The sequence below is a fragment of the Ranitomeya imitator genome, chromosome 4 (assembly GCF_032444005.1).
Source record: "Ranitomeya imitator isolate aRanImi1 chromosome 4, aRanImi1.pri, whole genome shotgun sequence".
Lineage (NCBI taxonomy): Eukaryota > Metazoa > Chordata > Amphibia > Anura > Dendrobatidae > Ranitomeya > Ranitomeya imitator.
The window spans coordinates 283,973,252-284,088,477 of NC_091285.1; the positions used below are offsets into that span (position 1 = coordinate 283,973,252).

Consider the following 115,226-nt stretch of genomic DNA (forward strand, 5'->3'; position numbering starts at 1 on the left):
TTATTTCCATTTTGCATTGTAATCCCAGCTATGCCTGTGACTGCACTGCACTCTCATGGCCTCCATACGCCTCTGTGCACATCCTGGGGGGATCACACAGCGACCCCTACATGTGACGCCGGTCACTGCCTCACAATTGCAATCACAACTACGCCTGAAATAAAAGATGACACATTTCCTTTGTACTTTATGCAAAAAAAAATAATTTCATCTTTCACATTTTAAAAATTATGAAAAGGAAAATGGGCCTATGCAAAAGTTTGGGTCCCCTGCATAATTAGTACCTGGTAGCACCCCTTTTTTCAAAGTATTGCAACCTGGTAAATGCTTTCTGCAGCCAGCCAACTGTCTTTTAATTCATATTTGAGGGATTTTCATACATTCTTCCTTGGAAAATTCTTCTAGTTCAACGAGATTCATGGATTGTCTTACATGCACTTTTATTTTGTTAAAATTTCACTGAATCCATTCTTCCCTCTACCCATGAAATGTTCCCTGAGCCATTGGCTGCAATACAACCCCAAAGCATGAGTAATCCTTAACCATATTTATTGTTTTGCGAGATGTTCGTTTTCTGAAATTCTGCGCCCTTTTTTCTTCACACATACCTTTGATCATTGTGGCCATAGAGTTCTATTTTAACCTCACCATTCCACAAGACTTGTTTCCAGAATGTATCAGGTTTGTTTACATGGCATTTTGCATACTTCTGATGCTGAATTTTATGGTGAGGACACAGGAGAGGTTTTCTTGTGATGACTCTTTCATGAAGGCCATATTTTTGCAGGCGTCTTTGAAGAATAGAACAATGTACCACATCTCCAGAGTCTTCTAAATTTTTCTGAAAGTTTTTTTGCAGTCAAACGGGGGTTCTGATTTGCCTCTCTATCAATTCTATGAGCAGCTCCCACTAAAATTTTCTTGGTCTTCCATACCTTATCTTGACCTACAATGTTCCTGTTAACTGCCATTTCTTAATTAAGTTTCAAAATGGGGAAAGGGCACCTTGAAAATGCTTTGCTATCTTCTTCTAGCCATCTCCTGCTTTTTTGGCCCTAACTATTTTACTTTTCAGAGTGCTAGGCAGCTGCTTAGGAGAATCCATGGTTGTTGTTTTTAGCACAAGGTTAGAGGAAGCTGGTTTTTTTTTTAAAGCTGGCAAATTTGCATCACATGGCCTTTCCTAATGTTGATAGTGAACAAGCCATAACCCTTACAGGCTAATTAAGGTCTGAAACCTAAAGGTACCGTCACACTAAGCGACGCTGCAGCGATACCGACAACGATGTCGATCGCTGCAGCGTCGCTGTTTGTTCGCTGGAGAGCTGTCACACAGACAGCTCTCCAGCGACCAACGATCCTGAAGTCCCCGGGTAACTAGGGAAAACATCGGGTTACTAAGCGCAGGGCTGCGCTTAGTAACCCGATGTTTACCCTGGTTACCAGCGTAAAAGTAAAAAAAACAAACAGTACATACTTACCTACCGCTGTCTGTCCCCGGCGCTGTGCTTCTCTGCACTCCTCTGCACTGACTGTGAGCACAGCGGCCGGAAAGCAGAGCGGTGACGTCACCGCTCTGCTTTCCGGCTGACCGACGCTCACAGCCAGTGCAGGAGGAGTGCAGAGAAGCACAGCGCCGGGGACAGACAGCGGTAGGTAAGTATGTACTGTTTTTTTTTTTTTACTTTTACGCTGGTAACCAGGGTAAACATCGGGTTACTAAACGCGGCCCTGCGCTTAGTTACCCGATGTTTACCCTGGTTACCAGTGAAGACATCGCTGGATCGGCGTCACGCACGCCGATCCAGCGATGTCAGCGGGAGATCCAGTGACGAAATAAAGTTCTGGACTTTCTTCAGCGACCAACGATCTCCCAGCAGGGGCCTGATCGTTGGTCGCTGTCACACATAACGATTTCCTTAACGATATTGTTGCTACATCACAAAAAGCAACGATATCGTTAACGATATCGTTATGTGTGACGGTACCTTTAGTCAAAGTTATCTGAGCACACAAATCTCCAAGGATGCCCAAACTTTTGCATTGGCCCATCTTCCTTTTTGTAATTTTCAAAATGAAAAAAATTACAATAGTTTTTGCCTGAAATACAAAGGAAATGTGTCATCTTTAAGAGATCATTTCATCTTTAACTTGCTTAACTGTTCACAGTAACAGTAATTTTGACCAAGGGTGCCCAAACTTTTACATGCCACTGTATAAAAAAAAAAAATATATAAATATATATATATATATATATATATACACTGTATATACTGTATATGTTCCCCAATAATCTGCATCATCTACCTCATTTTTGTACTTTTGCCATATGTTTTTAAAAATGGAATAAAAGCTACGTTTTACCCCATGAGAATTCTCTCGTGCCTCGGATCTTTCTGAAATTGTGTTGCCTTGGACCGTGTGGGGGAGTCTGCACAGAACGGCCATTGGTGCATGAGACCTATCCACCGGATTCAGTAGGACTAGCAGAGCATCACAAAGAAAATGTCATGTTTAGACAGGGTTAATGCCCTGCCCTCTCAGGGTTAATTGTTGTGGCCTCCTTTTGGATCTGGGAGAGATATTTATACCCACACTGGACTAGGATTATCTGTCAGTTATACTTTAGTTTTGTCTTTGTGCCTGACCCCCTGGTGTGTGTGTGCATAATGTGTTGTTTGTTTGCTCTCCGTGCTCGATCTGGTCTGTTTGATTCTATCGGCTTTCTAAAGGTACCTTCACACTAAGCGACGCTGCAGCGATACCGACAACGATGTCGATCGCTGCAGCGTCGCTGTTTGGTCACTGGAGAGCTGTCACACAGACAGCTCTCCAGCGACCAACGATGCCGGGAACCAGGGTAAACATCGGGTTACTAAGCGCAGGGCCGCGCTTAGTAACCAGATGTTTACCATGGTTACCATCGTAAAAGTAAAAAAAGAAACACTACATACTTACCTTTGCTGTCTGACTGTGAGCACAGCAGCTGGAAAGCAGAGCGGTGACATCACCGCTGTGCTTTCCGGCTGGCCGACGCTGACACAGGATGCAGGAGGAGTGCAGAGAAGCAGAGCGCCGGGGACAGACAGCAGAAGGCAAGTATGTAGTGTTTGTTTTTTTTACTTTTACGATGGTAACCAGGGTAAACATCGGGCTACTAAGCGCGGCCCTGCGCTTAGTAACCCGATGTTTACCCTGGTTACCAGTGAAGACATCGCTGAATCGGCGTCACACACGCCGATCCAGCGATGTCAGCGGGAGATCCAGCGACAAAATAAAGTTCTGGACTTTCTGCAGCGACCAACGACATCACAGCAGGATTCTGATCGCTGCTGCGTGTCAAACACAACGATATCGCTAGCCAAGACGCTGCAACGTCACGGATCGCTATCGATATCGTTGTGAAGTTGTTTAGTGTGAAGGTACCTTAACCTCTGGCTTCCACCTGACTATCTCTCTGCCTCACTCTCCTGTACCTCGCTTATCTCCAGGTTATTGACTTCAGCACGTTTGACTACTTTCCGGCGCCATTCTCCTCCTTTGCACCCCAGCAACTGGCTCCGTCCCTGGCCACTCCCCCTCTGTCACATCGTTCAGTTCCTGTTTGCTACCTGGTGAGTTCCCTGCCGTTCTGCTCTAGGCTCCCTTACTGCGGCGTGTAGTCTCCCGGCAGTAGTTTCACCCATGATTCGTGACAGAAGGGAACCCAGCGTTTGGTGACGCCCAAAAGATTCTCTGCAAAGTATTAAAATGAACATTTTATTTATGATAAAGTTAATTGGTCCAATTACTTTTGAACCACTAAAATGAGGAGGCTTTGTAAAAAGTTTTTGCAATTCCTAAACTTTTCACAGGATATTTTTGTTTAACCCCTTTAATTAAACTTGAAAGTCTACATTTGTTTTGTATCTCAGTTGTTTTCATTTTAAATCCAAAATAGTGACGTGTAGAGCCTGAATCACGATGATTTGTTCACTGCCAAAATATTTCTGGACCTATCTGTATATAACTCGTAGTTATCTAAGCATGGGTGTGTCAGGATTTTACATCTTTAGTATAGATGCAAAAATGACACTATTGCATAAAAGATTGCATATTCGCTTGCCGATTTCATGCATCTGCGATATTGTAATCATGAAAATTCTAACACTTTGATTTTTAGAGAAAATTGCATAGTTTATCTTATGCCTACACACTATTATCTCAGTTAGCATATCACATGCAAGCTTATGGTGCAACCTTAGGCCTCTTTCACACTTCCGTAGTTTGCAATGCGCCGCAATCCGTCGTTTAGGACAAAAAACGGATCCTGCAAATGTGCTCGCAGGATGCGTTTTTTGCCCATAGACTTGTATTAGCGACGGATCGCGACACTTCGTGTCTGTCGTGCGGCAGATCCATCGTGTTTTGGCGGACCGTCGTCACAAAAAAAGTTCAATGTAACTTTTTTTGTGCATCGCATCTGCCATTTTCTACCGCGCATGAGCGGCCGAAACTCCACCCCCTCCTCCCCGGACTGCAGAATGGGCAGCAGATGCATAGAAAAACTGCATCCGCTGCTCACGTTGTGCACAGAATTCACAACGTCCGTCGGTACGTCGGCCCAACGCATTGCGACGGGCCCGTACCGACGGAAATGTGCAAGAGGCCTTACAGTAGACTGCATGACAACCCACAGTTGTGGACCCTGGCTCTGTGGCACATTTTCTCCACAGATCTTGCTTTTGTTGCTATATAATAGCGGGCACATCCTGAAGTACAATAATCACTGTGGAATTTTAACGTGATTTAGAAAAAATTACAGCAAAGACCATGACGCGTGCAATGAAGTAATACACCCTATATTTCCATCCATTTGTTAGCGCTTCTTGTAGTTCATATATTTCACATCAGAGTCCTGGTAGCACCTCCTCTATGCCCTGTATCACCTTAACACTGTTTCACTACACAATCAGTATGGAGATAGCCACATTATTCAGGAGTTTACAATCTACAGAAGACCAAATGTTCTTTGTGAGCTTCCTCAATAACAAAGAGATGCTAATGATCAGGTAAAGTGAGGTTCCCCTATGTAATCCAGCTGTCTCCAGCCCACACAATATATATCCGAATGGGACAATGAATACGCAATATTTCAATGCTATCTCAGTAATAATGATATAAAAAGAAAACCACTGATATTTCCGTGATCAGGGAACATAATCGCTTCTGTGGTTTCAAGTGCCTGGAATTTTGGCTTTAGGAAGCCCCGGAAATGCTATATGGACCCAAATTATGGATATATTACAGTCATGTTTGGTGTGTCTGAGATGGGAATAATATTTTTTGAAACATATACTGTAACTCTACTAGGAGGTTCCTACACCATAAATTAGAATAATGTCCTATCCATATAATTAGCCATCCTCCTCTCACCTGACCAGGAGGAGGGGTAGTGGTCTAGTTGGTCTAGTTGGGACCTTTTCAAACATTTCAAGAGACATTAGGGGTCAGAGCCTGGAGAGGCATCTAAGATTGTAGACCTCTCTTAATCTGGTTCTTTTCTGCAGGATTTCTCAACAGTAAGTAGTTTCTTTATTTTATGCTTATGTTTTTGTAACAGTTTTGCCTTCGTATATATCTTTTTATGTCATCATTTGAATATTTTTGTAAGCAATCTACCTTTTGTATAGTAAATCGAAAAAGTAAGCGTTTTTTTTCTTGCTGCCCTGAGCATACCTACAACTTTGAAGTGATAAAGTTTAACTGAGCTGTGTTACATGTGATTGCTAGAGTGCTAAGGCTAGGTTCACATTGCGTTAACAGCAGCCCGTTCAACACATACGTTAACGGGCTGCTGTTAACGCAAGTGCCGTTATGGCAGCATGCTAGCGCAGATAGAGCATCTGCTAGCTCTATCTGCGCTAGCAGTGACGGACCAGGAAATGCTGCAGCCTGCGTCTTGGGGTCCGTCACTCAATGACGGCACATCGATAGCGCATGCCCATTGTGGGCGTATGCTAGCGATGCGTCCGACATTGGATTCAATGGCAGCGTTAACGGACTGCATTACACCGCGTTACGCCGCTGTGTAATGTAGTCCATCTAACGGACTGGTTTAACGCAATGTGAACCCAGCCTAAGGGTTGTCCTGTCTCATGCTAGGGTGCATGTGTACTGGTGCCTTACCCATTGTAGGCATCTTCCCAGCCTAAGAAAATGGCAAGTTATGGAAGCTAGTGTGGACTGCCCTAGGGGGCGCTCAACCTATTTTTAGCCTATTGTAATAAGTGAGTGGATGAGTGAGTGTGGGCAGTAGAGTAACCATCTGCAGCTGTCTGCGAGTCACATGTTGATTGAGTGATCAATTCATGTCAAACACTTAATGTGTAATTTGAAAATCTATGCAACACAAAAAAAATCAACTCCATGATATATGCTTCCAATGGGATGTATTCATTCTAGAATGTTCAAGAACCACACAAATGCCATCAAATATAAGAAATACACTAAATGGACTTGACTTAAGTTGTAAATATGCCACTGTAAGGTCGGGTCGAGACAGACAGATGTCATGGTTCATATCTGGACCGTGATGCACAGAAGAGCAGTAGGTGTTCTAATCCGAACTAGCAGCCTTATATTTATCTTGTGAAACATGTTCATCTGAACCTGGCCAAATAATGTCTGATGAGCACATAAAAGCAGGTAAAAAAAGAATACTGCGGACTTAAAATCATTCAGCAAATGTCAAAGTCTGTAACATTTTCTCAGATCTGTAACTAGTGAATTGTCAACCTGCTTCCTCCCGCTGCACTCTAACACATTTGTTATACAAAATAAAGACACAGGACACTTATGGTGGGTATCGCTTTTTCTTTCTTCCTTATTTTTTTTTTTTTTTACTGTACTGCCTTTTTTCATACTGAGCACCACCTGTTGTCATCTTTGCAGAGTGGACAGTGTTATTTGTTGCACATCTGGTTACGTTTTGCCATTCAGTAGTTGCCCACTCACATTATTCAGGGTACGTTCCTGCGTTCAGGATTTGCTGCAGTTTTACGCAGCGTCAAAAATGCAGCGACCAGATCTTGCAGCATAGTGCATGTGATATGTAGAAATCCCATGTCCACTGTGCGTCTATGTTCACCCGCGGACACTGACATGCGTCGCGTCTATCCGATCCCCAGGATGTCAATTTCTCTTGTAAAGACGTTAGTCTCTGCAACAGAAATGTTCACAATAGGATGTATTGAACGCGGTAAATTCGCATGGTTCAGTGAACACATGCAGATTTACTTGCATTCAATAGAACGCAGCAAAAGTACACTGCATGCAAAACGCTGCTCAGCGGTACAAAACCTAACTGCAACTTTTCAATTTAGAGTCTGCCGCATGGGAACATAAGCTAAGGGCAATTTGCAAAGGAAACTTCAAATATCATAAGTTATAACATATCCAATTTTTGTCCCTCTTAACAATTTCCAACTATTATGGTTATTGTATTGTACACGTGTAGAACCATAGCCCAATATATACATATACAGCTCTGGCAAAAATTAAGAGACCACCACATCAAATCCCTGTCATGGGCAGCCCAATCTCCAGACCTGAATCCGATTGAAAACCTCTGGAATGTAATCAAGAGGATGATAGATAGTCACAAGCCATCAAACAAAGAAGAACTGCTTACATTTTTGCGCCAGGAGCAGTGTGAAAGACTGGTGGAAAGCATGCCAAGACGCATGAAAGCTGTGATTAAAAATCATGGTTATTCCCCAAAATATTGATTTCTGAACTTCCTGAGTTAAAACATTAGTATTGTTGTTTCTAAATGATTATCAACTTGTTTTCTTTGCATTATTTGAGGTTTTTTTTTATTTTGACCATTTTTCTTTGTCAGAAAAAAATACAAACATTATTGTTTGGAAATTCAGAGACATGTTGTCAGAAGTTTATAGAATAAAAGAACAATTTACATTTTACTCAAAAATATATCTATAAAGAGAAAAATCAGACAAACTGAACATTTTGCAGTGGTCTCTTAATTTTTGCCTGAGCTGTATATGTAAATATATAGATTTTTTTTAAAAACTAACTCTAAAAACAAGAAAGGGTGTGCCTTACTGCTCTGCTTGTAATTGGTCACCTATCCCTAATCATTAACTTTAGAGGCAGAGTTGATGACCTGTATGTCTTCACTAATGACATGTCAGTTTAGGCAGCAAAACTAATTCTGAACATCATCTTTTCCAATCAGAGTAGCTGCAACTCTGTCAAGAAATATGCCGAGATACACCGTGCATGTGCGAGGAGAATGGCTATCGGTGCCTTGTAAAGATCCCTCCAAAACCATTAGATGTCTGGGCAAGGAAGCTCTAAGGAGGTACATCAAAAATAAGCCGGATAATGGAGGCTTTGTGACTCTGGAGAACGTGAAGTTTTACCTGCGAAGATGTAAAGGCTTGGGCTTACTGGACCTTGATGACAAACTGGAAGACGCTTTGGAGGATAATGAGTTTGTAGAAGTTGGTGAGTTAACTTGTATTTTTATATATATAACTTTGAAACTTTTTTTTAGTAATAGTAAATTAAATTTTAGGAACTTAAATATACTTGTATACAAGTCAATGCATTGTTTTGTTAATTAAAATAACTAAAAAACAAACAACAGAATACAATATATTATTGTATGCTAATGCTAATTTAGGTAGACAATGTGAATAAACATTAGGGCTCAAGGTGTGTACATGGACCTTGAACAAGACATTAAGTCCTCCCTTGGTATTTCTGACCCGTAGGTTCTTCTTATCCTGAAGTGCTGTGCTTCTAGGGATGAATATTGGTGTAAAACTGGATATGATTGGGGCATGTGAATTTTGTTTTTAATTATTACACGTTAATCAATGAGAAAATAATTGTGTGTGCTTTCATAGGAAATAAAAGGCACACTGAGGCGTAATGTGGGCCACTACTTGTCAAAGAAGGAGGGATTTTCACTACTGATCTGCACAACATGTATAGAAAAGGATCATATATTTTACTTATACATTATATTCATGCTGATTATTTTTTTTAGAGGAGTCTAATCGAACAGATCTGCTTCAAAAGAACTCTTGGGAAACATATGCTATTCATTTCTATGGGAATTTTACTTTGTTGTTCATAGGAGGAGTTGTTGGAGAGTTGTTGTTTTTTTCTTGAAGAGAAAACCATCTGGTGGAAAAAAAAAGTGCATGTGTAAAACTAGGCACTGTCAAATCAAAGGGGTGCAACAAACTTCAGCAGAAAAACTGTTTCAGGAAACACTTCAAGAAAAGTACCGTAATAGGTCTTCCAAAAGCTTTTCCTCCACAAAAAAAGAGTGTTTCCTCCTTGAAAAACTTATTTTTTAATGAAAAAAAACCCCGGTGAGAACATAGCTTCATGCTTTTCTCACACAGTACGATGATAGTCAATATTTTGCAACCTTTGCACTGTGTATTAAGGCTTAGTCTCCTCTTCTTTCTTTGAATCTTACTTGTTTTTCATTCCCTCCTCTGCTATAGTTGTGGAAGGTGATGTGATGTCACCAGATTTTATACCCTCTCAGCCTGAAGGTGTTCATTTGTATCCTTTATTGTACAATTATAGCCAGGAGCCCTTTAAACATCTCTATGTCTGTTAACTGTCACAATACACTAGGAAAATTCAATTTATTTAAATAGCATTCACCAACATGAGTGCACAAACTGGTAACATGAGACTTAAAGGGGTATTCCCATCTCCAAGATCCTATCTCAATATGTAGTAGGTGTAATAATAAAATTATTATCAAATACCTCCACTTAGAAATGTAATATAGTTCTTCTGATTTTCTATATCTCTTTTTTCATTTGAAACCACTGCAGGACTTTAGGTATCCATGGCTACCACCACTAATATAGTGACAGTAAGTTAGCTAGTTGCTAGTGGTTGTAACCATGGATTCCTAAAGTCCTGCAATGCCTGCATATGAGAAAAGAGACATGGCAAATCAGAAAAAACTATACTAAAATCGTATAGGTGAGTGAACAAATATCATTTATCTTGTGTAATGTAAATGGAGATTATCTGCTCATTCAACGATTTGACTGCCAAAAAGGAGATGGAACGATTATTATTCAACCATTTCATTTACGATTCTCATCCAGTGCAAACACTTGTCTGGCGTAAGTTGCTGGTCGTGAGTCACAATCTCATCGTTCATAGTTGAAACGATTATCTGAATGTGTAAACGAAGCTTTAGGCCCCTGCAAATTGTCAATGTGTGGATGGTAATCTTTTCTGAGGCAGTTTATTGGTAAACTTGATGGTGGTTTTGTTTTAACACTATCAATCTTTTACTGTAAACTATACACACTACCTAATACAGTATGATTCCTTTATTCCAACTTCAATGCCACCTCCTAGGTGAGAAGACATCACAGCTAAGCATAGAAACCCCATTTGAAACTTTGGGTAACTTTAGGAAGACAGCCAAGATAAAAAGTTAAATTCATGGTAACATATTGGGGCATATGTATAGAGTTAAAAACACAAGAAATCTGGCATCATTTTCACCAACAAAAAAGTTTTCCATGACCACCATATTTATGTGTTTTAAACACTTTCTGCGCCTGATTTGTTGGAAAAGCAGCTTTGTCTAAGAGGTACACATTTTTGGCACAAAGTTAGCATACTAACAGATGCTATTAATTTATATTTTTTGGATTATCAGATGTCAGATTAAATACATTTCTCCATAACTATCTTTGTAAATACTGTTTTTTTTTATTGGAACTTTATGAATGATAAATTATTTGGCTTACAAAATGTGCCTTGAAATTTCATTAACAAATAAATAGATATAGCAAATATAAAGAACCTGACCAGGTAAGTTCTTAAAAGCCTGTAGTACTGTATGTAACTTCTGTGTCTTAGTTTTTCATTTAATAAAAATAATTCTGCACTGATGAATGAAAGTATACATATAAAAGACATGTAAGAGTATGACGCATTTACCCTGGCTCTGAGCTCTGCAAACTACAGAGACTGCTGATACATTAGGTGTTTTGTGAGAAGCAAAACAGCTGGAAATTGAAGAAAAAAGAAAAGTACTATCCTGGATATAGGTATGGCCACAGGGGGTAAATCTGCACCTGGGGCAATGACTGACTCATGAAAGCCTCTAGTTGCATGTGAATGTCCATATGGACAATCCTTCCCATTCATACTAAACACAATTTGACACATTAATAGTTTGATTGTTGTCCTACAGATTGTAGGTTATTCAGGTTTTTCTTAAGGTACCTTCACACATAACGATTTCGTTAATGATATCGTTGCAACGTCACGCTTTCTGTGACGTAGCAACGATCCCGCTAACGATCTTGTTATGTGTGACAGCGACCAACGATCAGGCCCCTGCTGGGAGATCGTTGGTCGTTGGGGAATGATCAGGACCTTTTTTTGGTCGCTGATCACACGCTGTCATCGATGGATCGGCGTGTGTGACGCCAATCCAGCGATGTGTTCACTTGTAACCAGGGTAAATATCGGGTTACTAAGTGCAGGGCCGCGCTTAGTAACCCGATATTTACCCTGGTTACCATTGTAAAAGTAAAAAAAAAAAAACAGTACATACTCACATTCCGATGTCTGTCATGTCCCCCGGCGTCAGCTTCCCTGCACTGACTGTCAGCGCCAGCCGTAAAGCATAGCACAGCGGTGACGTCACCGCTGTGCTCTGCTTTACGGCCGGCGCTGACACAGTCAGTGCAGGGAAGCTGACGCCGGGGGACGTGACAGACATCGGAATGTGAGTATGTACTGTTTTTTTTTTTTACTTTTACAATGGTAACCAGGATAAATATCGGGTTACTAAGTGCGGCCCTGCACTTAGTAACCCGATGGTTACCCGGGGACTTCGGCATCGTTGAAGACAGTTTCAACGATGCCGAAGTTGTTCCCCTGATCGTTGGTCACTGGAGAGAGCTGTCTTTGTGACAGCTCCCCAGCGACCACACAACGACTTACCAACGATCACGGCCAGGTCGTATCGCTGGTCGTGATCGTTGGTAAATCGTTTAGTGTAACGGTACCTTAAGTCTATCTGTTATAAGAACATTTTTAGGACGTGACAATTTCTTGTTTTCTCATAAGCTACATTTGCTATATGTATTACTGAAATTTAAAGGGCTTGGAAATGTCAGTATGTGACTGCAGACTGATTATTATTATTTATTTATATAGCACCATTGATTCCATGGTGCTGTACATGAGAAGGGGTTACATACAAATTACAGATATCGCTTACAGTAAACAAACTAACAATGACAGACTGATACAAAGGGGCGAGGACCCTGCCCTTGCGGGCTTACATTCTACAGGACTGATGAATCTTGACAGTGTGCATGCTTTTCATACTTACAATCACGTGCTCACGAGGCTCACTTTGATTCTATCAAATCTCTTTTTTTGAGAGAAGCCAGATGACTCTATTCCACACAAGACCTGAAATATGCAAATCACATTCATGCAGTCACATGACCACACACCCACACAGGGAATACTGGGGAATTGTCACAGCAATGCAAACTATCACGATTCAGAAGTTTGCTGTTAAAAAAAAGTGACTGCAGACTTTTCATTTCCGCATGGACAACCCCTTTAAATAAAGCATGGGCAAAGGGTTCATGACAGTCAAGAGCCAGCTGATATTGACTGGAGATATTATCAGTTTCTGGATCCTGCCATGTTTCTCTGACTTTCTTTACCCAGAAATCCAGTGCCAAGTGCCTTTGCTCCATATGTGAGATTCACACAGTTCTTGTATTACCTACAATGAAAGAACTATGATAATAGTTTTTCACTTTCCAGGACTGTCTGAGTCAAAATAGTGTCTCAGACTCCTGGCAGAATAGGCAAGTTTCCGTAAAGCCTCACACTGATTGCTTCTTTGCTCCTCCGGGGTCATACATTTTCAAGTATCAATTTCTATTAATAAAATTAAAGGGAACCGGTCACCACCAAAATCGAAGATGAGCTAAGCCCTCCGGCATCAGGGGCTTATCTACAGCATTCTGTAATGCTGTAGATAAGCCCCTGATGTATCCTAAAAGATGAGAAAAAGAGGTTAGATTATACTCACCCAGGGGCGGTCCGATCTCATGGGCATCGCAGTCTTCTTGTCTTCACGCTGCGTCTCCGGCGTACTTTGTCTGCCCTGTTGATAGATATACGGTATATATCTATCTTATATTTATTTTTTGTTTATTCACTTTGCATTTTGTCTCTCTCTCTCTCTTTATATATATATATATATATATACATATATATTTATATATAATATATATATATATATATATATATATATATATATAGGCTGTTGGTGGGCAACTCAACTACTAAACAACACAAATGTAACCCGCAATGTACTACGTGGGCTGCGCAATGTACTATGTGGGTTGCGCAATGTACTACGTGGGCTGTGCAATGTACTACGTGGGCTGCGCAATGTACTGCGTGGGCTGCGCAATGTACTGCATGGGCTGCGCAATGTACTGCGTGGGCTGCGCAATGTACTGCGTGGGCTGCGCAATGTACTGCGTGGGCTGTGCAATATACGTGGGCTGTGCTATACACTATGCATACATATTCTAGAATACCCGGTGCATTAGAATCGGGCTACCATCTAGTATATATATAAATATGTAGTCTGTTGGTGGGCAACTCAACTACTAAACAACACAAATGTAACCCGCAATATACTACGTGGGCTGCGCAATGTACTACGTGGGCCGCGCAATGTACTACGTGGGCCGCGCAATGTACTGCAAGGGCTGCAGAATGTACTGCGTGGGCTGCGCAATGTACTGCGTGGGCTGTGCAATATACTACGTGGGCTGTGCTATACACTACGCATACATATTCTAGAATACCCGATGCGTTAGAATCGGGCCACCATCTAGTATATATATAAATATGTAGGCTGTTGGTGGGCAACTCAACTACTAAACAACACAAATGTAACCCGCAATGTACTACGTGGGCTGCGCAATGTACTACGTGGGTTGCGCAATGTACTACGTGGGCTGCGCAATGTACTGCAAGGGCTGCACGATGTACTGCGTGGGCTGTGCAATGTACTGCGTGGGCTGTGCAATGTACTGCGTGGGCTGTGCAATGTACTGCGTGGGCTGTGCAATATACTACGTGGGCTGTGCTATACACTACGCATACATATTCTAGAATACCCGATGCTTTAGAATCAGGCCACCATCTAGTATATATATAAATATGTAGGCTGTTGGTGGGCAACTCAACTACTAAACAACACAAATGTAACCAGTAGTGTAATAAGTAACACCGTCCACAGTGCAAATGTGGTGATGAGCATGGAAAAAGACAGGTGGTGCTCAGCATGAAAAAAGACAGGTGGTGCTCACCATAAAGTCCAGTAAAACTATAGGACAGAAAGAAAAAGCGCCACTCATCATAAGTGTCTTGTATCTTTATTTTTAATAAAAAATGTGGCATTTAGAATAAAGCAGGAAGAAGCTGGCACATGTAGGCGGCTTCAGCAAGGAGGTGGAAGAGTAATATTTTGGGCCAGAAGGTAGGCCCACGGTCCTTGAAAATGTGAAAGTGACTTCAGTAAAATATATCCTGACTGATCACTGTCTTCCATTCTACAAAAAGAACAGTGCCATCCATAGCAAAATCATCAAGAATGCACCATCTCATGCATCTCATGCTGCAAAGAATACCTCTGAGTCTTTGGCTACCAAGGGCTTAAAATGAGAAAAATGCATGGTGTGGACACGATCCTGCCCTGACCTCAACCCTATTGAAACCCTATTGAAAACCTTTGGGGTATCTGCAAGCGACAGATCTAGGAGGATAGGAGGCTGTTCTGACATCCCACAAAGAAATTCAAGCAGAAACTCCCCCAAATCTCTCAAGTTCAATAGATGCAAGAATTGTGAAGGCGAAATCAAAGAAGGGTCCTATGTTAACACGTAATTTGGCCTGTTGAGATGCTTTTGATTGAAAAAGCTTTTGATTTCAGTAAATGTGACCTATTAATTTGTTGAGTTCCAATTCAACAAATGACTTTTTCAGTTCTTTACAGCTTATAAAATGTTTATAAACTCTATTGTGCATAATAATTAGTGCATTTTGAGTTTTTTTAGCTGTGAAAATAATACTGTTATCATTTGGGAGGTTTGTCCAATAAAAGTTGTTTTACACTCGAACAGTTCGTGATTTGAACATTATACTGACTTATTTGCATTGACCATTTAGGAAAATCAGCAAAAATAGCATTTGAATAACAACTCGGATCTAAAAAATAAATTTAAATCAAATTAATATTTGGTGTAACTACTCTTTTGCCTTCAAAACAGCATCAAAGCATCAATACTTCTAGGTACACTAGAAGTTTTTGAAGAAATTCAATAAGAAGGTTGTTCCAAACATCATGAAGAAAAACTATAGTTCTTTCTCTTCATATTGTTGATATCAGGGCTCTATGGGGGTCAAATCATCACTTGCACGGCTCCTTGTTCTTAATTACATTATTATTATTTATATAGCACCATTGATTCCATGGTGCTGTACATGAGAAGAGGTTACATACGAATTACAGATATCACTTACAGTAAACAAACTAACAATGACAGACTGATACAGAGGGGCAAGGACCCTGCCCTTGCGGGCTTACATTCTACAGCAGTGTTCCCCAACTCCGGTCCTCAAGAGCAACCAACAGGTCATGTTTTCAGAATTTCCTTAGTATTACATAGGTGATAATTGCATCACATGGACAGGCAAGCATCAATAACCTGTGCAATACTAAGGATATCCTCAAAACATGACCTGTTGGTGGCTTTTGAGTACCGGAGTTGGGGAACACTGGTCTACAGGATGGTGGGGAAGGAAACAGTAGGTTGGGGGTTGCAGGAGCTCTGGTGTTGGTGAGGCGGTAGCTTCGGTAGTGGTGAGGAGGCAGCAGAGTCAGTGCAGGCTGTAGGGCTTTATGTCTGGAGTTGAACCACTCAGAATAAATTTGGAGCTAATTAGACATCTTCCCTGATGGTGTTGCATGATGGATGGTATTACATGACGGATGGACAGATATCTGTCTTAGCTGGTTCAGTGAATCCTGCATTGTGCAGAGGATTGGACACGATGAGCCTTGAGGTCCCTTCCACCTCTAACATTCTATGATTCCATGATTCTAAGTACCTGCGTGTATTTTTCAGCATTGAGGATACAATTAATCGTGACCATAATTTACAACTCCCATTTGCTGAAATGCAACCACAAACTGGCAAGGAATCTACACCGTGCTTCACTTTATAGACACACATTATTGTACCACTCTTCAGCACTTCAGGAAAGTACAGCCAAATATTTCACGTTTTGACTGCTTATTACAGAGCATTTGAAGCCATTTTCTAACATTTCTGGCCCATCTTCTTCAAATAATAGATGGGTATAGCTGGGTCCTAGTCTTTGCTACCAATTCTGAGTTGATGGCACTGCTGGATATCTACCGATTTCATAGGGAAGTAAATATGATTTGTCTTTCATCCACTGCACCAAGTTTCCTTAACTGACCACTGCATCTATGGTCTTCAATGTTGTATGTTTGTGTCCTCAATGCCGAAAAATACAAGCAGATAGTTATCCATCATCCAATACCATCAGGGAGACATCTGATTGGCTCCAAATTTATTCTGTAGCAGAACAACAACCTCATCCATGCAGCCAATGTCACTAAGAATTATCTTCAGTATAAAGAAGAACAAGGAGTCTTAGAAGTGATGATATGGTCCACGCAGAGTCCTTGATATGGGAGAATACATGAAGAGACAGAAGGATTTGCACAGCCTATACTAACAGAAGATCTGTGATTAGTTCTCCAAGATGTTGGGAACAACCTCTCTGCCGATTTCCTTCAAAAACTGTGTACAAATATACCTAGAAAAATTTATGCTTTGATGCTGTTTTGAATCTAAAAAGTGATCACACCAAATATTGATTTGAATTACGTTTCAATTTTGTTCATTCACTTTGCATTTTATTTGTCCATAATAGTTTATTCGTAACACTTACCGTATATTTTTGAAAGCATTCCTACATTGCAGCATTTTTCCACACCTGCCTAAAACTTGCATAGTACTGGAAGTCAGAGCCTTGTTTTTCTATTCTAATTGGCACTATTCATGGGAGCGCTCTGGCTGTTATGTGAGTGAGCTTCGTGGGCAGAGCTCCTTTATCAAATATCTTGCACAAAGTAATTCTTGATAGTTGGCATGTAATGCATTTACGGTAAGTATTGTGTATTTGCATTGCTGCATGGACAGGTGATCAGCAGTAATCTGAGAAATACATTTATCTGATGTCATGCTACATTATTGTGTTGCAAACCAGTAACTATAATATGTTCTATTTAATACAATATACTATACACAATTTAACTATTTCTCCTTTCAAATGAGTTTGTGTATCTGGTATTCTAGTTTATTCTTTTACGTTACGCACAACAATGGATAAGTCTGCCTCTATTTACATTTTATGACACTAACAGTCCTTCTATGCAGTATATTGAAATAGATGGAGACAGTCTTACAACAGAGGATTTGCTTAACCTAGGAAAAGGACTCTATAAAATAAAGGTAAATTTCCTATTTAATTTAAATAAGCTACAAATTAAAGAACTTGTACCCTTTCAATGAACATTTGCCCATAGGCTCCATTAAAAAAAACCCTGAACTTCAACTCACCTTCCTGGGTTCAGTAATACATCTCCGATGCTGCCCATTCTGTGTCGACCAGCTGCAATAGTAATGTCTCATCAAGAGCACTGCAGCCAATCACTGGACTCAACGGCTCGTGTGTGTCATCTACATCAGGGGTGTCAAACTGCATTCATCGAGGGCTGCAAACAGGTAATGTTTTCAGGATTTCCTTGTACTGCACAGGTGATAATTTAATCATCTACACAAATAATGAGTTGGTGATTAAATTATCACCTTTGCAGTACAAGGAAATCCTGAAAACATGACCTGTTTGCAGCCCTCGAGGAATGCAGTTTGACACCCCTGATCTACATGGTTTGTTATCAAGGGATAACCCATTTAATATATCAGAAATTTAATTTATAACTACTTATAAAACCCAAATCTAATCTGACAATGAAATAGGCAATGTGTACCGTAATAAGCAGGTAAAATATATAGCAATTTCCCATGTGTTCATAAAATCTGATGTAATAAAAAAAAATAAAAAAGTAAGAAAAATAAAATTCTCTATTTGAGAATAGAGAATTTTCTTTTTCTTACTTTTTTTTTATTTTTTATTAAATCAGATATTATGAGCAAATAGGGAATTGTTATATATTTTTCTTTATTACTACACATTGCCTGTTTTAATTTGTTATTAGATCAGATAGAATTATGATTCATGGAAAAGAAAAATAATATGCGACATATATTATTGCTAATTAGAACAATTATATGTACAGGCTTTAAAAAACTTAACTTTAAAAAAGTTAAGCGGTTTTCCCCTTTCAGGAAAGTGGACCCTGAGTGCTCTAAAATGCCTAAAATAAAAGAGCATGTACTCACCCTCCCCAGTTCCAGTGCCAGCATACCGCTACTGCTCTGAACTCAGTATTTTTGGCAGCAACAGTGACATCTTAGCAACAGCCCGCATTATTGCTGTAGCCATTCACTGAGCTTAGTGGCTTGTGCCATCTACCTGGCATAGTGCTGAACTCGGTGATTGATTGCAGCCAAAACCCCTCGACCGAAGTGGTGGCTAGAAGTCAGCCCTAGACCATGGGAGATTGAGTACAAGCCTGCTCTGATTGTTATTTTAGAGTGTTTTGAGTCCATTTTCCCAAAAGTGGAACGCTCCTTTATGGTGACGTTGAGTATGAGTGGGAGGGCGGTGTTTTATTATTTTTCTATCTGCAGTTTTGCAATTAAAGCTAATGATTTTTTTTCCTGTTTTGTAATTTTGCAAGCTCACCCCAGAGGCTGAGCACAGAGTGACGCAGTCCAGGCTTCTCATAGAAAACATTGTGAAAGAGCAAAAAGGTACCTGGCTGGCTTTGTGACGTATTGGGAAAACGTAAAGTTATTGCCGTGCCTTGTCTCATATGTATGATATAACATTTATTCCAGTGGTGTATGGAATTACAACAGGATTTGGGAAGTTTGCGCGCACTGTAATACCCGTTGGCCAGCTGAAGTAAGTGATATATATGCCAGCATTACAATAATCCTCTTTGCATACACAATTAGCAGTCTCATAATGTATAGGGGTTGCCTGGGACTTTATTATTGATGACCTATGCTTAGGACAGCTCATTAATGTCTGATCAATGGGGGTGCGACATCTGGCTCCTTCGCTGATCAGCTGTTTGAACTGATAACTCTTGTGCTTTATTAGAGGGCCAATCTCCGTTGTCAGGTAGGGGCACAAATAGGGAAAAGCAAAAAGGGAAAGCATTGATGTGCATTTTTTCCTTCCCCTCCCCCACCTACTTTAAATCCTTGTGTTTCTTACATATGGCCTTGTGTTAATAATAATAATAATAATCATTATTTTTATATAGCGCTGACATATTCCGCAGCGCTTTACAGGTTGCACACATTATCATTGCTGTCCCCGTTGGGGCTCACAATCTAAATTCCCTATCAGTATGTCTTTGGAATGTGGGAGGAAACCGGAGTACCCGGAGGAAACCCACGCGAACACGGAGAGAACATACAAACTCTTTGCAGATGTTGTCCTTAGTGGGGTTTGAACCTAGGACTCCAGCGCTGCAAGGTTGCAGTGCTATCCACTGCACCACCGTGCAAACGCCACTACACATATTTGTTGTTTTTTTATCCAAAAAGTGAAACTCCTATATTATATAGCGTCATTACAACAGAGTGATCAATGATTTATGGCTGCTAGCTAGCCTGAGTACATGTGGGGGTTGCCTGGCTGCTAGGGAATCCCCACATGTATTCAAGCTGTCTATCAGCTGTAAATCATGAAGCTGCGGCAACGAAAACTAAATCTCCGAGCACTAAAAAATACTCGGAGACCACCCGAGCGTGCTCGGGAAAACCCAAGCAACGAGTATATTCGCTCATCACTAATCTTCACAGCTCCGTACACTGTTTAATGGCAGTAGCTCTGCTCCTACTCCACTGCCAGAGCACATAACAGATGAGCTGCAGTTTGACAAAATTGCTACTAAACTATGTACAGAACAATGATGTTCAGCTCCCTTCAATGTTTACACCCAGCTGCTCTCATTCCAGTGGTGGTGCCACATATTAGACCCCCAACAATCAGATTTTGATTACCCATAACAAGGATAGGTTAAAGTAATGGACATCCCCTTTAAGGGGTATTCCCATCGCCAAGATCCTATCCCAATATGTAGTACGTGTAATAATATCAAATAAGGTACCTCCAATTAGAAATATAGTATCTTTCTTAAGATTAGCTATAACGCTTACCCCATGTGCAGTGCATTGCAGTAGTTTAGGTATCCATGGTTACGACCACCAATATAGTGAGTTGTTAGTGGCAGTAACCATTGATCTCAGCTACTGCAATGCCCTGCATATGGGGTAAGTGACACAACAAATCAGAAGAACTATACTACATTTCTAATTGGAGGTATTTGCTAATATTATTACACATATTGGGATAGGATCTTGGAGATGGTAATAGTCCTTTAAGAGCACCCTAAAATAAAAACTGTTATATAATCTATTGGTTTTGGAAATCAAAAACTTCAATTCTATTGCCCATTAATATCCTGAGCTGCATGCTTTTATGATTTGAGTTTACCATATTATCCCTACTCATAAGCCCACAGTTAAAACGTTTAGTGACAATGTTGGCATATTTCATGGCATCTCCATAAATAATGCTGAAGATTGATAAATGATGTCCAGTACCCACGAGATACTATACTAATATGATGTTTCCCTATACCATGGAAAAACCGTATACTGGTGCTTGTCACAAAATTAGAATATCAAAAGGTTAATTTATTTCAGTTTGTCAATATAAAACGTAAAACTCATTATAGAGAGTCATTACAAACAAATTGATCTATTTCAAGTGTTTATTTCTGTTAATGTTGATGATTATGGCTTACAGCCAATGAAAACCCAACAGTCATTATTTCAGTAAAGTAGAATACTTTATAACACCAGCTTGAAAAATTATTTTAAAATCTGAAATGTTGGCCTACTGAAATATATGTTCAGTAAATGCACTCAATACTTGGTCAGGGCTCTTTTTGCATCAATTACTGCATCAATGTGGTGCAGCATGGAGGTGATCAGCCTGTGGCACTGCTGAGGTGTTATGGAAGCCCAGGTGCTTTGATAGCAGCCTTCAGTTCATCTGTATTTTTGGGTCTGGTGTCTCTCATTTTTCTCTTGACAGTACCCCATAGATTATCTATGGTGTTAAGGTCAGAAGAGGTTGCTGGCCAATCAAGCACAGTGATACTGTTGTTTTAAAACCAGGTATTGGTACTTTTGGCAATGTGAACAGGTGTCAAGTCCTACTGAAGAATTAAATTTCCATCAACAAAAAGCTTTTCGGCAGAGGGAAGTATGAAGTGCTCTAAAATTTCCTGGTAGACGGCTGCACTGACTTTGGTCTTGATAAAACACAGTGGACCTACAACAGCAGACGATATGGCTCCACAAACCATCACTGATTGTGGAAACTTCACACTAGACTAAGCAGCTTGGATTGTGTGCCTCTCCTCTCTTCGTCCAGACTCTGGGACCTTCATTTTCAAATGAAACGCAAAATTTACTTTCATTTGAAAACAACACGATGGACCACTGAGCAACAGTTCTTTTTCTCCTTGGCACAGCTAAGACGCTTCTGGCGTTATCTATTGGTCATGAGTGGCTTGACAAAAGGAATGCGACATTTGTAGCCCATGTCCTGGATACATCTGTGCGTGGTGACTCTTGAAGCAATGACTCCAGCAGCAGTCCACTCCTTGTGAATATCCCCAAAATTTTTGAATGGCCTTTTCTTAACAATTCTTTCAAGGCTGCAGTTATCCAGCCTCTGCTTCTGTACCTTTTTCTACCACACTTTTTCCTTCCACTCAACTTTCCATTAATATGCTTGGATACAACACTCTGAACAGCCAGCTTCTTTAGCAATGACCTTTTGTGGCTTACCCTCCTTGTGGAGTGTGTCAATGACTGCCTTCTGGACATCTGTCAAGTCAGCAGTCTTCCCCATCATTGTGGAGCCTGCTGAAACAGACTAAGGGGCCTATTTAAATGCCTAGGAATCCTTTGGATGTGTTTTTTGTTAATTTTTCTGATTTGCTGAGATAATGACTTTTGGCTTTTCATTGGCTCTAAGCCATAATAATCAACATTAACAGAAATAAACACTTGAATTAGATCTCTCTGTTTGGAATGACTCTATATAATATGTGAGTTTCACTTTTTGTATTGAAGAACTGAAATAAATTAACTTTTTGATGATATTCTAATTTTGTGAGAAGCACCTGTGTGTATGTATATATATATATATATATATATATATATATATATATATATATATATATATATTCCTTTTAACAAGTGTGATGCAGTTATCACTAATGGTTTGGGAATAATCGCTTGGCAACGGGATAAATGCAAACAGGACCATATTTTCTTCCAAAGTTCAACTGGGTTTATTACTCCATAAACCCCAGTGGCACAAAACACAAAGTAACAGCCGTCATAGCATGGCAAAACAAAGTAACGGTGTTCATAGAATGGCTCTGTTCCATCCCCATAGTTTGTAAGCTTGCGAGCAGGGCCCTCACTCCTCCTGGTATCTGTTTTGAACTGTATTTCTGTTATGATGTAATGTTTATTGTCTGTACAAGTCCCCTCTATAATTTGTAAAGCGCTGCGGAATATGTTGGCGCTATATAAATAAAATTATTATTATTATTATTATTATCAGGACTGTGACCATACACACTTGGTAGAGTTCAATATTCAGGCTCACTCTGGAGCCAAACACACACAGGCTGGGTTACCTGCTTAACAGCGTTGCAGGTTTTCACTGGCTGGCATCACACGTGTCCTGTCCTCCAGAGAAGCTGCCTTACGGGTTCCAGAACCACTGAAAGACGGTAGCTTCCCCGACACAGTAGCCGTCACTGGCTCTGCAGATCCATTTCCTCACCTCATGCTCTTCAGGGATCCGGTCCACACACAGGACCTCCCAACACAGAGGCCACTCAGGATCACGCCCTCACCAGGTGCTTTTCAGGGATCCGGTCCACACTCTGGACCTCCCAACACCCAGGCCTTTCCTCTCACAGGACCTTACCGCCAAGAACCATTCAGGCACATACACATGAACCACGTGACCCATACCCTGGTCACATTACAGAGTTGTAACCACTCCCATAGGTGGGAAGTGTGTGTGGCTAGTCAGATCCGCCCAGCTCTCTGACAAGCCCTGCAAGCCTCCCTTTAAAGCTAAGCAAATACTTGTAGGACTATGGGTCCCAGAACAACATTACTGGCTTACAGTGCAGACTTCCTCTGCGACACATACCAGCCATTCACAATACTGCCGGTCACTGCTTCACCATCACAATTACGCCTCCAAGCGCATCCCGAGGAGCCCCTACAGTGCCCCCTAGCTGTGACAGGGGTCACTGCCTCACATTCCCCCCTCTGTTCAAACTTCTGGGGTTGAACATTTGCCATAAACCAGGGGCCTCGATACCGAGTACATAAGTCACCTTGCCCTACAAGTCACAAGGGCACTCTTAGTTGCGTTTGGGCATCACAGTCAACCCAACGTCGCCATTCCCTTGCACCCATACCCGCTGTCTGGTCTGACTCTTTGTCAACACGTCCGCTGCAGGGTCTCCCACATAAGTCACTCAGCCCTGAGCTAACTGAGGTCACATTACTTCTACCTCTTTTAGCAGGCCTCTTTCTGTAATCTCTCTGCTGGCCATTTCTCGTATGGCCTTTATTGTCCAGAGAGCAGTTCTCTCATATGTCTCTATGTCCTCTGTTAGCTGCATCTTGAGGACCTTCAACCCTTAGCGAACCTCTTCGCTTCTCTATCCCGCGAGATCAAGTTGACGGCCATCTGTTTCTCATTTTCTGCAGCTGTTTATTGATCTGCTCCCTCTCACGTCTTAGCTGCTTGATTACTTTTAGGTACACCACGTGATACCCCAGGAACATCCGGATATTCCCAAGACTCTCTATGGATCCAACAACAAGGAATGGAACCATCCGATCTTCACCCACGACCTGGGCCTTGTCATCCGCCAAAATCCTCAGTCTCTTCACACCGGATTTATTCACAATCTCCTGCATCACTCTCCCAGGTCTTCCGATGACTTTCCCCACCAAATTTCCGGGTACCAAGACAATGTCTTCCACAAAGCCCAGCCGATTTTGAACTTCTCTTGCAAGCTCCAGACGACGAGCGGATTCCTTATTCTTCCACATGATCATTTGTTTCGTGCGGAGGCATTATAGATGCATATCCCTCAGGACAGCCACCAGATTCACTATGACTTCCCTAGTCAACAGTATGACCGATTGCTGAGTTGCAGGCACCCAGTAGACACTACACACTTTGACCGCCTTTTTAAAGGCTTCATGCATATCCTCACTTGTACATGTTTCTCTCACCTCTTCGGGTACCTCTATCACGCACTTGAAGAGCAAAGTCTCATTCTTTCCGTGAACGGATGGCTCCCGCTTTGCCACGGACCTTTCCACGTCCGGGTGATTGTCTTGTTCCACTCTTAGCGCGCACTCTTCCTCAGTTTTACACTCTTCAAGTCCCCTCACTAAGATGGACTTATGCAGCTCCTCCTCGTTATCACTTGGGCACGGCTGCTGTAAGACTCCAACCACCAACTTCTCCTCTAGCAGAAGACCTCTTACTGCTTCTCTGAGCACTTCCACATCTTCCCTTAAGGCCTTATTCACAATGTGCCATGCTGACAGGTGACCTCTGTGCTCAGAGACTTCCTTCTCCAGCTCATCCAGTCTGTGCTCCGACGTTTGTCTCAGGGCCTTTTCTTGTTCAACATGCTCTTTTATGGTTTTTAATTCGGACTGTAAAACTGCCACCCTTTTCTTCTCACGAGAAAACTCTTTAGCGAGGTCCTGGAACCCCTGTGCTTCCTTCCCTCCAAGCTGGGCCTTGACTGCCAAGAGCTCGGACTCCAGGTGATGCACCTGATCTAACTGCATGGAGTTGGCACCTTCAAACTTTCCTTCGCCAGCTGTTGACAGACCTCTTTGCGCTCTTTCTCTAAGCTTTGTACGTGTGCTTCTACCTGGCAAAAACTGTTGGCTCGCTCTTTCCACGTGTACATTTCCTTGGTCAGTTTGTCAACTTGAACCTCTAGTTGTCAGATGATAGCGGTCGAATTGGACAGTTTTATGTTTCCTACGTCCTCAACTACCTCAGTGCTTGGTTTGGTTAGTTGTAAAATTATCTCTTTATCAATCTTCTCAGAGGGTGCAATTTTTTCAGCCCCTTTGCCTCTTTTACATCTCCATCGATGGGAGGTAGTCTTGCCGTTTGTACCTGAATCAGCCTTACGGCACTCTTTTCCGCTTTCGTCACCGTCTGAATGGGAGTCACCACTACCCGATCGGTCATCCTGGAACTAGCGGTCCCCATTTCTTCACTTGTGACATGGCATTGTCCCAGGAGTGTGTCTTCTACTATTTTATATGATGGATTAAAGTTTTACATTTTATCAAGAAGCTGGAACATTTTTCTCTTTTACTTGGATCTGCACTACGTCGAGTCAGGACGAAGTTCCGTGCTCCTTGCACATATCGGTGAGCTGGCTTTTTTCTTTCTTTGTACTTGGTCCCCATTTCTAACGGTGTTGGACCTCATTCCTGGAGCTTCCCCGTCTTCAATGGTCACACCTTTGATCACCTTTGAAAAGTTCTAGAGTTGGTCAGACCCACACTTCCGTCTGGTCATACGTTCTGGTATGGCTACCTCCATCATCCTGACTTCACCTTGTGGGGCACTGTCGTTCCTCTGTGTCAGTGCTTCTGTCAGCACACCATTGTACTCAGCCCCAGCAGTTCCTACTGGCAACAACACGTCAGTCACCCCCGGAGTCTGTGTCACACCCCACAGTATAGTGAACCCTCAAGTTCATCTCTAACTGGGTGTCAGCTCCACACGTTTTATCTACCACACCACTGACAGTCATCTTGGGGTACATGTCAGGTGACATCATGTCCGTAAGTTGGGCAGATGCACCCTTCCCACTGGTCAACCCGACATCTGACCTGTCAACTTTGGGAGGTATTACTGCTTTTAAGTACGCAACCCCATCAGCCGAGAGCCGTCTATTCTCCTACTGCAGAGGAGCTCCCTTCTCCCACAAGTCTGAGTATAACCTAGAGTCCCGGCCTATTATCACCGGACAGGTTAAGTTTGGGACTATAGTGACATCATGAAATGCAATGTCCCTGGCCTTCTCGAGGGTCCATAGTGACCCCATGGATGCAGATGACCCCGATCTTCCCATTTGACACTACCCATCCGCTGGGCGCAACCCTCACCAGAGTCATCGAGCTCCTGGAATCGACCAGTCTGAATATTTCATTCATCAGCAGGGCACACCCATGTAGCCTCTTGCTGGGTGGGTAGTTCATATAGCAGACTGGACACACATAGTGTACTTGCCCCTGGCAATAGATCGTCTGTGGCACCCCTTTGAGATGCTCCGCCCCTTTTGGGAAACTACCATTACCCAGGACTCTGCCCCCTTTTGGGTCACTATCCCTGTTTGGTTACCACCCCATTTTGTGATTGCACCCCTTTTTGGGCAACTATCCCTGTTCGGGTTACCCACCCTTTTGGGACTCCACTCCTTTTTGGGCAACTATCCCTTTTCAGGTTACCACCCACTTTTAGGGACACCACCCACTTTTAGGGACGCCACCCCCTCCCTGGGGTACACCCCGTGGTCTTCCCACAGTATTCTCAGGCCCCAGTTCACACAGAACAACAATATGTCTCTTTGGGTTGCACTGGCCCTTTATGAGTCTGCACGATCTGGACCACCAATGTTTTTATGACACCTCACCAGCTCCTGCTGGTACTGCCACAGCTCCTGCTGCAGTCACAAACTGCTGGCATCTCCAGATGCAGATCACAAGCCGCTGTTGCCACAGCAGCTCCGGCTGCTGCAGAACTTCTTGCTGCAATTGCAGCTCCTCTCCACAAGGCTCTGCACCGCAGACTTCGTGGACACGCCAATCCACAGCAAAACTTTTTAACCCCGCCGAGTTACAGCCAGACGCTTGTCAGCTTCGTGGACCCACCGATCCACAGCAAAGCTTCGTAACCCTTCAGAGTTACCGCAATCACGTCCACATGTGCATCCTGGACTGTTGCCCGCAGTCTAGCACCATACGTGATGCAGCGATCACTAATGGGTTGGGAATACTCGCTTGACAACTTGATAAATGCACACAAGACTATATTTTCTTCCAAAGTTCAACTGGCTTTATTACTCCATAAACCCCAGTGACACAAAACACAAAGTAACAGCCGTGATAGCATGGCAAAAGAAAGTAACAGTGTTAATAGCATGGCTCTGCTCCATCAGGACTGTGACCATACACACTTCGTAAAGTCCAATATTCAGGCTCGCACTGGAGCCAAACACACACAGTCTGGGTTACCTGCTTGACAGCGTTGCAGGTTTTCACTGGCTCGCATCACATGGGTCCTGTCCTCCAGAGAAGCTGCCATGCGGGGATCACCAACTTGCCTGGCAGGCACACTTCAGTCAGTTCCAGACCCACCGAAGGACGGTAGCTTCCCCGACACAGTAGCCGTCACTGGCTCTGCAGATCCATGGCCTCACCTCGTGCTCTTCAGGGATCCGGTCCACACACAGGACCTCTCAACACGGAGGCCAGTCAGGATAATGCCCTCACCAGGTGCTTTTCAGGGATCCGGTCCACACTCTGGATGTCCCAACACCCAGGCCTTTCTTCTCACAGGACCTTACAGCCAAGAACCATTCAGGCACATACACAGGAACCATGTGACCGACACCCTGGTCACATTACATAGTTGTAACCACTCCCATAGGTGGGAGGTGTGTGTGGCTAGTCAGACCCGCCCAGCTCTCTGACTAGCCCTGCAAGCCTCCATTTAAAGCTAAGCAAATACTTGTGGGACTACAGGTCCCAGAACATTACTGGCTTACAGCGCAGACTTCCTCTGCGACACATACCAGCCATTCACAATACTGCCAGTCACTGCTTCACCATCACAATTATGCCTCCAAGCACATCCTGAGGAGCCCCTACAGTGCCCCCTAGCTGTGACAGGGGTCACTGCCTCAAACAAGGTATTATTAAAGTATATTTTTTATTGGCTGATATTAATTTCTTGTGAAACACGTTTAATATTCTCCACTTTATGACTATACTGTACATGTTAGTCCAATCATAATCTGCGCTGGGAAGGGCCTGATAGGCTAACTGCCAGTCAAATAGTGACAGGTTGGATAATTATCAATTCAATGAAAGGATCACATGTCCAAGTCCTCTTGTGGGACCAGCAAATTATTTTTTAAAAATAAAAAATTGTGTATTTGTAAAAAAAAAATCCTTTGGAAAAACTACACATATTTGGCATCGCTGCCTTTGTAGCAATCCACAGAATAAAAATATATAATTTTTCATCCCATATGGTGAACTTCATTAAAATAGAGGTTATGTAGAAATTTGACAACACAAAAGTGATGTTTTATGTAAAAAAGTAGCACAGTATAAAAAATATATAAAATTGGTGTCAATGTTATTATATCACCACACAGAATAAAGTTAGCATGTCAATTATACTGCATAGTGAACTCTATAGAAAATAAAATGCAAAAATTATTCCAGATTTAATGTTTTGTTCATGCCTGATACCAAAAAAAGTAATCAAAAAAGTTGTATTTACTCAAAAATCATAGCAATAAAAAGGATCACATATCCTGCAAAAAAGTAAACTCTCATACTTCTACACCTATGGAAAAATAAAAAGTTATGGATATCAGTATATGGTGACCAAAAAAATATTTTTAAAAAGTAATTTCTAGTGCAAAGGTATATACAGGGTGGTTCAAAAGTAGGTGGACCGTACTTGTAATAGGGTTATGAAGGGGGAGATTTATCAAACATGGTTTTTGGGGTTCAAAGTTCTCACCACACATCTAGATAAGTTTATTGGGGGTCTAGTTTCCAAAATGGGGTCACTTGTGGGGGTTTCTAGTGTTTAGGTACATCAGGGGCTTTGCAAACGCAACATGACGCCGTAGACCATTCCATCAAAGTCTGCATTCCAAAACGCCACTACTTTTCTTCCAAGCTCCAATGTGTGCCCAAACACTGGTTTACCCCCACATATAAGGTTTCAGCGTACTCAGGACTAATTGGACAACAACTTTTGGTGTCCAATTTCTCCTTTTACCCTTGGGAAAATAAAAAAATTGTTGCTAAAAAATAATTTTTGTGACTAAAAAGTTAAATGTTCATTTTTTTCTTCCATATTGCTTCTGCTGCTGTGAAACACCTGTAGGGTGAATAAACTTCTTGAATGTGGTTTTGAGCACCTTAAGGGGTGCAGTTTTTAGAATGGTGTCACTTTTTGGTATTTTCAGCCATATAGACCCCTCAAACTGACTTCAAATGTGAGGTGGTCCCTAAAAAAAATGGTTTTGTAAATTTTGTTGTAAAAATGAGAAATTGCTGGTCAACTTTTAACCCTTATACAGTAACGTCCTAACAAAAAAAAATGTTGTTTCCAAAATTGTGCTGATGTAAAGTAGACATGTGGGATATGTTATTTATTAACTATTTTGTGTCACATAACTCTCTGGTTTAACAGAGTAAAATTTCAAAATAAATAATAATAATAAATCCAAATAAATGTTATTATTTTCTGTCCACCTACTTTTGGACCACCCTGTATATTTATTTAAAATGTTAAAATCTATTAATTCCATGGTGCTGTACATGAGAAGGGGTTACATCAAAATACAAATTAACATTTTATTTGTGAAGCACAGCAAATAGCGTACAATTTAATACACAACATAACAGTGGGAGAATTGTTTTGTTTATATTCCTTCCAATAAAGAGTTAATAAAAGTTTGAAATCCTGAAGTGATGCCCCTGACAAATACAACTTGTCCAGAAAAAAAAGCCTTCATATGACTATGTCATAAAAAGCATAAAAACTTGGAATGAGGCAATACAAAAGTGAAATAAATAATATTTGTTTAGACATAAATGCCAAAACTCTGTGGCGCCAAAGATATAAACAGGTTGTGCAGAGGTTGTTTTTTTTTTCTTTTTACTAAAGAATGGGGTAAAAAAAAATCAAAAGAAGCAATACTTGCCTCCCTTGATTCCCCTCCACTCTGGCACTTCCTGGATCCACATTGGACTATTTCTTAGTCCATCTCAACATGCGGGATATGCTGTTCTGCCTACCATTTACTGAGGTTACTAACTGATGTGGCTAGTGATTGGCTGGTAAGTGACTACTATTTGCCATTTCCTGTGTGTTGAGTGAGACAGGAAAAGTCAATAGAGATATGGAACTATGTGAGAAGTTCTGGAACAGGAGATATATATAAATATATATATATATATATATATATATAGTACAGACAAAAAGTTTGGACACACCTTCTCATTTAAAGATTTTTCTGTATTTTCATGACTATGAAAATTGTACATTCACACTGAAGGCATCAAAACTATGAATTAGCACATGTGGAATGATATACTTAACAAAAAACTGTGAAACAACTGAAATTATGTCTTATATTCTAGGTTCTTCAAAGTAGCCACCTTTTGCTTTGATGACTGCTTTGCACACTCTTGGCATTCTCTTGATGAGCTTCAAGAGGTAGTCACCGGGAATGGTTTTCACTTCACAGGTGTGCCCTATCAGGTTTAATAAGTGGGATTTCTTGCCTTATACTGTAAATGGTATTGGGACCATCAGTTGTGTTGTGCAGAAGTCTGGTGGATACACAGCTGATAGTCCTACTGAATAGAATGTTAGAATTTGTATTATGGCAAGAAAAAAGCAGCTAAGTAAAGAAAAATGAGTGGCCATCATTACTTTAAGAAATGAAGGTCAGTCAGTCCGAAAAATTGGGAAAACTTTTAAAGTGTCCCAAGTGCAGTGGCTAAAACCATCAAGCGCTACAAAGAAACTGACTCACATGAGGACCGCCTCAGTAAAGGAAGACCAAGAGTCACCTCTACTTCTGAAGATAAGTTTAGCCGAGTCACCAGCCTCAGAAATCGCAGGTTAACAGCAGCTCAGATTAGAGACCAGGTCAATGCCACACAAAGTTCTAGCAGACACATCTCTACAACAACTGTTAAGAGGAGACTTTGTGCAGCAGGGCTTCATGGGAAAATACCTGCTAGGAAACCACTGCTAAGGACAGGCAACAAGCAGAAGAGACTTGTTTGGGCTAACGAACACAAGGAATGGACATTAGACCAGTGGAAATCTGTGCTTTGGTCTGATGAGTCCAAATTTGAGATCTTTGGTTCCAACCACCGTGTCTTTGTGCGACACAGAAAAGGTGAACGGATGGACTCTACATGCCTGGTTCCCACCGTGAAGCATGGAGGAGGTGTGATGGTGTGGGGGTGCTTTGCTGGTGACACTGTTGGGGATTTATTCAAAATTGAAGGCATACTGAACCAGCATGGCTACCACAGCATCTTGCAGCGGCATGCTATTCCATCTGGTTTGCGTTTAGTTGGACCATCATTTATTTTTCAACAGGACAATGACCTCAAACACACCTCCAGGCTGTGTAAGGGCTATTTGACCAAGAAGGAGATTGATGGGGTGCTACGCCAGATGACCTGGCCTCCACAGTCACCAGACCTGAACCCATTTGAGATGGTCTGGGGTGAGTTGGACCGCAGAGTGAAGGCAAAAGGGCCAACAAGTGCTAAGCATCTCTGGGAACTCCTTCAAGATTGTTGGAAGACCATTTCCGGTGACTACCTCTTGAAGCGCATCAAGAGAATGCCAAGAGTGTGCAAAGCAGTCATCAAAACAAAAGGTGGCTACTTTGAAGAATCTAGAATATAAGACATATTTTCAGCTGTTTCACACTTTTTTGTTAAGTATATAATTCCACATGTGTTAATTCATAGTTTTGATGCCTTCAGTGTGAATGTACAATTTTCATAGTCATGAAAATACAAAAAAAAATCTTTAAATGAGAAGGTGTGTCCAAACTTTTTGTCTGTACTGTGTATATCTATATCTATCTATCTATCTATCTATCTATCTATCTATCTATCTATCTATCTATCTATCTATCTATCTATCTATCTATCTATCTATCTATCTATCTATCTATCCATCTATCTATCTATATATATATTTATTTACAATATATAATATATATTGTAAGGTTTTATTCACTTGGCTGCAGGTTGAGTTAAGCACAGGAAGCAGATTTCATAAAATTGTTCCGTCAGGTTTATTCGCTCCATAAACCTGCTTAAGTTTAAGCGAACAAAAGATAGTCTTTTACAGCATAGAATGAAAGCAAACAGAAAAACAAACAGCTCCTATTGCACTGCTGGTCCTCCCGCTCAGTTCAGTGTCTTAACAAACACCCATTGGAAGCCTCCATGCCTCCAGTCACACCATCATGTGCCAAACAACAGCCTCCATTATGTAGCACCCCAGGTAACCGATTGCTACAGTGATGTTGCTTTTCCTTCGGGGAAGGTAATGTCATGCTCAGAAGCAATGGAGTTCTCTTCACCAGGTAAGGCACCCACATGCAACATATTCTGAATCCAGGCCAGGAGGGGGAGCTCAGGACATGGATTCAGGGGAGCTTCCCTCGGAAACATGTATCCTGACCTGGAGGAAGAGTTAGACAGTTGGTCCAGGGAGACCAAGGGAGCAGGTCAGTGTGAGACACTGAAGTGGAAGGACGTCTGGAACTGAGAGCAGACAGAGAGGCCTGGCAGCCACAAGGGGGCTGCAGCCTCTGTGAAAGGAGGAACAACCTGGAGGGTTGGATTTGGAGTACCTGAAGAGGAAAGGAGCAAAGGAGAGGAATAGGGTCCAGAGGGGAACTGTGACCGGGCACCCTCAGAGGCGAAGCGCAGTACCGGGTACCGGGATTCCGAGGCTTTTGTGGGACTCTAGGACACAGAGCCAAATCATAGGGCCATGAACTGTATATAATTGGTCCACACCACGCCTGAGACGCAGCAGCAACTAAGGAGCCCGGGGCATGTTAGAGTTTCTGTAAAATGGCTCAAGCTGCCCGTCGTGCAGGTACCTGTCCCTGGACAGGGCAAAACTGGAGGATCCTGTAGGAAGCTTCAGGCAGCAGGGACCTCACCTTTAATGGTGCTAGAGGAGAGGCTCACAGACCTCACCTGGAGAGGGGGATTCTCTGTTGCCTCTGAGCTGGCCAGGCCATACCACCACCCGTGCCTGGTGCCCTGGAGTGTGGCCAATCAACTACAGTAAACCAGGTAAAGACTTACAACTTGTCTCCTCCACTTATTCATCGGCAGATACCATCGTCTTGGCCACACACCATAGGACCCCTGCAGGCCAAACAGCATCCGGACATACATGAAGCATCCGTCTGGTGTAGAAAATGCAGTTTTCTCCTTGTTTCCCTGTGGGGATCTGCCAAAAGCCCTTCATCAAATCCAAGGTGGTTATGTACCTTGCGGGCCCAAGTCTCTTGATCAGCTCATCAACGCTTGGCATGGGATATGCATCAAACTTGGAGACCTCATTCTACTTCTGATAGTCATTGCAGAACCTCCATTCCCTATTGGGACCAGGACAATCAGGCTTGACCAACCACTCTTAGATTCCTCAGTGACCCCGAGTTTCAACATTACGCTCCACCTCCTTGGAGTTCATTTCTCGACGGGCCTCCGGAAACCAATAGGGCTTCACGCTTACATGCACATGTGACTCCATCAGAATTTTGTGTTCTATGACGTTTGTGCACCCTGGGTATTCCGAGAACAGGTCCCTGTTCTTCTGGAGCAACTCCCGGCATTGCTGTTTTTGGGCCTTTGACAGCTTTTCTGCTATGGCGACACCTCCAACCTCACCTTCTGGCTGGCCCAGCAAGCATGGAGTTTCAGCCAGCCCTCTGTCTTGCCATGGCTTGATGAGGTTGACATGGTAGACCTGATATAGTTTCCATCTTCCTGGTTGATGAATCCTATAGTTTACATCACTAAGCTTCTTCACCACCTCATATGGTCCTTGCCATTTGGTCAAGAACTTGCTCTCCACAGTAGGAATTAGCACAAGGACTCGTTCTCCCAGATGGAACTGCCTTACTCAGGCTGATCAGTACTCTGGCAGAGCTTCTTGTGCCTGGAGGAGATGTCCTTTTACTATGGGCATCACCTTCGCAATCCTCTGCTGCATCAGTGCTACGTGTTCGATGATGCTTCTGTGGGGCATGACTTCGGCTTTCCAGGTCTCCTTGGCTATATCTAGGAGACCTCACGGATGTCGGCCATACAGAAGTTTGAATGGCGAAAACTCCGTAGAGGCCTGTGGAACCTCACGGATGGAGAACAACAGATATGGTAAGAGCCAGTCCCAGTCTCTACCATCCTTTTCTATGGCTTTCCTGAGCATGCTCTTCAGCATTTTATTAAACCTTTTGACAAGGCCATCTGTCTGATGATGGTACACTGAAGTCTTCAACTGGGAGATTTGCAGGACCTTGCATAACTCCTAGGGTTGAGCGAAACGGATCGTTCATTTTCAAAAGTCGCCGACTTTTGGCAAAGTCGGGTTTCATGAAACCCGACCCGACCCTGTGTAGGGTCGGCCATGCGGTACGCGACTTTCGAGCCAAAGTCGCGTTTCAATGACGCGAAAAGCGCCATTTCTCAGCCAATGAAGGTGGACGCAGAGTGTGGGCAGCGTGATGACATAGGTCCTGGTCCCCACCATCTTAGAGAAGGGCATTGCAGTGATTGGCTTGCTGTCTGCGGCGTCACAGGGGCTATAAAGAGGCGTTCCCGCCGACCGCCATCTTACTGCTGCTGATCTGAGCCTAGGGAGAGGTTGCTGCCGCTTCGTCAGAAGCAGGGATAGCGTTAGGCAGGGTCCATTAACCACCAAACCGTTTGTGCTGTAGCGATTTCCACTGTCCAACACCACCTTTTGTTTGCAGGGACAGTGGAAGCTACATTTTTTTTTCCTCAATGCTGTAGCTCATTGGGCTGCCCTAGAAGGCTCCCTGATAGCTGCATTGCTGTGTGTACGCCGCTGTGCAAACCAACTGCTTTTTTCAAAGCACAAATCCTGTTGTTCCTTCCTTTCTGCACAGCTATCTTTTTTGTTTGTCCACACTTTTTATTTAATTTGTGCATCAGTCCACTCCTTATTGCTGCCTGCCATACCTGGCTGAGATTACTTCAGGGAGACAGTAATTGTAGGACAGTCCCTTTTTTTTTTTTTTATTCTCGCTAAAAAAATAAGTTGTGGGAGATTAAGATTGGCATTTCTGCTAGAGTGCCATCCCTGTGTGTGCCATCTCTCTCACATAGTGGGCCATAGAAAGCCTTTTTATTTTTCTGTTTTTTTTTTTGGGGGGGTGGGGTTATAAATTCTCCCTGAAAAAAAAAAAACAGTGGAAGATTAATATTGGCCTTTGGGCTTGTGTGCCAGTCCTGAGTGTGTCATCTCTCTCTCAAATAGTGGGCCATAGAAAGCCTATTTTTTTTTTTTTAAATTTGGTTTCTAAATTCTCCCTGAAAAAATAACAAAAAACCGTGGGAGATTACTATTGGCCTTTCTGCTTGTGTGCCAGTCCTGACTCCTGAGTGTGTCATCTCTCTCTCAAATAGTGGGCCATAGAAAGCCTATTTATTTTTTTTTATTTGGTTTCTAAATTCTCCCTGAAAAAATTAAAAAAAAACAGTGGGAGATTAATATTGGCCTTTCTGCTTGTGTGCCAGTCCTGACTCCTGAGTGTGCCATCTCTCTCTCTCAAATAGTGGGCCATAGAAAGCCTATTTATTTATTTTTTTATTTGGTTTCTAAATTCTCCCTGAAAAAATCAAAACAAACAGTGGGAGATTAATATTGGCCTTTCTGCTTGTGTGCCAGTCCTGACTCCTGAGTGTGCCATCTCTCTCTCAAATAGTGGGCCATAGAAAGCCTATTTTTTATTTTTTATATTTGGTTTCTAAATTCTCCCTGAAAAAATAAAAAAAAACAGTGGGAGATTAATATTGGCCTTTCTGCTTGTGTGCCAGTCCTGACTCCTGAGTGTGCCATCTCTCTCTCAAATAGTGGGCCATAGAAAGCCTATTTTTTTTTATATTTGGTTTCTAAATTCTCCCTGAAAAAATAAAAAAAAACAGTGGGAGATTAATGTTGGCCTTTCTGCTTGTGTGCCAGTCCTGACTCCTGAGTGTGCCATCTCTCTCTCAAATAGTGGGCCATAGAAAGCCTATTTATTTATTTTTTATTTGGTTTCTAAATTCTCCCTGAAAAAATAAAAAAAAAACAGTGGGAGATTAATATTGACATTTGTGCTTGAGTGACAGTCCTGCGTGTGTGGCATCTCTCTCATTTGGTGCCACAGAAAACAGAGTGGGTAACATTGTGCCTGATTTTCCTTGCGGTCAAAACCCACCTGTAAAGGGATATCTAAATCATACTGAAGTTATAGCTCACCGTGTAAGTTGTTTGACAGCAACAAATACCGTTACTTTGGTTACGTTTTTAATACAATGAGGAAGTCTGGTGGAAGAGGTCGTGGCCGTGGGCGTTCATTGTCAGCTGGTAATGATGGTAGTGGTAGTAGAGCATCAGGTGGTCATGGGAAAAAAAATATAGCACCTAAGTCTGGAGCTGTGGAGCCAGGTTCGTCGTCTGGCTACACAAGGCCTCGAACGCTCCCTTTTCTGGGAGTAGGAAAACCGCTTTTAAAGCCGGAGCAGCAAGAGCAAGTTTTGGCTTACCTTGCTGACTCAGCCTCTAGCTCTTTTGCCTCCTCTTTTGAAACTGGTAAATGTAAAAGCAGCGCGTCGTTAGTGGATGTTCAGCAAAAACAACAACAGAGAAGGATGCAGCAGGCGACACAACGGGTTACTCCATGGAGCTCTTTACACATACCGTCCCTGGCTTAGAAAGTGAAACAGTTAACAGGCCATGCCCATTACAAGTTGAATCTGACATGGAGTGCACTGATGCACAGCCACACTACTATGCTGGTCCTTTGACTCAGAACTCAACATTGCCCTCGCAGGGTACTGATCCAGAATCAGACCCTGATGAGACTATGTTGCCCCGTCACGAACGCTATACCACCGACTTACACGGTGACACAGACGAAGTTGCACACGAGCTAGAAGAGGAGGTTATAGATGACCCAGTTGTTGACCCCGATTGGCAGCCATTGGGGGAACAGGGTGCAGGCGGCAGTAGTTCTGAAGCAGAGGAGGAGGGGCTGCAGCAGGCATCAACATCGCAACAGGTTCCATCTGCCGGGCCCGTAGATGGCACAAAACGCGTGGCAAAGCCAAAACCTGTTGGAGGACAGCGTGGCCATCCGGTTAAAGCTCAGTCTGCAATGCCTGAAAAGGGATCCGATGCTAGAAAGAGTGCAGTCTGGCATTTTTTTAAACAACATCCAATTGATCAGCGCAAAGTCATCTGTCAAAAATGTTCAACTACCTTAAGCAGAGGTCAGAATCTGAAAAGTCTCAATACAAGTTGCATGCATAGACATTTAACCACCATGCATTTGCAAGCCTGGACTAACTACCAAACGTCCCTTAAGGTTGTAGCACCCTCGGCCAATGAAGCTAGTCAGCAACGCTACATCCCTTCCATCACTGTAAGGCCACCATTTTCCGCACCACCTGCAGTATCTGTGCAGGTTTCTTTGCCAGGCCAAAGCAGTCAGGGTCAGGGAATCACCAGTTTCGTAGTAGGAAACACTGCATCTAGGGCACCGGCGGAAACAATACCGTCTCCAACCGTCTCTCAGTCTGCCATGTCCACCGGCACACCCGCTAGTTCTACGATCTCCAGCTCTCCAGTCCAGCTCACCCTACATGAGACTCTGGTTAGAAAAAGGAAGTATTTATCCTCGCATCCGCGTACACAGGGTTTGAACGCCCACATAGCTAGACTAATCTTGTTAAAGATGATGCCCTACCGGTTAGTTGAAAGCGAAGCTTTCAAAGCCCTGATGGACTACGCTGAACCACGCTACGAGCTACCCAGTCGACACTTCTTTTCGAGAAAAGCCATCCCAGCCCTCCACCAGCATGTTGAAGAGCGCATCGTCCATGCACTCAGGCAATCTGTGAGTACAAAGGTGCACCTGACAACAGATGCATGGACCAGTAGGCATGGCCAGGGACGTTACGTGTCCATCACGGCACACTGGGTGAATGTGGTGGATGCAGGTTCCACAGGGGACATCAATTTCGGGACAGTTCTGCCTAGCCCACGGTCTAGGAAACAGTTGGCTGTAGGCGTTCGCACCCCCTCCTCCTCCTCCTCCTCGTCCTCCTGCAGAAGCGAGAGCTCGTCCACAGACCGCAGTCTCCCAACCACTCCATCCGCAGCTGCCACTGTTGCACACCAGTTGTCCCATTATGGGGCAGCTACTGGCAAGCGTCAGCAGGCTGTATTGGCTATGAAGTGTTTGGGCGACAACAGACACACCGCGGAAGTTCTGTCCGAGTTCTTGCAGAATGAAACGCAGTCGTGGCTGGGCACAATAGATCTTGAGGCAGGCAAGGTAGTGAGTGATAACGGAAGGAATTTCATGGCTGCCATCTCCCTTTCCCAACTGAAACACATTCCTTGCCTGGCTCACACCTTAACCCTGGTGGTGCAGTGCTTCCTGAAAAGTTATCCGGGGTTATCCGACCTGCTCCTCAAAGTGCGCGGACTTTGCTCACATATCCGCCGTTCGCCCGTACACTCCAGCCGTATACAGACCTATCAGCGGTCTTTGAACCTTCCCCAGCATCGCCTAATCATAGACGTTGCAACAAGGTGGAACTCAACACTGCACATGCTTCAGAGACTGTGTGAACAGAGGCGGGCTGTTATGTTTTTGTGGGAGGATACACATACACGGGCAGGCAGTAGGATGGCAGACATGGAGTTGTCAGGTGTGCAGTGGTCGAAGATACAAGACATGTGTCAAGTCCTTCAGTGTTTTGAGGAATGCACACGGCTGGTTAGTGCAGACAACGCCATAATAAGCATGAGCATCTCCCTAATGCGTCTGCTGATGCAAAGTTTGACGCACATAAAGGATCAGGCGTCTGCAGCAGAGGAAGAGGAAAGCCTTGATGACAGTCAGCCATTGTCTGGTCAGGGCAGTGTACAGGACGAGGTAGCGGGCAAATAGGAGGTGGAGGATGAGGAGGATGATGGGGATGAGTATATTTTTAATGAGGAAGCTTTCCCGGGGCCACTGGAAATTGGTGGCGTGGCAAGGCCGGGTTCTGGTTTTTTGAGGGACACAAGTGACGTAGATTTGCCTGAAACTGCCCCTCAACCAAGCACAACCGCAGATTTGACAACTGGAACTTTGGCCCACATGGCGGATTATGCCTTACATATCCTCAAAAGGGACACACGCATTACTAAAATGATGAACGATGACGATTACTGGTTGGCCTGCCTCCTTGATCCTCGCTATAAAGGCAAATTGCAAAATATTATGCCACATGAGAACTTGGAACTAATATTAGCAACCAAACAATCAACTCTTGTTGACCGTTTGCTTCAGGCATTCCCAGCACACAGCGCCCGTGATCGTTCTCACACGAGCTGCAGGGGGCAGCAGACCAGAAGTGTTAGAGGTGCAGAAATCAGAAGTGGCATTGGACAGAGGGGTTTTCTGACCAGGTTGTGGAGTGATTTTGCCATGACCGCAGACAGGACAGGTACTGCTGCATCAATTCAAAGTGACAGGAGACAACATTTGTCCAGTATGGTTACTAACTATTTTTCATCCCTTATCGATGTTCTCCCTCAACCGTCATTCCCATTTGATTACTGGGAATCCAAATTAGACACCTGGCCAGAATTGGCAGAATATGCATTGCAGGAGCTTGCTTGCCCGGCAGCTAGTGTCCTATCAGAAAGAGTATTCAGTGCTGCAGGTTCAATATTAACCGAAAAAAGGACTCGTCTGGCTACCCAAAATGTTGATGATCTAACCTTCATTAAAATGAACCACAACTGGATTTCGAATTCTTTTGCCCCACCTTGCCCGGCCGACACCTAGCTTTCCTATGAAAAGGTCTTGCCTGTGGACTACTCTGAATGACTTTACCAATCTCGTAATTTGCAGCAGCTGATTGTCCAGCATACGACATGTTTACACCTCCCTAAATGGCCAAACTCCCCATACGGGGCCGTGGTATCGCCACTTGGCGCAAGCACCCGTGAGAGTGCTGTTTGTCTGAAGAGGTGGGTGTGCCCGCTTTTGGTTGACGGCACTGCCACTGGGTCCCTCATAGTACAATAAAGTGTCTCTGGCGGTGGTGGTGCGCACCCAATGTCAGACACACTGTTGTAACATGAGGGGCCCTGGGCCTGTACCGCCGGCCACAAGAGAGTTCCCCCACCCCCAGCTCAAACATTGCTCTACCACTTGCACAATTATCTCTCACAGTTCCACCAATGTTTAGTCTATGCGCTGACATCCTTAAATTCCTGCCACTGACAATACCATTGTGTTGACATGTATGATGGTATTTAACATAGTCAGGGGCAGTGTCCTATATTTACCCAAGTAAATACTTTGCGCCAAATTACTAGGTCTGAAACTACGCAGAGGAACCCACCCCTGTACCTAATGATTGCACCCTTTTGTGTTTTTGTTTTGTTGTAATGCGAGACATTAACATGTATTTATTGTTTGGGACTACTAACTGGCAGACACTCATTACAATCGGCCTCCGCTGACAACACCAATGCTGCCTGTGTACCCCTGCAAGAGAATTCCAAGTGTCTACAGCCAAATTTTATTATGTTAGGCCTACTACGCCTGTCTGCGGTCCCTCCTTCCACTAGGCCTCCACTGACCAGACCACTGCTGCCCGTGTACCCCTGGAACCAATTTTAAAGTGCCTACAGCCATATTTTATTATGTTAGGCCTACTACGCCTGTCTGCAGTCCCTCCTTCCACTAGTCCTCCAGTGACCTGTCTACTGCTGCCCGTGTAGCCCTGGAACCAATTTTAAAGTGCCTACAGCCATATTTTATTATGTTAGGCCTACTACACCTGTCTGCGATCCCTCCTTCCACTAGGCCTCCACTGACCAGACCACTGCTGCCCGTGTACCCTGGAACCAATTTTAAAGTGCCTACAGCCATATTTTATTATGTTAGGCCTACTACGCCTGTCTGCGGTCCCTCCTTACACTTGTCCTCCACTGACCAGACCACTGCTGCCCGTGTACCCCTGGAACCAATTTTAAAGTGCCTACAGCCATATTTTATTATGTTAGGCCTACTACGCCTGTCTGCGGTCCCTCCTTACACTTGTCCTCCACTGACCAGACCACTGCTGCCCGTGTACCCCTGGAACCAATTTTAAAGTGCCTACAGCCCAATTTTATTATGTTAGGCCTTCGAAGTCTGTCTGCGGGCCCTCCTTCCACTAGTCCTCCACTGACCAGACCACTGCTGCCCGTGTACCCCTGGAACCAATTTTAAAGTGCCTACAGCCCAATTTTATTATGATAAGCCTTCGAAGTCTGTCTGCGGGCCCTCCTTCCACTAGTCCTCCACTGACCAGACCACTGCTGCCCGTGTACCCCTGGAACCAATTTTAAAGTGCCTACAGCCATATTTTATTATGTTAGGCCTACTACGCCTGTCTGCGGTCCCTCCTTCCACTAGTCCTCCACTGACCAGACCACTGCTGCCCGTGTACCCCTGGAACCAATTTTAAAGTGCCTACAGCCCAATTTTATTATGTTAGGCCTTCGAAGCCTGTCTGCGGTCCCTCCTTCCACTAGTCCTCCACTGACCAGACCACTGCTGCCCGTGTACCCCTGGAACCAATTTTAAAGTGCCTACAGCCATATTTTATTATGTTAGGCCTACTACGCCTGTCTGCGGGCCCTCTTTCCACCACTAGTCCTCCACTGACCAGACCACTGCTGCCCGTGTACCCCTGGAACCAATTATAAAGTGCCTACAGCGCAATTTTATTATGTTAGGCCTTCTAAGCCTGTCTGCGGTCCCTCCTTCCAATAGTTCTCCACTGACCAGACCAATGCTGGCCGTGTACCCCTGGAACCCAGCTGAAAGTGCATGGAGCCTACTTTTTTTCTTTGGTTTATATTTATAAAGCCCAGATGAACTATGCTGTACCACGGTTCAAGCTACCCAGTCGACACTTCTTTTGCGAGAAAAGCCATCCCAGCCCTCCACCGGCATGAAAAAGTCTGCATTGTCATAGCACTCAGGCAATCAAACAGTAGAAAGGTGCACCTGACAAGAGACGCATGGACCAGTAGGCATGTCCACAAAAAGTTACGTGTCCATTACGGCGCACTGGGTTAATGTGTTGGATGCATGGTCCACAGGTGACAGCCTACAAAGTCTGTCTGCAGTCCCTAATTCAAATTGTCCTCCGCTGACCACACCACTGTTGCCCGTGTACCCCTGGAACCAATTTTAAAGTGCCTAGAGCCTAATTTTGTTATGTTAGGCCTACTATGCCTGTCTGCGGTCCCTCCTTCCAATACTCCTCCACTGACCACACCACTGCTGCCCGTGGACCCCTGGAACCTATTTTTAATTGCATAGAGCATCCTTTTTTTAATAGTAGGCGTACAAAGTCTGTCTGCGGTCCATAATTGAAATTGTCCTCCACTGACCAGACCAATGCTGCCTGTGTACCCCTGTAACTTTTTTTAAACTGCATTGAGCCACATTTTTGGTTTAAGGCCTACTACCTGTGTCTGTCTGCGCCACTCAATACAGCTGTCCTCCTTTGAAAAAAGCTGAGCGTCAATAGTCTGGTTTTCAGCCTCTAGGAATTTGAAAACTGCATTGGGGCTACTACTTCGGTAGGGCCTACTGACGGTGTCTGCCGCTCCAAGGTGTTCCCCAGGTTTCCTCGCCATTGCTTCAATCTTCTGACTCTCGTTTAGTAGTTGTTGAAAACTACACTGCATTAGGCGTACAAATTGGGTATGGGGTGTAGAGACAGTGTGTTCCACTCCAAGGTGTTCCCCAGGTTTCCTCTCCATTGCTTCGATCTTCTGACTCTCGTTTAGTAGCTGTTGAAAACTACACTGCATTAGGCCTACAAATTGGGTATGGGGTGTAGAGACGGTGTGTTCCACTCCAAGGTGTTCCCCAGGTTTCCTCTCCATTGCTTCGATCTTCTGACTCTCGTTTAGTAGTTGTTGAAAACTACACTGCATTAGGCCTACAAATTGGGTATGGGGTGTAGAGACGGTGTGTTCCACTCCAAGGTGTTGCCCAGGTTTCCTCTCCATTGCTTCGATCTTCTGACTCTCGTTTAGTAGTTGTTGAAAACTACACTGCATTAGGCCTACAAATTGGGTATGGGGTGTAGAGACGGTGTGTTCCACTCCAAGGTGTTCCCCAGGTTTCCTCTCCATTGCTTCGATCTTCTGACTCTCGTTTAGTAGTTGTTGAAAACTACACTGCATTAGGCCTACAAATTGGGTATGGGGTGTAGAGACGGTGTGTTCCACTCCAAGGTGTTCCCCAGGTTTCGTCTACATTGCTTCGATCTTCTGACTCTCGTTTAGTAGTTGTTGAAAACTACACTGCATTAGGCCTACAAATTGGGTATGGGGTGTAGAGACGGTGTGTTCCACTCCAAGGTGTTCCCCAGGTTTCCTCTCCAGTCTCCATTTCTTCGATTTTCTGGCTCTACTCTAGTAGTTGTTGAAAACAACACTGCATTAGGCCTACTAATTGGGTATGGGGTGTAGAGACGGTGTGTTCCACTCCAAGGTGTTCCCCAGGTTTCGTCTACATTGCTTCGATCTTCTGACTCTCGTTTAGTAGTTGTTGAAAACTACACTGCATTAGGCCTACAAATTGGGTATGGGGTGTAGAGACGGTGTGTTCCACTCCAAGGTGTTGCCCAGGTTTCCTCTCCATTGCTTCGATCTTCTGACTCTCGTTTAGTAGTTGTTGAAAACTACACTGCATTAGGCCTACAAATTGGGTATGGGGTGTAGAGACGGTGTGTTCCACTCCAAGGTGTTCCCCAGGTTTCCTCTCCATTGCTTCGATCTTCTGACTCTCGTTTAGTAGTTGTTGAAAACTACACTGCATTAGGCCTACAAATTGGGTATGGGGTGTAGAGACGGTGTGTTCCACTCCAAGGTGTTCCCCAGGTTTCGTCTACATTGCTTCGATCTTCTGACTCTCGTTTAGTAGTTGTTGAAAACTACACTGCATTAGGCCTACAAATTGGGTATGGGGTGTAGAGACGGTGTGTTCCACTCCAAGGTGTTCCCCAGGTTTCCTCTCCAGTCTCCATTTCTTCGATTTTCTGGCTCTACTCTAGTAGTTGTTGAAAACAACACTGCATTAGGCCTACTAATTGGGTATGGGGTGTAGAGACGGTGTGTTCCACTCCAAGGTGTTCCCCAGGTTTCGTCTACATTGCTTCGATCTTCTGACTCTCGTTTAGTAGTTGTTGAAAACTACACTGCATTAGGCCTACAAATTGGGTATGGGGTGTAGAGACGGTGTGTTCCACTCCAAGGTGTTGCCCAGGTTTCCTCTCCATTGCTTCGATCTTCTGACTCTCGTTTAGTAGTTGTTGAAAACTACACTGCATTAGGCCTACAAATTGGGTATGGGGTGTAGAGACGGTGTGTTCCACTCCAAGGTGTTCCCCAGGTTTCCTCTCCATTGCTTCGATCTTCTGACTCTCGTTTAGTAGTTGTTGAAAACTACACTGCATTAGGCCTACAAATTGGGTATGGGGTGTAGAGACGGTGTGTTCCACTCCAAGGTGTTCCCCAGGTTTCGTCTACATTGCTTCGATCTTCTGACTCTCATTTAGTAGTTGTTGAAAACTACACTGCATTAGGCCTACAAATTGGGTATGGGGTGTAGAGACGGTGTGTTCCACTCCAAGGTGTTCCCCAGGTTTCCTCTCCAGTCTCCATTTCTTCGATTTTCTGGCTCTACTCTAGTAGTTGTTGAAAACAACACTGCATTAGGCCTACTAATTGGGTATGGGGTGTAGAGACGGTGTGTTCCACTCCAAGGTGTTCCCCAGGTTTCGTCTACATTGCTTCGATCTTCTGACTCTCGTTTAGTAGTTGTTGAAAACTACACTGCATTAGGCCTACAAATTGGGTATGGGGTGTAGAGACGGTGTTTTCCACTCCAAGGTGTTCCCCAGGTTTCGTCTACATTGCTTTGATCTTCTGACTCTCGTTTAGTAGTTGTTGAAAACTACACTGCATTAGGCCTACAAATTGGGTATGGGGTGTAGAGACGGTGTGTTCCACTCCAAGGTGTTCCCCAGGTTTCCTCTCCATTGCTTCGATCTTCTGACTCTCGTTTAGTAGTTGTTGAAAACTACACTGCATTAGGCCTACAAATTGGGTATGGGGTGTAGAGACGGTGTGTTCCACTCCAAGGTGTTCCCCAGGTTTCCTCTCCATTGCTTCGATCTTCTGACTCTCGTTTAGTAGTTGTTGAAAACTACACTGCATTAGGCCTACAAATTGGGTATGGGGTGTAGAGACGGTGTGTTCCACTCCAAGGTGTTCCCCAGGTTTCGTCTACATTGCTTCGATCTTCTGACTCTCGTTTAGTAGTTGTTGAAAACTACACTGCATTAGGCCTACAAATTGGGTATGGGGTGTAGAGACGGTGTGTTCCACTCCAAGGTGTTCCCCAGGTTTCCTCTCCAGTCTCCATTTCTTCGATTTTCTGGCTCTACTCTAGTAGTTGTTGAAAACAACACTGCATTAGGCCTACTAATTGGGTATGGGGTGTAGAGACGGTGTGTTCCACTCCAAGGTGTTCCCCAGGTTTCGTCTACATTGCTTCGATCTTCTGACTCTCGTTTAGTAGTTGTTGAAAACTACACTGCATTAGGCCTACAAATTGGGTATGGGGTGTAGAGACGGTGTGTTCCACTCCAAGGTGTTGCCCAGGTTTCCTCTCCATTGCTTCGATCTTCTGACTCTCGTTTAGTAGTTGTTGAAAACTACACTGCATTAGGCCTACAAATTGGGTATGGGGTGTAGAGACGGTGTGTTCCACTCCAAGGTGTTCCCCAGGTTTCCTCTCCATTGCTTCGATCTTCTGACTCTCGTTTAGTAGTTGTTGAAAACTACACTGCATTAGGCCTACAAATTGGGTATGGGGTGTAGAGACGGTGTGTTCCACTCCAAGGTGTTCCCCAGGTTTCGTCTACATTGCTTCGATCTTCTGACTGTCGTTTAGTAGTTGTTGAAAACTACACTGCATTAGGCCTACAAATTGGGTATGGGGTGTAGAGACGGTGTGTTCCACTCCAAGGTGTTCCCCAGGTTTCCTCTCCAGTCTCCATTTCTTCGATTTTCTGGCTCTACTCTAGTAGTTGTTGAAAACAACACTGCATTAGGCCTACTAATTGGGTATGGGGTGTAGAGACGGTGTGTTCCACTCCAAGGTGTTCCCCAGGTTTCGTCTACATTGCTTCGATCTTCTGACTCTCGTTTAGTAGTTGTTGAAAACTACACTGCATTAGGCCTACAAATTGGGTATGGGGTGTAGAGACGGTGTGTTCCACTCCAAGGTGTTCCCCAGGTTTCGTCTACATTGCTTTGATCTTCTGACTCTCGTTTAGTAGTTGTTGAAAACTACACTGCATTAGGCCTACAAATTGGGTATGGGGTGTAGAGACGGTGTGTTCCACTCCAAGGTGTTCCCCAGGTTTCCTCTCCATTGCTTCGATCTTCTGACTCTCGTTTAGTAGTTGTTGAAAACTACACTGCATTAGGCCTACAAATTGGGTATGGGGTGTAGAGACGGTGTGTTCCACTCCAAGGTGTTGCCCAGGTTTCCTCTCCATTGCTTCGATCTTCTGACTCTCGTTTAGTAGTTGTTGAAAACTACACTGCATTAGGCCTACAAATTGGGTATGGGGTGTAGAGACGGTGTGTTCCACTCCAATGTGTTCCCCAGGTTTCCTCTCCATTGCTTCGATCTTCTGACTCTCGTTTAGTAGTTGTTGAAAACTACACTGCATTAGGCCTACAAATTGGGTATGGGGTGTAGAGACGGTGTGTTCCACTCCAAGGTGTTCCCCAGGTTTCCTCTCCATTGCTTCGATCTTCTGACTCTCGTTTAGTAGTTGTTGAAAACTACTACACTGCATTAGGCCTACAAATTGGGTATGGGGTGTAGAGACGGTGTGTTCCACTCCAAGGTGTTCCCCAGGTTTCCTCTCCATTGCTTCGATCTTCTGACTCTCGTTTAGTAGTTGTTGAAAACTACACTGCATTAGGCCTACAAATTGGGTATGGGGTGTAGAGATGGTGTGTTCCACTCCAAGGTGTTCCCCAGGTTTCGTCTACATTGCTTCGATCTTCTGACTCTCGTTTAGTAGTTGTTGAAAACTACACTGCATTAGGCCTACAAATTGGGTATGGGGTGTAGAGACGGTGTGTTCCACTCCAAGGTGCTCCCCAGGTTTCCTCTCCAGTCTCCATTTCTTCGATTTTCTGGCTCTACTTTAGTAGTTGTTGAAAACAACACTGCATTAGGCCTACTAATTGGGTATGGGGTGTAGAGACGGTGTGTTCCACTCCAAGGTGTTCCCCAGGTTTCCTCTCCATTGCTTCGATCTTCTGACTCTCGTTTAGTAGTTGTTGAAAACTACACTGCATTAGGCCTACAAATTGGGTATGGGGTGTAGAGACGGTGTGTTCCACTCCAAGGTGTTCCCCAGGTTTCCTCTCCATTGCTTCGATCTTCTGACTCTCGTTTAGTAGTTGTTGAAAACTACACTGCATTAGGCCTACAAATTGGGTATGGGGTGTAGAGATGGTGTGTTCCACTCCAAGGTGTTCCCCAGGTTTCGTCTACATTGCTTCGATCTTCTGACTCTCGTTTAGTAGTTGTTGAAAACTACACTGCATTAGGCCTACAAATTGGGTATGAGGTGTAGAGACGGTGTGTTCCACTCCAAGGTGCTCCCCAGGTTTCCTCTCCAGTCTCCATTTCTTCGATTTTCTGGCTCTACTTTAGTAGTTGTTGAAAACAACACTGCATTAGGCCTACTAATTGGGTATGGGGTGTAGAGACGGTGTGTTCCACTCCAAGGTGTTCCCCAGGTTTCGTCTCCATTGCTTCGATCTTCTGGCTCTTCTTAAGTAGTTGTTGAAAACAACACTGCATTAGGCCTACTAGTTGGGTTGGGGCCTTCTATCTGTGTCTGCCGCTCCTTGCTGTTCTCCTACAGTGAACAAAGCTGTGCCGCCGGTTTACTACTGTTGCCAATTTTGAACTGCATTTAGAATACTTACTGATTTGGGCCTACTCTTTGTGTCAGCCTCTCATTCCAGTTGTCCTCCACTGAACAAAGCAATGCCCCCTGGTTAGTCCTGTTACCAATTTTGAACTGCATTTAGCCCACTTTATTCTTTGGGCCCATATCTGTTTCCCCCTCATCCTGCCCATTGCCCAGCCAGTGATAGATGAGTCTGCTAGTACATTGACCCATAACGCAACATTCCCCGTGCACGCTACACTGCAAGATTGTGACCCTGCTGAAAGTCAGGTCCCCCTTCCCGCATACCATACCACATTACACGGGGACAAAGAGGAAGGTGCAGATGAAGGTGCAGGTTCCTTCATCAGGTGGGGGGAGGAATACTCGTTGGCGACGTCACTGGCACAGGGCCTCTCATAGTACGCAAAAGTGTTGCTGCCGGTGGGAGGCGCCCCCGCCGTGCAAACACACCGCTGTACTTTGAGGGGCCCTGTGCCAGTGCCAACGAGTGGGCCCCCCCTGCTTGCTCAGGATCACAGCACTTGCAAAGTTGAAATACTTACCTCTCCCTGCTCCACTGCCGTGACATGGTCCAGATGTCCTTGGCCCACTAATTGCTTGAACCAGCCCTACCCCCCACAACTTTAGCCAAATGACCCCCAATTTCACATGCCTTACAATTATTATAAGCTAAATTACGATTGACAAGCTTCAGTAGCAAGAATGGATGTTTTTGCCAATACAATGGGCTCTGTACATGTTTTACTGGCCTCTACTCACTGCCGACTATGCTCCCCCATTGACTTGCATTGGGTTTCGTGTTTCGGTCGATCCCCGACTTTTCGCGATAATCGGCCGATTCCACTCGACTCGACTTTTGAGATAGTCGGGTTTCGCGAAACCCGGCTCGACTCTAAAAAGGTCAAGGTCGCTCAACTCTAATAATTCCTTCATCACCTTACTCATAAAAGGTGTTCCCTGGTCAGTCAGGATCTCCTTTGGCAAACTTGTTCAGGAAAAAACATGGACCAACTCACGGACTATACTCCTTTCGGAGGAGTTTCTTAGGGGAATTGATTCAGGATGGTGTGTGGCCCAGTCCAGGATGACCAATGTGTATTGATGCCCACGAGCAGATTTCACCAGGGAACCGACCAAATCCATAGCAATTCTCTCAAACAGTACTTCAATAATGGGCAATGGCACGAGGGGACTTCGAAAGTGAGAGGTGGGGGTGGTTAACTGAGGTGTAGGGCAGGACCTGCAATCATTTACAATAGGACCTCTGCACGATCCGTTCTTGCGTTTTTTCTACTCCAAGATATCCTCCCAAGATGTGTGAATGGTCCATATCCAACACCTTCTGTCTTTAGGGCCCTGGCACTATTAGCTGTTCCACCAACTCCTCCTTCACTTTCGTGACCCGATACAACAACTCCCCACTCATCATAAAATAGGGAAGGCTTGCTTCAGCCCCCAGCTCCTGTGCCACCCCGTTTATGACAGTTTGTCACGCTCGCGCCCAGACTGTTTGGCGCGGGCGTGCGGGGGTGTGGCCCCACTGGACCACAGACCAAACTACCCTGGAAGGGGCATAACTAAGTAGCTTCTTAGGTGTTCGCTGGAGCCTCTGATGGTGAGGTCAGACTTGTGCAATAGGAAGCTACCAGGTACCACTCCAGGGTGGTGTCTGGCTGTGGCTGCTGATCCCACCGGGGAACGGAACATAGACAGGCAAGCAGGCACGGCTGGCACTCTGGCAGACAGGCGGGCACGGCTGGGACACAGGCAGACGGGTACAACAGAGACACAGGCAGGCGGGCACGGCTGGCTCTCTGGTAGGCAGGCAGGTAGGTGCAGCTGGCACTCTGGCAGACAGGCGGGCACGGCTGGGACACAGGCAGACAGACAGGTACAACAGAGACACTGGTAGGCACGGCTGGCTCTCTGGTAGGCAGGCAAGTAGGTACGACTGGCTCTCTGGCAGGACAGGCGGACAAGGCTGGTACACTGGAAGAACCGGTAGGGACCGGTCTGCAGACAGGTATGTAAAACAGGTAAGAACCTGTTCAGACAGGAGGACTTAAGAAAAGGTAGAGGAAGACAGCAAGAGCGGATGCAGAGCAAAAGCACAGGAGCTAGAGCCAATAACAGAGATGCCGGAGGCGGAGCCAAAAGCAGGAGGTAGAGCCAAGTGCACACACGCAGGAGGCGGAGCCAAGAGCTGGAGAAGTAGAACCACAAAGAGCGGAGCCAGGTAGAACCGCAAGGAGCGGAGCCGCAGAGCGAAGCCACAGAGTGCAGAGCAGAGTTACTGATAGCAGAGCTAGAGCAAAGCCACAGAGTGCAGAGCAAGGTAACAGAATGCAGAGCAAGGAGCAAAGCAAGGTCGCAGAGAGCAAAGCCGAAAGCGGAGCAAAGCAAGACACAGAATGCACAGCAGAAAAGGCAAACCAAGACAGGGATATAAACGGACACCGGAATAGGACTAGACTAAGGCAGAGTCAGGAATGAGAAAAGACACAAAGACATGGACACAAGCCAGGGTACAATGCCCCTCTGGGTGGCAGACATAGGCCAGAGTACGAAGCCCCGCTGGGTGGCTACAGAAAAACATAGGCCAGGGTACTAAGCCCCACTGGGTGGCAGACATGAGAGTAAACGAGACAGGGCCTGGCACCTCAGCAGCTATGAACTGACTGAGGGAGTAAGTTGCACAGGCCCCCACCAATGGGTGGGGATGTCTTAAATACAGGAAGCCTCATGGCGATTGGCCAGGGACACCTTAGCAAGGTGCACACAGTCTCTATAAGAAACAGGAGTTGCTGGCACCGCCCCCCTATGCACACAGACAGAGCATGCACAGAGCAGACAGCAGACATGAGGCACACAGCATGGAGCTGGCAGCAGAGAGAAGTCACCACAAGGCCCAGAGAAGTAAGTGAGTTTGAGTGTAATCCAGATGGGGGATTGGAGGCCATGCAGTGATGCCAGCAGGGTTCACTCATTCCCTATTCGCGCCAGCAAACTCAGAACCCTTCTCCCAAAATAAACAAAAGTCCCAGCCTATAATAATAGGGTGTAACAAGTCCTGAACGATGCCAACCTCATGGGACTTAGTACCGTGGGCCATTTCAATGTCCACTCTAGCCACAGGGTAGTCCTTAGCATCAACATGAATGCACCGCACGCCGACGTTTTCTCCGGGATCAGTTGGAGTAGAATGGTGGTCCTCACAAGATCACTTGACTCCCGTAGCCTAACAGTGTGTTACCTCATGCCCATTCACGCTTGAGTCCCCTCGCTGGGTGGACAGTTGACACTGTAGGCCGGATACCCATAATATGAACATTGGCGTCCTATGCTGCAGTCCATCTGCTCAGGGGTCAGGGGACAACTGGTGGCTATATGGCCTGGGCCGTGGCACCTCCAGCAAACAATATCACCTTTAGGGACCTTGGGCACCACCTCCCCTGCCATTTTGGACCTTGGATGCCCCAACCCCTTTTGGGCCTCCACCCCCTGTTGGGACCCCCAGTATGGAGTGGGCTGCCTTCCCATGAAACCTTCATCCTCCTGGTATCTCTCGACCAGTCCATCGACATTCCTGGGATCACCCCGGGCATCCCAAATCTGTATGGGCCTCGGCAAGGAGTGCACAAACCGGTCCATCACCACCCGTTCTACCATCTGCGCAGGCGTAGAGGACTCTGGCTGCAGCCACTTCTGGACCAAGTGCAGCAGGTCAAACATTTGGGAGCGAGGTGGTTTGTCCCGGTGATATACCCAATGATGAACCCTTTGTGCCCTGAGAGTCATTGTCACCCCCAAGTGTGCAAGAATCTCAGTTTTTAGCTTGCCATACTCTTTGGCGTCCTGCAAAGCTAAATCATAGTATGCTTTCTGGGGTTCTCTTATCAAGTATGGCGCCAGAACCTGTGCCCACTGCTCTGGTGGGAGTTTCTCCCTCTCAACAGCCCTTTCAAACACCATCAGGAAGGCCTCAAAATCATCCACGGGAGTCATTTTCTGCAAAGCCCGTCTTACCGCCTTCCGGACGTGGGGTTGGGGCGCTTGCCTTCCCCTGGATGGCGGTTGCCAGAAGCTGCATCTGCTGCTGCTCTTGCTGGCTCAGCTGGATCTGCTGTAACAACAGCCTGTTGGTCTCTTATTGTTGCTGTTGCGACTGGACCAGGTGTTTAAGCAAGTCGTTCATTTTGTCTGGCGATGCTTCCTGGCTTGCAACAGACTTAACCCAGGACATGCAGTCCTTACTATAGCAGTTGCACATCTCTGCTGGGAACGCTGCCCACATTCTCCACCACTTGTAAGGTTTTACTCACTCGGCTGCGGATTGAGGTAAGCACAGGAAGCAGTAAATGTTCCGTCAGGCTTATTCGCTCCATAAACCTGCTTAAGTTTAAGCAAACAAAAGATAGCCTTCTGTGGCACAAAATGAAATCAAACAGAAAAACAAACAGTTCCCATAGCACTGCAGGTCCACCGCTCAGGTGAGTGTCTTAACATACACCCAATGGAGGCCTCCATGCCTCCAGTTACACCACCATGTGCCAAACAGCCTCCATTATATAGGCTGTAACCACACCCAGAGGTGAGGTATGTGGGTAGTCAGTCCCACCCATCTCTCATAGCTACACACTACCTGGTCCCAGGTGCAATAAGTGAACCTCTTAGTGCTTACGTGCACTAAAGAAAATACTCTGGGTTACATCACAGAGAGCAGCCATCTCTGTGACACATACCTCCCATCGACTATGTGGCCACTAGCCGCCTTACAATATATATATATATTTATATATATATATATATATATATATATTTAAATGTAATTCTTTTTAATCAGTCTGAACCTTTCTGAATGGTAATAAAGTCATTTTTTATGCACTGGACAATCCCTTTAAAGGGGAAACATCTCATTGTTACTTAATTATAAAATGCTGATTGGTCTTTATGTATATGATATATTTTTTCTTCGCACTTAGGGATCTTCAGGTCAACCTTGTTCGTTCCCATTCAGCAGGTAATGGCTTAATTCATTTTTGTAAAATTGATGCTGGACTGAATTTTAAGGTAATTTTATGATTTTTGATGTATCAACAGGTGTTGGAAAGCCGCTAAGTCCTGACCGCACACGTATGCTTTTGGCTTTGAGGATCAATGTCTTAGCAAAAGGATATAGTGGTATTTCTCTAGAGACACTTCGACAAGTGATTGACGCATTTAATGGTAAGCCTGTATCTTAGAAGCTACTGTGTTTTATTTTTTTAAAGTGACAAATGGGGTGCATTGTGACTACTTCAACTACAGTTTGAGGTTCTCATGACTTTTTCACTTTATTTGTAATCATATTAATAATTAATTAATTGAATCCAGAGGAGCCGTCCCCTATTTACTAGAGTGCACACATTTCACATCCACTACAGTCCACTTTTTTTTTAGAACTCTTCTTGCTAAAGTTCTATTTTTTTCCTTCCAGCTTGCTGCTTGCCATACATCCCTGAGAAAGGCACGGTTGGAGCCAGTGGCGATCTGGCACCTCTTTCTCATCTTGCTTTGGGCTTAATTGGAGAAGGAAAGATGTGGTCACCAAAAAGTGGCTGGGCAGATGCTAAATATGTAAGAAATGATCAGATGACACACAGTTATGTTGGGCCTGATTTACTAATACTATTCTAATTACCGTAAGCGTTAAAGTAGAAACTGTATAACAGATGCATAAGTGTATATTCATTTGTTTTATTGGGTGCAAGATGTAAAAATGTAATTTTTTTATATCACATATATTTAGAAAATGTTTAATACTGCAGTAAACAATATAATTACCTATTTTATGAAATTATATTTTTTTTGTATTCAGGTTCTTGAAGCTCATGGATTAAAACCAGTATCTTTGAAGCCAAAAGAGGTAAATTATTTTTGTATATTAAGTTTTTAGTGAAGCAACATAGAAAAATCCTCTAAATGACACATTTTGTAAGGTTTTAGTTAAAATCTGCTTACTCCTTGGTGATATCCACTATACATTGATAGCAGATGCGCACACTGCATGTATGGGGCAGGCTCAGGAGCTGAAACTGCTCCATATGCCATATAGTAGAGGTGCTGACTGTGTTATACAGAAGTCACCCTAGAATAACTGCTGTTGCAACAGATTGATCTGTCAATCATGACTGCGGCATTTAAGAAGCTAGATACTGGAAATACCGTTAGTTGACAATTGCCTGGGTTGTGATCGCGGGTTGTCATGGGGCTACTGTCTGTCATATTTGTACCCCCTGAAGACCAGTCTTTGGGTACGATAAGTGTAAAAACAGAGATCAGTAATTATGTGAAAGATTGCAATACTACAGTACTTTCTAGAGAATACTCACTTTTAACAACTACCTCCAGTATTGTATTACAGTATATTTAGCCCATATTTTCCGGCTATTTGGGAGATTGTTTTTGTGTCCATATTTATTATAACATGGACCCCTCTCAGGCAAACCAATCTTATTTTTTCACTTCATCAGTCTTATATAAACCTAATATATTTCGTTATTACGGGCTTATTGGTGTCTTATATACACTTTTCCTCTCTTTATAAATATTGCAGGTTCATGTTACCTAAGGAGACTGTTAAAAAATGTAAAAAAAAAAATATATACTTTTAAAAGATGTATGAAATATTAAATCACTTACTTTTCCTGAAATGCAAATAGCGAAATCTAAAAAAAGGAAAATAATATTTGGAATTGCCAAATATGTATTTGTCCAAACTGCAATAAAATATAAAAAATATTTATCCTATACAGTGAGCATCAAAACGTAAAAAAAAAAAAATCAAAATGGCATTATCCCTGGTTTTTGGTCAGTATTTTATTAGAATAAAAAGAGATGATAACGTTGTATTGATCTCAAAATCCTATCAATAAGAATGTAATCTTGTCCTGCAAAAATCAAGCTCTATACATCTCCATTAACAGAAAAAAAAGTGATTGCTCTCAGGATATGAGACCGAAGGCAAACTTTTGATATATTTTTTTAAAACAGGGATTTGTACCCCAAAGTGAACATCACAATAACAACCCCCCCCCCCAACAATTTTTTTCATATTTATTTATTTATGAAAAATGTTTGACGTAGGCAAATGTGAACACTTTAACAAGGCAGCAGGATTTTTGGCAAAGTTTTCCTCACTGACCCATCTGTGAACAAACTTGTATCTCTTCAGAGACAATCTTCCTATATACTACAATCTCCTTATACTGTATATAGGCGGGTGTCTTTCCGCTACCTCTACCACTATAGGTCATACAGTGGTATACCTTGACCTTTGTGTCATGATCTGGTAATTCAGTACCACAATGGACATAGGAGTCAGAGCAAATACAGTGACCCGACAATAACCCAAAAACATAGAACGAGCTCTGAGACGTGGAAACTCTGCTGACCGCAATCCCTAATCCTCTCCAACACAACTAGAGGCAGCCGTGGATTGCGCCTAACGCTCCCTATGCAACTCGGCACAGCCTGAGAAACTAGCTAGCCTGAAGATAGAAAATAAGCCTACCTTGCCTCAGAGAAATACCCCAAAGGAAAAGGCAGCCCCCACATATAATGACTGTGAGTTAAGATGAAAAGACAAACGTAGAGATGAAATAGATTTAGCAAAGTGAGGCCCGACCTTCCGAACAGAGCGAGGATAGGAAAGGTAACTTTGCGGTCAACACAAAACCCTACAAACAACCACGCAAAGGGGGCAAAAAGACCCTCCGTACCGAACTAACGGCACGGAGGTACACCCTCTGCGTCCCAGAGCTTCCAGCAAGCACGAGAAAACAAAAAAGCAAGCTGGACAGAAAAAAAACAGCAAACAAAAAGCAAAAGCGGAACTTAGCTATGCAGAGCAGCAGGCCACAGGAACGATCCAGGAGGAAACAGGTCCAATACTAGAACATTGACTGGAGGCCAGGATCAAAGCACTAGGTGGAGTTAAATAGAGCAGCACCTAACGACTTCACCACATCACCTGAGGAAGGAAACTCAGAAGCCGCAGTACCACTTTCCTCCACCAACGGAAGCTCACAGAGAGAATCAGCCGAAGTACCACTTGTGACCACAGGAGGGAGCTCTGCCACAGAATTCACAACAGTACCCCCCCCTTGAGGAGGGGTCACCGAACCCTCACCAGAGCCCCCAGGACGACCAGGATGAGCCATATGAAAGGCACGAACAAGATCGGGAGCATGGACATCAGAGGCAAAGACCCAGGAATTATCTTCCTGAGCATAACCCTTCCACTTAACCAGATACTGGAGTTTCCGTCTTGAAACACGAGAATCCAAAATCTTCTCCACAATATACTCCAACTCCCCCTCCACCAAAACCGGGGCAGGAGGATCAACAGATGGAACCATAGGTGCCACGTATCTCCGCAACAATGACCTATGGAATACGTTATGTATGGAAAAAGAATCTGGAAGGGTCAGACGAAAAGACACAGGATTAAGAACCTCAGAAATCCTATACGGACCAATGAAACGAGGTTTAAACTTAGGAGAGGAAACCTTCATAGGAATATGACGAGAAGATAACCAAACCAAATCCCCAACACGAAGTCGGGGACCCACACAGCGTCTGCGATTAGCGAAAAGTTGAGCCTTCTCCTGGGACAAGGTCAAATTGTCCACTACATGAGTCCAAATCTGCTGCAACCTGTCCACCACAGTATCCACACCAGGACAGTCCGAAGACTCAACCTGCCCTGAAGAGAAATGAGGATGGAACCCAGAGTTGCAGAAAAACGGCGAAACCAAGGTAGCCGAGCTGGCCCGATTATTAAGGGCGAACTCAGCCAAAGGCAAAAAGGACACCCAGTCATCCTGATCAGCAGAAACAAAGCATCTCAGATATGTTTCCAAGGTCTGATTGGTTCGTTCGGTCTGGCCATTAGTCTGAGGATGGAAAGCCGAGGAAAAAGACAAGTCAATGCCCATCCTACCACAAAAGGCTCGCCAAAACCTCGAAACAAACTGGGAACCTCTGTCAGAAACAATATTCTCTGGAATGCCATGTAAACGAACCACATGCTGGAAGAACAATGGCACCAAATCAGAGGAGGAAGGTAATTTAGACAAGGGTACCAAATGGACCATCTTAGAGAAGCGATCACAGACCACCCAAATGACTGACATCTTTTGAGAGACGGGAAGATCTGAAATAAAATCCATAGAGATATGTGTCCAAGGCCTCTTCGGGACCGGCAAGGGCAAAAGCAACCCACTGGCACGAGAACAGCAGGGCTTAAGGTACCGTCACACTAGACGATATCGCTAGCTATCCGTGACGTTGCAGCATCCTCGCTAGCGATATCGTCCAGTGTGACAGGCAGCAGCGATCAGGCCCCTGCTGTGCTGTCGCTGGTCGGGGAAGAAAGTCCAGAACTTTATTTGGTCGCTGGACTCCCCGTAGACATCGCTGAATCGGCGTGTGTGACACCGATTCAGCGATGTGTTCACTGGTAACCAGGGTAAACATCGGGTAACTAAGCGCAGGGCCGCGCTTAGTAACCCGATGTTTACCCTGGTTACCATCCTAAAAGTAAAAAAAAACAAACAGCACATACTTACCTACAGCCGTCTGTCCTCCAGCGCTGTTCTCTGCACTCCTCCTGTACTGGCTGTGAGCGCCGGTCAGCCGGAAAGCAGAGCGGTGACGTCACCGCTCTGCTTTCCGACCGCTGTGCTCACAGACAGTACAGGAGGAGTGCAGAGCACAGCGCTGGAGGACAGACGGCTGTAGGTAAGTATGTAGTGTTTGTTTTTTTTTACTTTTAGGATGGTAACCAGGGTAAACATCGGGTTACTAAGCGCGGCCCTGCGCTTAGTTACCCGATGTTTACTCTGGTTACTGGCATCGTTGGTCGCTGGAGAGCGGTCTGTGTGACAGCTCTCCAGCGACCAAACAGCGACGCTGCAGCGATCCGGATCGTTGTCGGTATCGCTGCAGCGTCGCTAAGTGTGACGGTACCTTTAGCCCGAGCAAAAATCCCACAGGACTGCACAAAAGTACGCACATCCCGCGACAGAGATGGCCACCAAAAGGATCTAGCCACTAACTCTCTGGTACCAAAGATTCCAGGATGACCAGCCAACACCGAACAATGTACCTCAGAGATAACTTTATTCGTCCACCTATCAGGGACAAACAGTTTCTCCGCTGGGCAACGATCAGGTTTATTAGCCTGAAATTTTTGCAGCACCCGCCGCAAATCAGGGGAGATGGCAGACACAATTACTCCCTCTTTGAGGATACCCACCGGCTCAGATAAACCCGGAGAGTCGGGCACAAAACTCCTAGACAGAGCATCCGCCTTCACATTTTTAGAGCCCGGAAATCACAAAGTCAAAATGGGCAAAAAACAGCGACCAACGAGCCTGTCTAGGATTCAACCGCTTGGCAGACTCGAGATAAGTCAAGTTCTTATGATCAGTCAAGACCACCACACGATGCTTAGCTCCTTCAAGCCAATGACGCCACTCCTCGAATGCCCACTTCATGGCCAGCAACTCTCGATTACCCACATCATAATTTCGCTCAGCAGGCGAAAACTTCCTGGAAAAGAAGGCGCATGGTTTCATCACCGAGCAATCAGAACTTCTCTGCGACAAAACAGCCCCTGCTCCAATCTCAGAAGCATCAACCTCGACCTGGAACGGAAGCGAAACATCTGGTTGACACAACACAGGGGCAGAAGAAAAACGACGCTTCAACTCTTGAAAAGCTTCCACAGCAGCAGAAGACCAATTGACCACATCAGCACCCTTCTTGGTTAAATCGGTCAATGGTTTAGCAATACTAGAAAAATTGCAGATGAAGCGACGATAAAAATTAGTAAAGCCCAGAAACTTTTGCAGACTTTTCAGAGATCTCGGCTGAGTCCAATCATGGATGGCTTGGACCTTAACAGGGTCCATCTCGATAGTAGAAGGGGAAAAGATGAACCCCAAAAATGAAACCTTCTGAACACCAAAGAGACACTTTGATCCCTTCACAAACAAAGAATTAGCACGCAGGACCTGGAACACCGTTCTGACCTGCTTCACATGAGACTCCCAATCATCCGAAAAGATCAAAATGTCATCCAAGTACACAATCAGGAATTTATCCAGGTACTCTCGGAAGATGTCATGCATAAAGGACTGAAACACTGATGGAGCATTGGCAAGTCCGAATGGCATTACTAGATACTCAAAATGGCCATCAGGCATATTAAATGCAGTCTTCCATTCATCGCCTCGCTTAATACGCACAAGATTATACGCACCACGAAGATCTATCTTGGTGAACCAACTAGCCCCCTTAATCCGAGCAAACAAATCAGATAACAACGGCAAGGGGTACTGAAATTTAACCGTGATCTTATTTAGAAGGCGGTAATCTATACAAGGTCTCAGTTGTTGTGAATTCTGTGGCTGAGTTCACTCCTGTGGTCACAAGTGGTATTGCAGTCTCTGGGCTTCCTCCCTCAGGTGTTTTGGTGAGCTCGTTGGCTGCCTTGCTATTTAGCTCCACCTGAGTCTGTCTTCCTTGCTCCTTGTCAATGTTCCAGTGTTGGATCTGAGCTACTGCATCTTTCCTTGGGCCTGCTGCTCTGCTAGATAAGTGCTTCTAGTTTGTTTTCTGTTTTTTCTGTCCAGCTTGCTATTAACTTTTGCTGGAAGCTCTGAGAAGCAAAGGGGTGCACCGCCGTGCTGTTAGTTCGGCACGGTGGGTCTTTTTGCCCCTTTGCGTGGTTTTCGTTTTAGGGTTTTTTGTAGACTGCATAGTTCTCTTTGCTATCCTCGCTCTGTCTAGAATATCGGGCCTCACTTTGCTGAATCTATTTCATTCCTACGTTTGTCTTTTCATCTTGCTAACAGTCATTATATGTGGGGGGCTGCCTATTCCTTTGGGGTATTTCTCTGAGGTAAGTCAGGCTTGTATTTCTATCTTCAGGCTAGTCAGCTCCTCAGGCAGTGCCGAGTTGCATAGGTAGTGATAGGCGCAATCCACTGCTGCTTATAGTTGTGTGAGGATAGATCAGGTACTGCAGTCTACAGAGATTCCACGTCTCAGAGCTCGTCTTATTGTTTTTGGTTATTGCCAGATCTCTGTATGTGCGCTGATTACTGCACGCTGTGTTGCCTGATTGCCAGCCATAACAGTACAAGGAGCCCTCCAATGATTCCCAATAGAGGGAAAAAAGAAATCCTGACATCATTTTTTTTTCTTAGCTCTGTCTTCAGTCTTTTTTTTCCCCTAGACATTAGAGTGCTTCAGGACACAGCTGTGGACATGGATATTCAGGCTCTGTGCTCCTCAATGGATAATCTCGTTGTAAATGTACAAAAGATTCAAGATACTATTGATCAGAAATCGATGCTAGAACCAAGAATTCCGATTCCTGATTTGTTTTTTGGTGACAGAACTAAGTTCCTGAGCTTCAGAAATAATTGTAAGCTATTTTTGGCCTTGAAACCTCATTCTTCTGGTGATCCTATTCAACAGGTTTTGATTATTATTTCTTTTTTGCGCGGCGACCCACAGGACTGGGCGTTCTCTCTTGCACCAGGAGATTCTGCATTGAGTAATGTTGATGCATTTTTCCAGGCGCTGGGATTGCTTTACGATGAGCCTAATTCAGTGGATCAGGCTGAGAAAAATCTGCTGGCTTTATGCCAGGGTCAGGATGATGTAGAAGTATATTGTCAGAAATTTAGGAAGTGGTCAGTACTCACTCTGTGGAATGAATCTGCACTAGCGGCTTTGTTCAGAAAGGGTCTCTCTGAAGCTCTTAAGGATGTAATGGTGGGATTTCCTATGCCTGCTGGTTTGAATGAGTCTATGTCCTTGGCCATTCAGATCGGTCGTCGCTTGCGCGAGCGTAAATCTGTGCACCATCTGGCGGTATTGTCTGAGAGTAAACCTGAGCCTATGCAGTGCGACAGGACTATGACTAAAGTAGAACGGCAAGAACACAGACGTCTGAACAGACTGTGTTTCTATTGTGGTGATTCTACTCATGCTATTTCTAATTGTCCTAAACGCACTAGGCGGTTCGATAGCTCTGCCGTTATTGGTACTGTACAGTCCAAATTCCTTTTGTCCATTACCTTAATGTGCTCTTTGTCATCGTATTCTGTCATGGCGTTTGTGGATTCAGGCGCTGCCCTGAATCTGATGGATTTGGATTATGCTAAACGTTGTGGATTTTTCTTGGAGCCTTTGCGGTGTCCTATTCCGTTGAGAGGAATTGATGCTACACCTTTGGCCAAGAATAAGCCTCAGTACTGGGCCCAGCTGACCATGTGCATGGCTCCTGCACATCAGGAAGTTATTCGCTTTCTGGTACTGCATAATTTGCATGATGTGGTCGTGTTGGGGTTGCCATGGCTACAAACCCATAATCCAGTATTGGATTGGAACTCTATGTCGGTAACCAGCTGGGGTTGTCAGGGAGTACATGGTGATGTTCCATTTTTGTCTATTTCGTCATCCATTCCTTCTGACATCCCAGAGTTCTTGTCGGACTTTCAGGATGTATTTGAAGAGTCCAAGTCTGATGCCCTACCTCCGCATAGGAATTGTGATTGTGCTATTGATTTGATTCCTGGTAGTAAATTCCCTAAGGGTCGTTTATTTAATTTGTCCGTACCTGAACACACCGCTATGCGCAGTTATGTGAAGGAGTCCCTGGAGAAGGGACATATTCGCCCATCGTCGTCACCATGGGGAGCAGGGTTCTTTTTTGTAGCCAAGAAGGATGGTTCGCTAAGACCGTGTATTGATTACCGCCTTCTTAATAAGATCACTGTTAAGTTTCAGTATCCCTTGCCATTGATTTCTGACTTGTTTGCTCGGATTAAGGGGGCTAGTTGGTTTACTAAGATTGATCTTCGTGGTGCGTATAATCTGGTGAGAATCAGGCAGGGAGATGAATGGAAAACGGCATTTAATACGCCCGAGGGTCATTTTGAGTATCTGGTGATGCCGTTCGGACTTGCCAATGCTCCATCTGTTTTTCAGTCTTTTATGCATGACATTTTCCGTGAGTATCTGGATAAATTCTTGATTGTTTACTTGGATGACATTTTGATCTTCTCAGATGATTGGGAGTCTCATGTGAAGCAAGTCAGAATGGTTTTCCAGGTACTGCGTGCTAATTCCTTGTTCGTGAAGGGATCAAAGTGTCTCTTCGGTGTGCAGAAAGTTTCATTTTTGGGGTTCATCTTTTCCCCTTCTACTATCGAGATGGATCCGGTTAAGGTTCAGGCCATCCAGGATTGGACTCAGCCGACATCTCTAAAAAGTCTGCAGAAATTCCTGGGCTTTGCTAATTTTTATCGTCGCTTCATCTGTAATTTTTCTAGCATTGCCAGACCATTGACCGATTTGACCAAGAAGGGTGCTGATTTGGTTAATTGGTCTTCTGCTGCCGTGGAAGCTTTTCAGGAGTTGAAGCGTCGTTTTTGCTGTGCCCCTGTGTTGTGTCAACCTGATGTTTCTCTTCCGTTCCAGGTCGAGGTTGATGCTTCTGAGATTGGTGCAGGGGCGGTTTTGTCACAGAGAGGTTCTGGTTGCTCAGTGTTCAAACCATGTGCTTTCTTTTCCAGGAAATTTTCTGCTGCTGAGCGTAATTATGATGTGGGCAACCGAGAGTTGCTGGCCATGAAGTGGGCATTCGAGGAGTGGCGTCATTGGCTTGAGGGTGCTAAGCATCGCGTGGTGGTTTTGACTGATCATAAGAACCTTACTTATCTTGAGTCTGCCAAGCGCTTGAATCCTAGACAGGCCCGTTGGTCGTTATTTTTTGCTCGTTTTGATTTTGTGATTTCATACCTTCCGGGCTCTAAAAATGTGAAGGCGGATGCTCTGTCTAGGAGTTTTGTGCCCGACTCTCCGGGGTTATCTGAGCCGGCGAGTATCCTCAAGGAAGGAGTCATTGTGTCTGCCATCTCCCCTGATTTGCGGAGAGTGTTGCAGAAATTTCAGGCTAATAAACCTGATCGTTGTCCGGCCGAGAAACTGTTCGTCCCTGATAGGTGGACTAGTAAAGTTATCTCTGAACTTCATTGTTCGGTGCTGGCCGGTCATCCAGGAATCTTTGGTACCAGGGAGTTGGTTGCTAGATCCTTCTGGTGGCCATCTCTGTCACGGGATGTGCGTGCTTTTGTGCAGTCCTGTGGAATTTGTGCTAGGGCTAAGCCCTGCTGTTCACGTGCCAGTGGGTTGCTTTTGCCCTTGCCGGTCCCGAAGAGGCCTTGGACACATATTTCGATGGATTTCATTTCTGACCTTCCCGTTTCTCAAAAAATGTCGGTCATTTGGGTGGTCTGTGATCGCTTTTCTAAGATGGTCCATCTGGTGCCCTTGGTTAAATTGCCTTCCTCCTCTGATTTGGTGCCTTTGTTCTTCCAGCATGTGGTTCGTTTACATGGCATTCCTGAGAATATTGTTTCTGACAGAGGTTCCCAGTTTGTCTCGAGGTTCTGGCGAGCCTTTTGTGGTAGGATGGGCATTGACCTATCTTTCTCCTCGGCCTTCCATCCTCAGACTAATGGCCAGACCGAACGAACTAATCAGACCTTGGAAACATATCTGAGATGTTTTGTTTCCGCTGACCAGGATGATTGGGTGTCATTTTTGCCGTTGGCTGAGTTCGCCCTTAATAATCGGGCCAGCTCGGCTACCTTGGTCTCTCCATTTTTCTGCAATTCTGGGTTCCATCCTCGTTTCTCTTCAGGACAGGTTGAGTCTTCGGACTGTCCTGGTGTGGATTCTGTGGTGGACAGGTTGCAGCAGATCTGGACTCAGGTAGTGGACAATTTGACCTTGTCCCAGGAGAAGGCTCAGCTTTTCGCTAATCGCAGACGCCGTGTGGGACCCCGACTTCGTGTTGGGGATCTGGTTTGGTTATCTTCTCGTCATATTCCTATGAAGGTTTCCTCTCCTAAATTTAAACCTCGTTTTATTGGTCCGTATAGGATTTCTGAGATTCTCAATCCGGTGTCTTTTCGTCTGACCCTCCCAGACTCCTTTTCCATACATAATGTATTCCATAGGTCGTTGTTGAGGAGATACGTGGCACCTATGGTTCCATCTGTGGAGCCTCCTGCCCCTGTTTTGGTGGAGGGGGAATTGGAGTATATTGTGGAGAAGATTTTGGATTCTCGTGTCTCTAGACGGAAACTCCAGTATCTGGTCAAATGGAAGGGTTATGCTCAGGAAGATAATTCCTGGGTTTTTGCCTCTGATGTCCATGCCCCAGATCTTGTTCGTGCCTTTCATGTGGCTCATCCTGGTCGGCCTGGGGGTTCTGGTGAGGGTTCGGTGACCCCTCCTCAAGGGGGGGGGTACTGTTGTGAATTCTGTGGCTGAGTTCACTCCTGTGGTCACAAGTGGTATTGCAGTCTCTGGGCTTCCTCCCTCAGGTGTTTTGGTGAGCTCGTTGGCTGCCTTGCTATTTAGCTCCACCTGAGTCTGTCTTCCTTGCTCCTTGTCAATGTTCCAGTGTTGGATCTGAGCTACTGCATCTTTCCTTGGGCCTGCTGCTCTGCTAGATAAGTGCTTCTAGTTTGTTTTCTGTTTTTTCTGTCCAGCTTGCTATTAACTTTTGCTGGAAGCTCTGAGAAGCAAAGGGGTGCACCGCCGTGCTGTTAGTTCGGCACGGTGGGTCTTTTTGCCCCTTTGCGTGGTTTTCGTTTTAGGGTTTTTTGTAGACTGCATAGTTCTCTTTGCTATCCTCGCTCTGTCTAGAATATCGGGCCTCACTTTGCTGAATCTATTTCATTCCTACGTTTGTCTTTTCATCTTGCTAACAGTCATTATATGTGGGGGGCTGCCTATTCCTTTGGGGTATTTCTCTGAGGTAAGTCAGGCTTGTATTTCTATCTTCAGGCTAGTCAGCTCCTCAGGCAGTGTCGAGTTGCATAGGTAGTGATAGGCGCAATCCACTGCTGCTTATAGTTGTGTGAGGATAGATCAGGTACTGCAGTCTACAGAGATTCCACGTCTCAGAGCTCGTCTTATTGTTTTTGGTTATTGCCAGATCTCTGTATGTGCGCTGATTACTGCACGCTGTGTTGCCTGATTGCCAGCCATAACACTCAGTGAACCATCCTTCTTGGCTACAAAAAAGAACCCTGCTCCTAATGGCGACGATGACGGGCGAATATGCCCCTTCTCCAAGGACTCCTTCACATAACTCCGCATAACGGCGTGCTCAGGCACAGATAAATTAAACAGTCGACCTTTTGGGAATTTACTACCAGGAATCAAATCGATAGCACAATCACAATCCCTATGCGGAGGTAGGGTATCGGACTTGGGCTCATCAAATACATCCCGGTAATCAGACAAGAACTCTGGAACCTCAGAAGGGGTGGATGACGAAATAGTCAGAAATGGGACAGCACCATGTACCCCCTGACAACCCCAGCTGGACACAGACATGAATTTCCAATCTAATACTGGATTATGGACTTGTAGCCATGGCAACCCCAACACGACCACATCATGCAGATTATGCAACACCAGAAAGCGAATAACCTCCTGATGTGCAGGAGCCATGCACATGGTCAGCTGGGTCCAGTACTGAGGCTTATTCTTGGCCAAAGGCGTAGCATCAATTCCTCTCAATGGAATAGGACACTGCAAGGGCTCCAAGAAAAACCCACAACGCCTAGCATACTCCAAGTCCATCAAATTCAGGGCAGCGCCTGAATCCACAAATGCCATGACAGAATACGATGACAAGGAGCAGATCAAGGTAACGGACAGAAGAAATTTTGACTGTACCGTACCAATGGTGGCAGATCTAGCGAACCGCTTAATGTGCTTAGGACAATCAGAGATAGCATCAGTGGAATCACCACAGTAGAAACAGACGTCTGTGTTCTTGCCGTTCAACTCTGGTCAAAGTCCTATCGCACTGCATAGGCTCAGGTTTAAGCTCAGGTAATACCGCCAAATGGTGCAAAGATTTACGCTCACGCAAGCGTCGACCGATCTGAATGGCCAAAGACATAGACTCATTCAGACCAGCAGGCATAGGAAATCCCACCATGACATCCTTAAGGGCTTCAGAGAGACCTTTTCTGAAAATAGCTGCGAGCGCACCTTCATTCCATTGAGTGAGTACGGACCACTTTCTAAATTTCTGACAATATACCTCTATCTCATCCTGACCCTGACACAGAGCCAGCAAATTTTTCTCTGCCTGATCCACTGAATTAGGCTCATCGTACAGCAATCCGAGCGCCAGGAAAAACGCATCAACATTACTCAATGCAGGATCTCCTGGCGCAAGGGAAAATGCCCAGTCTTGAGGGTCACCACGCAAAAAAGAAATAATAATTCTCACTTGTTGAACTGGGTCACCAGAGGAGCGAGGTTTCAAGACCAGAAACAGTTTGCAATTATTTTTGAAATTCACAAACTTGGCTCTATCACCATAAAACAAATCAGGAATAGGAATTCTTGGTTCTAACATAGGCTTCTGAACCACCAAATCTTGAATCTTTTGTACATTTATAACGAGATTATCCATTGAAGAGCACAGACCCTGAATGTCCATGTCCACACCTGTGTCCTGAACCACCCAAATGTCTAGGGGAAAAAAAAAGGCAAAACACAGTGCAGAGAAAAAAAAATGGTCTCAGAACTTCTTTTTTCCCTCTATTGAGAATCATTAGTACTTTTGGCCTCCAGTACTGTCATGATCTGGTAATTCAGTACCACAATGGACATAGGAGTCAGAGCACATACAGTGACCCGACAATAACCCAAAAACATAGAACGAGCTCTGAGACGTGGAAACTCTGCTGACCGCAATCCCTAATCCTCTCCAACACAACTAGAGGCAGCCGTGGATTGCGCCTAACGCTCCCTATGCAACTCGGCACAGCCTGAGAAACTAGCTAGCCTGAAGATAGAAAATAAGCCTACCTTGCCTCAGAGAAATACCCCAAAGGAAAAGGCAGCCCCCACATATAATGACTGTGAGTTAAGATGAAAAGACAAACGTAGAGATGAAATAGATTTAGCAAAGTGAGGCCCGACCTTCCGAACAGAGCGAGGATAGGAAAGGTAACTTTGCGGTCAACACAAAACCCTACAAACAACCACGCAAAGGGGGCAAAAAGACCCTCCGTACCGAACTAACGGCACGGAGGTACACCCTCTGCGTCCCAGAGCTTCCAGCAAGCACGAGAAAACAAAAAAGGAAGCTGGACAGAAAAAAAACAGCAAACAAAAAGCAAAAGCGGAACTTAGCTATGCAGAGCAGCAGGCCACAGGAATGATCCAGGAGGAAACAGGTCCAATACTAGAACATTGACTGGAGGCCAGGATCAAAGCACTAGGTGGAGTTAAATAGAGCAGCACCTAACGACTTCACCACATCACCTGAGGAAGGAAACTCAGAAGCCGCAGTACCACTTTCCTCCACCAACGGAAGCTCACAGAGAGAATCAGCCGAAGTACCACTTGTGACCACAGGAGGGAGCTCTGCCACAGAATTCACAACACCTTTGACTACAACTGTAAAAACATATACCAGTTGGTGTGTTCTTTGTTGTTTTAATAACGTTCCCAACTGTAGGTAGGTTACATTTTTTAGAAAGACATGCTGATACATACGAGCTAAGTGTATACGAAAACCACACCATTGTCATATGCTGGGTGCATGGGGGGCCCATGAGTATGTCACAGTAAACATCAGAGCAAACTCCCAGCATGTCCTGCAAAACTTGAGAAACAAGATGTGAACTGAGCCTAGTTGAATGACATGTTGGAAGCCTGGAAAACAATAAGGAGGAATAATAGGATATTGCCCAGAGCAGTCCATAGTTAGGTAGACTGTGTGGTCTATAATGGAGACTGGGGTGGTCATTGGTCCTTTACTAGCGACTGGCATTAGTTAATCAAATAATTTTAGTAGTATACTTTAATTTTGGGCTATAGTTAAACAGTGAATACTAAACAACGTATAGTAGGAAGAACAAGCCTAGACTACCAAATAAGTCCATTAACCCCTCCACTTACTTAGATCTACAGGGAAGTTTCCTGGAAGTACTCTGGATAAATCTCTTTTCTGAAACCACCCCTGTAATTAGTAGGATTTTTTTCTGTTTTAGTTCTCTAAATTTGAGTGTGTGTTATAGTCCAAAACAAACTGTAATTGGTATATAAATTATGAACGCTTGGTACTGATCAAATTCTCGCCGATTAGGACGAAAAAGTGTCAATGTAACAAAAAAGAAGCAAATTTGGATTATGTCTCGAAATGATATAACTGTTAGAAAGAGTTATTCACAGTATAGATGATAACTTTCAGATCTGTGTGGGTCTGACAGCAGGGACCCCTCCAATTGCCAGAATGGGGCTCTTTTGTTCCCGTTGGAATCGAATAACAGTGTGCATGTTCAACTGGCTCTCCATTCCATCTCTATAGGACTGTTGGAGCAATTTATTAGACTTTCCCCGGCAGTCAAATAGAAAATGAATTGAGCAGCAGTCAACCTTGTGCACTGCTGGTCCAATCTAATGTTGTGCCGATCTGATGATTGGTGAGGGTCCCAGTGGTCCTTATCCTACACAAAGGTAATAACTTGTGCCAACCAGAATACTCCTAACAAATTCCAACCAAATACATGACAAAACAATGTTTATTAAATGACACTAACTATTGGTGTAATGTAACTTTTCACAATAAACATGGAAGAGCGCAGCATGAGAAGCACTAGGTGATTTGATTGGGATGTTTCAATGGAAGGTTGGGGGTTAGCCTCTCACCTGGAAGGGTTGGGCACCCCTGCACACAACTCCGGTAGCGGTTGTCTCCGTGCACTCCTGCTCTGTTGCTCCAGGACCGCTCCTGTGCTGTGCTTCCTGGTCTGGTCACGTGGGCCCAAGATCCAGTCACGTGATGCCACTTCACAGGATGTGATGTCACTTCAGGTCCTGTTGCCTGGAGATGAACTCTATGGTCCTAAGCTGCTCCAGCCACAATCCCTCAAGGGGAATGAAAACTTTTTTACATTCCACCTGAGGAAGGCAGCAGTCCTCTGCCAAAACGCGTAGTGGTTCAATAAAAGGTTTGTTTACCACTAATCTATTGCAGTGTGCTCTATAGCCATAGCACTCCTTAAATTGACCACATTTTTTCCCAAAAAAACCTGTAACTTTTCACGATATACATTTTATTTGCAGGGTCTCGCGCTGATCAATGGTACGCAGATGATTACATCTTTAGGCTGTGAAGCTGTAGAGAGAGCCAATGCAATCGCCAAGCAAGCAGATATTATTGCCTCCCTTACATTGGAAGTCCTGAAGGGAACAACAAGGGCATTCGATTCCGGTTGGTTATTATTATACTACTGATCTGAAGTACAAGCTGGGTACAAACCATTTTATTAATGAGTGTTTTCTCTTTTAGACATACACAGACTGAGGCCTCACCCTGGACAGGTGGAGGTAGCTTTTCGATTTAGATCACTTTTAGATTCGGATCACCATCCTTCAGAGATAGCTGGTACTTTAAAATGGTGTTTTGTACAAGTAATATGTAATATACCGTAATTTAAAAATGGACTTATAAAGAAGCTGTCATGTTGTGCATGCAGTCCGATCTGTGGACACTATGGCATAGAGAAGGAGAAGCTGGGCAGAATGATATATAGGGCAGAAAGATTCAGCATAATTTGTAATATATCCATGGAAATACCTGGTGAGGGAATGTATTGAGGCCAGTGGGCGGTCCTAATCAGTGATTGGCAGATATTCCTACATGCACACACATACAGGAAAGACTGTCAGTCACTGAGTAGGATCGCCCACTGGACATGTATGCATACCAACATCGGGTATTTCCATGAATAAAATACATTTTTTACCCAAACGTCTCCAACAAAAACATACATTACATCAACTTGATTTGCTCCTGCTTTATAACATCCTGCCTGCAGATCAGACACCAGTTTCCCTTTAAGTAACATATGTATCTGTAATGTGTAAACTAATCAGCCTTATCATTAAAGGCAACCTGTCATCATGTTTTTTTTTACATATGGAATCATGGTATGGGTGTATAGGTTTTTGTTCTCCTCCAACAAAAATTATTCCTTTTTTTGTTCAGATACGATGTACCAGTCATGACATCTAGTTAGACGCCATGTGCAAATCAGTCTGTAAGTGCATTGGGGCCCTGTCAATACACACATTTTCAATTCTTTACATGCCTGATTTATACATAGCTTCAATGCTAGAATTTCCATTTAAGGTTCCATTTAAGACCACTTTTTTTAATATTGTAAAATTCCCCTGTGGACAGCAAAACAGCTCTGATCCTTTGAGGTATGGATTCCATAAGACCTCTGTTGGTGTCCTGTGTTATATGGCACTAAGGGGTTGGCAGTAGATCTTTTAGGTACTGTAAATTAGAAGCCGAGGCTTCCATTGATTTTCCGACATCCCACAAATGCTTTGTCAGATTGATATCTGGGGAATGACGAGGACAAGTCAGCACCGTCAACTCTTTGAAGCATTTCTGAACAATTTTTGCAGTATGGTATGATCCTAGTAAAACAGTCACTGAAATTAGAGAAAACCACTGCCATGATAGCAATGGTCCTTGTTAAAGTCGCTCAGATCCCTATAATTGCATAACTGTGCCGCTTCCAACACACAAAACTGACTGGAAACTTGCTATCTAATTGACCAAACCCCCTGAGAAGTGATAATCAATGCTATTCACTTACCCTACCAGTGATTATGCGGTTATAGCTGATTGGTTTGTACTTTTTGTAAATAATATACAGTATGTATAATATATAGGCTTACATCAAAAGTAGAGGGAAAATCGCACTCACCGTCCCTTAAAACATCTTCAAATTATTCAAAAATTAAAAGATTGGGTTGCAGGGGTGAACGGAATGCATGGAGGATGACGAGCGTTTCTCGTCAAACAGCACTTCAACGGGTCCTTGCATTTATTTTGGTGCTTTTGGTGTTTTCTCACCTATGTAATGTTTCTTTTTTCCATTGACATAGCCATATTAGGGCTTGTTTTTTATTTTGTTGGATGAGCTGTATTTTTTTTTATTAATTTTACCATATAGTGTATAGAAAAATGAGGGAGAAAATCCAATTATTATTATTATTATTATTTGTGAGGAGGGGTATATAATTCTGCAAGTGTTTTTTTTTTTTTTTTGCTTTTATGGCGTTCATTGTATGGTAAAAATGACCTTTGAGCATATTTCTTTTAGTCCCATTTGAACCTGCAATCATCTTATCACTTATTCTTTGTATAGCAATACCATAGCATACAGTGCATATCATGGTATCCTAGGAAGTTCGTTATAACAATCTAATAACTTTTATAGTTGATTATTGCATTGTTTCATGATTCCATTGTGTGTATTGTTGTATATTTATTTATTTATTTCAAACACCAAGTGAAAATTGATACCTTGTCTTTCAGAAAGTCACAGATTTTGTGACAGGGTCCAAGATGCTTATACACTACGTTGCTGCCCACAGGTACGAACATTGCCAGCAAGTGAAAAGAAAGCATTGTGTGTGACAATAGTGATGGAAAGAACATTTAAAATGTATATTACTTTTTTTAGTTTACATTTCAACATTAAGATAAAAAGTAAGATTTAGTAAGAACCAACATAATTCCTCTCAATGTCGGCAATAACAGAAGCATCGATGTCAGTACAGGAAAAGGAGAAACAAAGACAGGAGAAGAGAAGGCAGCAAGAAAAGGAAATGCCTCCCTGATAGCAATGGGCTGGGGTTTTTTCGTTTGTTTTTTGGAGTGTTTTTTAGTCAGATATTTTTCATTGAGATTTTGTGTATCCTGTAACATAACTACAAATGACGTATAGAAAGAAAACAAACTTCCAAAACCCTCACACACTTGTTTTTACTCTGAAAAGCTGAATAGTTCCTTGTAATGAATAATGTTGTGTTTCTAGGTGCACGGTGTGGCGAATGACACTATTGACTTTGCTAAGAACATAATTTCAACAGAAATTAACAGTGCAACAGACAACCCTGTATCCTTTTATGCATGCTGTATGGTTTATAGCGCCATCATATTCTGCAGCGCTTTACAGACATTATCATCACTGTCCCATTGGGGCTCACAAGGTGAATTCCATATCACTATGTCTTTGGAGTGTGGGAGGAAACCGGAGTGCCCAGAGGAAACCCACGCAAACACGGGGAGAACATACAAACTCCTTGCAGATGTTCTCTTTGGTGGGACTTGAACCCAGGACCCCAGTGCTGTAAGGCTGCAGTGCTAACCACTGAGCCACCATGTAAAATTCTTGTAATTTAACTAACCATACAAAATGCAAACGTGTTGAAAAATGACATGACCTGTTTTAGATCATGGTGCAACTGTGGCGCTACCTTGGCTGCGTTCACACAATGAGGCTGCTTTGTGGCAGTGATGTATAGTAAAACCGCGCAGACATGCATCTCTCTACTTACAGCTCACAGGATTACAAATTAGCAGGCGGCAAGCTTCAGCTAGTAGAGAGGAATCCCTGCACTGATACTGCAAGAGCAGGGGTCCCCAATTCCAGGCCTCGAGGGCCGCCAACAGTGCAGGTTTTCAGGATTTCTTTAGTATTGCATCGGTGGTAATGTGATCATCTGCACAGGTGATGATTCCAACCCCTATGCAATACTAAGGAAATCCTGAAAACCTGCACTGTTGGCGGCCCTCGAGGCCTGGAGTTGGGGACCACTGTGCAAGAGCATGATGAGTGGGCATGCAGTGTCAGTGCGGGAAAGCGCCCATCCCTCTCTTCGGTTTGCAGCAGTTGCTGGCAGCAGACCGGATCATACAATAATGGGCAGCCGCTGTATATAGGAGAGATGAGACGGATGACAGCTTGCCCACATTGACACTGTGTGTGTACTCGGCCCCTGCAGTGTTAGTGCAGATGCGCAAGGTCAGAGTCCAGGATTTAGGTCAGGCAGCAGTCAAAGTGAATGCTGTTGTCATGCCGGCTTCGGACTCGGTTCACACTGGGGAGTCGGATGTGCAGTCTTAGGCCGGAGTCACACTAGCGTATTGCATCTGATGCGAGAGCATCGGATGCGATATGCTAATGACCCTCGGCTCCTGCTCGCAGTGTCATGCGTCTGTGCTCCTTGCCTCTCGCACAGAGTGGATTGGAGCACAGCTGCGGAGGAGGCAGAGAAATTAATTTCTCTATCTTCTCCATCGCCGGGGTCAGCGTATATCGCACATCACTTAGATGATATCGGAGTGATGTTCGTTGTCTCACTTGCACCCATAGGCTTATATGGGTATGAGTGGGCTGAGACTCGGCCGAGTGTCAGTGACAGTCACAGTATGCTGCAATTCACTCACACGTTGAAAACGGTGGAGAAAAAAAACACTGATGGGAGCTGCCCCATGGAGGAATACTGGTCCGAGTGCTATGCGATGTTTTATCGCATAGCACTTGTCCGTATTATACGGTAGTGTGACTCCGGCCTTAGGCTGGCGTCACACTAGCGAGTTTTACGGACGTATGAGAGGTGCAGAAAATACGGATTGCACACGGTACAATGATTCTCTATGGTCCAGCTCCTATCTGCCGTATTTTACTGATCCGTATTATACGGACTTCTACGGCTGTAGAAAATCGTAGCATGCTGCATTTGTCAGCGTATTGCGCAAAAAATACGCCAATGAAAGTCAATGGGGGCGAGAAAAATATTCTTTTACACACGGACCAACAGTGTGACTTGCAAGAAATATGCAGCGGTGTTCTATAGAAAAGCCGGCAATTCAGTGCGGTGTACAGTAAAATCACACTGACAGGTTAGAATAGAATAGCTAAAATAAATGTCTACACATAGTATAATGTCAGTGACATATATATATACTAGATGGTGGCCCGATCCTAACGCATCGGGTATTCTAGAATATGCATGTCCATGTAGTATATTGCACAGCCCACGTAGTATACAGCACAGCCCACATAGTATATTGCCCTGCCACGTAGTATATTGCCCAGTGACGTAGTATATTGCCCAGTGACATAGTATATTGCCCAGCGACGTAGTATATTGCCCAGCCACGTAGTATATTGCCCAGCCACGTAGTATATTGCCCAACCACATAGTATATTGCCCAGTCATGTAGTATATTGCCCAGTGACGTAGTATATTGCCCAGTGACGTAGTATATTGCCCAGTCATGTAGTATATTGCCCAGCCACGAAGTATATTGCCCAGTGACGTAGTATATTGCCCAGCCACGAAGTATATTGCCCAGCCACATAGTATATTGCCCAGTCATGTAATGTATTGCCCAGTGACGTAGTATATTGGCCAGTCACGTAGTATATTGCCCAGCGACATAGTATATTGCCCAGCCACGTAGTATATTGCCCAGTGACGTAGTATATTGCCCAGCCACGTAGTATATTGCCCAGCCACGAAGTATATTGCCCAGCCACGTAGTATATTGCCCAGTGACATAGTATATTGCCCAGCGACGTAGTATATTGCCCAGCCACGTAGTATATTGCCCAACCACATAGTATATTGCCCAGTCATGTAGTATATTGCCCAGTGACGTAGTATATTGCCCAGTGACGTAGTATATTGCCCAGTCATGTAGTATATTGCCCAGCCACGTAGTATATTGCCCAGTGACGTAGTATATTGCCATTCACGTAGTATATTGCCCAGCCACATAGTATATTGCCCAGTCATGTTGTATATTGCCCAGTGACATAGTATATTGGCCAGTCACGTAGTATATTGCCCAGTGACGTAGTATATTGCCCAGCCACGTAGTATATTGCCCAGTGACGTAGTATATTGCCCAGTGACATAGTATATTGCCCAGTCACGTAGTATATTGCCCAGTGACATAGTATACAGCACAGAGCCATGTAGTATATTGCACAGCTCCTATCTGCGGTATTTTACTCATCCGTATTATACGGACTTCTACGGCTGTAGAAAATCGTAGCATGCTGCGTTTGTCAGCGTATTGCGCAATAAATACGCCAATGAAAGTCAATGGGGGTGAGAAAAATATTCTTTTACACACGGACCAACAGTGTGACTTGCAAGAAATATGCAGCGGTGTTCTATAGAAAAGCCGGCAATTCAGTGCGGTGTACAGTAAAATCACACTGACAGGTTAGAATAGAATAGCTAAAATTAATGTCTACACATAGTATAATGTCAGTGACATATATATATACTAGATGGTGGCCCGATTCTAACGCATCGGGTATTCTAGAATATGCATGTCTATGTAGTATATTGCACAGCCCACGTAGTATACAGCACAGCCCACATAGTATATTGCCCAACCACGTAGTATATTGCTCAGCCACGTAGTATATTGCCCAGTGACGTAGTATATTGCCCAGCGACGTAGTATATTGCCCAGCCACGTAGTATATTGCCCAGCCACGTAGTATATTGCCCAGTGACGTAGTATATTGCCCAGCCACGTAGTATATTGCCCAGCCACGTAGTATATTGCCCAGCCACGTAGTATATTGCCCAACCACATAGTATATTGCCCAGTCATGTAGTATATTGCCCAGTAACGTAGTATATTGCCCAGTGACGTAGTATATTGCCCAGTCATGTAGTATATTGCCCAGCCACGAAGTATATTGCCCAGTGACGTAGTATATTGCCCAGCCAGGTAGTATATTGCCCAGTCATGTAATATATTGCCCAGTGACGTAGTATATTGGCCAGTCACGTAGTATATTGCCCAGCGACGTAGTATATTGCCCAGCCACGTAGTATATTGCCCAGCCACGTAGTATATTGCCCAGTGACGTAGTATATTGCCCAGCCACGTAGTATATTGCCCAGCCACGAAGTATATTTGCCCAGCCACGTAGTATATTGCCCAGTCATGTAGTATGTTGCCCAGTGACATAGTATATTGGCCAGTTACGTAGTATATTGCCCAGCCACGTAGTATATTGCCCAGTGACATAGTATACAGCACAGAGCCATGTAGTATATTGCACAGCTCCTATCTGCCGTGTTTTACTCATCCGTATTATACGGACTTCTACGGCTGTAGAAAATCGTAGCATGCTGCGTTTGTCAGCGTATTGCGCAAAAAATACGCCAATGAAAGTCAATGGGGGTGAGAAAAATATTCTTTTACCCACGGACCAACAGTGTGACTTGCAAGAAATACGCAGCGGTGTTCTATAGAAAAGCCGGCAATTCAGTGCGGTGTACAGTAAAATCACACTGACAGGTTAGAATAGAATAGCTAAAATAAATGTCTACATATAGTATAATGTCAGTGACATATATATATATACTAGATGGTGGCCCAATTCTAACGCATCGGGTATTCTAGAATATGCATGTCCATGTAGTATATTGCACAGCCCACGTAGTATACAGCACAGCCCACGTAGTATACAGCACAGCCCAGTAGTATATTGCCCAGTGACGTAGTATATTGCCCAGCCACGTAGTATATTGCCCAGCCACATAGTATATTGCCCAACCACGTAGTATATTGCCCAACCACATAGTATATTGCCCAGTCACGTAGTATATTGCCCAGTGACGTGGTATATTGCCCAGTGACGTAGTATATTGCCCAGTCATGTAGTATATTGCCCAGCCACGAAGTATATTGCCCAGTGACGTAGTATATTGCCCAGCCAGGTAGTATATTGCCCAGCCACGAAGTATATTGCCCAGCCACATAGTATATTGCCCAGTCATGTAATATATTGCCCAGTGACGTAGTATATTGGCCAGTCACGTAGTATATTGCCCAGCGACGTAGTATATTGCCCAGCCACGTAGTATATTGCCCAGCCACGTAGTATATTGCCCAGTGACGTAGTATATTGCCCAGCCACGTAGTATATTGCCCAGTCATGTAGTATATTGCCCAGTGACGTAGTATATTGCCCAGCGACGTAGTATATTGCCCAGCATAGAAAAAATCGACCACCAGCACTCAGATGCGGGATGCACGTCCAAGGGTCCCAGGATCCAATCGGGCACAAAGTCACAAATCAAGGAAAAGAGACAGCATCCAAACCAGGTGAATCGTATCCAAAAAGCGGTCTTTATTCAGCCATAAAACAGATGCAACGTTTCGACCACATTGGCCTTTGTCAAGCATTGCTTGACAAAGGCCAATGTGGTCGAAACGTTGCATCTGTTTTATGGCTGAATAAAGACCGCTTTTTGGATACGATTCACCTGGTTTGGATGCTGTCTCTTTTCCTTGAGTAGTATATTGCCCAGCCACGTAGTATATTGCCATTCACGTAGTATATTGCCCAGCCACGTAGTATATTGCCCAGTCATGTTGTATATTGCCCAGTGACATAGTATATTGGCCAGTCACGTAGTATATTGCCCAGTGACGTAGTATATTGCCCAGCCACGTAGTATATTGCCCAGTGACGTAGTATATTGCCCAGTGACGTAGTATATTGCCCAGCCACGTAGTATATTGCCCAGTGACATAGTATACAGCACAGAGCCATGTAGTATATTGCACAGCAACATAGTATACAGCACAGAGCCACGTAGTATATTGCCCAGCCACGTATGTCAGGTTAAAAAATAAAAAATAAACATGCTCAACTTCCGATCCGAGGGCCCCTTGTAGTTCTGTCGCCTGTGCGCGGTGCACACGGCAGCTTCCGGTCCCAGGGTGTGATGACGTCGCGGTCACATGACCGTGACGTCATGGCAAGTCCTTCTCGCGCAGGCGCGCAGGACCTGTGATGACGTCGCGGTCACATGACCGCGTACCATTCTTTGCACCGGAACCTGCGCTTGCATGGACCAGTCACCGGAGTGTCGCGAGGAGCGGGAAAGACGGCGGGAGGTTAGTATATAATGATTTTTTATTTTTTATTTTTTAATTATTTTTAACATTAGATCTTTTTACTATTGACGCTGCATAGGCAGCATCAATAGTAAAAACTTGGTCACACAGGGTTAATAGCGGCGGTAACGGAGTGAGTTAACCGCGGCAAAACGCGGTCCGTTACCGCTGGCATAACCTTGTGTGAGCGGTGACTGCGGGGAGTATGGAGCGGGCGCCAGGCACTGACTGCAGGGGAGTAGGGAGGAACTAATCGGACTGTGGCCGTCGCTGATTGGTCGCGGCAGCCATAAAAGGCAGCTGGCGAGACCAATCAGCGACTTGGATTCCATGACAGACAGAGGCCGCGACCAATGAATATCTGTGACAGACAGAAAGACAGATAGACGGAAGTGACCCTTAGACAATTATATAGTAGATTAATATTTCATACAGCGCTAGATAGCAGAAAAGCTAGTAATTCAATTGCCGGCTTTTCCTATCTCCTTCTCAAACTCAACATGATATGAGACATGTTTTACATATAGTAAACCATCTCATATCCCTTCTTTTATTACATATTAATCTTTAGTAATGTAAGAAGTGTATGTGTGCAACATTTGGGGACTCTAGCTGTTAAAATAAAGGGTTAAATCGCGGAAAAAATTGGCGTGGGCTCCCGCGCAATTTTCTCCACCAGAGTGGTAAAGCCAGTGACTGAGGGCAGCTATTAATAGCCTGGAGAGGGTCCATGGTTATTTCCCCCCCCGGCTAAAAACATCTGCCCCAGCCACCCCAGAAAAGGCACATCTGGAAGATGCGCCTATTCTGGCACTTAGCATCTCTCTTCCCACTCCCGTGTTGCGGTGGGATATGGGGTAATGAAGGGTTAATGTCACCTTGTTATTGTAAGGTGACATTAAGCCAGATTAATAATGAAGAGGCGTCAATTATGACACCTATCCATTATTAATCCAATAGTACGAAATGGTTAATAAAACACACACACATTATTACAAAGTATTTTAATGAAATAAAGACACAGGGTGTTTTAATATTTTATTATACTCTTAATCCACCTGAAGACCTTTGTCACCTGAAGCAAAGTTAAACAAAACAAACAACAATATTCCATACCTTCCGTCGTTCAGTCTTGTCCCACGCTGTAAATCCATCTGAAGGGGTTAAATCATTTTACACCCAGGAGCTCTGCTAATGCAGCTGTGCTCATGGCTGTAAAATCCCGGGGAATGAATGGAATGCAGGGGAATGACCTGTAGTTACCTCGAGTCGCGGTGATGCGCCCTTTGCTGGATGTCCTCATATGAACTCGAGCGTGGGAAAATATTCAGAAAAGTTCCCAGGCTCGAGTTCATATGTGTCTCACTGACATTATATATATATATATATATATATATATATATATATATATATATATATATATATATATATATAAATATATAAAGTATATATGTTTTAACAAATTTTTGAGCCCATGGATCCATTGTATGTCCGTTTTGCAAGCCTGGGAGAAAATCTCGCAGTACAGATGCCACACGGATTACATACGGAGGATGACATGCACAAAATACGCTGACACACCCTGCCTACGGATGACATACGGGTCACTATTTCGGGAACATTTCTGCGTATTACGGCCGTAAAAAACGGACCGTATTTTCATTCGCTCAGTGTGACGCTGATCTTAGACTTTCCTGTTGCTCTGCCTGAGTTTGGGCGTCGGCAGTGGTTTGTTCTCTGATGTTCAGTTTTCCAGGAGTTAACTTTTTTATTAGTATCAATTGACGACTTAGGCCGGGGTCACACTTCGCGAGAAACATGCGCATCAATACCCGGCACTGCCGACGGCATTCGGACCGGAGCGTGCGGCTGCATGTATTTCTATGCAGCCGCACACTCCTGTCCCGGGTGCCGGCGGCAGTGCTGGGTACTGATGCAAGAGACTCGCGCGAGTTTCTCGCATCACACTCGCAAGTGTGACCCAGCCATAGGCTGAGCAACAGGAAAGTCTAAGACTGCACATCCGACTCCCCAGTGTGAACCGAGCCTGAAGCCACCGTGACAGCTGTCAATAAAGCTGAAGTGGGGAATAGAGTTGAGCAAATTTGTTTGGGTCCCTGATTATTCGGCAAGCTATAGCGCTTACTGAATAAGGCCGGTTTCACACGTCAGTGGCTCCGGTACGTGAGGTGACAGTTTCCTCACGTACCAGAGACACGGACTCACGTAGACACATTAAAATCAATGTGTCTCTGCACATGTCAGCGTGTTTTCACGGACCGTGTGTCCGTTTGGAAAACACGGAGACATGTCAGTGTTCGTGGGAGCGCACGGATCACACGGACGCATTAAAGTCAATGGGTCCGTGTAAAACACGTACCGCACACGGATGTTGTCCGTGTGCAGTCCGTGTGCCATGCAGGAGACCGTGCTACTGTAAGCGCTGCCCCCCCGCATGTGGTGCTGAAGCCCCATTCATCCCTTCTTCCCAGCAGCGTTCGCTGGAAAGAAGGAATGAATAATCTTTTTTTTAAATTTAGTTTTGTTTTTAAAATAAAGTTGCCGGTAATCTGCCCCCTCCCACCCCATGTGCACCTCCCCGCAGACATTAAAATACTTACCCAGCTCCCTCGGCGCTTACATCCTCTCAGCGTCGCTGCTTGTCCTGTATGAGCGGTCACGTGGTGCCGCACATTACAGTGATGAATATGCGGCTCCACCTCCCATAGGGTTGAGTATTTTAAGAACAGCAGGCGGGCGCACAGGGGGTGGGGACATGGACCTTTATTTTAAACACGAGAAACAAAAAAAAAAAAAGGATTTATCATATCTTCTTTACAGCAAACGCTGCTGCAGAGAAGATATGAATCGCGGCTTCAGCACCAGTGGGGGGGACAGCACTTACTGTAGCGCTGTCTCCTGCACGGCACACGGACTGCACACGGACAACGTCCGTGTGCGGTATGTGTTTTACACAGACCCATTGACTTTAATCCGTGCGCTCCCACGAACACTGATATGTCTCCGTGTTTGGCACACGGACACACGGTCCGCAAAAAATCAATGACATCTGCACAGATGCATTGATTTGAATGTGTCTACGTGTGTCAGTGGCTCCGGTACGTGAGGAAACTGTCACCTCACGTACGGGAGGAGCACCACTCCACCTGCGGCTGTTAAAGGCACTTGATAGCTGATTAACCCCTTCTTGACCTTGGGATATTTGGTTATTGTTTTTCTGTTTTTGCTCCCCTTCTTACCAGAGCCATAAGTTTTCTATTTTTCCGTCAATATGGCCGTGTGAGGCTTGCATTTGTGGGACGAGTTGTACTTTTGAACACCATTGGTTTTGCCATACAGTGTACTGGAAAACTGAAAATAAAATTCCAAGTGCGATGAAATTGAAAAAAAAAACTGTAATTCCACAATTTTTTTTTTATTACCATGTTCAGTAAGTGCTAAAATTGACCTGCCATTATAATTGTCCAGGTCATTACGAGTTCACAGACCCCAAACATGTATAGATTCTTTATTATTTATGTAATGAAAAAAATCCAAAATGTAAAAAAAAAAAATCACCTTTTTCTGAGACCCATAGCGTCTCCATTTTTGATCTGGGGCTGGGAGAGGCTTATTTTTGTGTCCTGAACTGATGTTTTTATTGATTCCATTTTGGGGTAGATACGATGTTTTGATCGCCCGTTTTTGCATTTTATTGCAATGTTGCAACAACCAAAAAACTTTAATTCTTGCATTTTGATTATTTTTCAAGTGACGCTGTTTACCGATGGGATTAATTCTTTTTACATCGTGATAGATCAAAAGTTTCAGAATGCAAAAATGACAAATATGTGTATATTTTCTGTTTTATTTTGAATGGGGCAAAAAGGGGGTGATTTGTTATATATTTTTTTAAACTTTGTTTTAACTTTTACTGGCTTCAATAGACTCTTTTTGTGTACATGCCCACGATCAGGAATAGCAGCGTTTTGGACGCAGCGTACCTGCACTGCACCCAAAGCGCTACATTCTACATTAGAAGCACAGTGGATGGGATTTATAGAAATCTCATGCCCACTGTGCTTCTATTTACCGCTGCGTAAACTCGCCAAATTGTGCGGGTTTACAAGCCGCAGCATGTCATATTCTGTTGCGGAAATGCTAATCCCCACAAGAGAAATTTCTACAATAATAATAATAATAATAATAATTTTTATTTACATAGCGCCAACATATTCCGCAGCGCTTTACAAATTATAGAGGGGACTTGTACAGACAATAGACATTACAGCATAACAGGAATACAGTTCAAAACAGATACCAGGAGGAATGAGGGCTCTGCTCGCAAGCTTACAAACTATGAGGAAAAGGGGAGACACGAGAGGTGGATGGTAACAAATGCTATAGTTATTCGGACCAGCCATAGTGTAAGGCTCGGGTGTTCATGTAAAGCTGCATGAACCAGTTAACTGCCTAAGTATGTAACAGTACAGACACAGAGGGCTATTAACTGCATAAAGTGAATGAGAACAATTTTTTTTTTTTTTTTAAATAGGCCACACAGGGATCCTTACATTAATGCATTGAGGCGGTAGGCCAGTCTGAACAAATGAGTTTTTAGGGCACGCTTAAAACTGTGGGGATTGGGGATTAATCGCATTAACCTAGGTAGTGCATTCCAAAGAATCGGCGCAGCACGTGTAAAGTCTTGGAGACGGGAGTGGGAGGTTCTGATTATTGAGGATGCTAACCTGAGGTCATTAGCGGAGCGGAGGGCACGGGTAGGGTGGTAGACCGAGACCAGAGAGGAGATATAGGGTGGTGCTGAGCCATGGAGTGCTTTGTGGATGAGGGTAGTAGTTTTGTACTGGATTCTGGAGTGGATGGGTAACCAGTGTAATGACTGGCACAAGGTAGAGGCATCGGTGTACCGATTGGTGAGGAATATGATCCTGGCAGCAGCATTCAGGACAGATTGGAGCGGGGAGAGTTTGGTAAGAGGGAGGCCGATTAGTAGAGAGTTACAATAGTCCAGACGAGAATGAATAAGTGAAACAGTAAGAGTTTTTGCAGAGTTGAAAGTAAGAAAAGGGCGAATTCTAGAAATGTTTTTGGATGCAGATAAGAAGAGCGAGCCAGTGATCGGATGTGGGGGGTGAATGAAAGGTCAGAATCAAGGATGACCCCAAGGCAGCGGGCATGTTGCTTTGGAGTAATGGTGGAACCGCACACGGAGATGGCAATGTCAGGCAAAGGTAGGTTAGTAGAAGGAGAGAACACGAGGAGTTCAGTTTTTGACAGGTTTAGTTTCAGATAGAGGGAGGACATGATGTTAGAGACAGCGGTAAGACAATCACTGGTGTTTTCTAATAAGGCAGGCGAGATATCAGGAGCAGAAGTGTATAATTGGGTGTCATCAGCATAGAGATGGTACTGGAAACCAAATCTACTGATTGTTTGTCCAATAGGGGCAGTATACAAAGAGAAGAGAAGGGGGCCTAGGACTGAGCCTTGAGGAACCCCAACAGTAAGGGGAAGGTGAGAGGAGGAGGAACCAGCAAAACATACAGTGAAGGATCGGTCAGAGAGATAGGAGGAGAACCAGGAGAGAACGGTGTCCTTGAGGCCGATGGAGCGGAGCATAGTGAGGAGGAGCTGATGATCCACAGTATCGAATGCTGCAGAGAGATCCAAGAGAATAAGCATGGAGAAGATGTACTGGATACGATAAATCTGCATAGATAAATAATAAATAAATAATAGTTCCGTGAACACATGCAGATTTACCTGCGTGACTAGAACACAGCATTTTGAACGCAGCGAACACATGCTGAGTCCAAACTGCTGCTACTTCCTGATCGTAGGCACATACCCTAATAGAATTGAAGCTGCGATCATCTGATCGCTTGTGCTACGCATAGCAGGGCTTCTTTGTAAATTATGTTTCAGTTTTCAGTCTTGTTTGATTTTTCCTCATCAACTTTGCTTATCCAGATTCTTCATATGCGCCTTTTACCAAATGTCACATTTTTTTAGTGCGTCTCACCCAAGTCACTGCCCAGAGTAAGGCTTCGGGGGAACTTTTCAATTTGGCTTATTTTAGACAGATTTGCATCTTTTTTTAAAGGATTTGCAACTCTTGGTGCTGAACAGTTGCAAAAAAAAGAAATTAAAGACAAAAACGAAGAGTATTATTAATTTTGTGGCAAATTTATATACCAAGTGTGCTGTTTGAGGTTAATAACGCCAGTGAAAACCACAAGACGAAAATAGAACAACGACTTCAATAAGTTGCAAATGATAAATCGGGGCCATAAGCTATTGAGTTTCTGGGAGAACTATATTTGAAGTGTTACCAATAGGTATCTAATTATTCCATTTGGACAAGGCTTGTAAAAGGTAAGACAGGCAAGTGTAGCGGTTACAGTCTCAGGGCAGTCCCACGCGTCCAGATAATTCCGGTACACGGACCCATTGACTTTAATGGGTGCGCTCCCACGAACACTGACATGTCTCCGTGTTTGGCACACAGAGACATGGTCCGCAAAAAATCAATGACATCTGCACAGATGCATTGATTTTAATGCGTCTACGTGTGTCAGTGGCTCCGGTACGTGAGGAAACTGTCACCTCACGTACCGGAGCCACTGACGTGTGAAACTGGCCTCAGGCTGCCGTCACACTAGCAGTATTTGGTCAGTATTTTACATCAGTATTTGTAGCCAAACCCAGGAGTGGGTGATACATGCAGAAGTGGTGCATATGTTTCTATTATACTTTTCCTCTAATTGTTCCACTCCTGGTTTTGGCTTACAAATACTGAGGTAAAATACTGACCAAATACTGCTAGTGTGACGGCAGCCTCTCAATGGGTGGGTGCCAGCTTTGTTGTGCAGCCAGCACCTTCCCATAATAGCATGGATCTGAGCTAACTCTGATCACTGTCATCAGGGCCGGTTTTAGACAAAGTGGGGCCCTAGGCAAAAATTTAAAGTGGGGGCCCCAAATGATAACATTGCACTGTGACCCCCATATTTAGGGGTCTTATATCGGCCAACGGGTCTGCCACTATTAGCTGTACGCAGGGGCGTTACTAGGGTCAGAAAAGATTGGGGGCCCAAGACAAAGAGTTGCCCCCAACCCCCTCTTAATTTTTTTTTAACTCTTCAGATAACACAGTGCTAACTCTCTGAGAACAGATAATGTAGTAGATGTCACCTGCAGTCCTGTGTAACACCAGAGATAGCAGTGATAACTCTCTGAGTACAGATAATTTAGTATATATCGCATGCAGTCCTATGTAACACCACAGATAGTCTTACTCTGAAACGCTATGTCTATGTTCACATGCAGCATTTTTTTTTCAGTAGCCAAAACCTTTTCTATTAGCAGTAAAAATGTTGCGTTCAAAACACCTGTTTTTCAGCTTGTTTTGTGGTGTTCTTCACACTTTTTTCACCTTTTTTTGGAGTGAGGATGTTTGTTTTGTCTACAGCAGGGCCGTATTTAGAGTTTCTGCTGCCCTAGGCACTTTTAGTGCTGCCTCCCCCTTTGGTGAGTATGACACTATCGGCAGTGACTTTGGCAAAAATCGCTGATGTGAAAGTCGCCTTTTGCAGCAGATCCGACAGTTTTTCCGCATCTGCCGCGTAATGGATCACTTAGGGCAACACTGCGTTCGGCCTCATTCATTCCCTATGGGACTTACAGACATGTGCGGCTCTTGCGGTTTTGCCGCCATCCGGCAAATGCGGTACTTGCAGCAATGAGAAAAAACACTACTAGCAGTGTTTTATGTATCATCGTAAGTGCAAAACCGCAATTGCCGCACATGTTCGCAAGTAGCCATCATTACCTGTCCCTGCACCTTGCTAGCTCATCCCTATCCAACCCTCCCTGACCTAAAACTACACTATAAAGCTTCAGAAAAGCAATTTATTAACTGCCATATTCCTATGATAATGAGGGCTCTAGGCTACGGCGTAGACTGGGACGGGCAGTCTCCGGGTCTCCATCCTCTCTGTGCACACCCTCAGTCCCTGCCTCACTGCCTGTGCACAGACCACCCTCCACCGCACCCGGTAATCACCGCTCGCAGTAGCATACCAGCAGAGGTGTATCTAGGGTTTCTGGCACCCGGGGAAAGAATTCATTTTGGTGCCCCCCCTCCGCCAAGGACATATGTGATTTGCACACTCAGTCATGTGCCCACGAGCTCCTCTCCCTAATGCTCTCAATGTTCAGTGAAAAACTAAGAGAAGCAGAAGAGAAGCTCGATGTCGCAGGACCATAAGAGTATGTGTCCACGTTCAGGATTGCATCAGGATTTGGTCATGATTTTTCATCAGTATTTGTAGCCAAAACCAGGAGTGGAACAATTAGAGGAAAACTATAATAGAACCATATGCTCCACTTCTGTATTTATCACCCACTCCTGGTTTTGGCTACAAATACTGATGTAAAATACTGACCAAATCCTGATGCAATCCTGAACGTGGACACACACCCTAAGTCTGAAAAATCGCATATGAGTGACGTGTCCATGTGACGACTACTGGAACTTGCAGAGCTGAATCCTGACATCGCAGCTTCTGAATTCTCACAACGCATGCACTGCACTTTTAGGATTCTCCCTTGCCGGTGGACAGTCATGTCAGCACAAGTATGTGATTTGTAGACTTCTGACCACATTCTGACTAGATGTGCCCGGCCTCGCTCAGTTCATTTTCATTGACGGAGGTCACGCATGTCTAGTCAGCACGTGATCGCATTAATGTAAATCCCCAGCATGAGAGAATCCTGACAGCGTGCAGTGTGCACTGTGAGAATTCAGAAGTCTGCAGTCACAAAGAATGACTGCAGACTCATCACAAGCCTGGACATCCCCTTTAAAAGGGACTCTGTCACCTGAATTTGGAGGGAACAATTTTCAGCCATAGGGGTGGGGTTTTCGGGTGTTTGATTCACCCTTTCCTTACCCGCTGGCTGCATGCTGGCTGCAATATTGGATTGAAGCTCATTCTCTGTCCTCCATAGTACACGCCTGCGCAAGGCAAGATTGCAGATTGTGCAGGTACAGTATGTACTACGGAGGACAGAGAATGAGCTTCAATTCAATATTGCAGCCAGCATGCAGCCAGCGGGTAAGGAAAGGGTGAATCAAACACCCGAAAACCCCACCCCTATGGCTGAAAATTGTTCCCTCCAAATTCAGGTGACAGTGTCCCTTTAAATCTCCTAACATATATAAAAACATGAGAGTTAGCATCACAAATAACATTTACATCCAGGCACCTGATAGATGACGTCGCCTCTGGAGCCGTTCTCCTTTTCTTCATCTTGTCCAGATCCCATGATGAGTTTTCTCATCCACAGCCGTCTCTGCAGACTTCCATCTTCGCCGCTCTTTTGCAGAAAGTCTCCACATGACGCCCTTAAAGATACAAGTGTCATTATAATGCTCCCAAATAAAAAATTGCCCCTCACTATATTGTCTGCACAAAGTATGACCCCCACACTGTCCCTCTTATGGTACATGCTCTTCACACTGTCCTCTCCTTTCTATACCAGTCCCCTCTTCACACTGTCCTCTCACACTGTGTCCCCCTTATAGGGCCCAGTATTTATACTCCATATTTATACTCCATCCTCCCACACTGCGTTCATGCCTCCCCCATCCTCCCACCCTGCGTTCATGGCTCCCCCATCCTTCTCCCCTGCAAGCATGGCTCCCCCATCCTCCCACTCTGCGTTCATGGCTCCCCATCCTTCTCCCCTGCGTTCATGGCTCCCCCATCCTTCTCCCCTGCGTTCATGGCTCCCCCATCCTCCCACTCTGCGTTCATGGCTCCCCCATCCTCCCACTCTGCGTTCATGGCTCCCCCATCCTCCCACTCTGCGTTCATGGCTCCCCATCCTTCTCCCCTGCGTTCATGGCTCCCCATCCTTCTCCCCTGTATGCACGGCTCCCCATCCTTCTCCCCTGTGTGCACGGCTCCCCATCCTTCTCCCCTGTGTGCACGGCTCCCCATCCTTCTCCCCTGTGTACATGGCTCCCCATCCTTCTCCCCTGTGTGCACGGCTCCCCATCCTTTTCCCCTGTGTGCACGGCTCCCCATCCTTCTCCCCTGTGTGCACGGCTCCCCATCCTTCTCCCCTGTATGCACGGCTCCCCATCCTTCTCCCCTGTGTACATGGCTCCCCATCCTTCTCCCCTGTGTGCACGGCTCCCCATCCTTCTCCCCTGTGTGCACGGCTCCCCATCCTTCTCCCCTGTGTGCACGGCTCCCCATCCTTCTCCCCTGTGTGCACGGCTCCCCATCCTTCTCCCCTGTGTACATGGCTCCCCATCCTTCTCCCCTGTGTGCACGGCTCCCCATCCTTCTCCCCTGTATGCACGACTCCCCATCCTTCTCCCCTGTATGCACGGCTCCCCATCCTTCTCCCCTGTATGCACGGCTCCCCATCCTTCTCCCCTGTGTGCACGGCTCCCCATCCTTCTCCCCTGTATGCACGACTCCCCATCCTTCTCCCCTGTATGCACGGCTCCCCATCCTTCTCCCCTGTATGCATGGCTCCCCATCCTCCTCCCCTGTGTGCACGGCACCCCACTTTTTTCCCTGTCATACTTACCTCTCACCGGCGCGCAGCACAGAACTTCCTGGCATCTCAGCGTCTTCCTTCCTGTCTTCAGCGGTCACATGGTAGCGCTAATTAAGGGTGATGAATATGCGCATATTCATCACCCTTAATGATCGGTACCATGTGACCGCTGAAGACAGGACGGCGCTGAGACGCAGTTGCAGCCACCGCTGGAGGAAGGTGAGTATTACGTCTTCAGGGAGGGAGGGAAGGGGGCGGGAAGGAGGGAGGAGGGGGGGGGGCGGGAAGGGGGGAGGGAGGAGGGGGGGCGGAAACTTGACCCCGGAGTTTTATAAAATAAAAAAAAAAAAAAAAAGGAAAAAACCTAGCTCAAGGGCGCCCCCCCGCATCCCGCCGCCCTAGGCACGTGCCCTCAAGTGCCTAGTGGCAAATACGGCCCTGGTCTACAGTATGTTTAAGGCCACGCTCACACGTTGAGTATTTGGTCAGTATTTCAAATCAGCATATGTAAGCCAAAACCAGGAGGGTGAGAAATACAGAAGTAGTGACGTGTTTCTCAGGCTATGTGAACACATTGCGGATTTTGCTGTGGATCTGCAGCAGTTTTCCAAGTGTTGTACAGCACCATGTAAACGTATGGAAAACAAAATCTGCAGTACACATGCTGCGGAAAATACCGCGCGGAAACACTGCAGTGTATTTTCTGCAGCATGTCAATTCTTTGTGCGGATTCCGCAGCGTTTTATACCTGCTCCATAATAAGAATCCACAGGGGTAAAAATGCGGTTGAAAACCGCACAAAAACCGCAGTAATTCCACGATAAATCCGCGGTAAATCTGCAGGTAAAACGCAGGGAGTTTTACCTGCAGATTTTTAGGAATCTGCATGGAAAAATCCGCAGCAGATTCCGCAACGTGTGCACATAGCCTCATCGTTCCACTGCTGTTTCTGCATTACAAATACTGACCTAATAGTTTAATTTGCCAAAAAAATTTCAGTGAAAAATGCAGTTGCAATATCTGCAGCTTTTTTTTTCTTTCATTGATTTCTACGGGTGAAAACACACTGAAAGAAGTGACACGCTACAGATTTAAAAAGCGCTACAGTTCTGAAATCCAGTCAGTAAAAACAAAGCGCCTGCAGGAAATTTCGGAAATCTCATATGTTTTGCTGGCACTTTGAAAAGCAGCTTTTCGCCATGTTCATATGCAGAATTTTTGCAGCTCTTTCTTCTGCAAATAAGAAGTTTACAGCATTTTACAGCACAAGCAAAAACCGAGATTTTCAGAAATCTCCTGCACACCCTTTTATTTTCCCCTGACTGAATTTCACAACTGCAGCGTTTTTTAAATCTTCAGCATGTCACTTCTTTCAGCAATTTTTTTCACCCATAGAAAGCAATGAAATGGTTTTAAAAAATATTGCAACGTTGTTTTTCGCTGCGTTTTTTGTGCATAACACTAACTTTATTAAACATGTACTGTAGACAAAATGCATACTGTAAAAAACAAACAGCAAAAGCTCTAAGGCCGGCGTCACACTACCGTGTTTTACGGACGTAAGAGAGGTGCTGAAAATACGGATTGCGTACGGTACAATGCTTCTCTATGCCCCAGCTCCTATCAGCCGTATTTTACTGATCCGTATTATACGGTCTTCTATGGCCGTAGAAAATTGCAGCATGCTGCGTTGGTTACCATATTGCGCAAAAAATCTGCCAATGAAAGTCTATGGGGGCCAGAAAAATACGGATCACACACGGACCAGCAGTGTGACCTGCGAGAAATACGCAGCGGTGTTAGAGAGAAAAGCCGGCAATTCAGTGCGGTGTACAGTAAAATCACACTGACAGCTTACATTAGAATAGGTAGAATAAATGTGGACACATAGAATAGGTATATATATATATATGTCAGTGAGACACATATATGTATACATATTAATATTTCATACAGCGCTAGATAGCTTAAAAGCCAGTAATTCAATTACCGGCTTTTGCTATCTCCTTCCCAAACCCGACATGATATGAGACATGGTTTACAAACAGTAAAGCATCTCATATCCCCATTTTTTTGCATATTACACACTACTAATGTTAGTAGTGTGTATGTGCAAAATTTGGGCGCTCTAGCTATTAAATTAAAGGGTTAAATGGTGGAAAAAATTGGCGTGGGCTCCCGCGCAATTTTCTCCGCCATTTAACCCTTTATTTTAATAGCTAGAGCGCCCAAATTTTGCACATACACACTACTAACATTAATTAACATTAATATATATACATATATGTGTCTACTGACATATATATATATATATATAGAGAGAGAGAGAGACAGTATATATGTTGTTATGATTTTTTGACAACATGGATCCATTGTATGTCTGTATGTCGGTTTTGCAAGCCTGCGAGAAAATCTCGCAGTACGGATGCCATACGGATTACATACGGAGGATGCCATGCGCAAAATACGCTGACACACCCTGCCTATGGAGGAGATACAGACCACTACCACTATTTTGGGGACTTTTCTGCGTATTACGGCCGTAAATTACGGACCGTATTTTTATAAGCTGAGTGTGACGCCGGCCTAAGGGTGTGTGCCCACAATCAGAAAACACTGCGGGTCGGCTGCTGTGTACTTGTACAGCTTCCAACCCGCAGCGGTCAGATGTTACAGTATAGTGAATGGGATTTCAAGAAATTCCATCTCTACTATGCGTGCACTGTCACCTGCACCTCACCCGCAGAGACGGACATGGGGCGCGTCTGTCCAGGCTGCAGCATGTCAATTTATATGGTGCAGACGCGAGTCTCCGCAAGAGAAATCTCACCCCTGCAATGTATAGGACGCAGGGATTCTGCACAGAGCAATGAACACACGCGGAATCACCTGTGTTCAAAAGATGGCAGCACTTTGGACGCAGCATATGTCCGCTGCATCCAAAGGGCTGCCATTTCCGGATCCTCTGCACATACCCTAAAAAAATGGGTGTTTTGAAAGCATTGTTTTTACTGCCAAGAGAGCAGGCTTTGGCTGCAAAAAAAAATGCACCAAAAGCGCTGATTCCTATGCACACCTGTACTATATGTGTATAGTTTACCCTTATTGTTTCACGTGGGAATTCATTTATTTCTATATAATAAATACCCTGATTCAGCAGACAATATTCCTTTCTTGTGTCATCCAGACAGTAGTGACAGCAGGTCGCCCTGTCAGATTACAAGCAGTGATTTAGTGACTGTGGTCAGAGCCTATGCTGTATGTGACTGTGAAACCTGATCCTACAGCAAACAGCACAGAGCTCTGGACCACATGAGTAAATCACAGCACTGAGGGGGTCTCAAGGGGGGTTTGGGAGAGACATTCCAGAACAACAGAGCAATGCACAGCATTATTCGCTGCTGTACACCCTCTGGGCACTTCATACAGGGGCTGCCTTTCTAGGTGGGGGCCCCAGGCGTCTGCCTGTGCCAAACACCGGCCCTGAATGTCATTTAACCACTTAAATACTGCTCTCAATATTTGACATTGACAATTAAATAGTGCAATCCTGATAGTGCACTGATTTGGGTGTCCATTGGCTCCCTTTTGCTGCCGCAATGGTCTCCATGGCAGGCGGAGACCTGAGAAAGGACTTCTATACCTTCATTATGTGTGTCTATAAAGCCCAGTTTGAATACATCTAGATGTGGGCAACAGAGTGCACAATCTGGTGATATCCTATGGAGGGACAGTAGGTAAGGGCTGGTTACACTCACCTGATGGAGTGGTGACAGGCACAACTCTTGCACAGTGGGGGTCTCAATCAATAGATTGCCAGCTATCATGCACATATTCAACATGTGGAATGGGTTGTCCATATGGAGATAACCTATTTAATTTATAGCTGCAGCTTAAACATTTTAGGATTTTAGGTTTTTGTGAAAAGAGACCTTAACTACTCTTTTAAGATGGTTTTTGCAGAAAGAGGTGAAACCATTTCAGGTGGAAACTTTCATGGTGAATATCCTGCAAAGGTACTATTTTAATTTTTTTTTCAGATTATTTTTATTGTAATATTTTGACATGTTTTTCACCTCAAAGAGTTTGTCAGCTCAAGAATTTACTGTCATTTGCAGGCCCTGGATTATCTTGCTATTGGGGTCCATGAACTTGCATCAATTAGTGAGAGAAGGATAGAAAGACTCTGTAATCCCTCCCTAAGTGAACTACCAGCATTTTTAGTTACTGAGGGGGGGTTGAACTCCGGCTTTATGATCGCCCATTGTACAGCTGCTGCCCTTGGTAAGAGGTTGATAAATTCCTAACCTGTATGTGATCATTGTTAAAGCTTTTAAAGATCCATCTTGAATAACTTTTTGAGCTGTTTTTGCTTTAATGAATTTAATGTTTAATGTATTTTTTTTTATTCTCAATTTGTCCTCCAGTTTCTGAAAATAAAGCTTTGTGCCACCCATCCTCAGTGGATTCACTCTCCACAAGTGCTGCCACTGAAGACCATGTATCTATGGGAGGCTGGGCAGCTAGAAAAGCTCTAAGAGTAATTGAAAATGTGGAACATGGTAAGAACTAAACTTGGCTATTTAATATATTCTCCAAATTATCTTCATTACACAATAACATTTCATATTACTAAAAGTTGAGAATTTAACTTCTGTTTTTCAACATCTAGTCTAGGGTGGCCCAAAAAGTCTTTAGCTCTGGAGGACCAAACATGGATTCAAACTACATGGACAACCTATTTTTTTTCCAATTTGATCTCTGTAGTGCTTAATTTCCTCTATGGTGTTACTGTAGGTAAATGTCATGGTCTGCTGAGTTTCTGGGATTAGGTGGTTTTAAGGTTGACTTGGATGACCTCTCTCTGGGATTCTGGGAGGCTTTTTATAGCCTCATTGTGGAGCCATCTTCTGTGCTTATACTCTGACTCTTGGCCGGGTGTGTGTGACCCTATTGTACCTGTGTTTTGTGCCTGTGCTTTGTGCCTGTGCTAATTTATGCTTGGCTGGTTCTAATCTGGTTCTGACCCATTTAGAGTTCTGTCTGTCCCTTTTGTACTGCGCTGCTATCTCTGTGTATGACTACTTGCTTACGTTCTGACTATTCTCTGCTCGTCCCTTCTGTACCGCGCCGCCCTCTCCGTGTCTGACCCCCGTTTGTACAACTTGAGTTTTCCTTTCCTTTATTTCAGGGTGATGTAGAATCCTGCACTTATCTCCAGTAGCAGGACGCTAAGCCCCTCCCCCTGTGGTCACATGATCGTAGGTCCTTCTGTTTTCTGCTACCTTCAGCACGCTGCGCAGGTCCCGACTGCCTGAGCTTTCCCTGTGCCATCTGACCCCGGGCTCTCCCACAGTGTGGGTGAGTCACCCTGCTCAGCCGTGGCAGTGCGCCGGTGCTGACAGGGTCCTGATAGTAAATGGCTAACTGTACTCACTGCTGGATTCCTACATGAATTACAACTGATTTCAGTGAGACACAGTGTTATCCATATTTTATCAGAGTACGGTACCTTCTAAACAAAGGTATTATAAAAAAAATTCAACCCATTTAATCCACCATGACTTAATTTTGCATCATGGAAACAATTTACACTGCACAATCATAATGTCATATATTTACAGCATGCAGCAGAGGAGCTCAGTGGTGTGTGACTGCCAGGCTCCCTTTGCAGCGGCTGGTATTTGACAGCAAGTCAAGTAATGACTTTTTGGCACTCTCAATTGCTGGGTAAACGAGAAGGGTTCCATTCTATATTGTGGAGGCATTTGACCTAAGACAGCTGTGGCTGTGACACCTAAAAAGTTTGACTGAGGGAAGAAAAAGTTTTGGTGTTATCATTCATATTCTCTGAGAAAAGGCCAAGAAAGCAAAAATTATGTTGGAGTGTGTAAACTTTTGAGCACAACTGTATATACTGTACACTGCTCTTAAAAATTAAGAGAACATTTAAACAGAATATTACTCCAAGTAAATCAAACTTCTGTGAAATCAAACTGTCCACTTAGGAGGCAACACAGTTTGACAATCAATTTCAGATGCTGTTGTGCAAATGGAATAGACAACAGATGGAAATTATTGCCAATTATCAAGACACACTCAATAAAGGAGTGGTTCTGCAGGTGGGGACCACAGACCACATCTCAGTACCAATGCTTTCTGGCTGATGTTTTGGTCACTTTTGAATGTTGTTTGTGCTTTCACACTCATGGTAGCATGAGACGGTCTCTACAACCCACACAAGTGGCTCAGGTAGTGCAGCTCATCCAGGATGGCACATCAATGCGAGCTGTGGCAAGAAGGTTTGCTGTGTCTGTCAGCGTAGTGTCCAGAGGCTGGAGGCGCTACCGGGAGACAGGCCAGTACACCAGGAGATGTGGAGGGGGCCGTAGGAGGGCAACAACCCAGCAGTAGGACCGCTACCTCAGCCTTTGTGGAAGGAGGAACATGAGGAGCACTGACAGAGGCCTGCAAAATGACTTCCAGCAGGCCCCAAATGTGCATGTGTCCGCACAAACGGCTAGAAACCGACTCCATGAAGATGGTCTGAGTGTCTGATGTCCACAGATGGGGGTTGTGCTTACAACCCAACATCATGCAGGTCGCTTGGCATTTGCCACAGAACACCAGGATTGGCAAATTCGCCACTGGCGCTCTGTGCTCTTTACAGATGAAAGCAGGTTCACTCTGAGCACATGCAACAGACGTGACAGAGTCTGGAGATACTGTGGAGAGTGATCTGCCTGCAACATCCTTCAGCATGACCGCTTTGGCTGTGTGTCAGTAATGGTGTGGGGTGGCATTTCTTTGGAGGGCCGCACAGCCCTCCATGTGCTCGCCAGAGGTAGCCTGACTGCCATTAGGTACCGAGATGAGTTCCTGAGATCCCTTGTGAGACCATATGCTGGTGCGGTTGGCCCTGGGTTCCTCCTAATGCAGGACAATGCCAGACCTCATGTGGCTGGAGTGTGTCAGCAGTTCCTGCAAGATGAAGGCAATGAAGCTATGGACTGGCCCGCCCATTCCCCAGACCTGAATCCGATTGTACACATCTGGGACATCATGTCTTGCACCATCCACCAATATCACGTTGCACCACAGACTGTCCAGGAGTTGGCGGATGCTTTAGTCCAGGTCTGGGAGGAGATCACTCAGGAGACCATCCACCGCCCCATGAGGAGCATGCCCAGGCATTGTAGGGCGGTCATACAGGCACGTGGAGGCCACACACACTACTCAGCATCATTTCCTTGTCTTGAGGCATTTCCACTGAAGTTGGATCAGCCTGTATCTTCATCTTCCACTTTGATTTTGAGCATCATTCCAACTCCAGACCTCCGTGGGATATTAGTTGGGATTTACATTGATCATTTTTAGGTTTTATTGTTCACACATTCCACACTGTAATGAATACAGATTTACAACTGGAATATTTCATTCAGTGATATCTAGGATGAGGGATTTTAGTATTCCCTTTATTTTTTTCAGCACTGTATGATCTAGTAACATTGCAGGACTAATCAATATTATAAACAATGTCATACTTGATGTACTTATGAACTTAAAACATTCTTGTTTATTAATTTTTCTTATATTATAATTTTAAAAGATACATTTTTGTGTCATAGTTTAGGAATTTTAAAATATATTTGTTTATTGGGATCATGTCCTTTCTGCTATCTACCTAATATATACTTATATAAATTCAATGTAATCAGCAGTTTTATACACTAGAAATTCGTCTGTCTCTGATATTATCTATTCCATGTTCATAAAAAATGTGAAGACAATATATTTTAAAAGAAATTAAAGTGCATTAATATTCTATTATTTGTAAAATATTGGATGATATCTTGTGCAAAACCAGATTTTTTTTTTTTAAAGAAATGTATATTAATTATTTTATTTTTTTGTGTAAACTGTGAATAATATTTGTTTTCTTTCAGTTCTGGCTATTGAGCTTCTTGCAGCCTGCCAGGGGATTGAATTTCTACGCCCTCTTAAAACCACAACTCCATTGGAGAAAGTGTATGACCTTGTTCGCTCTGTTGTCAGGTAAAAACAAACAGTATCTCACAATCTATATTTTGAAGGCCTGCATGTTGTAGTGGTTAATGATCAATAATTGTCCCTAACTGTCATCTTGTAGGCCATGGATTAAGGATCGTTTCATGGCCCCAGACATTGAGGCAGTTCACAGATTACTCGTTGACCAAAAGGCAAGACATTTCTTTAATATTTTTTAAATGTTTATTTTGTGCGTTATAATGATTGCTTATGGAAAAGAGAAATTGTTTATGGGGATACTTTTCTTACTCTCTCTACCATAGCTCCCAAACAGCCCATCTCTTTTGATTGAGATGTCTCACTGTCCCGGGAGGCCAGGGCCTCATCTCTTGGATGGTAGCTAGCAGCTCTAGCAGTGACTCACAGGCTGCAATACACTGGCAGACACAGACAGACAAGGGTTACTGTGCAAGAACAGTATATGGGCCCTTTGCAATCCAATAGCTCATCATAATGTACAATTCCACTTGCTTTGGAGGTGGTAGTGGGCTCCTGTCACGTGCGTGTCAGCGGTTGCAGACAGTCGCACAGCATCTGGCTGCAGAAGGTCTCTGTGGTTGGCTTTGCAGATGCCTTCCTATTCCTTCTGACTCTTGGACCCAGTGGCAACCTCCCGACGGTTCGAATTGACTCACCTGGATTGGGTGTTTACAATCTTCCTGTCTGCCTCTGGGAATTGCCAATGATATATCCATTTTCCCCTGTTGAGGCTTGGAGCTATAGCAGTCAGCTATTTTCCTCTTTGGGGCTGCGAGAGGACATGTGTTACCTATCTGTGCCTACTAAAGATAAGTGTTCTCCTTGTTTGTCAATCCCAGCTGTCTTTAGTTGTAGTGGGAATTGACTAGTGCTTACCCCATCCTCCTTCCCTAGCAGGGCTTATTGCCAGGGTCAGGCAGGGACTAGGTTCCCGCTTGGCGATAGGTGTAGAACCTATATAGGGATGATTAGGACAGACAGGGTGATTTTTGATCTGCCTAGGGGCCCCCACTCCCCCCTTTCCAGTGTTGGGCTCTCTTTACCTCATCCCTTCGTGTTTCACTTAGACTTTTCTGCACTGTGCATGACAGCTCCCTTCCCCATTGGGCTCCTGTGCAGGTTGCACCAATGATATGTCCTACTACAATATCAAGTATATGAGTATTTTCTTTACTTGAATGTAGCTACATAGTTACATCTCTTTATACTAGTAACAATCTATGAAAATACTGAAAAATACTAAAAAAAATTACAATAATGACAATTTTACTACTTGTCTTTAAAAATAGTTTCACAAATCAGCAACACAGACATATTTAGTATCCCTTTAATTGTCAAAACCCACACAATACAGTGAACAGAATATTTACCGTGATATTTATTTTTTTCCCATTATACCCGTAAAAAATGTAACACAGGCCTTGTTCACATGTAGTGTAAAGGCTATGTATTATTTCTGCTGCATTATATCTGCACGTTTTCTGCTGGTGTCCGCATCTCACTATGCAATAACAATCTTATCGGATAATTGTGTTTTTGTTCTAGGTTTTTAATTCTTTTTCCTCCTTATTGGATGCATTTTTGGTGCAGCGTTTAAAGCAGTATTTTTAATGTGTTTTTATGGTATTTTACATGTGTTTTTAAGATGTGTTTTTTCCAGATTCACCATAGAAGCTTCTAGAGAAAAAACGCATCACTAAACTCACAGTTCAAAAACATCTTTAGATGCACAGTGGGCAGGAGTTTTCATGCAATCACATCCATTTTCCTCAGAACGTTAAACACAGAAAATTTTCAGCCCCCCAAAAAAAGCAGCAGAAAAAAAACAAATTTATGCTAAGTGTGAACTAAACCTTTTGGACATGTTTGGCAAATTGGTACTTAAAAGAAACTACAACTCCTCTCACAGGAAAAATAACCTCACATAGTGAAGTTTACTTAAAAATGAAAAAGTTATGGCTGTTACAACTCTGAATTAAAGAACAAAAAATAAATCCATAGGTCCCAACCATCCCAAATATACATTGGTTCTAGCTGTTTGGATTAAGGAGACCTGTGGACATTCCATGCATCATGGTCTGTGCTCAAACCATGACATACATATATATAAATGCCGCTTCATTAGAACTTAAAAATAATAAAATGTAGAAAAAAAATGTTTACACAGGAAAAAAAAAACACCCAAAAAATATTTTTTTTCCCATAAAACATTTTTATATTGTAAAGGCAAAAAATTATTTTGCGGTAGATATGTTTCCTCTTTATTTTAAAAATGGCTTATGCTGCAAGCAATACATAATATTAAAAAAAGATATGGCTTTTAAAATGCAGCCATAAAAAAACACTTGTGCAAAAGTAGCAAAATATATTTAATATTGCCATAATTGTATTGACCAATTGAAAAAAATGTAACACATAATTTATGCCACACAGTGAACAATGCAAATTTTTTTTAATGAAAACAATTGCTGACTTGTTAATTAGGAAGTTATACTGTATGTACCCCCAAAATGGTGTCAGTGAAAAATACAAGTCCACAAACGTGATTGTAAAGAGGCAACATTTAGCTCTCCTGTACTGTGTTGGTTATTATCACACACAGCTCTGCAATGAGATGAGGAGAGCAGAGAGCAGCCATTACGCACTGGAATCTCCCACCTTTCATTTGAAATATGCTCTGGAGGCCAATTCTCATTCAGATCTGTGTCCGGCCTGTAGATCTTAACATCTCACTTATATATTAAGAAAAATGTGGATTTCTCTGGACATCAGATTGGATGACCTGCATGCCCATATAGACGGTTTAGGCAGGTTGATCCTTCAGATTCCCTTTAACTTGTGAAGACCCTGGAGAAATTGCTCCCAAAAAAACTTCCATCTTTGACAAGAATAGTAATTGATATTATCAAATAAGGTATTGGTAATTATGTCTACATGACTTAGTTTTACAGTGTTTTTCCTTTAATTTTTATTGTAAACATTCTCCTGTCCTTCCAAGTGGAACATATTTGGCACATTAAGGCAAAAACTGTTTTGTGAAGCTGAGTCAATGATTAATGTGGACAACACACTTTAGATGGAATCAAATTTTGCATGTAAAATGTGGTCAAAGGTTCTCAAACTAGATAAGTACATATTTATTTAGCCAAGAGGTGTTGGGGCCACACACCAGTCTCAGCATTTGCTTATCTTTCCTTATTGACCTATGCTAAAATTAAAGGCTGGGAAAACATCATATGGTTTCAGGGAGAACACCTAATACTACTCACATAAAATACTTGTGTAGTATGTGAGTGTGATCTACATATCCTCTCCCCTCTGTACCAGTCTGTCATCGTAAATTTGTTTACTATAAACGATATCTATAACTTTGTATGTAACCCCTTCTCATGTACAGCATCATGGAATTAATGGTGCTATATAAATAAATAATAATAATAATATACAGTCATAAAAAACTAAGTATACCCTGTTTGAATTCAGCTTTTTTTTATATTGGAATATTTTTAAAAAATCTGGTCCTTAGTAGGTCTTAAAATTACAACCTCTGATGAACAACAGATTACTTATAGTATAAATTATTCAACAAAAACTAGGTTAAATTTCTGAAGCAGTATGTGAAAAATATACACCCCTAAGAATCTCTAGCTGGTAGAAGTAGAAGCACCCTCAGAAGCAATAACTTGAAATAATAATTTTCTGTATTTATTCATCACTCTCTTATATTGTTCTGGAGTAATTTTGGCTTCTTTGCAGCATTGCTTATGTTCATTGAGGTTTGTTGGCATTTGTTTATGCCCAGCTCTCTTAAGGTCCTGTCACCACATTTCTATTGCATTGAGGTCTAGACTTTGACTGGGCCAATGCAACTGTCATTGCTCCACCCCTCAGTGTGTCTGGGATGCAGTTACTGACAGTTTGGCCATCCAATCTGGTTTAGGGGCGTGCTGAGCTGTCAGTGTGTTGATTGACAGCTCAACTATCCAATCTGCGACTGGGAGGCATCGGCTGTCTCCATGTGTTCATTATTCCAGTTAATTGCCATGCTTCTTAACTGAGCTGGATCTCCCAGAATTCTGCCAGACGTACATTCAGCTTGTGAGGATTGTGCTGTGCTCTCCTGTGCCTTGAGTTCTGTTTGCTTGATCTGTTGCCTGTCCTTGGACTTCATTCTGACCATACGCCTGTTTAACCCCTTCAGCTCTGATCCGGGCTTCTGACCTTGGACTCCTTGACCATTCTCACTCACGGCTTTGCAGTGAGAAGTGACTAGTGTCACAGCAACAGCTTGATTCTTTTATTTGCCATTCATTCTGATGTAGTTGTGTTTGGGGTCATTGTCCTACTGCATGACCCAGTTTTGGCCAAGCTTTAACTTTTGCACAGATGGCCTCCATTTGACTCTAAAATACTTTGTTGTATACAGAGGAGTTCATTATCAACTCAATGACTACAAGGTATCAAAGTCCTGTGGCTGCAAAACAAGCCCAAATCCTGACCCTTCTACCACCGTGCTTGACAGTTGGAATGAGGTGTTTGTGCTTATATGCTATATTTTTTTTTGATAATAATCAAAATCACAGGGCAGTATGGCTAAACATGTCCACTTTGGTCTTGTCTGTCCAACGAAATTGCATCTGAGCAAACCATAACACTTTTGGCACAAGATTGCAAACTTATGTCGTGCTTAAGTCATGTTCTTTTTAGAAACAGTTTTTACCCTGGCAATCCTTCCAACCAAACTTTACTTGTTCAGTCTTTTTCTAATTCTGATACACTTGAACATTTAGCAAACTAAGGCCTTTAGAATTATTATTTATATTTTTTAGCAATTTCTCTTAGCATTGCAAGGAGGTGAATTTGCTGGGATATCCACTCCTGGGAAGATTGGAACTGTCTTGAATGTTTTTCGCTTAATCTCTCTAACTGTGGAATGATGAACTTCAAATTGTTTGGAAATTACCGTGCAAACCTTCCCATATTAATGGGCAGCAACAATTGTTTCTCTAAGGTTCATATATTTCCTACTTGGAAATAGTGCATTCAGACACCTGAATGTTCCAGATCAACAAACTGCCAAAAAGTCACCTTTTTTCATAATTAATTTTTATTCAATTTTCAAAATAAAATTACTGAATAAAAAAAACAGAAAATTCAAGGTAGTAGCATTCAGTTCATATCAGTTAATTTAGTAATCTACCATCAGCAATGCATGGACTCCACACTGAAGAGTGCACATCTTATAATTATATTTAGACAATAGCAATGACAGGACAGGACATTAAAGGGAATTTGTCACTCCGTGGTACACCTTTCAGCTTTTACTTTGGACATACAGGTAATAGAAATGTTAATGTAGTCTTACTTGTATGTATCATAGTTACAGTCTAGATGTGGAGAATTTTCCAAGCTCCAGGATGTGAGGTGCTGACCTTTCTCAGAATCATCCTTACCCCACGAGACCAGATCTTGCTTGGATCCCCAAATTGACAGTCATCTTGTTTCTTCCATTTTGTAATAATTGGCCATCAGTTGTTGCCTTCTTACCAAGCTGCTTGACTATTGTCCTGTAGCTCATCCCAGCCTTTTGCAGGTCTACAATTTTGTCCCTGGTGTCCTTAGACAGCTCTTTGATGTTGGCCATGGTGGAGAGGTTGGAGTGTGATTGATTGCGTGGACAGGTATATTTTATACAGGTAACGAGTTCAAACAGGTGTAATTAATACAGGTAATGAGTGTAGAGTATGAGGTCTTTGAGAATCAGAATTCTTGCTGGTTGGTAGGTGATCAAAAACTTATTTCATTAAATAAAATACAATTTAATTATTTAAAAATCATACACTGTGATTTTCTGTATTTTATTTTTAGATTCTGTGTCTCATAGTTGAAGTGTACCTACAATAAAAATTCTTTGTAGGTGGGAAAATTTGCAAAATCATCAGTGTATCAAATATTTATTTCAAAGCAAAGGGTTGTTTGTTGAACCATGGTCTAGTCAGGCTATTTTTTCAAACAATCAGGTAATGTGGGATTAAATAAGATGGATGCCATAGGGGAGTGCTTAGTAAATTCATCTTTTATCGAAATGGTCACACTTGCTGATGTACAATTAATCAAGGCCATTTGAATAGCAGCACCAGGTTGTTACTTAGCCTGTTAGGGTATGTTCCCACGGTCAGTAAACGCTGTGGATTGGACACTGCATACCTCTGCAGCGTCCAAACTGCAACAGCCAGATGTTACAGCATAGTGGATGGGATTTGAATAATCCTGCTTCCCTGCGGAGATGGATATGCGGCGCGTCTTTCCAGACTGCAGCATGTTTATTTATCTTGCGGAGACGCTCAGGAACGCAGCTTACTGCGCATGGGTACCAATTTAAATAATGGTGAATCTTGTGACACAGCCGGATGTACATGGCACAGGTAGTGGAGGAAAGCACAGAGAGAGTTCCACTCCTTTTTTAATGAATAATAATTCTAAAAAATTAGCATCGGGTCCCCCTATATTTGTTAGCCAGCCAGAGTAAAGCAGACGACTGGTATTTCAGGCTGGTAAGGATCCAATATCCATGAACTTTACCAACCTGATAATAACAGGCTGCAGCAGTCTGCTTACCTTGGTTAGCAAAAATATTGGGATCCCCTCCAAAAAAAAATAGCGTGTGGTCCCCCTATTTTTTGTTAACCAGCCAAGGAAAAAAGCAGACAAATGCAGCCTGGTATGCTCAGGCTGGCGAGGCCCAAGGATTTTAACCCTCACCAGCCTAAAAATAACAGCATGCAGACATCCCACAATTGGCACATCCAAAGATGTGCCAAGTGTGGCACTTTACCTGGTTCTTCCCACTTGCCCTGTAGCAGTGGCAAGTGGGGTTCATGTCACCTTTGTATTTTCAGGTGACATTAAGACCACAGATTAGTAATGGAGAGGTGTCTATTAGACACCTATTCATTGCTAATCCTACAGTTAAATGGTAAATAAAGATACAGCCAGAATAAAGTCTTTTAATTGAAAGAATGACACAGACTCCTTTAATAGATCTTAATTAGTGATGAGCGAATATACTCGTTACTTGAGATTTCTCGAGCATGCTCGGGGGTCCTCCGAGTATTTTTTAGCGCTTGGAGTTTAGTTTTTCTTGCCACAGCTGAATGATTTACATCTGTTAGCCAGCATAAGTACATGTGGGGGTTGCCTGGTTGCTAGGGAATCCCCACATGTACTTATGCTGGCTAGCAGATGTAAATCATTCAGCTGCGGCAAGAAAAACAAACTCCGAGCACTAAAAAATACTCGAAGGACCCCCGAGCATGCTTGAGAAATCTCGAGTAACGAGTATATTCGCTCATCACTAATCTTAAACCATACTATTCCACCGACGCCCTCATCTCCTGGAAGAGAATTAAAATAAAAAAGCAACAATATCCTTACCTGTCCACCAAGAACAGGGGTGAGCACTTAATTTTGCCATGGGGCCGCATGAGAAATTTGGATGGTTTCAGAGGGCCGGACTAATATAATTAACTCATTTTTACCAATACTGTAGTATACATATGCTATCTTTTCATAAACAAACAGTATGTTAAACAATGCAGACATTTACATTTCATTTCTGCCCCCATAATGTCCAAATTTCATTTGTGCCCCCATAATGTCCAGATTTCATTTGTGCCCCCATACTGTCCTTATTTGTCACTTGTGCCCCCATAGTGACAAATCAGGACAGTATGGGGGCACAAGTGACAAATCAGGACAGTATGGGGCCCATACTGTCCCAATTTGTCACTTGTGCCCCCATTCTGTCCTTATTTGTTACTTGTGCCCCCATAGTGACAAATCAGGACAGTATGGATGGGGGCACAAGTGACAAATCAGGACAGTATGGGCCCCATACTGTCCTGATTTGTCACTTGTGCCCCCATATTGTCCTGATTTGTCACTATGGGGCACAAGTGACAAATAAGGACAGTATGGGGCCCATACTGTCCTGATTTGTCACTTATGCCCCCATCATACTGTCCTGACTCCTGATAATTGTGCCCCACACAGCCCATGGTCCGGTTTGTGCTGCCTTCATCCGTATCCCCCCCCCCAGGGATGGCTGCTGCTCCCTCCCCCTATCATGCATACAGGCAGGCAGGCAGCTGCATTACCTGGTCCCCGCGGCCGCGGTATGGAGCACCGGCACCGACCGACCCCATAAGTTGCAGTACACAGCCGCACAAAACACCAGCGTCCGGTGCAGCAGCCTGTGTCACGCTCAGTGACGTCACCCGCTGCTGGCGCTTCCCTGATGCGGAAGTGCCAGCGGCGGTCAGCGCCTCTCACTGTTTCAATGCAGGGCGCGCAGGCGCTGGAGTGCCTGAAGGGAAGGGGAACCTGGCGTAGCAACGCGCAGCAGCCTCACTGTCTCTGGCGGCTGGCCAAGCAGTGCCAGTGTCGCGGGCCATTTAAAAACGTCAGGTGGGCCGGATGCGGCCCGCGGGCCGCATCTTGCCCAGGTCTGACCAAGAAGATATATCATACTGTCCCACGACGAGTCCAGCTCTACTACATCTGGATGCTTTTGGCTGAACAGAGGTATTATGCCACTATCCAGTTTGACATCCAGAACACAGCTGAACTTGAAGATGATCACCGGAGATAACTCTGTCCTCGGTGGTCACGTGCACTGCAGTTCTTGCTATCAGTTGATCACGAGAACTGCAATGCACGTGTACTTCTGGCTAAACAAGGTACACCATTATTTAAATTAGTACACATGCATTACCGCACTTTATACGTATGTGACTAGGAAGAGGATGCAGTTTTACCGCATCTAATGAAAGTGTATGGGTAATTTACGCAGCGGAGACTGAGCGTCTCCGCTACATAAATTGACATGCTGCGGTCTGGAAAGACGTGCCGCATGTCCGTCTCCGCAGGGAAGCTGGAAGAGTCTGTGCATGCATTGTGGGCATAGGATTTCTTGAAATCCCACCCACTATACTGTAACATTTGGATGCTGCGCATCTATGCAGCGTCCAACCCGCAGTGTTTACTGACCGTCGGAAATTGTCATGAAAGCAGTAACAGTGTATTTAAATTTTTTTTATACTGATTCTGCATTATGGATAAATATTTGTTAAATATTGACTGCAATTTGTCATATGTTGAAATATATACCCAATTATACCTTTAAAGGACTAGTATTTTTAATGCCCAGATATGTAAAATTATAGAATTTAATTTAATTTTCCTAATGACTAACTATAAATGAAATATACCGAGATACCGATAAAAACAAATGTCATTAACAATAAAAAAAACAATGTGTCGGCTTGCACTAAAATTGGAGAACCGATAACATGATTGACAGATTGGCATTTCCAAAAATATTTATATCATGTACCATAAATATACAGTATATATATATTTTTTGTTCAAGATTACTATTATGTACAGTTCTCACGAAAACTGAGCCTGGGTGTACAGAATAAAAAAAAGGTCAGCTTTTTTACAATAAAAAAGGGTTTTTCTTAAATTGTTAAATTTGTTTCTTCTGCAGGTTTGGCTTGTGGCAGTACCATACATTGAAAAGTACAGAATGGAACATATTCCTGAATGCAGACCAGTTTCACCAACTGCTTTTTCTGTGGATTCAATGTCGGTCAGCAGCTCTTCAGTGACTGACCACCAAGACCAACCTTGCGATCATGATCACAATGAACCCTAGGGCTGCCTTATTTTGAATAACAGTAAAACCACAGCTAGCTTTGTAGTGAAGCACCAGCTGCCAAGCTGAGGTGGTAATTAAAACCTTTTATATATGTTACAAATGTTTTAATAAAATCTTAACTCCATGTACTATATTGTAATTGTGTGGTGTAATCATGTACTTTGTAATTATGGTATTAAATAATCATTGGAACTCTACTTGTAAATGACTACGGTAAGGGAGCGGCGTTCGTGTCCTTGCGTCAATGAGGCAGTGACCCAAGAAAGCTCAACTTAAACGTCTTTATTTTCAAACTAACAAAATAAATCTAGAACTTTTATCCTCCGGTACGCAGCCGGAGTGTCCGTATCAGTCTGTTTTGTGTTGTTTTTTTTTTAAATCAGAATTTTTTTATTAATTAACAAAATACAAAACAATCTGACACTCAAATTTGTCAAAAGTGAAAAAGTACAGATATTACAAGATCTTACTACCCCTCCCCCCTATTAATGTACACAAACAGCATTTTAACAGTAATATACATTAATATAACAGACTTTCTGGGTTCATCATCTCTCCACCCAGGGTTTCCACAGTATTTCAAAAGTATTACCTTTTTTCCTTTTGGCATAAATACATTTTTTCTATTCCTACAATAATGTCAGACTGTCTGTAAAATTCCTGCACCGTTGGTGGTTCTTCATTTATCCAATATCTAGTGATCAGTTTTCTCGCAATATATAATAACCTGGCTATTGCCAACTTATGACAATTAAGTACCCGGATATCCTCCACGTATCCCAAAATACACACCACAGTATCCCTCTCAATTCTACAGTTATATACCCTTCCAATTGCAGCACCCACTTCCAACCAAAATGTATTCAGTTTTGGACATTGCCATAGCATACAGTACAGACCAAAAGTTTGGACACCTTCTCATTTAAAGATTTTTCTGTATTTTCATGACTATGCAGTCATCAAATCAAAAGGTGGCTACTTTGAAGAACCTAGAATATAAGACATTTTCAGTTGTTTCACACTTTTTTGTTAAGTATATAATTCAACATGTGTTAATTCATAGTTTTGATGCCTTCAGTGTGAATGTACAATTTTCATAGTCATGAAAATACAGTAAAATCTTGAAATGAGAAGGTGTGTCCAAACTTTTGGTCTGTACTGTATGTAGAATCCCAGCCCCCTCAGCCCAACACCTAGGACATTCCGAAGGCTGTCTCAGACCAGCTTTGTACATTCTGTCTGGCGTCCTATATACTCTATGGAGTACATATATTTGTGAAAGTCTGGCTGGCTCGCTTAATGACAGATGTGGTATATATATTCTAATATTTCCTCCCATTTATCCTTCTCTATCCTTCCCATTTCTTTTTTGCTTTGATCGGGTAACTTTACCTTCTTACAAACAGTAGGTCCCTGTAAATATTCGACAACTCCTCTTGTCCCCACTTTTACACATATATAATCCACAAGGATATCCGTCTGGACCGACATATCAACCATTTTACTCTGTGCCATGTAAGCATGATGAAACTGTCTATACTGAAACCTACAGACCTCCAGTAAACCATAGGTCTCCTGTAATTTCTCAAAGGATAACAGACCTTGCCCATCCCGTATCTGGCCAATGTAATGCATTCCTAATCTCTTCCAAATTTTAAAGTCCCCCATTTTAACAAACTCCGGTAAATTATCATTCTGCCATATCGGGGAGAAATTAGTCAAGTGTTCCACACCCCTAGTCCTCTTAATTGCCACCCACACCCTATGGATCATTATCAGAGTGGGGTAAGCCAACCCAAACTTCCTAAAACCATCTGCTTCCAAACCCTGAACCAATGGATCCCTGACCAGAATATGAACCAGAATCCTTTGTGTTGAACCCATACCGTTTACTTCCCTCCAACCCCTCATATCTTGACCCTGCACAGCTAAATAATAAATCCAAGGGTTCGGAAGTGCCAGTCTCCTCCCAGTCCTTATGCCTCTGCAGCATTTCTAGTCAAAGCCTTGACTGTTTTTCCCCCCCAAACAAGGTCTCTAAAAATAGAATTGATGGCACGAAACCACCTTTTGGGTAACCATACAGGGGTATTGTGCAACACATACAGTAATTGGGGCATCAGAATCATCTTGATCAGATTTATTCTTCCCACCACTGAGAGAGTCTACCCCACGCCCCTATTTTATTCCTAAACAGCGGGATCAAATTCAGATCTACGTAGCTTGAGAGCGGACGTGACACCCAAATATTTAAACTGCCGAACCACAGCCAGCCTACTTCCCTCCCCCGTTAGCAGGAGCTCATCTTCCTTACCATCCACTGCCAGAATATTGGATTTCTCCCAATTGATTACTAGGCCCGATAGATTCCCAAAATAACTTAAAGGGACTGTCACCTGAATTTAGAGGGAACAATCTTCAGCCATAGGGGCGGGGTTTTCAGGTGTTTGATTCACCCTTTCCTTACCCGCCGGCTGCAATATTGGATTGAAGTTCATTCTCTGTCCTCCATAGTACACGCCTGCACAAGGCAAGATTGCCTTGCGCAGGCGTGTACTACGGAGGACAGAGAATGAACTTCAATCCAATATTGCAGCCAGCATGCAGCCGGCGGGTAAGGAAAGGGTGAATCAAACACCCGAAAACCCCGCCCCTATGGCTGAAGATTGTTCCCTCCAAATTAAAGGTAACAGAGTCCCTTTAAGGATGTTCATCACTCCCAACAATGACTCCAGAATCTTCCAAAAAAAGCAGCATGTCATCCGCATAAAGAGCTATTTTCTCCTCCGATTCCATATCTGAACCCTTTGACTGAGGCTGCATTCCTAATTGTCTGCGCCAGGGATTCCACAGCCAGAGCAAAAAGTAGCAGCAACAGCGGACACCCCTGTCTGGTCCCTCTGGGAAGACTAAAGCTGTCAGACAATTGCCCATTAACCTTAATCCTAGCAGTCGGGAATGTATACAGTAACTGTACCCATGATATAAAAGTTGGCCCAAACCTCAAGACTTCCCAAAGATAGCCCCATTCAACACTATAAAACGGTTTACGCGCATCCAGCGACACCACCACCCTATGACCCATGGTGTCTGACGGTATATGCAGATTTAAAAATAGTCTACTCAGATTTATCGCTCTAGACTTGTTCTGCATAAAGCCAGACTGATCAGGATGAACAAGGTCCTGAACCACACTCATTAAAATTGGTTAGCCAGAATCTTAGCAAGCACTTTAACATCCGCCGTCAGCAACGAGATGGGCCTATAGGATTCTGCCAGTTGCGGATCCTTACCCCCCTTTGGAATAACCATCACCACTGCCTCCCTCATGGACAACGGTAATTCCCCTTCCTTCAGTGCCTCCTCAAAGACTGCCTTCAATTTGGTCACTGTCACCCACCTTAAGTGCTTATAAATTTCGCCGGGAAGACCATCCGCCCCAGGGGTCTTATTGTTAGACATTGCCATGATGGCGGCCTCAATCTCCTCTTCCGTTTTGGGCTCCTCCATCCTATTTCTATCACCATCTTTAAAGGGAACCTGTCACCGACCCTGGCATTTTTAACTAAAAGAGCCACCTCTTGCAGCACCAATGCTGCATTCTGTCAAGGTGGCTCTTTTATTTGGGGTCCCTTCCAATGCTGCAATATTCGTCTTTTTAATTTGCCCGCCATACCTGTAGTCTGTCCGAGGGGGCATGTTTTTTCCCTTCGAGACAAACGCCTCCCAGCCATCACTCGGCCCTTCCATGCGCTGGTGCCTCCATTAATGTCCCCGGAGCCTGCGCTGTAAGTTCCCATCATGTAATGTGAGTCGAAGGGCAGCGCAAACTGCGCATGCCCGAAAAAGGAACTTAGAGCGCAGGTGCCGGGGAGTGAAAGGCATGTAAGAATAGTAAGAATAGCTGTACAATCCTTTCTGAAAGGCGTAAAGTGTAATGATGAGTGAATTTGTTCAGAAATGATAGTCAAACAAATTCGGCACGAATATGGCACACTTTGATTCGTGAGCAAAATTTTTTGAGGTCCATAGACAAAGACAGCAGGGCACAGTTCATTCAAGTGTGCTGTGCACTACTTCTCTTGTGCTCCATGCACGAGTAAACCTTTCTAAATCTTATTTTTTCAGTTGCTAAATGCGACATATGCTTCGCTCTGTCACCTTGTCATTTAGTGGTGGTGAGTGGCATTGTTCTGTGATTTGAGCTGTTAGCCAGGAAAAAAAACTAAACAAAATATACTTTGCCAATTTCTGCCGTGATTCAGCATGGCATGTAATTTAATGGGGGTGAAATTTAACAGTCTGCGTAGCTCATGCAGAATTTCTCATTTTTAAATTGTTCGGAGCACATCTTTCTATTACAGGCCTCATCTACACTGAAACAATTCTCTTCTGTGACCAATGCCATTCAGCACGCCATTTCACCGTCTCATTTAGTGCCACTGAACTTCAGCTGTGTGCAGAGTAATGCTAATACCATGCCCCTACCACACTATCTGCTCAACATGACTGGGAAAAAAAAAAAAGGTCATGGTGGAAGAATGGGGGGGGGGGTGGGGGGGGAAGAGGGAGGGGTAAGAAAGAGATTAGGCTTGGTGTTCAGGGTGTATATGGGGGTAGTGTTTGTATAGGGCAGTGTCCCCCAAGTCCGGTCCTCAAGAGCCACCAACAGGTCATGTTTTGAGCATTTCCCCTAGTATTGCACAGGTCATTGAATGCTTGCCTGTCCAGGTGATGCAATTATCACCTGTGCAATACTAAGGAAATCCTGAAAACATGACCTGTTGGTGGCTTTTGAGGACCGGACTTGGGGAACACTGGTATAGGACATAACCAATGTTAACTACTGCTTTCCACAAAGACAACTTCCGTTCCTGGACAGCCTACACCACTACCTTTCTTAGGCTGGCGTCTAAAACGGCCGAGTGCAATGCGATGATAAAAAAAAAAAAAAAATATATATAAATAAATCGCATTGCACTTGGACCAATGTTACCATATGGGGCCGCTCCCAGTAGCCGACTTTTTGTCGGCTGTTTTCCTCGGTCCGAGACAATCGCAGCATGCTGCGATTGTCACGGACTGAGGAAAACTCTCGGCTCACTCGCACCCATATAAGCCTATGGGTGCGAGTGAGACAGCGCACACCACTCGGATAACATCTGAGTGATGTGCGCTATAAGCAAACCCCAGCAATGGAGGAGATTGAGAAATTCATTTCTCTGCCTCCTCTGCAGCTGTGCTCCGATCCTCCCTGTGCGAGAGAATCGGAGCACAGACGCATGACACTCAGCTCCTGCTCTGCTGCGAGCAGGAGCCGAGTGTCATTAGCATATCGCATCCGATGCTCTCGCATCGGATGCAATACGCCAGTGTGACGCCGGCCTTAAGCAGAAGAACAGCACTACACCTTGTTAAGGCCCAGTAAACATTTGCTCGAGTAGATGGCAAGCACAACTTCAAGTTGCCTCTCCTTCTTCCTTCATCACACCCAGTACAGTCTGCAGAAGTGGCACCCAAATTTCCGTGGCTTCCCCCACATCACAACCCTCCAGCTGCCCCACTGACGGTAGGGAACCACGGAGGGATGAGTCTGCAGAGCTGTTCACACATTCTATGCCATGGTCATCATCATAAGTGTACTCAAAAGCTTCAGAGTCAAGAGGAGGAAATCTGCACCAATGTCTAAAATTTTACCCTTATATTAAATGCAGGTAAATACTTATGCGTTCACTGAACCATGCATATTTACTGCATTCAATACATTCTATTGGTGACATTTCTGTTGCGGAGACTAGAGTCTCCGCAAGACAAATTGACATGCTGCAGTCTTGAAAGACGCACCACACGTCAATGTTGGCAGCTGATCCGTATGCTCACATGTACACGTAGTGAACATCTGGCCACAGCAATTCCCGATTGCAAGCACATACCCTTAGAGCTGTGGAATCCACTCTACGTCCATTGGTTCAATAGTCTTGTCCATGGGCAGCTCCTTACAGTAGCCAACTATTTTGAGAGTCAGCTTAGTAGTTTATAGGCAGATTTTCTATTGAAAGACTAAACTTCAAACTTTTTCAATTAAAAAAAACAAAACAAAAACCTGCACTTCTGCACAAGGTTAATTTATATTGAAGTCTGTTATCTATAGCCCCCCCAATTGTAGATGTTGTAGCCTTCGCACCAACCTATGGTGAAGCAGGTTGTGAGAAACACACATTGGGTTGGCTGGGCATTAGGAATTCTTTACTTTGGTTGATATTATTCACCTGAACTTTCTGTAACAATTTACAGTGCCTACAAGTAATATTCAACCCCCTGCAGATTTAGCAGGTTTACACATTTGGAATTAACTTGGCATTGTGACATTTGGACTGTAGATCAGCCTGGAAGTGTGAAATGCACTGCAGCAAAAAAAGAATGTTATTTCTTTGTTTATTTTATTTATTTTTTTTAAGTTGTGAAAAGTCTTTTCAGAGGGTCATTTATTATTCAACCCCTCAACCCACCAGAATTCTGTTTGGTTCCCCTAAAGTATTAAGAAGTAGTTCAGGCACAAAGAACAATGAGCTTCCCATGTTTGGATTAATTATCTCTTTTTCCAGCCTTTTCTGACTATTTAAGACCCTCCCCAAACTTGTGAACAGCACTCATACATGGTCAACATGGGAAAGACAAAGGAGCATTCCAAGGCCATCAGAGACAAGATCGTGGAGGGTCACAAGGCTGGCAAGGGGTACAAAACCCTTTCCAAGGAGTTGGGCCTACCTGTCTCCACTGTTGGGAGCATCATCCGGAAGTGGAAGGCTTATGGAACTACTGTTAGCCTTCCACGGCCTGGACAGCCTTTGAAAGTTTCCTCCCGTGCCGAGGCCAGGCTTGTCCGAAGAGTCAAGGCTAACCCAAGGACAACAAGGAAGGAGCTCCGGGAAGATCTCATGGCAGTGGGGACATTGGTTTCAGTCAATACCATAAGTAACGTACTCCACCGCAATGGTCTCCGTTCCAGGCTCGTCTACAGTTTGCTCATGATCACTTGGAGGACTCTGAGACTGACTGGTTCAAGGTTCTCTGGTCTGATGAGACCAAGATCGAGATCTTTGGTGCCAACCACACACACACACACACACGTGATGTTTGGAGACTGGATGGCACTGCATACGACCCCAAGAATACCATCCCTACAGTCAAGCATGGTGGTGGCAGCATCATGCTGTGGGGCTGTTTCTCAGCCAAAGGGCCTGGCCATCTGGTCCGCATCCATGGGAAGATGGATAGCACGGCCTACCTAGAGATTTTGGCCAAGAACCTCCGCTCCTCCATCAAGGATCTTAAGATGGGTCGTCATTTCATCTTCCAACAAGACAATGGCCCAAAGCACACAGCCAAGAAAACCAAGGCCTGGTTCAAGAGGCAAAAAAATCAAGGTGTTGCAGTGGCCTAGTCAGTCTCCTGACCTTAACCCAATTGAAAACTTGTGGAAGGAGCTCAAGATTAAAGTCCACATGAGACACCCAAAGAACCTAGATAACTTGGAGAAGATCTGCATGGAGGAGTGGGCCAAGATAACTCCAGAGACCTGTGCCGGCCTGATCAGGTCTTATAAAAGACGATTATTAGCTGTAATTGCAAACAAAGGTTATTCAACAAAATATTAAACCTAGGGGTTGAATAATAATTGACCCACACTTATGTTTAAAATTTATAAAAATTTAACTGAGCAACAAAATTTTGGTTTGTAAGATTTAGGCATCTGTTAATAAATCCTGCTCTTGTTTGAAGGCTCTAACTTATTTGCATCTTATTAAACCTGCTAAATCTGCAGGGGGTTGAATACTACTTGTAGGCATTGTAAATATTTTGGGTGCTTTTCTCCGTGTGTTTAGTTCCAGTCACGACTTTATACATGTTGGATGTCAAGCATTACAATTTTTATTTATGCTTCTTGATTATAGAAAGCACGACTATACCCATCTTGTATTCATATGCTTTTATTATCTATCACACACAATCATGCTTGTCCATCTTCAGTGTGCCATTCCCTTCGGGCCTCCATCTGCCTTGTCCATTTTTCCTTGTCTGGTTCTTAACCCTCCGTCAGGGGCAACTGATCTGACAGGCGCAGCTCACTTAGTTTCATTTTTCTATTTTCAGTGGTTTGTCTGGGAAACACCATCCTCCCAGTACCTTCCTAAAGGTACCGTCACACTCCGCAACGAGAACGACAACGATCCATGACGTTGCAGCGTCCTGGATAGCGATCTCGTTGTGTTTGACACAGCAGCGATCTGGATCCCGCTGTGCC

The 115,226-nt window shown here is 44.0% G+C and overlaps 1 protein-coding gene across 1 annotated transcript; it reads left to right on the top strand.

Moving 5' to 3' along the window:
• The first annotated feature begins 8,155 nt into the window (after window positions 1-8,155).
• On the top strand, window positions 8,156-107,268 carry HAL (histidine ammonia-lyase). Its single transcript, XM_069762025.1, has 20 exons — window positions 8,156-8,511; window positions 9,528-9,588; window positions 10,845-10,872; window positions 17,589-17,663; window positions 19,016-19,088; window positions 19,176-19,242; window positions 53,618-53,655; window positions 53,736-53,861; window positions 54,112-54,251; window positions 54,493-54,540; window positions 69,870-70,017; window positions 70,096-70,191; window positions 72,142-72,200; window positions 72,644-72,724; window positions 93,105-93,170; window positions 93,273-93,438; window positions 93,582-93,716; window positions 97,101-97,209; window positions 97,304-97,373; window positions 106,751-107,268. Exons 1-20 carry the CDS (start codon window positions 8,265-8,267, stop codon window positions 106,916-106,918), a joined length of 2,001 nt encoding a protein of 666 aa, XP_069618126.1. The 5' UTR covers window positions 8,156-8,264; the 3' UTR covers window positions 106,919-107,268.
• The last annotated feature ends 7,958 nt before the right edge of the window (window positions 107,269-115,226 follow it).

Excerpts from the sequence above, each read along its gene's own strand:
- HAL (XM_069762025.1), top strand. The coding sequence starts at position 8,265 with ATGCCGAGATACACCGTGCATGTGCGAGGAGAATGGCTATCGGTGCCT. Across the intron at positions 19,089-19,175 it reads CATTGTGAAAGAGCAAAAAG|TGGTGTATGGAATTACAACA; the intron begins GTACCTGGCTGG and ends CATTTATTCCAG. Across the intron at positions 54,252-54,492 it reads GCTGGGCAGATGCTAAATAT|GTTCTTGAAGCTCATGGATT; the intron begins GTAAGAAATGAT and ends TTTTGTATTCAG.